The 144179-nt window shown below is 43.0% G+C and overlaps 2 protein-coding genes and 2 long non-coding RNA genes across 9 annotated transcripts; 2 read left to right on the forward strand and 2 right to left on the reverse strand.

Moving 5' to 3' along the window:
* The first annotated feature begins 1638 nt into the window (after positions 1-1638).
* LOC135969357 (uncharacterized) lies at positions 1639-2144 on the forward strand. The gene is made up of 2 exons (XR_010584548.1): positions 1639-1854; positions 1960-2144. It is a non-coding gene; the product is annotated as an uncharacterized lncRNA (long non-coding RNA).
* Positions 2145-26358: 24214 nt separating this feature from the next.
* On the reverse strand, positions 26359-29498 carry LOC102119088 (farnesyl pyrophosphate synthase). Its single transcript, XM_005593351.4, has 2 exons — positions 27419-29498; positions 26359-27057 (listed from the first exon to the last, which is right to left on the reverse strand). Exons 1-2 carry the CDS (start codon positions 27855-27857, stop codon positions 26438-26440), a joined length of 1059 nt encoding a protein of 352 aa, XP_005593408.3. The 5' UTR covers positions 27858-29498; the 3' UTR covers positions 26359-26437.
* A 1556-nt stretch (positions 29499-31054) lies between these two features.
* Positions 31055-84197, reverse strand: FUNDC1 (FUN14 domain containing 1). Of its 6 annotated transcripts, XM_045383382.1 has the most exons (6): positions 84040-84197; positions 83728-83848; positions 83285-83441; positions 79020-79095; positions 68201-68329; positions 64651-65110 (listed from the first exon to the last, which is right to left on the reverse strand). In XM_045383382.1, the coding sequence occupies exons 2-6, from the start codon at positions 83771-83773 to the stop codon at positions 65033-65035; spliced, it is 486 nt and encodes a 161-aa protein (XP_045239317.1). In that variant the 5' UTR covers positions 83774-83848; positions 84040-84197; the 3' UTR covers positions 64651-65032. The 6 variants fall into 6 exon arrangements, with proteins under 6 accessions (XP_073885540.1, XP_073885539.1, XP_045239317.1 ...); XM_005593352.3 differs by lacking the exon at positions 83728-83848 and having other exon boundaries at positions 84143-84197; XM_074029436.1 differs by lacking the exon at positions 83728-83848.
* On the forward strand, positions 83765-95682 carry LOC135969300 (uncharacterized). The gene is made up of 3 exons (XR_010584462.1): positions 83765-83913; positions 94869-94990; positions 95595-95682. It is a non-coding gene; the product is annotated as an uncharacterized lncRNA (long non-coding RNA).
* Positions 95683-144179: the final 48497 nt, after the last annotated feature.

Consider the following 144179-nt stretch of genomic DNA (forward strand, 5'->3'; position numbering starts at 1 on the left):
ACCACTGCACTCCAGCCTGGGTGACAGAGCGAGACTCCCTCTCAAAATAAATACATAAATAAATAATAAAAAAATTTACACTGCTCAGGACAATTGTATGTTGTTTTCTATAAGGTTCATGGGATGGTAATACTCGTTATTTTGTACCCTCACTCCAGCTTTCCAGCACTCACTGTCCTTCTAGAAGCACACCTTTTGTGCATTTTGCAAAGAGGAAAAATAAATGTTGTTTATAAGCCACCAGTTTGTGGCATTTTGTTATAGCAGCAGGAACTCAGATGACCCACTAGCATTTTGTCTTTAGGACTTCATTAGCTTACTCAATGCAATGGCATCTAACACATATTTGGAAAACATGTATTTGTAGTCACCTGGTCAAAACATAACTCTGACTTCCAGTAGCTCTTTCTTACATAGTTATGTGTCTAGTACTGGAGCAGTGGTAGTGCGTAAGTGGTTTTCATGAATATTTTCTCTCCTTCTGAAATTGAGGAGGACCTAGATTTGTGAACCAGGGCTTCCAACAAAAACAGTAGAACCGTGGTGGCTTCAGGTAAATAGCTAGGCTCAGTCCAGTAGGAGGACTTCCTGAAGGATAACCCGAAGAGGACCACTTTGCAAAATGCACAAAAGATGTGCTTCTAGAAGGATTGTGAATGCTGGAAAGTTGGAATGAGGGTAGAAAATAATGACTATTATCGTCCCAAGAACCTTATAGAAAACAACATACAATTGTCCTGAGTAGTGTAAATTTTTGACTGCTCTAGAATGCAATATTTTTCCGAGTGGGCAAACCCTTGATGGTGTTGATTCAGTTTTGTGTTTGCCTCTAATAATAAAAGGGAAGTGGGAGATTTCTTGTGGTAGGCAGACAAACCATTCATCTAAAGATTTGGTGTGTATGTGTGTGTGTGCTTACTTTGAATTATATAAGATATTCCCATTTAATCATTTATATTGACTTTAAAGAAGCAAACAGCATCTATATGAAAAGTTAAATTTATCATATGATACATTTAGAGATTGCTTCAGAAGTCTCTCATTTAAAAGAAAACAATGATTTGTTTAATCTCAATCCAGTGTGCATGGAACAGGAGATCACAGAACCAGAGATGAAATAATAGCGCCTACCAGGTCCATTGAGAGGTACATATATCATGAGGGGGGAAAGTTCGTCAGTAAATATAATGCAATGCACATCTCTTTGTGTTGCCTGTTCTCTGTGCCTCTCTCACTTCTGACTCTCTCTCTGTCTCTCTCTCTCTCTTTCTCTCCTCGCCCCCTCCTCTCCCCCCACCCACCTACATGCAACCCAAGAGGCTGTGCAGACTCGCCTGGCCTCAGCACTATACACTTGCACAATGCCATACCCTAGGATTTTTTAAGAAGAAAAGACGACTTCCTAAACACAAGACATTAGTTATTATCACAGGTTGCAATGTAAAGGAATTTTCTAGAATGACCATAAGCACGCTGAGCAGACCAGTCACACTGGCTACCTGAATCGGGAAGGGGTCTCGCAGAGTGATAGCAATGTCAAGATCCTTATCATGAATACTGTTGGTACCTCATCCAAATCCTCTTTTCCAGGCCAGTACACCCGTTCCCCAGCTGCCAAGAATGGTGGTTGCTGAGAGTTCACAGCTGCTGTTCTCCAGAGAATTGCTCTTAGCCAAATGGAGCCATCTGGCAACAGAGATTACACCCTACCCTACTACCCCAAGGCCATCCAAAGTCAATGACTGACTGATTCCCAGGGTAGAAAGGCAGGCCCTTGCCTCAAGGTGTGACTGATGGTGTGGTGCAATCAAGTTCCAGAGTTCCGGACAGGATTTGGTTGAAGCTAGTCTCCAGGTGAGACCCTCTCCTTTTTTAAGGGCTTCCCGCAGTGCTAGTCTTCTTCCCTCACTCTTCAGAAATGCTCCCTCAATAATCACTTGCCCAAAAATTGCTGTCTAGGGTTCTGCTTTGAGGACCTTGGTGAAGACATGTCTTTATGTGGATTGCAAGAGCAATCCTAGATAGCAGAAATGCCACCTCTTCCCAACACCCCATCAAGAGGACCTGCATGCCACGCCCTAAGAGAGTTCTCCCTCTCCCTTACCCTTGTGGCCAATGAGCTACCAAATAAAATCTCAATCTCCTCAATGTCTCATCATTCCAAGCTCTCCCCAGTCACCAGGCTCTCTTGACTTCTTAACTAGGTAAATGCTACTTCCTCCTAACTGGTCTTCCTAACTTGAGGCTTATTAGCTACCTGCTGGTATCTTTCTGAGTGGCAGATGTGATCATGTTACTTTTCCAGAGAAAATCTCATTGGCTACCTTATTACTATCAGAATAATAATAGTAATAGCCACCCTTTATTATATAGTAAATGATTTACATTCAGTATCTTATCCTGTGGAGTAAAAGTGCAACAAAGTTAGAATTTCCCCCCTTTTGGAGGGAAGAACGCTGAGATGCAGGAAGGGTGAGGAATTCACCCAAGGTCACACAGCTAATAATGGGAGGATCAGGAAAGAATTCTAGCTGACTCCAAAGCCATGCTCTTAAACTCATCACTAAGTTGCTTCTCAATAAAATCCAGACCCAGTATTCTGGCTTTCAAAGCCCTCTATGGACGAGACCCAAAATAGTTTTCCCAGTTTATCTCCCACTTTCCTTATACCCCTCATCCCAGCTATACCAGATAATCTGCTATTCCTCAAACACACTTTGAACATCCCTCTGCCATACTCCTGCAGTTTTATTGGACTCAAAGGCCTTTTGCCCACACTTCCACCTATCACGTCTTTGTGGCAGACTGTATTTTCCAAAGATAGCTGCAACAATATCTCCCATCCCACATTCTCTTCTACAATGTGACCTTGACCCTCCTCCCATTGAGAGGTGGGGCCTATGGTCCCTCCGAATCTGAGCTGGCCTTCGTGATTCTCTCATTTCCAGTAGAATGTGGCAGAAGTGATGCCACATGATTTCCAAGGCTAGGTCAGAAAAGTCCATGCAACATTTGCCTGAGACCACCATGCCAAAGGGGCCATGTGTAGGCACTCCAGTTAGTAAAGCAGCCCAGCTGAGCTCACGGCTGACAGCTGCTGTCAAAGTGCCATCTTGGACGTTCAGCCACTTGAGCCTTCAGATGATACCTGATTGTACTCACTTAAGACACCCTAAGCAGCCACAACTGCTCAGCTGAGACCTTCCTGAATTCCTGAACATAAAATTGTGAGCAAACTAAAACAATTGTTCAACACCACTAAGTTTTGGGGTAAATTGTTACACAGTCAGAGCAATCGTGATAGCTCCACAAACTTCCAGTGCCCTAATTAAATGACATTTCCTGTAGGAAGCCTCTCTATCAGGAATTAATTTCTGCCTTCTTGAAACACTCTTAGCAATCAGCTTCTCAAATATGTCACCTATTACAGTTGGCCTTATGTTATAATTATTTGTGTGTTTCCCTTTTCCCTTCATTCCACACATCTTGAGGGTAGGAACAGCACAGCATTGATATTTATTAATCTTTACATTCCATAACCACTAACCCGGTGCCTGGTATCACACAGACACCCAGTAAGTGCTTGTTGTCCTGAACTAAATGGGATAGGAAATATCTTATTCCCTACCAACAGGAGAGAGTTGCAAATCTCTAGGCCTAATGGAGCTAACAGCCTTTTGCTGTATATCAGACTCAGATAAAAGAATAAAACTTGCCATTAAAAGAGTGAAAAGCCTCCATTAAATGGGAGAGCCAGTGAAGTGTCATATCTTTGAAGAAAATGCGTTCCGCCAGCCTGAATGAGATTGTCAGCTCTACCATTTACTAGCTACATAATCTTGGTAAGCTGCTTCTCACCTGGGAACCTCAGTTATCCTCTCTATAAAATGTATCAATAGTGCCCACCTCCCAGAGTTGTCCTGAGGAGAAAATGAGAAAATTTTATAAAGCACTTCATTTGAAGCTTCAATAATAATCCCTCAATAAATGGTAGCTATTCATGTTATAGGTAGCGGGCCTATATTAAAATTCCTGGGACAACATCAATTTCATAATTTTATTCCTCTCTACACAATGATTTGACACATAAATAACTAAGAGCTATGTGTAACACTCCTTTTAAATATACCCACAGACCATGAATAATTCTTTCTCAGACCATTTGTCCTGGTTTTTGTTGAAAAAAAAAAAAAAATAGGATCACCAAACCTACAGACCACAGGACCAAAATTGACTGTCCTAGTTGGGTTACCTCTGTGCTGTAAGTACCTGCATACAAGAGCCCAACTTAATCACTCTCTCACACCCCAGTAGTGCTCAGGGAAAGGAGGATATCTTAAACTGGGTTTGGGTGCCAGCTTCTGTTCTGATAATACTGACCTCAATGTGTTGCCCTGGTAGCTTGGACTGTAGATAATGCTCCCTAGCTAGGGACATTAGATGAGGCAAAACCCCAAAAGTGGCCTATGGAAGCAAAATGTGGACCCTTCCAAGTGATGTGCAACTCCAGGTCTTACTATTTACATTGTTGGATTCCAAGAGGTGCCATTCATATAGAAGACAATGTAACGGCGTCCCTCGGAGTTGTACACCTTGGCAGCTTGGATCCTGGTGAATGCGCCGTATGCTGCATGTGCCCTTACCCGATCTGCCTTTCCTATTGCAGAAGAAAAAAAATTAGGAGGACACTTTATTCCCAATCTGCATCTTTAAGTTCTCTAAAGTGTAAGTACCGAGGGATTCTTTATTCTGGGAAAGAGGATAAATAATTCGTGCACTGATTATTTTATAAGATGTAAAGACATACTCTCAAACTATTATCTAACATGAAAGGCTCAAAACAGATCTGGTTTTCTGATTTTTTTCATAACGGAGAAAACTCTTTCAAGCTCAACTTTTCTTAAATAAATGTTCCAATTTTCTTTTCTCAAAAAATTCCCCTTGCTCCACCAAAACAAATAAGCAAATAAACATGCTCATGGTGCTACCCATTATACAACATCAACACTTACGAGCAGGCCAACAGTGGGGAAGATAATGAAGGAAGATAATTTAAAACATCCCCCCAAAATGAGTTTAAGCATAATGAGGGTTCTGGAAAAAAAAAAAAATCCTTGGCTTTGTTGTTAATGTGTGCATTTTGTATTATGTGCAGGGATTCCTTTAGGTGGCTTAGACAATGCAAAGCCAGTGCTGAATTTTAAAGCTGAACTACACTCAAATAAACCCAGAGGCAATGTGTTCATAGAATGGAATCTCCTACCACTGAGAGTCTGGGAAAAGTTTGCTTAAGTCCATCCTAATTCCTTGTGCTCCAGCTTTTTGCTGTTTTCTTTTATGTTGTCCTCAGTGGAAATGGGGAAACTTCTCACCATTAAAACCCTTTGCTATATAGGGAGTTCACCCTCCGTCTTGGGTAGAGGTCATTAGATTTCTGAGCATTTGCCCGAAGAGAAAATCCTGCTGCCCGAATGCTCCAGCTTTTTTTTGTTATTGTTTTTGTTTTTTTTGTTTGTGTTTTTTTGTTTGTTTGTTTTTGACCAACTCTCAATCTGTCGCCCAGGCTGGAGTGCAGTGGCTCAATCTCAGCTCACTACAGCCTCCGCCTCCCAGGTTCAAGTGATTCTCGTGCCTCAGCCTCCCAAGTAGCTGGGATTACAGGTGCATGCCACTATGCTTGGCTAATTTTTGTATTTTTAGTAGAGATGGCACATGCCACCATGCCCGGCTAATTTTTGTATTTTTAGTAGAGACAGGGTTTCACCATGTTGGCCAGGGTGGTCTTGAACTCCTGACCTCAGGTGATCCACCCACCTCGGCATCCCAAAGTGCTGGGATTACAGGCATGAGCCACTGCGCCCAGCCTCCAGCTTTTTAAAAAATTGGTTGTTTACAGAAGCCTCTGAGTGTACTGAGAGATGGAGGCATTGGGTGGGACGGCGGTGGAGAGGGGAGGAGGATGTAGGAGTCTTTGTTAGTGCAGTGGAATAGGACAATGTGAAGATGTGGTGAAAAGTGGGGCTGTTGGCACACAAAGACCTGGACCCCTTCTCCCAAGCTTCCTTCTTCTGTACTAAACCTACTTCCCTAGTGCTGAAACGTTTCATCATAATCCATGAGAGCTTTCCAATAATAATAACCACCATTCCTACTACTACCTTTTCAATACCCTTTATAGAACCCCCAGCAGAGACCAACACATCGAATCCTCATTATAACTTTCCAAGATAGGTATTAATATTACTGTGTTATTGAAAACACAACTGAGACTCAGAAAGATAAGATCAGAGGGCTAGAAGATGGCAGAGTTGGGATTGGATCCAAAGTCTGCCGGACCCCAAAGCCCAAAGCAGACTGACCCTGGCTTCTACAAACCATGTGGCCTTGATCGATCAAATTTGGACCCAGAAGCAGAATCCCCCTTATGGGTCTCAAATGCTTTCTTTTCATCTAGGTATCCCATGCTTTGTCAAGATTTCAGGAAAAAAAAAAAAAAAAAAAAAAAAAAAAAAAAAAAAACCTGAGACATCAGTCCTTATATCCTATTATATCCTAAAATATACTAAGCCTTCCTAATCCGTCCCTTTCCCCATGGCACTCCCCACCATCTACTTTTCTACACTCTCTGACACCCACAGCAAGTAGAAAGGCCATGTGGTCAGTGGCCACATGCCTGTTGAGATGGAAACATAACTTATTTAAGCAGACATGCATCCCTGTTCCTCTGGAAACAAACAAATGAATAAAAAGGTATGGGTACACTGCACCAAAAGTACCATCACCAAAATAAGATGCAGCATATATTCATTGTTTCATTAATTTTTTTAAATTGTATTTATTTATTTAAGAGACAGAGTCACAGTGTTGCCCTTGCTGGAGTGCAGTGACTATTCACAGGCACTATCACAGCTCACTACAATCTCGAACTCCTGACCTCCAGTGATCCTTCCATCTCAGCCTCCCAAAGTGGCTGACACATGCCACCATGCCCAAGCAGTTTCACTAATATTTGAGAGCAATTTGGATGATAAGGTTTTTCTTAACACTTTCTTACATTGCTAGGATGAGTCTAAATTGGTACAATCTCTATGGAGGGCAATTGAGCAATACCTACAAAATATATAAAAATCACATGTGCGCACATCATTTGTCTTAGACTGAGCTCCCTAGAAACAGGCTGAGACAGGGACTCTGTACAGATGACTTATTGAGAAAATGTTCTCAGGAGAAACCTGCAGGGGAGTAAGGGAAGCTGGATGGCAGAGCAAGGACCTAAGGCAAAATGTGGTTTTAGAAACCTAGTCTCAGCCTGATCCCACAAGGAGCTCTTGAGTGAAAACTGCACCACAGAAATTGTCTTGTCCAGAGACAAGAAGGCTGGGCTGTTATATCCATGCATCTGTTTAGTCAGTGGCCAAGGGCTTTCCCCAGAAGTGTGTGTAACTTTCAAGACATCTCCAGGTCAGGCAGCAACTGTCAGCCAATAGCAGTTTCATAGAAAAGGAAACAGGTGTGAGTTTTTAGCAACCAACAGCCGTAGCAGCTAGAGGATGGGGATGCCAGCCCCGTAAAAGATCTGGGCCAGCCATCAACAATACCTGCCATCATATGACCCAGCATTTTCACATCTAATCATTTATGCTGAGATATGCTTGTACATGTGCTAAGCGATGCATGTGCAAGTTTGTTCATCACAGCACTGCTTATAATATGAAAAGGTCCAAAAACAAGCAACTGGTTAATTACATTGTGGTATATCCATTCAATAGAATATTAGGTGAATGTGAAAAAATAAGGAAACTGGCTCATGCCTATAACCCCAGCACTTTGGGGGGCCAAGGAGGGAGGATTGCTTGAGCAAACCAGGAGTTTAAGACCAGCCTGGGCAACATAGTAAGACACCATCTGTACAAAAAAATTGTTTAATTAACTGGGCATAGTGACACATACCTGCTGTCCCAGCTACTCAGGAGGCTGAGGCAGGAAGATCACTTGAGGCCCAGAGGTCAAGGCTACAGTGAGCCATGGTCATGCCACTGCAATGCAGCCTGGGCAACAGAGCAAGATCCTGTCTCAAAAAAAAAAAAAAGGAATCTTTACACATATGGATATGGAATAACTTTATATGAAAAAAGCAAGGTACAGAATACAATATGTGTAGTATTTTACTATATATGTTTTCAAAAACATATATATATGCATTATATATATATATCCCTGTTCCTCTGCAATATATACAATGCATATATATATATATATGCATTTGCTTATATATGCTTAAGTTAACCCTGGAAGGATAGATAAGAAACCGGAAACACTGGTTGGCAGACAGAGTGGGAGGGAGAGTTTTCAATGTATATCACTTAGTACCTTGTGAATTTAATACCATATATCTTAGTCCATTTGGCTGCTATAACAAAACATCTTAGACTGGGTAAATTATAAATAAGTCTATTTCTTATAATTCTAGAGGCTGGGAATTCCAAGATCAAGTCACCAGCAGATTCAGTGTCTGGTGAGGGCTTCCTACTTCAAAGACAGCACCTCTTGCTGTGTACTTAAATGGCAGAAGGGACTTATGCTGTATTCTCACATGGTGGAAAGGCAAAAAGGGTTGAACTTGCTCCATCAAGCCCTTTTATGAACGCATTAATCCCATCCGTGAGAGCAGAGCCCTCATGGTCTAATCAACTGTCAAATACCTCTTAATACCATCAATCTTGGGGTTTAAGTTCCTATATATAAATTTTGGAGGGATACATACATTCACACCATAGCACCATATTAATATATTACCTATTCCAATGAAATAAGTGAAGATGGATGGATAGATAGATAGATAGATAATTGATAGGTAGATAGACGAATAGATAATCGATTTGCTCTGAGACTCAGCCAAGAGTTTCTGCCACTCGTTTGACAACCAAGAGAGGTAGAACCAAAGGACATTTAAAATTCCACCTGTTTTTCTATTCAGAAGTAACTTCCTTCTCAAGTTTTGCTAATATAGACCCTGCATTTTCACATAATTTCTGCTTTAACTAATAACCTATTATTTTCTGATATGATATTTCAGATCTTCCACCCATTCCTATTCCTTGTATATCCCCCTTGGAAGTTTGATTTCTTTACCAAAATGAGATCAACCAGCTATTGCAACTGCAATAGACTCTCATTCTGAATTGAGCCAAGCTATGGTCCTAAGCTATAACTGAAGGCCAGTATTTACTAAAATGTATTCACCAGGGTCTAATTCTATCAATTCAATGCTAGAAGGTGTCTCAAGACAAAATGACTCTGTAGCCAATAAATTTGGGTTAAATAGATGCCTGTGCTGCAGAATTTATCAGAGCCTTTAATGTAAGCATGTGCATTTCAAATCTCCTAAAGATACAGAATTTGCCCCAAAATTATTCTGTTGCAGAATTGGAGAAGGGCTCAGCTGGGAAGCTCTTGCTTAGAGTCTCTCAATGACTGGCTCAACTGAACTGGACATCCAAAATGGCTTACTCATGTGGCTGGCAGTTCGGTTATTGGTTGGAAGTTCAGCTGGGCTGACTACTGGAGTACTTCCATGTGGTGCTAATAGCATGGCCTGAAAAGTTTCAGGGTAGTTGGACTTCTTATGTAGCACCTGCTTTCCCACCACATGTGTCCCTGAGAGAACCAGGTGGAGACTACGTGGCCTTCTATGAACTAGCCTCAAAAATTACGCAGACCAGTTCTGCTGATTCTATTGGTTACAAATAAGTCACTGAGGTCAGCCCAGGTTCAGGGAGAGCAGCCATAGGACCCACCTGGGAATAGGGGCAAAGAATTCGCAGACATTTTTAAACTGCCATAATTCATTATCACTGCAATTGTACAGATGGGACCCCAAAAATATGTTTCACGAAAACTATTGAATCTATGCTGCTCAAAAGACAAAGTGGTAGTACAGGCATTTCAGCGTCGAATTTAGTGTTTCCTTAAGGGCTTGGAAGACGCTATATAAACATGCATTGCCGTGTAATCAAAGACAATGGTGGTTTCAGCATAAACCTGCTCTGGACCGTGACTCATGCCTATCTGTCATAGAATCATGCTATGTGTTAACCGCGTGCTTCATTGACTTTCGAAAGTTGACAATTAAAGCTGGTTTGAAGATTAATTATAGTGTAAAAGAAGGAAAGAGTTGTCAAGTGTTCTGTCAGTCTATGTGATAGTGACACCATTTACAAGTATGAAGGAACCGTAGCATCTCTGATCAATTAATTTTACCATGTTTATGCAATCGAATTGTGTATCCTTTTTGGAACTACAATTTGAGGGAATGAAATGATGTCCTGCAGTTTAATTTGACAAAAATAACAAAAAAAACATTAATTTTCTTTGAGAGAGAGAGAGTATCTCACTCTGTCACCCAGGCCAGAGTGCAGTGGTGCAATCATGGCTCATTGCAGCCTCGACATCCTGGGCTCAAGCAGTCCTCCTTCCTCAGTCTCCCAAGTAGTTGGGACCAAAGGTGCATGCCACCATACCCGGCTAATTTATTTTTATGATTTTTAGAAGCTGGTCTCAAGCCCCTGGGCTCAAGTGATCCTCCCGCCTCAGCCTCCCAAAGTGCTGGGATTACAGGCATGAGCCACTGCCCAGCCCCATTAATCTTTAGTATAGTAATTTTGAGTCCTCTGTTTAGACCGTCAATATTACCTCGGTCTTTCAATGATATTTGCTTACAGAAGTAAAGTTGAACATCCAGATTTTTTGGTTTCTTTTGTTTTGTTTTGTTTTTTGAGATGGAGTCTTGCTCCGTCACCCAGGCTGGAGCGCAGTGGCACGATCCTGGCTCACTGCAACCTCTGCCTCCCAGGTTCAAGCAATTCTCCTGCCTCAGCCTCCCAAGTAGCTGGGATTATAGGTGTCCACCACCACGCCTGGCTAATTTTTTTTTTGTATTTTTAGTAGAGACAGGATTTTACCATGTTGGCCAGGCTGGTTTGGAACTCCTGACCGCAAGTGATCCGCCCACCTTGGCCTCCCAAAGTGCTAGGACTACAGGCGTGAGCCACCGTGCCCTGCCTAGATTTTTTTAAAATGCTGACTTCCTTTATCATCTGACTGAAAGAAAATACTAAACGGATTTTATTTCATCAGGACAGTGAATAAAAAACAAGACACCCCGCCCCCTGCCCCGCCCCCCCACACACACTTAGGCATATTATGCTGAAGAAATTTTCTGCCAGCAAGTCTGAGGATTGTGTAGCCACTCCAAGTCAAGTACCTTCTCCCCAGTCCAGTAAAATGACATTAGCAGCAAAAGCTCAGAGTATGTGAGTAATGCATAATTAACACATTTTGAAAATCATGTGGCTAAGACAAGTAGGTCTTTCCAAGCTCTTAATGTACAAAAAGATTTTACATATTCAGTGAGGAGAGGAGAGCAAAACAGGCTGGCTGAAGAAGAGATTTCAAAAAGGTGGGATAATTTTTTAAGTGAGAGGAAGGCAGAGGTCCTCGTCCCCGGGTCCTTGTATAAAATAGCAATTGGCTGCCGAGATAGGGAAAGCAAAGTGTTTTTATCCTCTCCACCCAAGGTGGGACTAATGATACTGTTCATAGCCCCGCACCGAGTAGGTGCACTGGAGCAGGAGAGGACATCCTCAGCAACAGGTCACAGAACAAAAAGCAGGGAAGAGAACCAATGGGAGAGGGTTGAGGGTTGGAGGGAGGGCTAGTTTGGTAAGGAAACCTGAAGTTATCAGAAAAACAAACTGGCCGGGTGCGGTAGCTCAGGCCGGGCACGGTGGCTCACGCCTGTAATCCTAGCACTCTGGGGGGCCAGGGCAAGTGGATCACCTGAGGTCAGGAATTTGAGACCAGCCTGGCCAACATAGTGAAAGCCTGTCTTTACTAAAAATACAAAAAATAAGCCCGACATGGTGGCATGCACCTGTAATCCCAGCTACTTGGGAGGCTGAGGCAGGAGAATTGCATGAACCCGGGAGGTGGAGGTTGCCTTGAGCCGAGATGGCACCACTGCACTTCAGCCTGGGTGACAGAGCAAGACTCCAACTCAAAAAAAAAAAAAACAAAAAAAAAACTATGTTAAAACACTGGACATCCCTTTCCCAATGGATTCTTCTCACTTTACTAAGAGTGGCTGAGCCCCACAATCTTTCACTCTTTCTTTGCTATTGAAGAGGCTACAGGGGGCATTACTCTGGATCATGTCAAAGATTCAGCATATCTTAAAACTGGGAGGAACCTTAGAGACCATTAGGTTCAGCCATTTTCGTTTGGAGAGAAGTCCTCTGGCTCTCAATACATGACTACTTTCTTCTCTTCAAAGGTCCCTGGGCTCAATTATTAGTTGTCAACTTTGTACGACTATTCCCACTTCTAAAGTCTCTTCTGCAAACTCCACTTTCTCAGAGCTCTCTATGAGCTCCAGATTCTTAGAATTGTCCATGATTTCCCACAGGGAAGTCATAGTGGCCAAATGCCACAGTTTCCCAAACTTCTCAAGCTTTCACTTCATTGCTGGAGAGTGGAAGATTGGCTGGATCATTGTGAATTTGAGAATTGTGGTAATTTCCTGGAGAACTTCTGAGAACCACCTGTCCCAGTCCAGTGGTTCGTGTTGAAAGCATCAGTGACTGTTTCTCCAGCCTTCCAGCTGCAACCTTCCGACCCTTACTCCCCCACTCCTTCATATTCCTGTGATCCTTCAAGCCCTTTGTTTCCTGCAATGCATACAATGGCCCAGTTTTCCTGACCAAACTCTGCCTTCCTGTCAAAGTTTGTCTGTAGCAGGAGGTGTCCAAACTCTCCCCCTGAACAGTGAAAACCAAGATTGCTATTCCAAAGCAGGGGTTGTGGAAATGATAACTTCCAGAGTGTGGGGTGCAGTAGCGCCTGGCACAGGAATCACAACACACTGTACCAAGGGATGCCCAAGAGACGCAGACTCACCATACCTCTTTTGATTGCAAGTATCAGAAATTCTTTGGAGCAAAACATATATAGGAGAGGTATTATAAGGATACCTAGGTGTCTCCTGGAATCTAAGGAAGTGTTAGACAATCAAACTTCAGGAAGGGCAGAGAACAGGGCTTGAGGAAAATGGGGAACTCATGAATCCCTCTGTCCCCATCTCTAGGTTTTGTTTCTCTCTGCATTTCTGCCTTGTTCTTCTCTTTCACTGCTGAAAGGTTTTCTCCGAATCCCAAGCCAAATGGAATAAAGATTCTGGATTCGTTTGTGCAGAAGAAGCAAGTAGAGATAGAAAGAGGGCAATGTCCCTGCACCAAACCTCTACTGGGGTCAAGCTCACAAAAATGTGAATGTAGTGCGAGCACATGGAGGCCAGAGCCTCTGCCTGGAAAGAGGGCATGGCTGGGGCCCTGGTTAAAAAGAGAAGTCTGAGCTGGTGCAGAATCACATTACGAGAGATGCCAGGGGTTCACTGTGGAAGTGATAGTTTCACTTTTCATGGACAATGGTTCTTCAAATCTACATGGAGTAACAAACCCAGGAAATATAAGGCACGTGTGCCACTTGAATTCCATTTCCTGCTACTAGAGGAATGCTGAGTGGAGGCAACTGCCAAACAGCTCAACAGAGAAAGAATGTAAGTGAAAATAAAACAAATGAAAAGGAAATCAAAAAGAAAGGAAAAGACACTCCAAATGAAGGTGCAAACAAAAATTCTAGAACACATGAAGAAATCTCATGCTAAGGCAAAAGCATGCAACAAAATTAAAATTTTGACATGAACTCAATACATGTAAAGTCAATGTTATGAGACAGAAAAAGACTTTAAAATAATTATGTTTGGGATGCTCCAGGAGATCAGTGAAGACAACACATCTATTAAAAAGAGGGCAGGACTGTGGAAAGCAGTTTGGAGCTTTCTCTAACAACTTAGAACTACCATTCAACCCAGCAATCCCATTACTGGGTATATATCCAAAAGAAAATAGATCGTTCTACCAAAAAGACACCTGCACTTGCACATTCATTGCAGCACTACTCACAATAGCAAAGACATGGAATCAACCTAGGTGCCCATTACTGGTGGATTAGATAAAGAAAACGTGGGCTGGGCGCTGTGGCTCAAGCCTGTAATCCCAGCACTTTGGGAGGCCGAGGAGGGCAGATCACATGAGTTCAGGAGTTCAAGACCAGCTTGGCCAACATGGCAAAACCCCATCTCTACTAAAAATACAAAATTTAGCCAGGTGTGGTGGTGGGCACCTATAAATCCCAGCTACTCGGAGACTAAGGCAAGAGAATCACTTGAACCCAGGCAGCAGAGGTTGTAGTGAGCTGAGATCGGGCCAGTGCACTCTAGCCTGGGCAACAGAGTGACACTCTGTCTCGAAAAAAAAAGAAAGAAAGAAAGAAAGAAAATGTGGTACATGGATACCATGGAATGTTATGCAGCCATAAAAAAGAACAAGATCGTGTCCGTTGCAGCAATATGGATGCAGCTGGAGGCCATAAACCTAAGCAAATTAACACAGAAACAGAAAACCAAATACTGCGTGCTCTCACTATAATTGGGAGCTAAACATCAGGTACTCATGGACATAAGGATGGGACCAATAGACACTGGGGACTACTACAGTGAGGAGCGAGCCAGGGAGTAAGGGTTGAAAAACTAACTATTGGGTACTATGCTCACTTACCTGGGTGATGGAATCTTTACTCCAAACCTCAGCATCACACACCATACCCAGGTAACAAACCTGTACTTGTACCCCCTGAATCTAAAAAGAAAGTTGAAATTATTTTTTTTAAAAAAAAGCCTGTAAGGTGGCTCATGCCTGTAATCCCAGCACTTTGGGAGGCAGAGGTGGGTGGATCACGAGGTCAGGAGTTCGAGACCAGCCTGACCAACATGGTGAAACCCCCATCTCTACTAAAAATACAAAAAAATAAAAAATAAAAATTAGCCGGGCGTGGTGGCACGTACCTGTAATCCCAGCTACTCAGAAGGCTCAGGCAGGAGAATCGCTTGAACCCGGGAGGCAGAGGTTGCAGCGAGCCGAGATCGCGCCACTGCATTCCAGCCTGGGCAACAGAGTGAGACTCCATCTCAAAAAAAAAAAAAAGAAGAAGAAGAAAAAGAAGAAGAAGGCAGGGCTCCTTCCCCTCTCACTGGGCTTCTTCCCCACCCCCTAGGCTTCTAACCATAGCCCCCAGCCCTTCTGAGCCACCCAACACCCACGGACCCCACCCTCCTCTCCCTTAAGGCCATTAGTCCCACACAGTGAACCCAGAGCTATTTCTTTGCCTTTGCGGACTCTGCTTGGCCATGGCCCCAGGAGGTCAGATCCCCTCTTCTCTCCTCTGGGTGCTGGGCTCAGTGAGTACGCTCCACTGTGCTCCAGATCCTGCTTTCGTCTGCCAGATGCCATTTTGCAGAAGGTCTATTCTGCTGTTTTGACAGCTTTTTAAAAGAAGTCGGCCAGGCACGGTAGCTCACGCCTGTAATCACAACACTTTGGGAGGCTGAGGCGGAAGGTTGCTTGAGCTCAGGAGTCTAAGACCAGCATGGGCAACATAGCGAGACCTCGTCTCTACTGATAGTGTTTTTAAAAATTAGCCAGGCATGGTGGCACAGGCCTGTAGTCCCAGCTAGTCTGGAGGCTGAAGCAGAGGGATCACTTGAGCCCAGGAGGTCAAGGCTGCAGTGAGCTGTGATTGCATCACTGCACTCCAGCCTGGGCGACAGAGTGAGGCCCTGTTTCTAAATAAATAAATAAATGAAGTTAATAGTCTTTCTTTTATAGAGCAGTTTTAGGTTTACAGAAAACATTGATCAGAAAATATAGAAAGTTCCCAAATGCCTCCTCCCCACAACTACCACCATCCCCCTACCAGAGTGGTACATGTGTTACTATTGATGAACCTCCATCAACACATCATCATCACCCAAAGTCCATAATGTACATCAGGGTTCACTCTTGGTGTTGTATATCCTATGGGCTTGGACAAATGTATGTCACTTCTACATTACAATCATACAGAATAGTTCTGCTGTACTAAAAGTCCTCTGCACTTTTTGCTTGTTTCCTCCCTTTCTCCCCACTAACCCCTGGCAACCACGTATCTTTTTACTATCTCTATAGTTTTGCCTTTTCCAGAAGGTCATATAGTTGGAATCATACAGGAAGTAGCCTTTTCAGATTGGGTTCTTTCACTTAGCAATATGCATTTAGGGTTCCTCCATGTTTTTTCTTGGCTTGATAGCTCATTTCATTTTAGCACTAATAATATTCCATTGTCTGGATGTGCCACAGTTTATTTAACCATGCATCCACTGAAAGAGATCTTGGTTGCTTCCAAGTTTTGGCAATGATGAATCAAACAGCTATAGACGTTTGTGTGCAAGTCTGTGTGTTATATGTAAATATTCAACTCATTTGGGTAAATAGGAACATAATTGCTAGGTCGCATATTAAGAGTGGGATTAGTTTTGTAAAAACCTGCCAAACTGTCTTCTAAAGTGACTGTACCATTTTACATCATCATCAGCAACGAATTAGAGTTCCTGTTGCTCCAAATCCTCACCAGCATTTGGTGTTAGCAGTATTTTGGATTTTGGGTCATTCTAATAGGTGTGTGGTGGCATCTCATTGTTGTTTTAATTTGCAATTTCTTAATAACATATGATGTGGAGCATCTCTTCCAATGCTTATTTGCCATCTGTACATCTCCTTTAGTGAGTTGTCCTTTGCCTATTTTTAAGTTGGATTGTTTTCTTATTGTTGAGTTTTAAGTGAATACTCTTTTATAACTATGGATTTTCAAAAAAATGGATCTCCAAATTCTTTCATGGCATTAACTACAAGCCACCCCAGTGCTCCCCGAAATGTTTCACAGACCGTGGGTTGGGATTTTCCCTCTCTTTCCTGGCTCTCACAGGAGCTTTTTGATCTGTGGATGTGGAGTATGCAATTGCACAGGCCACCATTGATGGGCTTGCTTAAGGGCCCACTTGCTAACTAGAGCTACAGCCCCTGCATCTTGGCCCATCCTGCCAATGAAGGGACATTTGCAGCCACAATGCAATAGTACTTGCGACAAAGAAGCAATACATTGGCAACTGCCAAGGCTTGTTTTTAGTCATGTCAAAATCCCACAGGATACAATTCACCTCTCTCCCAGGCCTTTCAAATTCCACATTTATGTATATATATCTGGAGAAGAGGAGGTTGGGTGAGCAGAACACCACCGAGACTCTAAATCAGCTGCAGCAATGGGTCAGCTTACACTCACCCTCTTTGACCCAGATGGCAAGTGCTGCCATACTTCTACCCAGAGCTGCTGAAGAATGCACAGGAAAAAGCGGGAAGTCTTCAACCTGGAAACAGGGTCAAAAGGATCATAGAAAAGATGAAATAGGCCAGGCACAGTGGCTCACACCTATAATCCCAGCACATTGGAAATCCAAGGCAGAAGGATCACTTGAGCCCAGGAGTTCGAGACCACCCTGGACACCACAGGAAGACCCCGTCTCTACAAAAATAAAAGTTTAAAAATTAGCCAGGCATAGTGATGTGCGCCTGTAGTCCCTGTCAGTTGGGAGGCTTAGGTAGGAAGATCACTTGAGTTCAGGAGTTCAAGGCTGCAGTGAGCTATGACAGCACCACTTCACCCTAGCCTGGGTGACAGAGTGAGACCCTTTCTCAAAAAAAACAAAACAAAAACAAGACAGAATACAGGGCTTGATCAGTATGAGTGATAGCTATGATTAATCTGATTTCTTCACTGACTGATTTGAACTTGAGGCATATCATAAGCTTATTCCTGCTTCTCTGACCAAAAAGTATGGAGGATGTTACAATAAGTTGAGAACCCTGCAGTTATGACAAACACCAGAATCTGATGATGACTTCAATATAAAAATATAAAAAATCACCAATATAAAAAAATCACCAAAAAAGTAGAAGGTGAAGGAAGGTGGTGAGAATATAAAGAAGAAAGATGATACTTTCAACAAGGAGATGAAATGAACAAAGCCCAGGTTTTCCAAAGCCGACTTTACAGCCCTCAGTGCTGGTAAAGAGAAGAAGAAAGAATATTCTTGGGGCTTTAAGGAATCAAGAGTTTTGAGAAATTTCAGAAAGAAATAGGCCCAGGAAAAATGGGGACAAGGAGCAGAAGCCTGTGGGAATTGGGAGTACCTCCCACCCCTTGCTCTTAACCTTCCACTCTGCTTCTGACAGTAACTTGCCTCAGGCGGCCACTGCCATGGTCTCCATGACAGATTTGGACTTGAAGCAGCTACTCGGTGAGTCTCCAGAAGGAAGAGCCTTCTGTGATATGGAGGATGAAAGAGACTCCCTTAGGGTGGGATTGGCCTAGGAATTTAGAGTTCTCTTCCCTCCCGGAAGGCCTGCCAGTGCCCCTGAGGAAGGTCATTAAGGAGCTGGTTCAGGCTGCCAGAGCTGCTGAGAGAGAGAGCAAAGGGAAGTCCTTCGCCCAGGATACAGGTGGCATCCTATTGGACATGGAGATGCAGATATGGAAGCTGAGCAGCCAGATTTGCTGTGAGGTGCATGGCCAGTCATCTTGCTCCATGTCTGCCCTGCAGCGAGGACACCCTGGTCAAACTTGCTCAATACCTTCAACTCCGTGAACTGTCGAGTGCATCTGAAGGAGCCTCTAGAGGAACTTGAAGAAGCCACTGTCAGGGCAATGCCAGAGCAGATGGCCACGCAGCAGGATGAATGCCAGGCATAGACACATGCAAGATTGCAAAGATGCTGGAAGAGGAGAAGGACAAGGAATAGAGAGAACAGGTTTTTTTGTTTTTTGTTTTTTTCTTTTCTGGTAAGGAAGAAGAAATGAAGAGCAGGGCCTGGAATAAATTCCAGTGGAATGATGAAATCAAGGAGGTGCTCTGGCTGGTGGTGAAGATGAACCTGGAGGGCTCGATCTAGAAGGAAACAAGACGCAGTGTGGAGAGAACTGCAAGAAAGCTTGCCTGGGTGACAGAATGCAAACTCTCTGACCTCAAAGCTGGGTGCAGCCCAGGTTTCTGTGTAAGGAGAGCAGACCACAGCATAAGTCGTTGACATCAATACTGAACAAGAAGAAAGTAATGACTTCTTCTAAAGTCAAGGTGAAGAAATCATAGACTGAGACTGCTAAAAAGATCCTTATGCCTTCAGCCCACATTGCCAGTCTCATTGTTTTGCCTTCAGAAGGTCAGGGAGGTCTACACACCAGGCCTCAAACAGGATGCTCTCATGCAAGGCCTCGGTCGGGAGTCTTGCCAATCCTGCTTTTCTCAACCTGGAAGATTCATCAAATAAAGACTTTAATTATTACTTCATCCTACTTGTTCAAAGCTGTGTCCAAGGAACTGGCTCTAAGTGGGAACTCTGTATTCACACCCCTAGACCAAGATTGTCCAATCCACAGCCCATGGGCCGCATGCACCCCAGGATGGCTTTGAATACAGCCCAACACAAATTCATAAACTTTTTGAAAACATGATGAGATCTTTTTGCGTTTTTTTTTTTTTTTTTTTTTTTTTTAGCTCGTCAGCTATCATTAGTGTTAGTGTATTTTATGGGTGGCCCAAGACAATTTTTCTTCTTCCAAAGTATCCAAGGGAAGGCAGAAGATTGGACACCCCTTCTCTAGACCCTTGGAAGCACCTGCTGTGGACTGAATGTTTGTGTCCCCACCCCAAAATTCATATGTTGAAATCCTAATCCCCAGTATGATAGTATTAGGAGGTGGGGCCTTTGGGAGATGATCAGGTCAGGAGGGTGGAGCCCTCACAAATGGGATTAATGCCCTTGTAAATAAGGCCCAGCCGGGTGTGGTAGTGTATGCTTGTAGTCTGAGCTAGTTGGGAGGCTGAAGTGGGAAGACGGCTTGAGCCCAGAAGTTTCAGACCACCCTGGGCGACATAATGAGACCCCGTCTGAAAGAAAGAAAGGAAAGAAAGAAACAAAAAGAAAGAAAGGAAAGAAAGAGAGAAAGAGGGAAAGAGAAAGAGAGAGGAAGGATGGAAGGAAGGACGGAGCGAGCCAGGTGTGGTGGCTCACGCCTGTCATCCCAGCACATTGGGAGGCCGAGGCAGGTGGATCACTTGAGGTCAGGAGTTCAAGACCCGCCTGGCCAACATGGTGAAACCCTGTCTCCACTAAAAAAAAAAAAAATTAGCTGGGTATGGCAGTGCATGCCTGTACTCCCAGCTACTCAGGAGGCTGAGGCAGGAGAATTGCTTGAACCTAGGAGGCGGAGGTTGCAGTGAGCCGAGATGATGTCCCTGCACTCCAGCCTGGGTGACAGAGGGAAACTCCTTTGAAAAAAACAGAAAAGAAAAAAGAAGAAAGAAAGAAAGAAGGGAAGAAAGAAAGAATGAAGAAAAGAAAGAAAGAAAGAAAGAGAGAGAGAGAGAGAGAAGGAAGGAAGGAAGGAAGGAAGGAAGGAAGGAAGGAAGGAAGGAAGGAAGGAAGGAAAAGAAAGAGAGAGAAAGGAAGGAGCCCAAGAGAGAACTCTCTTGTCCCTTCCCTCATGTGAGGACACAGCAAGAAGTTGGCCATCTGGAACTCTGAAGAGGACCCTCCCCAGAACCTGACCATGCCAGCACTCTGATCCTGAACTTCCAGCCTCCAGAACTTTGAGAAATAAATTCCTGTTGTTTATAAGCCACCCAACTTATGGGATTTTGTTGTAGCAGCCTAAATGGAACTAAGATGGTTGTGTTCGGCCATTCTCGCATTGCTATAAATACCTGAGGCTGGGTAATTCATTGAGAGAAGAGGTTTCATTGGTTCCTGGTTCTGCAGGCTTTTACAGGAAGCCTACTGCCAGCATCTGCTTCTGTGGAGGCCTCCAGAATCTTCCAATCATGGCAGAAGACAAAGGGGAGCAGGCGTATCACATGGCCAGGGTAGGACCTGCAGAGGTGGAGGGGGGTTGGAGGTGGGGTGCCACACACTTTTAAACAGCCAGATCTCATGAGAACTCGTATTGTGAGGACAACATTGCGTCATGAGGGACACTCCCTCATGACCCAAACACCTCCCACCCGGCCCCACCTCCAACATTGGGGATTAAATTTCAACATGAGATTTGGGTGAAACAAATATCCAAGCCATTCAATGACACTTGAAGAAAAAGTCACAGGTCTTTCATGTATGAAAGTAAAAATGAAACTTTCTAAAGCCCAATTCCTTTGGGGTATCACCCTCTAGCTCTCCGTAACCACTCCTTCCCCTCAATTTCCTGGCTGAGTGGACAGTGGCACTGGAACAGCCCTCTGAGAAGAAAAACCCCAGGAGTTCTTCCTGGCTACAAAGAGCTCTCCTGCTGGGCTCCCCTCGGCAAAAGCTTTCCAGAGGAGCAACAGTCTAAATTGCAGCACCACAGTTTGCCACAGACATCTAATGAGGACCCAAACCTGGACCCAAGTCAGTCTTTTATGAACGGTATCGACAGCACAAAAGCTTCACTCCCACTTTCCACTCAGCTCCATTTGGCAACAACCTCTCAGACCGCAAATCTTCCTCCTCTGAGTCTCAATATCCATTTCTCCAGGGCAGCCTCTTCAGAAGGCATTTTCAGCCCCCAGCAGCAGCTCTTTTAAGAACCCAGCCTCATCCTCCACTTCCCTGAGCCATATGGCCAAACAACACTCAGTCAAACTCTTCAGAGCCATCTTACAAGTTTCCCTTTGCTGGCTCCCAACACAGGATTTCTTCTAGCAGCTCCTCCTCCAGTGCACCACTTTCTCTTGGAAACTTGCTTCCAGGGGTACAGCTTCCCTCCACCGGACAGTCTCTCAACTGCTTCCCAGAAACTGACCATGGTGGTTCAAATGAAGAGCTCAGGGATGGCAGCCGAAGAGGAACAAAGTTACTGACCTCATCCTTGAAACCCACCACGGTTAGCAGCCCAATGCTTCTCAAAAAGAATTTGCCTATTATGATGAAATCTTGCTGTCTGGCCGGGCGCAATGGCTCACACACGTAGTCCCAGCGCTTTGGGAGGTCGGGGTGGGCAGATCGTTTGAGCCCAGGAGTTCGAGACCAGCCTAGGCAACATGGCAAAACACCATCTCTACTAAAAATGCAAAAATTAGCCAGGTATAGTGGTGCACGCCTGTGGTCCTACCTACTCAGGACGTGGAGAATCACTTGAGCCTGGGATGCGAGGCTGCAGTGAGCCATGATCATGCCACTGCACTCCAGACTGGGTGACAGAAATAGAACCCATCTCAAAAAAAAAAAAAAAGAAAGAAAGAAAGAAAGAAAGAAGAGAAGAAAAAAAGAAAGAACGAAAACTTGCTGTCTTTAAAAAAAAAAAAAAAAAAAAAAAAAAAGGTTGGGCATGATGGTTCATGCCTGTAATTCCAGCACTTTGGGAGGTCAAGGTGGGTGGATTATCTGAGGTCAGGAATTCAAGACCAGCCTAGCCAACATAGTGAAACCCCGTCTCTACTAAAAATACAAAAATTGGCCGGGCGTTGTGGTGCACACCTATAATCCCAGCTACTCAGGAGGCTGAGGCAGGAGAATCGCTTGAATCCAGGAGGCAGAGGTTGCAGTGAGCCAAGATCGTGCCACTGCACTCCAGCCTGGGAGACAGAGTGAGACTCGGTCTCAAAAATTAATTAATTAATTAATTGAATTAAATAAAAATTAAATTAAATTTAAAAAGGAACTTGCTTGGTTCCTTTGGGCTTCATAGCTAAATCACTGAACATCTGGTGGAGGGACAGATCTCAGGATGGACAGAGTTCTAGGTTCAGGGGATAGGACGATGTGTGTTTCTGAGTTCCAACACTGTGGTAAATCAGTTTGTAAACCTATGTTTGTAATCCACCTTGGCATTTGGTCAAAGTACCTCATGGAGTCCCATAGTCCAAGGGCTCCTTCTGGTTACAAAAGGATTCATGGAATGGTCATGGCATCTGTCCCATCCTCACACTGTGTTTAACAGGACAGAAACCTGGACTAAAGACACAACTGAGAGAACTAGCCTTGTCTCTTTGAAAATACATTAGGAACACCTAATGCATACTTATCGTGAGGGGCCAATTTCTCCTCTGAACATGACAATGAAACTCTCTTAGAGAAAGGGCTTTTATAGATTCGTCAACTGCAAGACAATTGCAATAGGATTTTTAAAGGCACTTATTTGGGGCTCAGTTTTCAACATTACCATTAACTGCACTGTATAGAATGATACTGTTCATGGCATGTCATATTATAGGAAGACATAATTCCAATGCCTTTATGGTGGAAGAGAATTAGATAGCTCACATCCATTTCAGCACTTGAAACACTTCTCGAAGACCTTTTTAAAAAGATATGCCTGTTTCTGAGATAGAGACAGTTTTATTTAGTTGGGCTTTTTACAGTTGCATTCTGTAAATCTGTGACATCCTGACTTGAAGGTCATCAGGGCCCAGAAAGCCAGCTTTCCAATCCAACCAGAGTTCCAGTTTTGTTTTTCCAGAGTTCATACAGGTGGACCCAAAGGTTTGACCAAAGCTCTCATTGGTCAAATCTTCATTTCTTTATGGGCAGAAGTTACAAGCAGTTCCAAGTCACAGACAGACACGCCAGTTTGCTTCATTCTTAAAAATCCCCTTGGCAGCACTGCAGTAACAGGCCTCTATGAAGTGTCTGTCATGTAGAAATAGGCCTTGATGGCCGGGCGCAGTGGCTCACGCCTGTAATCCCAGTACTTTGGGAGGCCGAGGCGGGCAGATCACAAGGTCAGGAGTTCGAGACCAGCCTGGCCAATATGGTGAAACTCCGTCTCTACTAAATACAAAAAAAAATTAGCCGGGTGTGGTGGCATGTGCCTGTAGTCCCAGCTACTTGGGAGGCTGAGGCAGAAGAATCGCTTGAACCCAGGAGATGGAAGTTACAGTGAGCTGAGATCGCGCCACTGTACTCTAGCCCGGATGACAGAGCGAGACTCCATCTCAAAAAAAAAAAAAAAAAAAAAAAAAGAAATAGGCCTTGAAGTCCTTGGACCCTCCATGCACTGGAGTATACATTAATTCAAAGTAACACGCGGCAAAGCTTGGAGGATGGATCGAGATGGACTAGAACAGATATTCCAGAGCTTCCCAAGTCACCAAGTTGTTCACTAAATGCTTCACAAGGGTTTCTAGAATTGTGCCTATGATATCCGTACCACAAGGTGTGTTTGAACTGTCTGCTCTAGCTAAGTTAATTCGAATATGTTAAGTGTAAACAGTATGTGGGTGAATTGTATAGTTATGTAATTTATGCAAATTCAGAATGTGATAGACTCTATAGAACAAATGACTCACTTTCTTCCACAAATAAATTGCAAGGGGACAAAAAGGGAAAGGAAACCTATAAACTAAAAGAAACTTAAGATTCATATTAGCGAAGTACAATGTGTGAAGCTTGTTAGGATATTAATTTGAAGATAAAAACTGGTTTTATTTATGAGCCAATGGGAAAAAATAGAACATTTATTGGATATTTAATGAAAATTCGAATTGTTTAATTTTTTTAAGTGTGATAATGATATTGTGGTTCTGAAGGAATGAAGGAATAAAGAGAGAAGAAAAACAAAGGAATTTGGCCTTTATCCTCAGTTCCTGGGAGGTAACCTCTAAACCCTTGAAATTTCCCAAGTGCTAGGAGCATCTTGGTTAGGCAGGGTGGACCCCTCAGACCCTACCTGATAGTTTAAGCTAATAGATGGCTCAGGGTGGAGGCTGGCCTTACCAGAAAGACCAATCACGTAATTAGAAGGTTGGGGCTTTGAGCCACATGATATCAGCCTGCCCTGTGGGAGTAGAGTGTGACTGGAGCTTGAGTTCAACCACATGGGTAATCATTCTACCAACCATCCCTACATAATGAACCTGCCAAAAACTCTGGACACCAAAACCTATGCAAGCTTCCTGGGTTGGCAGTACTCCATGCATGTATTGCCAAATATCTATGCCAGAAGGTTAACACATCCCTGATGACACAGCAGCTTCATATTTGGAACCCTCCCAATCGAGGATTCTTCCCCATGTGTCTCTTATAATTTGCATTCTTTGCCTGTAATAAACATGGCTGTGAGTATATTGGGTTTTGATGAATTCTATGAGTCTTTCTAGCAAATTATTAAAACTGAGAAGCCAAGAGGAGCCTCTGGCTAACAGCTGTCAAGGAAACGGGAACTTTAGTCATACAGCCAAAAGAACCAAATCCTACCACAACCATGTTAGTTTTGGGACACCCCCCGGCCCCACCCCAACTTACAGTTGGTATCAGAAATCTTGGGCAGACTTAGCAGTGGAGGACTATGCCCTTAAACTTGAGTCTGGCTACTTCCAGGTAGAAAGAAAAGAGGTCCTGTCTTTGAATATACATATGAAAGCATTTACAGATGAACCAGTATGTCTTAGATCCGCTGCAAAATTACCTAGGGTGTGGGGAGAAGGGAGTTGGGACATAGATTGGCCATGTGGAATCACAGAAGATGGATGCTGGGAACATGAGAGTTTATGAAACTATGAAACTATTGTCTCTGCTTTTGTATGTGATTTAAATTTTCTAAAATGAAAATAACATAATGATCCACGCATTAAAAATATGGATCACTACCCTCCACCATGTGGTAGGCAGAATTCTAAGATGGCTTCCAAGATTCTAGGCCCATGGAATACACACATTTTCAGCCAATTATTCAGTCAAACACTAATCTAGGTGGTGCTGTGAAGGAGTTTGGCCGATGTGATTAAGATCCCGAATCACCTGGCCTTAAGATAGGGTGATTATCCTGGGTCAACTTGACCAAATTAGGTGAGCCCTTTAGAAAGCTGGGACTCTTCTTAGAGAAGAGACTCACAGAGAGATTTGAAGCATAAGAGGGATTCAACAGAAGGCAGGTTCTTCATTGCTGGCTTTGAAGATGGAGGAGGCCACATGGAAGGGAAGGTAGATGGCCTCTAGAAGCCAAGAGGAGCCTCTGGCTAACAGCTAGCAAGGAAACGGGGACTTTAGTGATACAGCTAAAAGAACCAAATCCTACCACAGTCATGTTAGTTTGGAAGAGGACTTCCAGTCCCAGATGGGCATGCAGACAGACAACAACTTGATTTCAATCTTATAAGCTCCTCAACACAGAACTCAGCTATGTCGTTGTGCCAGACTCCTGACCTATGGGAAAAGTGATCTGAAAAATGTATGCTGTCATAAGCTGTAAAGTTTGTGTTAATTTGTTATGCAGCAATAGAGAACTGATACAATCAATAAAAATAAATTCCAATTATAAAAAACAAACTTTTACACATTTTTGAACCAAATTTAGAAAAATATATTTATGACTGTGGTGCAGGGAAGGATTTCTTTTATTTTCTTTCTTTTTTTTTTTTTTTTTTTTAGGTTACACAATAATTTATTGAGAGCCTCCTCTCCCCTCCCTTGCAGTCTCTAGGTTACTTTTTCTGCTTATAGATTTTGCGCAGCAGCCCCAGAAAGATGGCTGGGGTCAGGGGTGCTGCGTACTGTTCAATGAGACCCATAATGTGGCTGTAACTGTCTTCCTCATATTGCAAGAACACGGCCGGCAGATCCAGCTCCTCATATAGTGCCTTCACCTGGGCCACCTTCTTGGCCTCCTTCTGCCCGTAATTCTTCTTCAGGATCTGGTACTGTTCTGGAGTGGCCTGTTGCAGACGCTGAACCACCAGCCAGCTGCATTTGTTGTCCTGGATGTCAGCGCCAACTTTGCTGGTCACACTGGGGTCCCCGAAGAGGTCAAGGTAATCATCCTGAATCTGAAAGAACTCTCCCATGTCCAGCAGAATCTTCTTGGCATTGGCATGGTTCTTCTCGCCATCAATTCCTGCAATGTACATGGCTGCAGCTACAGGAAGGTAGGAGTAGAAAGCTGCCTTGTACTTGACAATAGATTTGTACCTCTTTTCAGTGAATCTGCCAAGACCCACATTGCCCTGAGGGGCTGTGATGAGGTCCAGGGTCTGCCCAATATCAGTCTGATAGGAACTCTGCAGGAAGAGCTGGATTAGGTCCAGGTAATAGGGCTGCTCCAGGCCAGGCGCGGTGGCTCACGCCTGTAATCCCAGCACTTTGGAAAACTGAGGCGGGTGGATCATCTGAGGTTGGGAGTTCGAGACCAGCTTGACCAACATGGAGAAACTCTGCCTCTACTAAAAATACGAAATCAGCTATGCATGGTGGCGCATGCCTGTAATCAGAGCTATTTGGGAGGCTGAGGCAGGAGAATCACTTGAACCTGGGAGGTGGAGGTTGCGGTGAGCTGAGTTCATGCCACTGCACTCCAGCCTGGGCACCAAGAGTTAAACTCCATCTCAAAAAAAAAAAAAAAAAAAAGAAAGAAAGAAAGAAAAGAAAAAAGAAAAAGAAAGAAAAGAAAAAATAGGGCTGCTCCGGGTAATAGAGCTTCAGCAGGTGGTAGATACATGCTTCTAGAAGCATAGCATCATTGATGGCATCCAAACCCATGCTAGGCTTCTGATACCACCAAATCTGTCCCTGGGGGGAGAGGGATGAATCCATGATGTCATCTGCCACCAGGAAGAAAGCTTGCAGCAGTTCCACAAACCAGCCCATGGTCAGGGCCCGCTGGAGACTATCAGCATCCTGTTTCCTCGGCTCCACCAGTTCCCGGGATGCTACTAGCACCGTCAAACCCTGGTGATACTTGCCTCCAATGGCATTGTATTCCAGGACCTCCTTGAGCTGGGCAATAGCATCTCCTGTCTCTGAGTACCCCATCTCATCCTCAGTCAGCACCCTAATGATCTGGGAGAAGTGCTGAATGAAATCCTGCTTTCCTTGGGCATAAACATCTGATTTCTGGTCTCCATTCATTCTGTGGGAGGAGTAAAGGGCTCTGTTCCTGAATGTGGGTTCCTGCTCAGTCAGGATTTCTTCAAATATAAAAGGCACAAACTCTAAAGGAAAAGGTCAATAAATTCAACTATACTAAAGTTACATACTTCTGGACTATAAAGGCACCAAAAAATAAAGTGAAAAATAACTCTGTGGAGTAGGAGATGCTATTTACAACACATAAAACTTAAAAAGAATATTTTTAAGAAGCTCCTACAAATCAACGGGGGGAAAAGAAGCCAGCAGAATATGAATTGGTAACTCATAAAAAGGAAGCTTGAAAAGCCAACAACAAAAAGATGTCCAATATGACTATTCATCAGAGAAATGCAAATTAAAACAGTAATAAAATATCATTTTCCCCCATTGGATGGACAAAAGCTAAAAATTCAGATAATACCACGTTTTGGCAAGGATGTAGGGTAACAGAAACCGTCATGTCCTGCTGATAGAAGTGTTAAATTGTATAGGCACTTAGGGAGCAACGTGATAATATCTAGCAAAACTGAAGATGTATATACCCTTTGACCCAGCAGTTCTACTTATGGGAATATATTCTAGAGAAAATCTTATACGTAGGCTCAGGGAAACATATATACAAGTGTCATTGCAACATTATTTGTAATTCAAAAAACTGCAAGAAACCTAAATGTTCATCGACAAGATAATGACATTAATTAACTTTTCATTTTTATCAGTTCTCAATATGCTCATTTAATCTTGACTGCCGACCCATCTGGAAATGATCTGGGACTATGAACTGCTTATTACACCAGCTCTAAGAGTTACCTGCCATTCTCTGGATTGTTGTCATCCTCAGAAAAATGTTTTCACTGACTGTGATCTTCAAAGAAGGCCTCTGAACCAACAGGGATCAAAAGTGCCCAATATATCTGGAAATCCACTTTTACCCAATGATGAATGACTTGTTAAAGTGAGCTGGAAATTGCTGTGCTGAAAGAGAATATAGGTAATCCAAGGGATGCAAATGAATGCTTCTAAGCTACTGAGAAAGGAATCTTCTTTTCAAAGGTGCCCCCCAGTCCACGTGATAATTCACTTCATTTAATGAAGCTTCGCATAGTGAAGCTTAGTGTCTAAAAGCCAGTCTGTGGATTCCTCCAAACATACTAGACTGAGGCACCATGTTCCACTGTTCAGAACACATTCAGCTTTGGCCAGGCGCGGTGGCTCACGCCTGTAATCCCAGCACCTGAGGTTAGGAGTTAAAGACCAGCCCGGCCAACATGGCGAAACCCTGTCTCTACTAAAAAAATACAAAAATTAGCCGAGCGTGGTGGTGGGTGCCTGTAATGCCAGCTACTCAGGAGGCTGAGGGAGGAGAATCGCTTGAACCCAGGAGGCAGAGGTTGCAATGAGCCAAGATGGCACCATTGCACTCCAGCCTGGGCGGCAAGAGTGAAACTAAACTCCATCTCAATTAAAAAAAAAAAAAACAAAAAAAAAACAAAAAAAAAATAAACAGAAACAAACAAAAAGAACACATCCAGCTTTTTAAATCACCTCCAAACTTTGCCATCTTCATTTTGGTTTTATTTATACCTTACTGTCTCAGATGGAAAATGTCTGAGTAAATTTGTCTGAATAATGGCTAGTAAAAGCATGAGATACCCTCAAGAAGCTGCTTATGTATGAATTTAACAAAATAAAGAAACTGGAGAAAGGATTCTTCTGTTGTTCTTTATCTCTTCCTGACAAACTTGTACTTTTAAAGGGATTTTTATGCCCATTCTAGATCCAATTTATATTTTAATTACATCGGATGTTTATAAGGGAGTACATATTGGAAGCAGGTGTACATCATATTATTTATAATTGTTTTTCTTGGATACTATCTAATGCCTTCCATTATAATAATTGACTAAATAGAACTAGCCAAGATACACTTTTCCACTTTTGCTGAGATACAATGGAGTGCTATTTTAAAATTCAAACAATATATTTTCCTAAAATACTCCAATTGCAGTAATGCATGAGATGCTACAAAATGTATATGAGTTTGATTAATCGTTTTATGAATAATCATCACGTAATTACCCAGATTTATCACTTTAAATTAAATGAAAATGATTTCTTGCAAATGTGTACAACTATGGAAGTGCTGACTTTTATTCTCATTTGCTGTTTGAACCATGCCACATTGTGACATGCAAAGTCATTTTCTCTCTGTGCTAATTATCCAAAAGTGAATTAAAGGCGCTTTTCATTTACCTAGGTGTACAAAATCAAAAACTGAATTGCTAAGTCAAAGCACCGAGCAAAGGCTCTAGATTTCTTCCATTCTAACCCTAACGAGTTTTAACATGATGACCATTTTATCAAGCCAAAGAAGGCTTTTCCTGCTTAAAGTAATCACTAAGCTCAAGGAAATAGAGTGTCTAATTATAACAAACTGATGAAAAATTAAAATAACAAATAAGATCCTTTATGTGATACCTGGGGGGCAATAGGCAATACCATATCCTTAAGAAGTTAGTCAAGGAACAAGTGGGGCCGCCCACAGTAGCCTCTCTTTCAGGGCCAGAGCCCTACTCCAACGCAGCATTCGCTCTCCTTTCTCCATCATGTGTCCAAGACATTGGCTGTCCCCTCCCCTCTGGCAGCCTCCACACAGGAGTCCACACCTATTTCTGTGCTCCTGAGATCATTCATTTGGGCCAATGCATCAGAAACCACCTGGATTTTCTGAGATAGATGTAGAAAGTGCTTACATCATGCCCCACAGAACAAGCTCCATTTCTCTTACTATTTCTCTCTTTCAGGCCCCGCTTGCTCACTTTGCCACAAGAATGCCTCTTGCTGACGTCTCCTCGCAGGGCTCTGCCACCTCCTATCTTTTGCTTCTCCTGCTTTCTGCGGCCAGATCTTGCCTAGTCCTTAGTATCTCTGCTGGTTCTTAGGTAAAGCCATGTAACCCTCCTACAAGTCCAAATGTGTCCCTCATTACTTGCTTAGAAAACAAAGTATTCTCCTTGTGTGGGATCCATCCCCTAGGGGTCTTATGAGGAGTTACAAGTGGGAATAACTAAGAAAAGGTTTTTGTTGTCTCACATCTACCTACCTGCTCTGGCTACCTCACAGGAATCAGAGATAATGTAACCAGACTCAGGTTCAGCTGCTTGCTGCTTGAAAAGCCAGACACACAAGAAGCAAGGTTTGATGGAAGGAAAGCAGGTTTACTCAAGTGCTAGCAGCTTGGGAGATGGCCACACACTCAAGTGTCAAAAAGTCAGCTCAAATTCTCGGGCTGGCTCAAGGGGTTTTAAGGGAAAGGTGTGCATAGGCTGCAGGTCTGCTTGTCGTTTTCTGATGGCTAGCTTGAGTAATTGACCATCCGGAGGCCTGGTTAGCATCATCTCGTTGGAGGTCAGGTTATGGATTAGCTGTGCACCAATTTCTTCTTGGAGGGAGGAAAATTGCAACTGCCAGTTCCACTTCATGCCTGGATTGTTTCAAGATTAGCCTTTGGAATTCAAAAGCAAACAGGTAAATGGGTAATTCTGTAGCAAGAAACAAATAGAGAAAGGGGTTACTTTTAGAGTAAGCTAACAAACTGGTTATACTGGTTAAAATAATACATGTGAAAGACATTTTTTAGTTATAAAGCACTGTATACTTTTGCTTGATGATTATTTATTCCACTGCCCCCAGTTTACAGGTGATACAACTGAAGCCCAAAGAGGTTAAATAACTTGCCCAAACGTTTAATGACAAAGATTGACTTTAATCCTGGTCTCTAACCCACTGTCCTATAATTCCTTCCATTCATCTGAACTGCTTTGGGTAATTCACAGATTTCTGAAGGCTTTGCTTTCCCTTTCTCCACTAATTTGGGATTAAACATGACCTTTCTCCTAGGGCTTTCTATCACATTCACACACCGGCATGCGGTCATTCACATAGATCTTATTGTTGAGGAAATGGAAGGAAAGGCATTATTCACTCTTCTACTAATTCATTCATTCAACAGATATTTTCTGAGCATCTATTTGGTTCCAGGAGCTGTTTTAAACTCTGAAGACACAGTAGTAATCAAAATAGACAGAAACCCCATGCCCTTGTGGAACTTCCATTCTAGTGGGATGATGAACAAATACATCACATATTTAACATGAAAGATGCTGGCAAATGCTAGGGAGAAAAATAAGCAAGGGAAGGAGGATAGGGAGTGTCAGGGGAAAGAGGAAGGAGGTTGTAATTTTATTTTATTTTTATTTATTTATTTTTTGAGACGGAGTTTTGCTCTTGTTGCCCAGGCTACAGTGCAATGGTGTGATCTCAGCTCACCGCAACCTCCGCCTCCCTAGTTCAAGCAATTCTTCTGCCTCAGCCTCCTAAGTAGCTGGGATTACAGGCATGCACCACCACGCCTGGTTAATTTTGTATTTTTATTTTTATTTTTATTTTTTATTATACTTTAAGTTCTAGGGTACATGTGCACAATGTGCAGGTTTGATACATAGGTATACATGTGCCATATTGGTTGGCTGCACCCATCAACTCATCATTTACATTAGGTATTTCTCCTAATGCTATCCCTCCCCCAGTCCCCGACCCCCCAATAGGCCCCGGTGTGTGATATTCCCCGCCCTGTGTCCAAGTGTTCTCATTGTTCAGTTCCCACCTATGAGTGAAAACATGTGGTGTTTGGTTTTCTGTCCTTGCAATAATTTGCTGAGAATGATGGTTTCCAGCTTCATCCGTGTTCCTGCAAAGGACATGAACTCATCCTTTTTTATGGCTGCATAGTATTCCATGGTGTATATGTGCCACATTTTCTTAATACAGTCTATCATTGATGGACATTTCAGTAATTTTGTATTTTTAGTAGAGATGGGGTTTCTCCGTGTTGGTCAGGCTGGTCTCAAACTCCTGATCTCAGGTGATCCCCCCGCCTCAGCCTCACAAAGTGCTGGGATTACAGGCATGAGCCATCATGTCTGGCCTGCAATTTTAAATAGGATGGTCACAGAGAAGTCTTCCCTGAGGAGGTGACATTTTGCCAAAGACCTGAAAGACATGAAGAATCAAACCATGCGGCTATGGGGAGAAGAGCACTCCTAGCAGCAGAAACACCAGTGGAAAAGCCCTGCGTGAGAAGTAAGCCAGGTCTGTTGGCGGAGCAGCCAGTGTAGCGGGAACAGAATGAACGGGGGAAAAACAGCAAATAAGGACAGAGAGGTGACATGGATATCATTGTGCAGGTCCTTGGCGGCCATTGTAAGGAATCTGGCCTTTAATCTGAGTGGGATGGCAGGCTGTTGGAGGGATTTGAGCTGAGGAGTGGCTCCCACCCCCACATCACTCCTTCTATTTTCCCCCTCCAGCACCCCTCATTCCAAGTTTTGGGACAAGGGCATCAAGTCATCTGGGTCTGGGTGGGAAGTTCAGGCACCACTTCCCCTTTTCTCTGGGATAGCTGCACTTTGAGTCTGTCTTTTTTGGAAGAAAAAATAAAAGAGCCTAATTAGAGGACACTTGTTTTCCAAGACATCTGTGGGTTGCCTAAAGTCTCTTTGCAGAACAGGAAGGGAAAAACCTAAGAACTATGAGGTTAGGAGAGGCAGCAGACACAGGTAGCTTTGAGGAAGTCAAGGAACAAGGGAAAACTCAGTCCAGAAACCAAAGAATTAATACCTGATACGTGCGTAGGACCATCACACACGTTCAATAGTTGACAATTCCGTGTCCCAGGGACTTAGACAGAGCAGACGGCATTAGCCCTGTCTATCGTGTAATGAGGAATCTTGAACACAGAGATTCCGTGATGTGCCACTAGTGTAACCGCCCAAGGGTTTCACCTTGCCCGCTGCCTAGACAGAGTCAATTTATCAAGACAGGGGAATTGCAATAGAGAAAGTAATTCACGCAGAGCCAGCTGTGCGGGAGACGGGAGTTTCATTATTACTCAAATCAATCTCCCTGAGCATTCGGGGAGCAGAGTTTTGTTTTGTTTTGTGTTTTGTTTTTTTGAGATGGAGTCTCGCTTTGTCACCCAGGCTGGAGTGCAGTGGCACAATCTCGGCTCACTGCAACCTCCGCCTCCTGGGTTCAAGCGATTCTCCTGCCTCAGCCTCCCGAGTAGCTGGGATTACAGGAATGTGCCACCATGTCCAGCTAATTTTTGTATTTTCAGTAGAGATGGGTTTCACCATGTTGGCCAGGCTGGTCTTGAACTCCTGACCTCAAGTGATCCACCGGCCTCAGCCTCCCAAAAAAGTACTGGGATTATAGGTGTGAGCCACTCCGCCTGGCAAGGGAGCAGAGTTTTTAAGGACAACTTGGTGGGGTGGCAGTAGGGGAGCTAGTGAGCCAGGAGTGCTGATTGGTCAGGTCAGAGATGAAATCATATAGAGAGTCAAAGCTGTCTTCTTGAACTGAGTTCCTGGGTGGGCGCCACAAGATCAGATGAGCCAGTGTTTCGATCTGGGTGGCGCCAGCTGATCCATCAAATGCAGGGTCTGCAAAATGTCTCTAGCACTGATCTCAGGAGCAGTTTAGGGAGGGTCAGAATCTTGTAGCCTCCAGCTGCATGGCTCCTAAACCATAATTTCCAATCTTACAGCTAATGTTAGTCCTAAAAAGTCAATCTAGTTTCCAGGCAAGAAGAAGGTCTGCTTTGGGAAAGGGCTGTTATCATCTTTGTTTTAAACTATAAACTATAACTCAGCTTCTTCCAAAGTTAGTTCAGCCTATGCCCAAGAATGAACAAAGACAGCTTGGAGGTTAGAAGCAAGATGGAGTCGACTACGTTAAATCTCTTTCACTGTCTCAGTCATAATTTTGCAAAGGCAGTTTCAATCGCACACAGATATAGGGCAGAAGTGGATCCAGAACACAAGTGGCAACTCTGGACTATAGTGCGCCCACACTGTAAGTCCAAAAGATTAGAAGAGTCTGAAAGGGGAAGTGGAGGCAGCTCTCCTCAGGAGGAAAGATGGGGCCGTGAGGAGCCAGCTCTTTATGTCATCACACACAAACTTCTTACTAAGATGAATCAGCAAAAAACAAAGTCAAGAGCTCTTGCTGGGAGAGCAGGGGCCTTGCCCTCCTCGGCATGCCTGATTCATTGTGTGCTCACAAGAAACTCCCCTTGATTATGATCTCCTGGGGACCATGGGCAGGACTTATTCCATTAGATGGGAATGAACCCTGAGCACCTCTCCTAATGGAAGCTATGAGGTGATTTCCCTCTGGAGGATAAGCCAAGCTGGCAGGTTCATTGTAGCCTCAGCCCAGATACAGTTGATGTTGGAGCCTGGGGCTCTGGTCCATCCTTCCCAAGTGTCCTTCCTAACGGGTTCAACGTCTCGAAATCCCTCTTGTACTGAGGCCCCTGTCTCCCACACACTCCCTTTATTTCTTCCCCAAGTCCTGAAGTTCAGAAAGCAGAGTTGGAGGGAGAAGCTGTTGCCTGGGGCCTGAGAAGCTGAGTTTCTGGCCATTGATAAAATTATCCTTCCCCCCAGTGCACCAGGGCTCCCTGACATGGCTATCCCTGCTTATTTTCCCTCCACTAACTGCTCCTAGGCTTCTCATGCTTCCTTATTTGGAGGGGAGGAGTAACAGGGTTACCAGCTGACACCAACACTCTGCCATTTCATCATCACTCATCATTACATGTGTAGTTACCACGTATTGAGAACCTGCTGTGTACATGTCAAGAACTGCATTCAGCGATTTATATATATTTCTCAAAAACTGAAGGGATGAGATTTTACCCTACTTACTGTTGCTGGAAAGGGGTCCTGATCCAAACCCCAAGAGAGGGTTATTGAATCCTGCACAAGAAAGACTTCGGGGTAAGTCCATGAAGTGAAAGCAAGTTTATTAAGAAAGTAAAGGAGTAAAAGAATGGCTACTCCATAGGCAGAGCCCCCGCGTGAGCTGCTGGTTGGCCATTGTTATGGTTATTTCTTGATTGTATGCTAAACAAGGGGTGAGCTATTCATGAGTTTTCCGGGAAAGGGGTGGGCAATTCCCATAACTGAGGATTCCTTCCCTTTTTAGACAATATATGATAACTTCCTGACGTTGCCATGGCATTTGTAGACTGTCCTGGCTCTGGTAGGAGTGTCTTTCAGCATGTTAATGAATTACAATTAGTGTATAATGAGCAGTGAGGATGACCAGAGGTCACTTTCATCACCATCTTGATTTTGGTGGGTTTTCCGGCTTCTTTACCACAACCTGTTTTATCAGCAAGGTGTTTATGACCTGTATCTTGTGCCGACTGTCTGTCTCACCCTGTGACTTAGAATGCCCATCCTTCTGGAAATAGAGCCCAATAGGTCTCAGCCTTATTTTACACAACCCCTGTTCAAGATAGAATCACTCTGGTTCAAACAACAACATTATGAAGGAAACCAAACTGATTGCACCCCATAATATACTTCTTTGGCGTATTTCAAGATGGCTATTCAGAGGGGCTGCAAACGGCCGGGTGAGGTGGCTCATGCCTGTAATCCCAGAACTTTGGGAGGCCCAAGTGGGCAGATTACCTGAGGTCAGGAGTTTGAGACTAGCCTGGCCAACGTGGCGAAACCCCGTCTCTACTAAAAATACAAAAAATTAGCCGGGTGTAGTGGCGGGCACCTGTAATCCCAGCTACTCGGGAGGCTGAGGCTGGAGAATCACTTGAACCCGGGAGGCAGAGGTTGCAGTGTGCCAAGATCGCACCACTGCACTGCAGCCTGGGTAATAGAGTGAGACTCTGTCTCAAAAAAAAAAAAATGTGTGATATATATATAATTTTTTGTTTTTTTTAAAGAAGGGCATCTCCCTCCCTCTGGAGGATTTAAAACTGGAAAGGCAGGACATGCCCTCCACATCCCTGAGGCGTGTGGTGGTCCTGGGTGGGGGCCTGGGGTAACTTCTAACAAAGACTACCCAGCAGGGCAGTTTTTTTCCCCGATTTCTCTCTCTCTCTCTCTCTCTCTCTCTCTCTCACACACACACACACACACACACACACACACACACGCGCGCGCGCGCAAGAATAAGTTGCTAGCAGATAAAATTTCTTATAAATTGTTTTCCCTGTGCTTGCTTGCTACTGCTTATCTGCTAGAAGTCAACGAAATTTTAAAAAGTATAAATGAAATATTAAGAGAAAACAGCCAGGTGTGGTGGCTCACACCTGTAATCCTAGCACTTGGAGAGGCCGAGGTGGGTGGATCACTTAAGGTCGGGAGTTTGAGACTAGCCTGGCCAACATGGTGACACCCTATCTCTACTAAAAATACAAAAATTAGCCGGGAATGGTGGTGCGCACCTGTAGTCCCTGCCACTCGGGAGGCTGAGGTGGGAGAATCACTAGAGCCCGGGAGGTGGAGGTTACAGTGAGCCAAGATCACACCACTGCACTGCAGCCTGAGCGACAGAGCAAGACTCCATCTCCAAAAAAAAAAAAAAGAAAGAAAGAAAGAAAACAGTTGTGCTTTCTTAGGGATATGTTTGCTACTGGGTGTGATTTTTTTTCTTAATATTACTTAAAATATAGTTGGGTTTTTGGTTAATCATTCCAAATTGCTCTAAGGTAATTAAACATCCCAGGACTATAGTTAGTGACAATATATTATATAGTTTCTGATAGTCAGGAGGAGGATATTGAATGTTCCCAACACAAAGAAATGATAGATATTTAAGAAGATGAATATGCCAATTACCTTGATTTGATCACTATGTATGTATTATATGTATTGAAACATCACTATGTACCCCATAAATATGTACAATTATTTTTTAATTTTCCATTTAGAAAAAGAAAGAAAAAGAAAAAAATCCCGAAGAGCACCCTATGTCTTTCCACAAAGAGTAAGCTGATTCTAGAAGCTCCCCTGCCTCAGTCAGCCACAGGATCCCTGGTGGGAGCTCAGGATGGAACACAATTTGTCACATTTTGGGGGGCTTAATAAGCAAGAATTGAACCAGTTAGGCTGAGGCAGAGCAGGGGAAAGAAGATGACAAGACAGACAGGTATGAAATGGGGAACCAGTCCCAGGAGGATTTAAATGCCAGGATGGATTTTATTCTAGCAAACAGACAAAGGTTTGAAGGTTTTTGAGCTGAGGATGACTTAATAAAAGTATAAAATGTACTAGGAAGCTGTATCTTCCACCACACAGGGAATGGACTCCAACGGAAAGGTCCTAGACACAGTGGTTCTCTACCCTCACTGCATATTAGAATTACTCAGGGAGCTTTATAAAAATCCCGATGCCCCAGCCCTACCCAGGCCAATTAAGTTAAAATCTCCAGGAGTGGTGCCCAGGTACTAATACTTTTTCAAAGCTCTTCAGGTGAATGACTGCTAAGGGGTATGAGGTTTCTTTGGGAGTGATGAAAATATTCCGGAATTAGATAGTGGTGATGGTTGTGCAACTTGGTGAATATACTAAAAATATCACTGAGCTGTACACTTTAAAAGGGTGAATTTTATGCTATGTGAATTATATCTCAATAAAAGGAAGAAAGAGAAAGGAACGAAGAAGGAAAGAAGGAAAGGGGAAGAAGGGAAGGGGGGAGGGAGGAAGGAAGGAAGGAAGGAAGGAAGGAAGGAAGGAAGGAAGGAAGGAAGGAAGGAAGGAGACGGGAAGGAAGGAAGAGGGGGAAGGAAGGAAGAGGGGGAAGGAAGGAAGGGAGGGGGGAAGGAAGGAAGGAGGGAAGGAAGGAGGGAAGGAAGGAAGGGGAGGGAAGGAAGGAAGGAAGGGGAAGGAAGGAGGGAAGGAAGGAAGGGAGGGAGGGAGGGAAGGAACAAAAAGAGAAAGAGGGGAGAAGGAGAGAAGCTGGGAGGGCAAGAGAAGGGGGCAGAAAAAGAGGGAAGGGGCCAAGCGTGGTGGCTCTAGCCTGTAATCCCAGCACTTTGGGAGGCCAAGGCAGGTGGATCACGAGGTCAGGAGTTCAAGACCAGCCTGGCCAAGATGGTGAAACCTCGTCTCTACTAAAACTACAAAAAATTAGCTGGGCATGGTGGTGGGCACCTGTGATCCCAGCTACTCGGGAGGCTGAGGCAAGGGCATTGCTTAACCCGGGAGGCGGAGATTGCAGTGAGCCGAGATCATGCCACTGCACTCCAGCCTGGACAAAAGAGCAAGACTCCGTCTCAAAAACAAAAAAAAGAAAGAAAAAGATGAAAGGAAAGACAGAAAGAGAGAGAGTGAACTCCCCAGCAGATTGCAATATGCAGCCAGAGTAGAGAGCCACTGGTCTAGAGAAAAGGAGAGTTCTGCTATGATTCAGATCCAAAAGTATGGGGCCAGCAGTGGGGCAAGTCCCAGTGGAAGAGTCAGCTGTAAGGCACGGTACAGAGGAAACTGGCCAGCAGTACAGTAATCAATGTCTGATTGGTTGCAGAAGGTGAGGAAAATAAAACAGAAGGTAAAGACTTAAGCTAATGTTTTCAGCCTCAGTGACTGAAGAAACACAGATTTGACGCGGGGAGGGAGAAACAGCCAGAGATTAGTTACATTTAGACATGTTGAGGGCAGCACGGTGGCTCACACCTGTGATCCCAGCACTTTGGGAGGCTGAGGCGGGTGGATCACGAGGTCAGGAGTTCAAGACCAGCCTGGCAACATGGCGATACCCTGTCTGTACTAAAAATACAAAAATTAGCCGAGCATGGTAGCACCTGCCTGTAATCACAGCTACTTGGGAGGCTGAGGCAGGAGAATCACTTGAACCCTGGAGGCGGAGGTTGCAGTGAGCTGAGATTGCACCAACACACTCCAGCCTGGGTGACAGAGAGAGATTCCATTTAAAAAAAAAAAAAAAAAAAAAGACATGTTAAATTCCAGCTGTCGAAAAGAATTTCAGATGTTCTGCAAACAACTGCAGGTTGAAATAAATAAAAGCTATACACTATGACCACAAGACAGGAAGCAGGATATAGGGCCGGGTGCAGTGGCTCATGCCTGTAATCCCAGCACTTTGGGAGGCCGAGGCGGGCAGATCACGAGGTCAGGAGTTCAAGACAAGCCTGACCAACATGGTGAAACCCTGTCTCTACTAAAAATACAAAAAGTAGCCAAGTGTGGTGGTGCACACCTGTAATGCCAGCTACTCAGGAGGCTGAGGCAGGAGAATCGCTTGAATCTGGGAGACAGAGGTTGCAGTGAACCGAGATCGTGCCATTGCACTCCAGCCTGGGCGACAGGTCAGACTCTGTCTCAGAAAAAAAAAAAGGAAGCAGGATATAAAGCAATGATATCCTATCTGCCACTTATAACTGTATGAGTTTAAACAAGCTACTAACCTCTCTGAACATGCTTCCATACCTGTGAAATGTGGTTAGTAATACCTGCCCTGCCCACCTCACAAAGTTTTCATATGAGTGAAAAGAACATTAAAGAGCTTGGAAAACTATAAAGTGTTACACAGCTGTAAGGTGTAGGACATATGGTCACATGATTTTTCAACCAAGGTACAAAAGAAATTCAATGGAGAGAAAAAGTCATTGTCAATAAATAGTGGTCGGCCTGGCCAACGTGGTGAAACCCTGTCTCTACTAAAAATACAAAAATTAGCCAGGCGTGGTGGCGCATGCCTGTAATCCCAGCTACTCGGGAGGCTGAGGCAGGAGAATCGCTTGAACCCGGGAGGTGGAGGTTGTGGTGAGCCAAGATCATGCCATTGCACTCCAGCCTGGGCAACAAGAGTGAAACTGCCCCTCAAAAAAAATTTAAAAAATAAAATAATCTAATTCAACATAAAATGATTTGTGTGGATTACTTAATCAGCACTATATTTAGCTGCCATAACTAAAAAAGGACAGAAGTTATGAGAGAACTACTTACTTAGGCTTTCACTGCCATGAAAATTTAGTCTTTAGCTTATAAAACTTATCTCCACATTAAATTCTGCATGAACCTTGCAACTGAGTAAAACCAAACTGCACCTCATATCAAACACTGTGCATAATCGAATTTTTGCAAACCTAATCATAATCTAAACCTAGAGTCAGCAAGCTTTTTTAAAAAGGACCAGATAGCAAATATTTTAGGCTTTGCAGCCCATATGGTCCCCGTGGCAACTCTTCAGCTCTGCTGTTGTTGCACAAAAGCAGCCATGGACAATATGTAAACAAATGGGCAGTGTGGCTGTGTTCCAATAAAACTTTATTTACAAAAACAGACAGCAGGGTAGATTTGGTCTACAGGCTATAGTTTACTGACCCCTAATCCAAACATACTAGAAAACAGCTTGTTATGTAAACTAAATTTGAAAGGTGCTGTTAAAATTACATTAAAAATTTCTTTCATAATGTACTTTCCACATCCCCACCCCTGCACACTTTTCTTTCTTTTTTGTAAATTGAACTTAGAATATTGGATATGCTGCAAACAAAGCAAATCCATACCAAATGTCATTGTGACTGGAAGCACTCTTATTTTGCTTAGTCTCCTAACGTGAAATAAATCTGTGTCTAAATTGTCTCAGAAAGATGACAATTTGATGATCCACTAAGAGCTACAAGAAAGTTTCATCCAAAATTGCCTTAATAATCTATATTATCCTCAAAATAAAATCATTTTTTCTTACACCTAACCCCAACCTTCTCGACCTATCTTCCGTAGAAAGAGTAAACATCCAGCTTTTCACTTCCTTCAGTATTAACCACCTCTGGATGATAATTCATTCACAAAGTCAGCCTGAGATCATCAAGGATCACTTGGCTGTAGGTAGCATGTCCCCTTGGACAGCCCTTTAAAGCCACAAGTATTTTCATAGAGGCAGTGATGTCTTAGCATAACATCTGTAATCTCTTATGCTTTTTTTCTTTTTCTTTTTTTTTTTTTTTTTTTTTTTTTTTGAGACAGAATCTAGCTCTGTCTCCCAGGCTGGAGTGCAGTGGCGTGATCTCAGCTCACTGCAACCTCCAACTCCTGGGTACAAGCAATTATCTTGTCTCAGCCTCCCAATAGCTGGGATTACAGGTGCCCACCACCATGCACAGCTAACTTTTGTTTGTTTGTTTGTTGTTGTTGTTGTTTTGTTTTTGAGACAGTTTTGCTCTTGTTGCCCAGGCTGGAGTGCAGTGGCACGATCTTGGCTCACTGCAACCTCCGCCTCCCAGGTTCAAGCAACTCTTCTGCCTCAGCCTCACAAGTAGCTGGGATTACAGGCGCCTGCCACCACACCTGGCTAATTTTTTGTATCTTTAGTAGAGATGGGGTTTCACCATGTTGGCCATGGCTGGTCACGAACTCCTAGACTCAAGTGATCCACCTGCCTCAGCCTCCCAAAGTGCTGGGATTACAGGTGTGAGCCACCATGCCAGACTAATTTTTGTATTTTTAGTAGAGATGGAGTTTCACCATGTTGGCCAGGCTGGTCTCAAACTCCTGACCTCAGGCGATCCACTAGCCTCGGCCTCCCAAAGTGCTGGGATTACAGGCATGAGCTACCGTACCCGGCCAGAAATGTGTCACTTTTTTTAAAAAAACATGCTTACAAAAAAAAATTTTGCTGCCACATCAAAGCTTCATAAGATTCTTGGCTTCTCTAGACATCATGGAACCTCTGGGTTGTGGATAACATTCTCATCTTGTTTGAGCAGGTGGTTTCACAGGTGTATACTTACATAAAAATTCATTGAGTTGTACACATAAGACTTGTGCCCTTTACTGTATGTAGGCTACACTTCAATTTTTATTTTTTTTTTATTTTTTTTTGTTGAGACGGAGTTTTGCTCTGTCGCCCACGGTGGAGTGCAGTGGTGCAATCTTGGCTCACTGCAAGCTCCACCTCCCGGGTTCAGGCCATTCTCCTGCCTCAGCCTCCGGAGTATCTGGGACTACAGGCGCCCGCCACCACGCCTGGGTCAGTTTTTTAAAGGGCATGGTACGGGACAGTGTGCGCAGAAGGCTTCTATCTGCATAAAAAGGAGCAGGGAGATTCTCTGTAAGTACATGCTTGGATAGGCATATAATGTGTCTGGAATGATGCACAATAATCTGACAACATTGGTTGTTTAGGGGCACTTAGGGAGGATGTAGGAACGATAAAGACTCATTTGTACTATATACTGTCCTGTGTCTGGTGAATTTTTGCTGTACAAATGGGTTTGCCTATTTTAAAAATTAGCGAATAGACCATCTCAAGGAAAAAGAAACAAAACCACAAAGTTCTCATGAATGTATCAAAATCAATCCAGTGAGTCGGTCAGTGATACTCTGAGGGAGTGCAATGATGTGCAATGATGAGGGAAAACTTTCCTTTTTCTTTTCTTTTCTTTTCTTTTTTTTTTTTTTTTTTTTTTTTTGGAGACAGAGTTTCACTCTTGTCGCCCAGGCTGGAGTGCAATGGCGCGATCTCACTGCAACCTCCGCCAAGGGGGAGACTTTCAAATACACTATTCTATCTTTCCAGTTTCAGGAGAAACGATGAGGATTTGCGCTCCCTTTGCTCTCCACTGTAGTTGATATGACAGTCAGCTAATAATGACAGACAGGGATGAGGTTGGTGAAAACATGGAAGAGAAATAAACATGCATTGATAATTACCATGAATGAATAATTGTGATTAGATATGATTTTTTATTTTTGCTTTTGTCTTTCAACCCTTTGCTTTCCTTCTATTTTTGTTCTTCTCAGATATATGTATGACATCGAAAGTGGAGATGAGGGCCAGGCATGATGGCTCATGCCTGTCATCCCAGCACTTTGGGAGGCCGAGGTGGGCAGATCACCTGAGGTCAGGAGTTTGAGACCAGACTGGCCAACATGGCGAAACCCCGTCTCTACTAAAAATACAAAAAAATTAGCCGGATGTGGTGGCGCATTCCTGTAATCCCAGCTGCTTGGGAGGCTGAGGTACGAGAATTGCTTGAACCTGGGAGCAGTGAGCTGAGATCACACCACTGTACTGTACTCCAGTTTGGATAACAGAGTGAGACTCTGTCTCAAAAAAAAAAAGAAGGAATAAAGAAAGAAAAAGAAAAGAAAGAAAGAAAAGAAAGAAAGAAAGAAAGAAAGAAGAAGGAGAGAGAGAAAGAAAGAAAGAAAGAAAGAAAGAAAGAAAGAAAGAAAGAAAGAAAGAAAGAAAGAAAGAAAGAAAGGAAGAAAGAAAGAAAGAAAGAGAGAAAGTAGAGATGAGAAATTCAGAGAAAATTGTTCAGATTACCTAAACCAAGATGCCATTGGAATTAAGGAAGCATATGCAAAAACTGAGAAAATACTATAGAGGAATCCATACGCCTGTTTCAGACTCCTATTCCCTTTCCTAACTAACTTCAGTGACGATGTGTTCATCCTCTAGGTGGTGTTTTTGTGTGGCGGTTGTCATCTTGAAACCACTGAGTTATCTTGTTATCGGCAGATTTCAGAGCACTTAGTAAGAAAATACATGATTATTTTAGATGTAAATGAGAAAAATGAGGAACAGAAAAAATTAAATGATGAGCCCAAGATACCTCAGTAAAATAATTTTATAAGCCGAACAAGGGTTGTTAAACAAAAACCTCAAAAAAACTTTTCTTTCTTGAATTGTACTTTTTTTTTTTTTTTTAAATCTCTCTCTTTCACCCAGGCTGGAGTGCAGTGGCACGATCCTGGCTCACTGCAACCTCCTCCTCCCGGGCTCAAGCGATTCTCCTGCCTCAGCCTCCTGAGTAGCTGGGATTACAGGTGCCCACTGCCATGCCTGGCTAATTTTTGTATTTTTAGTAGAGACAGGGTTTCGCCATGTTGGCCAGGCTCGTCTCAAACTCCTGACCTCAAGCAGTCCGCCTGCCTTGGCCTCCCAAAGTGCCGGGATTATAGGCATGAACCACCATGCTCAACCTTCATTTTATTTTAGATTTTGCCCAAATACTGAACATTTTACCCAATAGGTAATTTTTCAACCCTCCCCCTTTTGGAGTCCCCTGTGTCTATCATTTCCATCTTTATGTCCATGTGTACCTATTGTTTAGCTCCCACTTATAAGTGAGAACATCAGTACTTGATTTTCTGTTTCTGAGTTGGTTCACTGAGATAATGGCCTCTACCTCCATCTATGTTGCTGCAAAGGACAGGATTTCGTTCTTTTTTGTGGCTATGTAGTATTCCATGATGTATATATACCACTGTTTTTTTAAATTACTTTTTCTTTTTTGAGACAAGGTCTTGTTCTGTCACCCAGGCTGGAGTACAGTAGCACAATCACAGCTCACTGCAGCCTTGATCTCCTGGGCTCAAGCTATCCTCCAACTTCAGCCTCCCAAGTAGCTGGGACTATAGGCATGCACCATCATGCCCGGCTGATTTTTTTTTTTTTTAATTTTTAGTAGAGACAAGATCTCACTATGTTGCCCAGGCTGGTCTCAAACTCCTGAGCTCAAGTAGTCCTACCAGTCTTGGCCTCCCAAAGTGCTGGGATTACAGGCATGTGCCACCACGCCCAGCTAATTTTTGTATTTTTAGTAGAGACGGGATTTCACCATGTTGGCCAGGCTGGTCTCGAACTCCTGACCTCGGGTGATCCACCCGCCTCGGCCTCCCAAAGTGCTGGGATTACAGGCGTGAGCCACTGTGCCCAGCCAGTAGCATATTTTATTTCCAGAAAGTAGGCATGTGTATGCAGCAGTGAATATACACACCCAGAGAGTCCATCCTTAAAACAGAATTTATAATCATTTAGGGGGAAGTGCACTGATATCTGTCATTCACTTCAAAATATGTCAAAAACAGAGAAGATGGATAAAGCAATAAATAGATGGATAGATATATGATAAAAAGCAAGTCCAGTAAAATTTTAATTGTAGAATCTAGGTGGTAGGTAGATGAGTGTTTATTGTAGCATTCTTTCAGCTTCTCTGTATTTTTGAAAATCTTCACAGTAAAATGTTAGGAAAAAAGAATTCATGCGTATTTAACTATCATAGCTAGGAAATCAAGAGGTTCAATTCACTTAATTATCTTACAGGAAAAAAAATGCAGAAAAAGATCTTTGTCAAACACCAGACACGGTGGCTCATGCCTGTAATCCCAGCACTTTGAGAGGCCAAGGCAGGCAGATCTCTCGAGGTCAGGAGTTTGAGACCAGCCTGGGCAACATGGTGAAATCCTGTCTCTACTAAAAATACAAAAAATTAGCTGGGTGTGGTGGCACCTATGTCCCCAGCTACTCGGGAGGCTGAGGTGAGAGGGTCACTTGAACCCAGGAGGCAGAGGTTGTAGTGAGGCAAGATCATACTATTGGACTCCAGCTTGGGTGACAGAGTGAGACCCCAACTCAAAAATAAATAAATGAATAAATAAAAAATTTTAAAAATAAAGGAAATAGCCGGGCATGGTGGCTCACGCTTGTAATCCCAGCACTTTGGGACGCCGAGGCGGGAGGATCACCTGAGGTCAGGAGTTCAACAGCAGCCTGACCAACATGGAGAAACCCCATCTCAACTAAAAATACAACATTAGCCAGGTGTGGTGGCACATGCCTGTAATCCCAGTTACTCGGGAGGCTTGAGGCAGGAGAGTCGCTTGAACCCAGGAGGTGGAGGTTGCGATGAGCCGAGATCATGCCATTGCACTCCAGCCTGGGCAACAGGAGCGAAACTCCGTCTCAAAAAATAAAAAAATAAAGGAAAAAAACATATTTGTCAGTACTGCCAGGGATATTCTTTTTCCTCCAAAATCTTGCTATTAAATCTCAGTAATCTAATAACATGATAAAACTACCTAATCGTCACGAGGCAGTTCAAACTATTGAGGCTGACTAGAGTTAAGAAAGGGCTCAGGCCGGGCGTGGTGGCTCACACCTGTAATCCCAGCACTTTGGGAGGCCGAGGCGGGTGGATCATTTGAGGTCAGGAGTTCAAGACCAGCCTGGCCAACATAGTGAAGCCCTGTCTCTACTAAAAATACAAAAATTAGCCAGGTGTGGTGGTGGGCGCCTGTAATCCCAGCTATTCAGGAGGCTGAGGCAGGAGAATCACTTGAATCCGGGAGGCAGAGGTTACAGTGAGCCAAGATCGTGCTACTGCACTCCAGCCTGGACAGCAAGAAAGAAACTCCGTCTCAAGAAAGGGCTCAGATTCACTAATTGTCCTATTTTGTAGATGGAGAAACTAAGTACTGTGGAGATCATGCCCTGTATTTTTATTTATTACTTGTTTTTTAATTTTTTTTTTTTTTTTGAGACGGAGTCTCGCTCTGTCGCCCAGGCTGGAGTGCAGTGGCGCGATCTCGGCTCACTGCAAGCTCCGCCTCCTGGGTTCACACCATTCTCCTGCCTCAGCCTCCTGAGTAGCTGGGACTACAGGCGCCCGTCACCGTGCCTGGCTAATTTTTTGTATTTTTAGTAGAGACGGGGTTTCACCGTGGTCTCGATCTCCTGACCTTGTGATCCGCCCGCCTCAGCCTCCCAAAGTGCTGGGATTACAGGCGTGAGCCACCGCACCCGGCGTTTTTTAATTTTTTTAGAGACAGGGTCTTGCTCTGTCACCCAAGCAGGAGTGCAGTGGCATAATCACAGTTTACTGTTACCTTGAACTCCTGGACTCAAGTGATCCTCCCACCTTAGCCTCCTGAGTAGCTAGGACTACAGGCATGTGCCACTACACCTGGCTAATTTGTTATTATTATTTTTTGTAGAGACTGGGTCTTACTATCTGGCCCAGGCTGGTCTCAAACTCCTGGCCTCAAGCGATCCTCTCCCCTCAGCTTTCCAAAATGCTAGGATTATAGACGTGAGGCACCATGCCCAGCCATGCTCAGTATTTTTAAAGAACTGTTTTACACAGGAATCTTTTCCAGTCTTAAATTTCAAGGATTCTGCCATTATTTTTGACATATTATTAATTTAAAATAATCTTAAAAATGATTTCCCCGTTAGGAGCTTCACTGCCTAATAAAATCAGAGATATTGAAATATCCAAGTTAAATCAGATGCATCACATTCTGTAAAACCCTTCCTGCCCTTAATAATAGTGACTGTTGCCTTTAAGCATTTCATTAGACCATAATTCAGCCCATGTTTATTGAAACTGCAATATGTCAGGAACTCTGTGTACAGTATCCACCCTTAAGGGCATTGTAAATTGTATAGATTTATACCCTGTGAAATGGCCATGCTGTTGTCATCCTAAGACTTTTAGAATCAAATGACCCCATGGGTACAGGCTAGGATCTTTGAGTTTAGTATTTTTCAAATTTTTATTTTATTTATTTTTTGTTTGTTTGTTTGTTTTTGAGATGGAGTCTCACTCTGTCGCTCAGTCTGGAATGCAGTGGCTCAATCTCGGCTCACTGCAACCTCCGCTTCCCAGGTTCAAGCAATTCTCTGCCTCAGCCTCCGAGTAGCTGGGATTACAGGCGCATGCCACCACACCTGGCTAATTTTTGTATCTTTAGTAGAGACGGGGTTTCACCATCTTGGCCAGGCTGGTCTTGAACTCCTGACCTCGTGATCCACCCACCTCGGCCTCCCAAAATGCTGGGATTACAGGCGTGAGCCACCACTCCCAGCTGTTATTTTGCAAATTTTTAAAAAGTAGGTACAGAACAAAAGACAATCAAAAGCATTAGTCATCCGAGAAATGCACATTAAAACCACAGTGAAATACTACTATATCCCCCCTAGAATGTCTAAAATGTAAACATCTGATCATTCTAGTTGTTGGCAAGATTACGACACCAATGGAACTCTCATGCATTGCTGATAGGAATGGAAAATGGCACAACCACTTTGGAAAACAGTTTAGCAGTTAAAATCACCTGCCATACAACCCAGAAATTCCATTACTGGATATTTACCCAACATAAATGAAAACATGTCTAAACTGACCAAGCACAGTGACTCACGCCTGTGGTCCCAGCACTTTGGGAGGCCGAGGCGGGGGAATCACCTGAGGTCAGGAGTTCAAGACCAGCCTGGCCAACATGGTGAAACCCCGTCTCTACAAAAATACAAAAATTAGCTGGGCATGACGGCAGGTACCTGTAACCCCAGCTACTCGGGAGGCTGAGATGGGAGAATCGCTTGAACCCAGGAGGCGGAGGTTGCAGTGAGCCAAGATCACACCATTGCACTCCAGCCTGGGCGACAAAGCGAGACTCTGTCTTGAAAAAAAAGAAAGAAAAAGAAGAAAACATGTCTAAACAAAGAACTGTGTGCAAATGTTCAGAGTAGCTTCAGCATAGGAGACAAAACCCAGAAGTATTCCTTATGTATAAACAGACGAATAGGTAAACTCTGGGTATGTCAACACAATGAAGTACCACTTAGCCAACAAAAGCAACAAGCTACAAATACACACAAGACTGACCCATCTCAAAAACATTATGCTAACAGGATCCACAGTTTGAGAACCACCACTTTATTCCAATACTTACAAATTGTTCAATCTCACACAGCTATTCAGTCTTCATGATATATTTTCCCACTGATGGAACAGAAGTGACAGCCCATTTTACTATGAGCACGTGGTCTAAGAAGTAACTCTATAAGCACTACAACTGTAGAATACGTTTCAGAACTATAAGGGAATTTTGAGATCATCTACCACAACTTCCCAACTCCTGTTAAAAAAAAAAATACTTAAACTATACCAATTTTGCTTTTTGTCTTATTAAACCCAGAATGCTGAAACACAGAATTTTCATTAATTTTGGATCTTGCTGTTCTTCCAGGTCTTTATCTGAAACACCAGTTTTCACTTTACAGCATTGCCCATGTAGACAGCAGATTTGTACATGAATCTGGATTTTTTTTTTTTTTTCCGAGACCAAGTCTTGCTCTGTCTCCCAGGCTGGAGTGCAATGGTGTGATCTCGGCTCACTGAAACCTCCTCCGTCTGGATTCAACGACTCTTGTGCCTTAGCCTCCCGAATAGCTGGGACTGCAATTGCACGCTGCTACACCTGGCTAATTTTTCTGTATTTTTGGTAGAGATGGGGTTTCACTATGTTGGAAAGGCTGGTCACAAACTCCTCACCTCTAGTGATTAGCCTGCCTTGACCTCCCAAAGTGCTGGGGTTGAGCTGAGACACCACGCACGGCCTGGATATTTTTTATTTTTTATTTTTATTTTATTTTATGTATTTATTTATTTATTTATTTGAGATGGAGTCTCGCTCTGTCACCCAGGTTGGAGTGCAGTGGTGCGATCTCAGCTCACTGAAAGCTCTGCCTCCCCAGTTCACACCATTCTCCTGCCTCAGCCTCCCGAGTAGCTGGGACTACAGGTGCCCACCACCATGCCCAGCTATTTTTTGTGTGTGTTTTTAGTAGAGATGGGGTTTCACCGTTGTTAGCCAGGATGGCCTCAATCTCCTGACCTCATGATCTGCCCACCTCGGCCTCCCAAAGTGCTGGCATTACAGGCGTGAGCCACCGCACCCGGCCTTTTTATTTTATTTTTTTATTTCTACACCTGCTGCTTCCCATTTCTAGCCCCTGCCCTCCTCAGGCCTCCTCTTCCCTCCTTTCGTATCATTTACCTTTGTTTCTGTAACAATTCTTTAGGATCCCTGCCTTGATCACTTTATTTTCAAATTAAGAGCACTTCTTCAATCAATTTTTTGCCACTTCTCAGTCAATAAATGACCAACACAGACAGGATTGTTGCTTATGTGTCTTTTTCTCTTTTTTACATTTTAGAGAACGGGTCCCGCTCTGTCACTCAGGTTGGAATGCAGTGGCACAAACTGCAGTCTCAAACTCCTGGGCTCCAGTGATCCTCCTGCCTCAGCTGAGTAGCTGGGACTACAGGCAGGTAGCACCAGGGCCAGCTGGGTTTTTGTTTATTTGGTTGGTTTTTGTTGTTTTGTTTTGTGTCTCTAGATAAAAAAATTATGTTTCTACAGTTTTTTGTCTTTTGGGGTTTTTTTGAGACGGAGTCTCGCTCTGTCACCCAGGATAGAGTGTAGTGGTGCGATCTCGGCTCACTGCAACCTCCACCTCCCAGGTTCAAGCGATTCTCCTGTCTCAGCCTCCAGAGTAGCTGGGATTACAAGCGTGTGCCACCATGCCTGGCTAATTTTTAAATTTTTAGTAGAGATGGGATTTTACCACGTTGGCCAGACTGGTGTAGAACTCCTGGCCTCAAGTGATCTGCCCGCCTCAGCCTCCCATAGTGCTGGGATTATGGATGTGAACCACCATGCCCAGGCTGTTTCTACAGTTGTATATGCCTTGGTTCTTGGTGAGAATGCTACTCATGTGTCATTTTCTTTTGGTTTTACTGAATATCACCATAATATTGTCACATAAAATATGCTCTCAAGCAACCCTGACTGAGGGAAGAGGATTACAAATTAAATTACTACCCCTAAGCAGCCAAACACCGACTTACTAGCCAGCTGATCTCTATTTGCTTATATTTGGTCAGTTTCTCTTAAAAAGAGAAACTGTTTTTTAATAGCAGACTATTAAAGTAGATTACTACCAGAGAAAGTCTATCTGGGGTTCATCTAAACTCCTAATCAACTCTTGCTTTCCAGAAAACTAAACTACTTCTACTCCTGTCAATGAAGAGTTAACAAGTTTGTTTCTCAGATTACCATAAACCATAAACTCTTCAGTCTTTGTTAAAAATAAAGAGATTTTGACTAGGTTCAGTGGCTAATGCCTGTAATCCCAGCACTTAGAGAGACTGAGGCAGGTGGATTATTTGAGGTCAGTAGTTTGAGACCAGCCCGACCAACATGGTGAAATCCTGTCTCTACTAAAAATACAAAAAAAAAAATTTAGTTGGGCATGATGGCACGTACCTGTAATCTCAGTTACTTGGGTGGCTGAGGCACAAGAATTGCTTGAACCCAGGAGGCAGAGGTTGTGAAACAAACTCATTGTCTGGAGTAACACCAGAGGTTCATTGTCTTGTGGCCACAGAGAACAAGGATGCAGACACACAAAGAGTGAGGTTGAGAGCAGAAGTTTAATAGGCGAAAGAAAGACAATAGCTCTCTGCTGCAGAGATGGGTCCCAGAAAAATGTGTTGCCAGAACCACGGTGAAATGCAGGGAGTTTCATAGATGAGCTGGTGAGGAGGCAGTGTCTGAGTTTCATAGGGCACGAAAGACTGGTTAGAACAGGTGTGCCATTTGCATAGGGTGTGAATCTCTGGTCTCCCCCACCCTAATCTTTTATTATGCAGGCGGGTTGTCTGCCTGAGCTGTGTCATGTTGCCCATTTCTTTATTACTGTACACGTGGTAACAAAAAAAGGGAAGATGGAGCCTCCATGTTGGACATGCCTCACCCCTGGGTAGCACTTTCCTATTGGCACAGGGGCCAGCATTTCCCCGTGCAAGTTTCCAGCTTGCCTATCTATGTTTGCAGCTCTATTTTTCAGGCTGCTCTTTGTTAGGAAAAAATAATTTCTTGGGCTTCTTTTTATTAGAAGGGAGGCCTTGCCAGGGACTCTTTTGCCCTCACTATCTGCCTAAATAGTTTCTTTCTGCCTACTGTATCACTTGAACAGAGATCATGTGATTTTTTATTTCAGTACATAAAGCATTTTTTAGTCTTTGTATAGCTCAATAGTGTTCCTGCACTCCAGCCTGGATGACAGAGTGAGACTCTGTATTTATAAATACGTGCACCTGTAGTCCCAGCTACTCAGGAGGCTGAGGTACGAGAATCACTTGAGCCTGGGAGGTAGAGGTTGCAGTAAGCCAAGATTGCACCACTGCACTCCATCCTGGGCAACAGAGGGAGAATCTGTCTTAAAAAAAAAAAAAAAAAAAAATTTTTATTTATATATATATATATATATATACACACACACATTCTATTACCTAAGAAACAAGGAGTGTAGATAAATAAATAAATAATTAATATATTTTATAAATAAAAAATGGATTAGGAAATGCTATTCAGCCATAAAAAGGAATGATATTTTGATAGATGCTACAACATAGATGGACCTTGAAAACATTATGCTTAATGAATAAAACAGAACAGAAGGACAAATATTGTATGAGCCCACTTACAGGAGGTACCTAGAATAGATAAATTCATAGAGACAAGAAAGCAGAATAGAAGTTGGGAGTGGGGAGTGCTAGGGAAAGAGGGAAAGGATGTTACTGTTTAATAGTGCTGATATTGTGAATATACATCTTGTCTTCCTAGTCTATTTCGTGGCCTACAGCTCCCAAATCCCTTGCAATCTCTGGAGTGATAGGTGTCTTTTATATGCTAATTAGTTGACTGCTGGCTGAGGATGCCTACATAGCTTTAGGATGGGAGCCGGTTTCATTGGAAAGACCTAGACGTGATTAGGGGATTGGGACTTTCAGCTTCATCCCCCAACCTCTGGGTAGGGGAAAGGGGTTGGAGGTTAAATTGATCACCAATGGCCAATAGTTTAATCAATCATGCATACACAATGAAGCCTCCATAAAGTCCCAATAGGACTGAGTTCTGGGAGCTTCCAGATAGCTGCACAAGTGGAGGTTCTGGGATGGTAGTGCATACTGAGAGGGCATGTAAGTTCCACGCCCCTTCCCACATGTCTTGTCCTACGCATCTCTTCTATCTGGCTGTTCATCTGTATCCTTTGTAACATCCTTTATAATAAATGGGTAAATGTAAGTAACGTGTTTCCTTGAGAGCTGTGAGCCACTTGAGCAAAATCAAGTCATGGGAGCCCTGATTTGCAGGTGGTTTATCAGAAGTTTTGGAGGCCCAGACCTGTGACTGACATCTGAAGTGAGGGATATTCTTGTGGGACTGAGCCCCAAACCTGTGGGATCTGATGCTATCTAATTGAATAAGCAGACACTCAGCTTGTGTCCACAGAATCACTTGTAGTATGTGGGGAAATACCCCCACACATCTGGTATCAGAAGTGTTGACTGTGTGAGAGTAGAGAAAAAAATTTGCTTTTTCCAATATCACAACAAATGGGTATAGAGTTTATGTGGGGATGATGAAAAAGTTTTGGGTGTAGATAGTGGTGATGGGTATTGATTCATATCAAATACATATGAATGTATTTGATGCCTCTGAATTATACACTCAGAAATGGTTAAAATGATAACTATGATGTGTATTCTACTACAATAAAAAATCAAAAAGGATACAGACGGCGGGCGTGGTGGCTCATTTTCATTTTGATTTGTAGAAGTTGTTATATATTTTGGAGTATCTGTATATTATATATGTGTCAAATACCTCCTTATATCCTTGATTTTAAACCTTGTTTATCGTGTCTTTTGTGATACTAAACTTTTAAATATTGATGCAGTCAAAATTATTAATTTTTTTTTTCTTTATGGTGTTACCAGCTGAAAATCTGTATGGGTTTGCAGCAAACTCAATCCTAGCCTCGTTGGAGGAAAGAATTTGGCCAAGGGGCAGAAGTCAGTTCAAAGCAGAGGGAGAGAACAAGGCAAATTTTAGAGCAGGAGTGAGAGTTTATTAAAAAGTTTTAGAGCAGGAGTGAAAGGAAGCAAAGTACACTTGAAAGAGGGCCAAGGGGGCAACCTGAGAGATTCAAGTGCCCTATTTGGCCCTTGATATGGGGATTTATACATTGGCATGGTTCCCGGGGTTTGTGTTTCTTTTCCCTTGATTCTTCCCTTGGGGTGGGCTGTCCACATGCAAAGTGGCCTGCCAGCACTTGGGAGGGGTTGCATGCACTGTGTGTTTACTGAAGTTGTGCACATGCTCATTTGAGGTATTTTTCCCTTACCAGTCAAGTAAGGAAAGTCATATACTGGTTAGTCATATACTAGTCATATACTGGAAAGTCATATACTGGTTAAACTCCACCATTTTGCCTCTTAGTGCATATGCGTGAGTCCACTTGCCCAACTCCTGAGATCTTATCAGGAAGCTGCTGATCACCAGCTCCAGGTGTTTTCTATGTATTAGGAGACTGCCTTTCCCTGGCACTGGCTGTGACCAATTATCATTTTAGAGAGACAGATATCAACCACTTGACCATCACCTGATGGACACCTGACATTCCTGGGGGTGAGGCCCTCCCCTGCCTGCTCATGTCTGACTAGCTACCTACTCTAGCAATGGTATGTTGCTCCTTAGAGAAATCCATCCTATTAAAATAATAAACCATTCTCCTATATTTCCATCTGAAAAAGATAAATAAGATAAAGTTTGTTTTTTTGAAAAATATAAAGCCTCAATAATTTAAAGTGGAGTACTGGCACATGAGCATAACATCTAGAAATGAACCCACTCGCATATGGAAATTTGGCATATGATAAAGGTAACATCTCAATACAATGGAGGAAAGATTGACTTTTTAGTAAATGGTAATTATGTAACTGGTTAGCTAGATAGAAAAAGATAAAAAGGGATCTGATAAATTCCAGATAAAGCAGATTTAGAAGTAAAGAATTAAACTATACAAGTCTAGAAGAAAACATAGGTAAATCGTTTTATAGCTTGGGAGTGCAAAAAATCTTCCTAACTAGGACTCAAAATCCATAAGCAAGAAGGGAAAAATATTACTAAATTGGATCACATAAAAGGAAAAGAGAAAACTGCATGCCAAAATACATCATAAGTCAAGGAAAAAGACAAATGACAAATTGGGAAAATATATTTGGAACCTGTATCGCAGAAAAAGGTTTAATTTCCTTTAAGTATTTTTTTTTTAAATAGAAAACAAAAGGGCCACCTACCCTCATAGAAAAAAATGGGAAAGAGGAATGAACACACATTTTAAGAAAAAAAAAATGCAGATGTTCCTTAAGCTTATGAAAAGATATTCACCCTCACTGGTAATAAAAGAGATGCAAATTAAAGTCATACTCAGATACCATTTCTCACCTATCAGATTGGCAAAATTCAAGTTTAATAACACACTGGCTAAAGCCTCCAGTACAATGTTGAATAGAAGCAGTTAGAATAGACTTCCTGGTTTCATTCCAAATGTGCTCACTGTTTCACCATTAATACAATGCTAGCTGTAGGCTTTTTGTAGATACCTTTTATCAGATTGCAGAAGTTTCCTTCTAACTTTGAGTCCATATTTTTTATCATAGGTAATTGCTTAATTAAATGCCTTTTCTGCATCTACTAAATGATAATATGGCCTTTTCCTTTATTCTGTTAATGAGGCAAAATACACTGATGGGTTTTTTATGTTGTGTATTTAAGGCACACAACATGATGTTATGGGATAAATACACATAGTAAAAAGGTTACTATAGTGAAGCAAATTAACATATCCATCATTTTGCAGTTACCCTTTTTTTTTTCTATTGTTTCAAGAGCAGCTAAAAATCTACTCATCTACCATGAATCCCAAATATAGCACAATTGTACCTCTTTCTTTCTTAAGGGCAAATGCCACAATGTGGATAAGCCTGGAGGACATTATGCAAAGTGAAATAAGCCAGACACAGAAAAATATTGTGTGATCTCACTAATGTGGGGAATTGTATTAATATTACCTATAGTCCTTACATTGTTGATCCTACATATATGCATCTTTATAAGAGGTACACTGTTGGTAGAAATGTAGATTGGGATAGCCATTATGGAAGACAGTATGGAGGTTTATAAATAAATTTAAAAAAATAATACGATGAAATATTATTTAGCCCTTAAGAAAAATATATATGCTACTTTGTATCCTCTGACCTGCATCTCCCAGTTTCCTTTCCCATCCCCAATCCCTACACTGTAATCACTGTTGTGTTCTTTATCTCTGTATATTACATGTTGGGGTTATTTTAGATTGTTTAGATTCCTAAACAATATTTCATTGTATTATTTTTTATTCCTTTGTCTATCAACTGACACTTAGGTTTTTTTCATAACCGAAGTGAATAATGGCCATTGTGAATAATGCTGCAATTAAAAGAAAGAGATTCCCCACATTAGTGAGATCACACAATATTATTATTACCTTTTCTCCACAATATTGACTGAGTTTTTCTTTTCTTTCCTTCTTTTTTTTAAAGACAGGGTGTCACTCTGTTGTTCAGGCTGGAGTGTAGTAGCACAACCACAGTTCACAGCAGCCTCAACCTTTTAGGCTCAAGCAATCATCTCACCTAGGCCTCCCGAGTAGCAGGGACCACAGGCGTGTGCTACCATGCCCAGGTAATTTTTTAATTTTTTTATAGAGATGGGGTCTTGCTATGTTGCCCAGGCTGGTCTCCAACTCCTGAGCTCAAATGATCCTGCCATCTCAGTTTACCAAAGTGTTGGGATTATAGGCATGAACCACCACACCCAGCCTTGATTTATTTTGAAGTGTTAAACCAGTCCTGCATTCCTGAAATGAATCCTATGTGGCCATGATGTATTGTCTTTTTACATATTGCTGCATTTCATTTGTAACATTTTTTCTTTTTTTTCTTTTTTTTTTTTTTTGAGACAGAGTCTCATTCTGTCACCCAGGCTGGGGTGTAGTGGTACGATCTCAGCTCACTGCAGTCTCTGCCTCCCAGGTTGAAGCGATTCTCTTACCTCAGCTTCCCAAGTAGCTGGGATTACAGGCGTCCACCACCAAACCCAGCTAATTTTTGTATTTTTAGTAGAGACGGGGTTCACCATGTTGGCCAGGCTGGTCTCACACTCCTGACCTCAGGTGATCCACCCACCTCAACCTCCCAAAGTGTTGGGATTACAGGTGTGAGCCACCTCGCCTGGCCTTTCTAGGATTTTGAAGTCTTGTGTTCATAGTGATATTAGCCTTTAATTTTCCTCTTGTAATGACCTCGTTAGGCTTGGATATTAATGTTATAATGGTCTCATAAAATGAGTTTGGGAGTGTTTCTGCTGTTCCTATTCTTTGGAAACTATAAATAAGAATGGCATTATTTCTTTTTAAATGTTTGGAAGAATTCAACATTAAAGCCATCTGTGACTGGAGTTTTCTTTATGGGAAACTTTAAATTGTACATTTGATTTATTTAATAGATATAAGAATCTTTAGGCCAGGTACAGTGGCTCACGCCTGTAATCCCAGCACTTTTAGAGGTCAAGGCGGGCAGATCACGAGGTCAGGAATTCGAGACTAGCCTGACCAACATGGTGAAACCCCGTCTCTACTAAAAATATAAAAATTAGCCGGGCGTGGTGGCATGCACCTGATATCCCAGCTACTCAGGAGGCTGAGGCAGGAGAATCGCTTGAACCTGGGAGGCAGAGGTTGCAGTGAGCCAAGATTGCTAGAAAACAGGTACCATTCGCAGGTTATAAATTTTGTGAAGGCCGGGTGAGGTGGCTTATGACTGTAATCTCAGCACTTTGGGAGGCGGAGTCAGGCAGATCACCTGAGGTCAGGGGTTTGAGACCAGCCTGGCCAACATGGCGAAACCTCGTCTCTACTAAAAATACAAAAATTAGCCGGGTGTGATGGTGCACACCTGTAGTCCCAGCTACTCTGGAGGCTGAGGCAGCAACATCGCTTCAACCCGGGAGGCAGAGGTTGCAGTGAGCCGAGATCGCGCCATTGCACAACAGCCTGGGCAACAGGGTGAGCCTCCCTCTCAAACAAACAAACAAAAAAATGTGAAATTCAGGACATCTGAAAAAACATATTGGAAGAGAAATAGGAGGATAGAAACCCACAGATCAGTCATCAGAAGGTTTCTTGTCAAAGGAGCCTTGGAGAAAGGGGGAAGGGGTCATATGGCTGCCTAATGTTCTGTATTTTCAAAACTTATCGGTGTGACTAGAGACAATTAGATTCTTTTCTCTCCACCATGCCCTTTTCTCCCTCACCTGAACAGAACTGCTGGCAGTAAAAGTCTAAGAATGTTCTCTAAAGAAACTGGCCCTAAGGAGGGTGTCAAAATCGGAGAAGTAGAACTGGCACTATTCCAGGGACAGGAAATAGAACACACAAAACAGCTGCATCCCTCTAGCTCTCCAGTAGGTCCTCCATCCAACTCACTTGCTAACTCCTCCTCCTCCCCACCAGCTATCAAGTAAGCCCTCCTGCTGCCGAAACCTGCCCCTTGTCACAGAGCCTGTGCCCAGCCCTCCTCTTCAAAAACAAATATGGCATGATTTCCACTGGCCTTGATTTTTCAATTTTTGTTTGTTTTTTTGTTTTTGTTTTTGAGACGGAGTTGCACTCTTGTTGCCCAGGCTGGAGTGCAATGGTGTGATCTCAGCTCACCACAACCTCCTCCTCCCAGGTTCGAGCAATTCTGCCTCAGCCTCCCGAGTAACTGGGATTACAGGCGTGTGCCACCACGCCCTGCTAATCTTGTATTTTTAAACGGGGTTTCTCCATGTTGGTCAGGCCGGTCTCGAACTCCAAACCTCAGATGATCTGCCCGCCTCAGCCTCCCAAAGTGCTGGGATTACAGACGTGAGCCACCATGCACGGCCGATATTTCAATGTTTTTAAATGTTAACTATGTGTATCTTTTGTGTAATGATAAGAATGCACAGTGAAAGGACACTAACATGCATTTTCAAAGTTCTCTAATTCTGTTTTTAAGAAATCACATTTTGAGATACATTTACAAAATTTTAAAACTCCAAGGAAAAAAAAAATCCACAAAGCTTTCAAAGAAAAAAGAAAGGTTACTCAAAAAGGTTCAAAATCAGACTGACATCACACAACATCAGATACTAACACATTAGAATATAATGGAACAATGTCTTCAAAATTCTAAGGGAAAAATATTGTCAATCTTGAATTGTATGAGAACAAAAGGTAATTTAAGACACAGAAGAACTCAGGAAGTTTACCTCCCACAGCCTGTAAGAATTACTCAAGAAAATAGTTTAACCAAAAATATAAGTAATCCAAGAAAGAAGACAATATGAGATAAGAAACGGGCTGGGCACAGTGGCTCACGCCTGTAATCCCAGCGCTTTGGGATGCTGAGGCGGGTGGATCACCTGAGGTCAGGAGTTCGAGACCAGCCTGGCCAACGTGGTGAAACCCTGTCTCTACTAAAAACACAAAAATCAGCCGGGTGTGGTGGCACGTGCCTGTAATCCCAGCTACTTGGGAGGCTGAGGCAGGAGAATCGCTTGAACCCAGGAAGTGGAGGTTGCAGTGAGGTGAGATCACACCACTGCACCCAAGCCTGGGTGACAGAGTGAGACTCTGTCTCATAAAAAAAAAAAAAAGAAAAAATTAAGAGGCTTTATTACATCTTGATGCCTTGAGAATTCTCTATTGAATGGTGAAGTTTTATAAACATTTCCTTTTCTGTGGAGCTAAGCCCACTACTCGATTCTACAGTGATGTTCACATAAAATCATTGTGGGCCGGGCGCGGTGGCTCAAGCCTGTAATCCCAGCACTTTGGAAGGCCGAGACGGGCGGATCACGAGGTCAGGAGATCGAGACCATCCTGGCTAACAAGGTGAAACCCCGTCTCTACTAAAAAATACAGAAAACTAGCCGGGCGCGGTGGCGGGCGCCTGTAGTCCCAACTACTCGGGAGGCTGAGGCAGGAGAATGGCGTGAACCTGGGAGGCGGAGCTTGCAGTGAGCTGAGATCTGGCCACTGCACTCCAGCCTGGGCGGCAGAGCGAGACTCCGTCTCAAAAAAAAAAAAAAAAAAAAAAAATCATTGTGAATTCTGTTCATTTTTCCTTTTGAAGTGTGATTACTGATACAGTTGGATTTATTTTTGCCATTTTATTTTATGCTTCCACTTTACCCTACTTTCTCTATGCTTCTTTTTCTTTTCCTGCCTTTGTTAAGACTGAATTGCTTGTTTGTAAGTTTGAAATGTATTTGTTCTCTGCTAAAAGTAATGCATTTAAGGACTGCCCTTAATTTTTTAATATGCATGCACACTCAGAGTGTGAGGTTAATCAACATTTTGGAACAATACGAGGACTTCATATAACTTTAAATATCTCAGTTCTGCACTTAAGTTTTATTGACCACCCGCCACACCACCACCCTTGTAGACACAATTATTATCATGCAGCATTGGCTTAGATTTACCCACTGTAGTAGACTGTTGGTGCCCCATACAGATCCCTTTTATTGGGCCACTACATCCACCAGCCAGCTCTAGTATTATTTGACAGTTAGAACGTTCTCTTGAGGATTGCTCCCATAAGGACAGGGCCTACCTGGCTGGGAGGTTACCCACCCTAATCTCTGAGGGGACACTGCAGCAAATGCCCGACTGACTCAGTGATAGAAAAAGCCAGTTCCCGCCGGGTGTGGTGGCTCACGCCTGTAATCCCAGCACTTTGGGGGGCCGAGGTGGGCGGATCACAAGGTCAGGAGATCGAGACCATCCTGGCTAACACGGTGAAACCCGTCTTACTAAAAATACAAAAAATTAGCTGGGTGTGGTGGCACATTCCTGTAATCCCAGCTACTCGGGAGGTTGAGGCAGGAGAATGGCTTGAAACCGGGAGGTGGAGGTTGCAGTGAGCCGAGATCGTGCCACTGCACTCCAGCCTGGGCAACAGGGAGACTCAGTCTCAAAAAAAAAAAAAGGAAAAAGCCAGCTCCCTTGCCACAGGAAAGATAACTAAGTGACGCCTCTATTAGTTTTCTATTGCAGCTGTAACAAATTATTAATAACACGAACTTAACAGATTAAAACAACACAAATACATAGCTAGGCAGAGTGGCATGTGCTTGTAATCCCAGCTCCCGGGAGGCTGAGGCGGGAGGATCATTTGAGGCCAGGAGTTGGAGACCAGCCTGGGCAACACAGCAAGAGCCCTCTCTTTAAAAGAAAACAAAACACACACACACACAAAGGAAAAGGCCTGGTGCGGTGGCTCGTGCCTAATCGCCATGTTGGCCAGGCTGGTTTCGAATTCCTGACCCCAGGTGATCCGCCCGCCTCCACCTCCCAAAGTGCTGGGTTTACAGGTATGAGCCACCATGCCCAGCCTCCATATAATCAAGTTTTAATAAATCTTGCAACCAGCCTTTATGCCCTCAAATATAAACATCTCCATTTTGTCAAAGGCAGGCTATATAAGCTTTTCATTGCAACCAAGCCTCACAAAATCATTTCTGATGAAGCCTCTGATTCACTGGACTGCTACAGAGAAGGAATAGTTTCCTACAGGCTGACAATAAATCTAACACAGTAATATGCTTTTCACATACTTGATCACACATCACAATACTAACTGAATACCTACTGTGAGCAAATCACTATGCAACATGCTTTACAAGTGAGAAATTGATTAACACAGAAAACTGTTCCAAGTAGACTCCAACCTTGTGGGAGAAAACAGCATAGATACAAGACAGAACAAGAAGCACTAACAGACACGGGACAGTATGGAGAGTACTGGCAATATTCCGTAATTACACACAAATATTTTCAAATATCCTGACAGATACTTAGAAATGTATAGGTAAAAATGAAGTGCTACCTTTTTCAGTTTTCATTCATATGTTCAAGCTCTCCAATTAGTTATCCCTACTACTCTTTTGCCAGTAAGTCATATGCCAAGTTCTCCTATATTATAATACAACTTTTAATATAGGAATATTTATGTCTATTCAACTGAAAGCTCAAGGGCAGACATTTTTGTGCCCCCCCCCCCCCACATTCTTCGTATATCATGCACAGGACACTGTATTTTCAGAAATGAACAAAATGATCCAGCAACTAGAGCTCTCCACAACAGCCTGCCTGTTATGTTATCTCACTGTATCAGATAACAGCATCATGCAGGTGCGGCCAAGGCTCCACCTAATGTGACCTGATCACACTCATGAATATCTGTCACTTTTAATTCCACAACAACGGAAAGCTTGGCAAAGCAGAAACAAATAAGAGCACAAAGAAAAAACAAGTATTTAGGCTGGGCACGGTGGCTCACGCCTGTAATCCCAGCACTTTGGGAGGCTGAGGCGGGTGGATCACGAGGTCAGGAGATCGAGACCATCCTGGCTAACATGGTGAAACCCCGTCTCTACTAAAAAAATAAAATTAAATTAAAATTAAAAAAAATTTAAAAATAAAATAAATTAGCCGGGTGTGGTGGCGGGCACCTGTAGTCCCAGCTACTCGGGAGTCTGAGGCAGGAGAATGCCGTGAACCCGGGAGACGGAGTTTGCAGTGAGCCGAGATCGCGCCACTGCACTCCAGCCTGGGCGACAGAGCGAGACTCTGACTCAAAAAAAAAAAACAAAAAGAATAAAGTATTTATAAGCAAAATCACTTCCTATTAAGAAAGTCCGAGTTTTATTTAGCATTGTATCTGAGGCACTAACAAGAGTAAGGAAGAAACCAAAGATAGAGGCCACATTAAATGTTAAGGAGTCTCACGATAATGAAAGCATGCAGCCTGTAACCAAACTTGAAAGTACGAAATGTCATATGTTTACAATACATAAAACATACTATAGGGACTTCTTATCAAAAGGAGATAGTCTGAATATCTGCAAAGACTTTCTAATATGAAGACTCTACTACCTGTTGTTCTGCTGCTTTTCCCAGTTCCAACCTAGAACTCTATGGGCAAAACTAACAATACAGAAAGCTTTTTTGGGCAAAGGAGCCTCTGAGGGAGTGTGATACCAGTCCTGAGAAACAAGTGAACTGGCCTAGTGTTTAACCAACATAATGCTACCAAAAGCCTGAAATCTTGGTATTGACATCTAACACTAGATTACATCAAGGAGACGATTCTCTTTAAGCCATAATTTCACAATTATATTTTTTATAAAATCACTGTTCTTCAGACAGTAAATTCACACTATACTACTGAATATTTTAAAGTGACTTTGGCTTCTTGGTAATGAAGGGACCAAAATAATGATTTTTAGAAATGAAAAGCAGATGTATTTGAGGTTAATTAAATGATTCAGTGATCTAACTATGTGTAACCCCAAAATAATTAATTCTGCCCAGACTGACAGGATAAACAAAAAAATTAGAAGCTTACATATAAAAAGATACTTTTAAAATTACAGACATCAAAAAAGAAAAAAGAGCTTTAGATATGTTGTAGTATTTCCTTAGAAGAGCCTTTTTGAAATGTACAGTTATGGCTGGGCACAGTGGTTCACGCCTGTAATCCCAGCACTCTGGGCGGCCAAGGTGGGTGGATCACCCGAGGTCAGGGGTTCAAGACCAGCCTGGCCAACATGGAGAAACTTCATCTCTACGAAAAATACAAAAATTAGCCAAGTGTGGTGGTAAGTGCCTGTACTCCCAGCTACTCGGCAGGCTGAGGCACAAGAATTGCTTGAACCTGGGAGGCGGAGGTTGCAGTGAGCCAAGATCGTGCCACTGCACTCTAGCCTAGGTGACAGAGCAAGACTCTGTCTCAAAAAAAAAAAAAAAAAAAAAAAGAAAAGAAAAGAAAAGAAAAGAAATGGGCCGGGCGCGGTGGCTCAAGCCTGTAATCCCAGCACTTTGGGAGGCCAAGACGGGCGGATCACAAGGTCAGGAGATCGAGACCATCCTGGCTAACATGCTGAAACCCCGTCTCTACTAAAAATACAAAAAAAACCTAGCCGGGCGAGGTGGCGGGCGCCTGTAGTCCCAGCTACTCGGGAGGCTGAGGCAGGAGAATGGCGTAAACCCGGGAGGCAGAGCTTGCAGTGAGCTGAGATCCGGCCACTGCACTCCAGCCTGGGCAACAGAGCGAGACTCCGTCTCAAAAAAAAAAAAAAAAAGAAAAGAAAAGAAATGTACAATTATTACATTTATAACAAAGTAATAACTTCAGGAAAAAACAACATAAAAATTGGTATCATATTACATCAGCAGAGTCTGTTTAATATCTTTAATAATTATATCATTTCTAAAGCTTTCCACAAAAGAGTATTACAGTTTTTTAACTTATTGGAAACATATCTAGGAAAAAGAAAAAAAAGTCAGCCTTAATACTGAAACTATAATACAAATTTTAAATTATGGACACATACCATAAAACACAATGAACATTTTATTTAAATAAAAAGAAAAGATTTCACTAAGCAATAAACCCAACATATTTCTCTTCTCTCCATATCTACATCCAATGGTGATATTTTATAGGCTAGTTTCTAAACAGATGCAAATTTTTACAAAGCGGTGAAAGCCATGTTTTGCTCAGGAATACTATGGTTCACATACCATACAGGTTATTTTACAGCAGATACTAGTTTGCCAAGCTTCAGATGGCAAAATGCTAAGTTGTGAATTGAGTATTGTCCAGCTAGTTGTTTCTCCTTGCCCTAGAGACTCTGGCAGCATGACTTGAGAGACTGCCTTATTGCTGCCACTTCTCTTCTCATAGCTGAATCCACTATGGGAGAATATTCATGTCCTTAAGATGCAAGTCCGAGCAAAAATCCTCCCACAAATCCACTGGATATCACAATGTTCTGCTTGATAAATTCTGTTGCCTGAAACAAAGTTTAAACAAAAACACTCTTAATTATGCTACAACAGGGATGAACCTTGAAAACATTATGCAAAGTGAAATAAGGCAGACAATAAAGGACAAATATTACATAATTCTGCTCATATGAGCAGTCAGAAAGCAGAATACAGATCATTAAGAGCTAGGGAGAGAGGCAAACTGAAAATTAGTGTTTAATGGGCACAGAGTTTAGGATGATGAAAAAGTTCTGGAAATAGATAGTGATAATGATTGCAGAAAAATGTGAATATGCTTAATGCCACTGAACCGTACGCTTAAAAATGGTTAAACTGGTAAATTTTTTTTTGTATATCTATTTTACCACAATAAAAAGATGCACATTAAAAAAAAAAAATTCTTACTGAATCCAGAGCCAAGTAGCAGTTTCAGCTATTTTCCTCAATTCAACAAATATTCAGCCAAAATTCCTGTGCACCTACTACTGTAGGTGTCAAACAGCATGCAAGATCCCAGATATGTCCCTGACTAATTGAAGGAGCCTAGAGAACACAGTCATGCCCAGTAAGCTCCTTGGCTATTGAGATAAGTACATGAGCAGCAATAATCTCACAAGTAAAAAGAAATCTACCAGTAAAGTAGATATAAATGGCCCATCATCAAGTTATTCACACAGATTATTTAATAAATTGTCACGGCAGGCACAATGGTATTTATTAATAGTCCATTTAGCCAACAGAAAAAAAACATACAGGATCAAAACCAAAACGAATCACTTTGGTAAAATGTTTAACCAGAATAAAATCATGAGGAAGCCATCAGACAAAGCCAGACTGTGGGATATTCTGCCCAGAGGCATCAAAAACGTCAGTGCCATGAAAGATGGGGGAATAAAATTAACAGATGAAAGGACTATTTAAGACTAAATGAGACTTCATAGACATGATAACCGAAAACAATATATAATTTTTGGGGGGGGGGCGGGTGGGAACAGGGTTTCATTCTGTCAGTCAGGCTGGAGTGCAGTGGCACAATCATGTCTCACTTACAGCCTCAAGCAATCCTCCCACCTCAGCCTCCCAAGTAGCTGGGACGACAGGCGCATGACACCACGTTCTAATTTTTGTATTTTCTATAGAGACAAGGTCTCTCTCTGTTACCCAGGCCAATCTCAAACTCCTAGGCTCAAGAGATCCTCCTGCCTCAGTCTCCCAAAGTGCTGGGATTACAGGAGTGAACTACTACACCTGGCATATAATTCTTAACTGGGGGGAAAAAAAGCCATAAAAGATATTTTGTAGAAAAATATTAATATGAACTATATACTAGAAAATACTGGCTGGGTGTGGTGGCTCACACCTGTAATGCCCAGCACATTGGAAGGCTGAGGCAGGCAGGCTGCTTGAGCCCAGGAGTTTGGGACCAGCCTAGCAACACGGCAAAACCTTGTCTCTACAAAAATATAAAAAGTAGCTGGGCATGCACCTGTAGTCCCAGCTACTTGAGAGGCTGAGGTGGGAGGATTACTTGAGCCCAGGTGGTGGAGGCTGCAGTGAGCTGTGATCACACCATTGCACTCCAGCCTGGGTGACAGAGCAAGACCCTGTCTCAAAAAAACAAACAAAAAAAGGAAATACTATTGTCTCATGTTACATTTTTTTTTTTCTGGATTAATAATGGCATTTGGTCAGGCATGGGGGCTCATGCCTGTGATCCTAGCACTCTGGGAGGCCGAGGCAGGACTGCTTGAGCCCATGAGTTCGAGACCTGTGCAACATAGCAAGACCTTGTCTCTACTAAAACTTTAAAAATTAGCTGGGCATGGTCACGCACACCTATAGTCCCAGCTACTTGGGAGGCTGAGGTGGGAGGATCATTTGAGCCGGGGGGTCAAGGCTGTAGTGAGCCACGATGATGCCACTGCACTCCAGCCTAAGCAACACAGTGAGATAGAATGAGACCAGTCTCAAAAAATAAATAAATAAATAAATAAATAAATAAATAAATAAAAGGTGGCCAGGCGCGGTGGCTCACGCCTGTAATCCCAACACTTTGAGAGACTGAGGCAGGCGGATCACGAGGTCAGGAGTTCAAGGCCAGCCTGGCCAACATGGTGAAACTCCGTCTCTACTAAAGATACAAAAAATTAGCTGGGCGTGGTGGCACGTGCCTGTAATTCCAGCTACTCAGGAGGCTGGGGTAGGAGAATTTTGAACCCAGGAGGTGGAGGTTGCAGTAAGCCAAGATCACGCCACTGCACTCCAGCGTGGGCTACAGGGTGAGATCCCGTCTCAAAAAAGAAAAGAAAAAAAAAAAAGTTTCTGAAGTGGCAGGTCCCACGTAGTTAAAAAAAAAAAAAAAACGGGGGGTACTTACAGTTGTGTAAGAGAATATCTGTACTCTTAGAAGATATATACTGAAGTATTTAGGGATGAAAAGTTATGACATCTTAGTTTGGAAAAAAAAATTATCTTGTGTGTGTCACCCACACCCAGATAAAGTAAACATGGCAAATCATGAACAATTTGGTGAATAGATGAAGGGTATTTAGATATTCACTGTATTTGTCTTTCAACTTTTTAACTGGTTTGAGTTTTTTCAAACCAAAAAGTTGATGGAGGTAAAATGATAAAACAAAAACAAAGGCAAGGAAGTATTCAATTCCATTTTAAACAGAGTACAAAAGAAAAGGGCCAAATTACACATGAAAACATTAATAAAATATATTAGTCATATTAATAAAACATATATATTTTCAAACTATCCTACCTCAAAAAAAAATGTGTACTTTTAAGTTTTACTACACCTGTCCATGTCCATTTATAAAGGCAGAGGAAGTATGTTGAAAAGAATGTTCTTAGTTTTTCAACAAGATCAAAGCGAGCTAGAGATGGGCAGGGGAATCTATATTAACCACCAAAAAAAAATAATAATAATGACTGATTTAAGTAGTAGTGTGATCTCAAATTTTACTTAACACTCTAGATATATAACCAAAAACACTATTTTTTAAAAAGACAGTAATTCCCCCTGGTCACATTTTCTGCTAAGGGACACCCATTAACCAAAAAAAGGAAAAAAGAAAAAAAAAAGTCAAAATTATATATCATCTTACTTCTTCAATTAAATTGTTGATTTCAGGTGCTGCTTTGTTCGCTCGTTTCTTAATCTGTCTTTTTGCTTTATTTACATCTTTTTCAACTCTCTTCCAGTCAATCTGCACATAGCCACTATGACTAGCAATCTGCAAAAAATATAATAAAAATTATCAATACTAAACCAACTAGGTTGTTGACTAATCTAATAGCCAAGAATATATAAACACTTAAGAGTTCTAGTAACCTATAAAACTTATCGCTAAGAAATTGTTTTTTATCCACTAGTTTATTCATTTAACAGACACTAGTGCCTACCCTATGCTAAGTACTGAATAAGGGAGACATACGCCCCTACTCTCAGAAAGCTTCAGGTCTGTTAGGGAAAACAGACATTAAGCATAAGTAAGTAACTAATTATTTAGATGTGATGTACAGTGCTTAGTACATGATGGGAAAATGATTCCAAAAGCTGTCTTTTAACTATACTATCATTCTGTCATACCTTTTGGAATAGGGAATTAGTTAAAAAGATACACAGATTATCTAGATTATATAGCTAGTTAAAAAATACCTTTTAATTAAATAGATCTTAATTATAAGGGATCATAAGCCAATCAGTTATTAGATCACTAAAGAAATTTAAGTAGCCTGCTAAGTATTTAAATAGCTCTCTTTACTTAAATTAAGAATACTTTCTGGTAATTGCTTTTGAAAGTAGAATATAAAACAAACTGTGCTCTACACAAGTTTCATGCTATAAATCCTTTTAACAAAACTATAGCTAAATGCCTATCATAAGAAAAATTATCATATGGTACTACTGAGAGACTGCAATATCTGAACAGGAACAACAGTGTGTGTGCAAAGCCAGTCCAGTAACTCATGCCTCCAAATAATAAAATAGCCATATATACCATTATAAATCACTTCTGTCAAGCTTATGCTTTGTCATTTTTTAGAGCATCACTTTTTTTTTTTTTTTTTGCCATTTGCACCCTGAATGACTTTTAGCCATACAGAAAATACTTTAAATAATAAAAAGATCTGATTTTGCATAAACAGGTTGACTAGACATCCTAGGTTCTATTTTGTCTGTGAATGACTCCATAGAAGAATTTATTTATCTGCATTTCTTCTTGTATTTATTCATCCACTATCACTTCAAACTCCAGCCTCAGCAAAATAGTGGTGATCAAATCAAATGGCAAGTGAAGGCTTTTTCTGGTAGTATTTGATACAGCAATTTGAGTCACAGGCATGGAGGTGATGATGAACCTTAGGAAAAGGAGCCTTTTCTACATACAAATCGAAAAGACTTCTTACTGGCTTGCACTAAGTAATCAAAATAGTTGATTACTATGAAGCTTTTGCAGAATTTTATTTTTTGCTGAATCTTAACATTTCTTCTTAATCCAAAGCTTGTGAGAAATACAAAGATTTTATGTATGCATATGGCTTTATTTTTTGGTTAGAACAAAAATATTATCTAAGCCACCACTCATAATCAACTCCCAATTCAACTGTCATTTTTAAGACTTAACATTTTAATTTACAAAGTTCTTTTTAAAAAGCTAATCTTCATGCCATGAGTTAAACTGGTAGTGAAATTTTAAAAAAAAGAAAAAAAAAAATCTTAACTGTATTCCCTGGGTGAGACCCCTTATCCACCCTCCAATCGCGAGCAAATGAATAAAGGAAACCATTTATATGAGACAGATGAAACAAATTCTCACAAACAGCACTCTATACAGAAAATATTTTTACAGAGCCATTTGTCACTGATAATTAGTAAACCCAGTGTTATCTGAGATAAAGATTTTGTATAGTTTAAAGAATCCTCTACATTTTGGGGGAAAATGTCAAACAGCTGCAAGTAAAATGAAAAACCCTGAGATGCTAAAGATACTAACGTCTCTTTGGAAGAAGACTTCCTTAACACCTCCAAGCAGACAGAGCGTCTTCCCTCTGCTCTCTCAGCACTAAACACACCCTTCTAGCTCAGCACTGACCATATGGGCTGTGAATCTCTATATCCTTAGAGTCCCAACTAATGCCAGATGAATGAGACATAGTAAATAAATGATAACAAAGACAATGAATAAAGACTAAATCTCAAAAGCTGTATTAACCAACCTGGCTCAAATCATGACTCTCAGCAACAAAGTGGATGGGCTAGATTATCCCAAAGGGCCCAACCTACCATGTCTACTAACAAGAGAATTATTTTTGATGCTGGAGTGATCTACCATCACTGAACAAATTCCCTTGAGAATCTGTTCCCTTGCAGGGAAAATGCAAAACCTTGAGATGCTAAAGATATTAATGCCTTAAAAAAAAGAGAGAGAGAGAGAGAGATGAAGTCTCACTATGTTGCCCAGGCTGGTCCTGGACTCTTGGCCTCAAGCCATCCTCCTGCCTTGGTCTCCCAAAGTGCTGGGATTACAGTGAGCCACGGCACCCAGCTGAGAAGTACACTTCTGATCAAACCGAAGAATACCAGTCTAAACTGAGCACCCTACTCCAGTGCAGAGGTGACCAAGGACAAACAATCTGCCCCAAGTGGGGTTCAGGTACAACCAACTTAACCAACCAATACATACAGGACCCAATTCAGTCTTGTCCACACAAAATTCATCTGCAACTACAAGGAAATGCAAGCCAAAAGACTGGGGAGGGAATGGGGCAGTGATGACTGCTTTTTGAACATCTGACTTCCTATAACACTAAAATATTTAACGGGATTAGGTGAAGTACTTTCATTAGAATAAAAGCTTCCAAGTTAAAAAAATAAAATAAAATTTAAAAATGCCAGGCCGAGTTCTGTGGCTCACGCCTGTCATCTTAGCACTTTGGGAGGCCGAGGCAAGCGGATTACCTGATGCCAGGAGTTCAGGAACAGCCTGGCCAACATGGTGAAACCCCGTCTCCACTAAAAATGCAAAAATTAGCCGGGCGTGGTAGCGCATGCCTGTAATCCCAGCTACTTGGAAGGCTGAGGCAAAAGAATCGCTGGAACCCAGGAGGCAGAGACTGCAATGAGCCGATAACACGCCACTGCACTCCAGCCTGGGCAACAGAGTGAGACACTGTCTCAAAATAATAATAATAATAATAACAACAACAACAGAGGGGCTGGGCGTGGTGGTTCACCCCTGTACTCCTAGCACTTTGGGAGGCCAACGTGGGCAGATCACTTGAGGCCAGGAGTTCGAGACCAGCCGTGCCAACGTGGTGAAACTATGTCAGTGAAACTAAAAATACAAAAAACTAGCTGGGCGTGGTGGCTCACACCTGTAATCATAGCTACTCAGGAGGCTGAGTTACAAGAATCAGGAGGTGGTTCTTGAACCCAGGAGGCAGAGGTTACAGTGAGCCGAGATCCCACCACTGCATTCCAGCCTGGGTGACAGGGAGACTGTCTCAAAAATAAATAAATAAATAAATAAATAAATAAATAAATAAATAATAATGCCAGAGGCCAGGCTCGGTTGCTCATGCCCATAATTTCAACACTTTGGGAGGGTGAAGCAGGCTGACTGCTTGAGCCCAGGAGTTTGAGACCAGTCTGGGCTATATGGCGAAATTCTGTCTCTACAAAAAATACAAAAATTAGCCAGGCATGGTGGCATGCACCTGTAGTCCCAGCTACTTGAGAGGCTGAAGTGGGAGGATCGTTTGAGCCTCAGGAGTTCAAGGCTGGAGTGACCCATGGTCACACCACTGCACTCCAGCCTGGGCCAGAGAGTGAGACTGCTTCCAGAAAAAAAAAAAAACACACACACACCAGGCTTTCAGATAGATTCATGTCGGCCAGAAAGCTCTAAACAGGTAGATGGGGCTTTTTGCTTGTGAACTTCACCATATGATGATCTAACCTGGCTGTTTCACTGCGAGAAATTCGCCCACCCCCAACTCCTTATCTTTAAATCATTTTTCTTGAACTGGTCAGGTTTCCCAGAGAAGGGAAAGCCCCACACGTCCATATCGTTTAGAGCTTTCCATCAACTTTTAGAGCTCAATTCTTTTTTTTTTTTTGAGACGGAGTCTCGCTCTGTCACCCAGGCTGGAGTGTGGTGGCCGGATCTCAGCTCACTGCAAGCTCCGCCTCCCGGGTTCACGCCATTCTCCTGCCTCAGCCTCCCGAGTAGCTGGGACTACAGGCACCCGCCACCTCGCCCGGCTAGTTTGTTTTTGTATTTTTTTAGTAGAGACGGGGTTTCACCGTGTTAGCCAGGATGGTCTCGATCTCCTGACCTCGTGATCCACCCGTCTCGGCCTCCCAAAGTGCTGGGATTACAGGCTTGAGCCACCGCGCCCGGCCAGAGCTCAATTCTTAAATATGAGCAGACAACCAAGGATCATCAGACATGGAGGAAGGCCTTTAACTTGAAAACTAGAAACCAAAATAAACAAGCAGGAAAAAGTGGGGGGAGGGGAAACAAAACACCTTAGACAAACAGGGACTTGGTAGGAAGAAGCTTAAAACACACACACATACACACACAAAGAAGCTTGATCATTTACGTCCTCAGAGAGATTAAAAAAGATAATGCACAACTGAAAGAGCTCTTAATGGCCAAAGCTGGTAAAATTTGAGCAATAAAAGAGCATTAGATTATAAACCAAAGTATAAAATAAATATCCATGAGTCCATACTGATATAAATAAATGACTGAATAAATAAAAGAAGAGACAAACCTTGCAATAGACTATTTCTAAATAATTTATGTAGCTACTCCGCCTTCAGAAAGGTGGAGCATAATCACATTCCTGAAATGTGGGCTCTACACAGTGACTCCCTTCCAAAGAGTACAGTATGAGGCCAAGCGTGGTGGCTCATGCCTGTAATCCCAGCACTTCGGGAGGCCGAGGAGGGCGGATCACTTGAGGCCAAGAGTTCGAGACCAGCCTGGCCAACATGGTGAAACCCCGTCTCTACTGAAAATACAAAAATTAGCCAGACGGTGGTGTGCACCTGTAATTGGTGTGCCCCTGTAATTGCAATTACTCGGGAGGCTAAGGCATGAGAATCACTTGAACCTGGGAGATAGAGGCTGCCGTAAGCCGAGATCACGCCACTTGCACCCCAGCCTGGGCAACAGAGTGAAACTCTGTCTCAGAAAAAAAAACAAAAAACAAAAAACAAAGAGTACAGTATGAAAAGGGGGAAAAGCTGGTGGATCCTCTCATATGGGGATAAAAGGAATATTTTCTGGAAGGCTGCTTGACAATCAAGAGGCTTAAATATGTATATGTGTATGTATGTGTATACATATATATATTTTTTTTTTTTTTTTTTGAGACAGAGTTTCGCTCTTGTCACCCATGCTGGCATATAATGGCACGATCTCGGCTCACTGCAACCTCTGACTCCCAGGTTCAAGTGATGTTCCTGCCTCAGCCTCCCGAGTAGCTGGGATTACAGGCATGCACCACCATGCCTGGCTAATTTTGTACTTTTAGTAGAGATGGGGTTTCACCTTGTTGGCCAGGCTGGTCTCGAACTCCTGACCTCAGGTGATCCGCCCGCCTCGGCCTCCCAAAGTGCTGGGATTACAGGCGTGAGCCACCACGTCTGGCCTAAATATATTTTTGCTTTGTCTTAGACAAGTGTGCAAAGATGTATATAAATGGCTAGTCACTGCAGAGTTGTTTGTAAAGCTGAAAAAATAAACTGCTAGATGAACATTCTGTGTAGATGCTAAGAATTGCTTGTAGGACAGACTATTTGGATCAACACTCTGAACCTGCAGTCTATTAAGGCAGTCACTTCCAACTAGCATCTGGTGATTTAAGGAAAACTTTCACTCTCCGCCTCTTTCTAAGAACCTTCTATCTTCGAATTAGAGAAGACATTCAACTATACCATCTCTCACAAACCTTCCTGGTCTATAGATATGCAATTAAAATGGTTTCCAAGAATGTTAGTGCTCCAGTAATATGATGTGTTTCTAAAAGTCTTATTGAAGGGACTGTCTTCTAACCATTGCATTGGTTGAAACAATGGGTTAGGGGAGGACAAATCACACATAATAAATACATCCCACCAATCTCTTAAAAAAAAGTATCCAAATATTAGCCACTAAAAAATTTTTAAAAAGATACTGCTCACTGCATCCATGAAGGAAAAGCAAGGAACAGAATGCTAAAGTCACATTAAAAGAACAACAGCTGGGCGTGGTGGCTCACATCTGTAATCCCAGCACTTTGGGAGGCCAAGGTGGGTGGACTGCTCGAGCTCAGGAGTTCAAGACCAGCCTGGGCAACACAGCAAAACTCCATCTCTACTGAAAATACAAAAAATTAGCCAGGCATGGTGGCGCATGCCTGTAGTCCCAGCTACTTGGGAAGCTGGAGTGGAGAAATCACCTGAGCCTGGGAGGTCAAGGCTGTAGTGAGCCAAGATCACACCACTGCACTCCAGCCCGGGCAAACAGAGTGAGACTCTGTCTCAAAAAAAAAAAAAACAAAAAAACAAAAAATCTTGTTGAGGTTGAAGAAATCTCTCAGAAAACAGACCAATGAAAGTGGAAAACTGAAAAGATTATTAGTGTTCTGCCAAATCTAAGAAAGAAAGAAAAAAAAAAAGATTATTAGGCCAAGCACAGTGGCTCATGCCTGTAATCCCAACATTTTGGGAGGCCAAGGCAGGAGGATTGCTTGAGACCAGCCTGGGCAACACAGCAAGACCTCATCTCTATTAAAAAAAAAAACAAACAATAAGTCTAAAACTATAAAATAAAGAAAGAAAGAAAAATTAGACAACTGGTCCAGGAGATACATTTAACGGGAACCACAGAAAAAAAGATGGGAAAATTAAAGAGCAGGATATCACTAACTAAATAAATATAAAGAAAATTTCTCCAAACTGAAAGGGCCCCTTGAGTTTCCAGCACAGTGGATGAAAATAGGCCCAAAGGAAGGCACATCACTGGGAAAAATCAGAATACTGAGGACAAAAGAAAATCCCATAAGCATTTATTGAAAGGAAAAAAAAAAAAAAACCCACACATGTAAAGGTTCAGAAATTAGAATTACTGGCCGGGCGCGGTGGCTCAAGCCTATAATCCCAGCACTTTGGGAGGCCGAGACGGGTGGATCACGAGGTCAGGAGATCGAGACCATCCTGGCTAACACGGTGAAACCCCGTCTCTACTGAAATATACAAAAAACTAGCCGGGCGAGGTGGTGGGCGCCTGTAGTCCCAGCTACTCGGGAGGCTGAGACAGGAGAATGGCGTGAACCCGGGAGGCGGAGCTTGCAGTGAGCTGAGATCCGCCACTGCACTCCAGCCTGGGAGACAGAGCGAGACTCCGTCTCAAAAAAAAAAAAAAAAAAAAAAGAAATTAGAATTACTTTAGACTTTTAACAGCATCACTGGAAGTCAGAAGACAATGGAGCAATATCTAAACCCAGCTATTAATAAATTATCAAACAAATGTGAGGATAAAATGAAGAAATTTTCAGACATGCAAGGTCTCAAAAACTATAGTTCCCATTCTCATTTTCTACGAAAGCTATTGGAAGATGTGTCCACCAAAATAAGAGACTACATCAAGACATAGGATAGGCCAGGTGCAGTGGCTCATGCCTGTAATCCCAACACTTTGGGAGGCCAAGGCGGGTGGAATGCTTGAGCCCAGGAGTTCAAGACCAGCCTAGGCAACATAGCAAGACCTATTATTCAAAAATACAAAAATTAGCTGGGCATGGTGGCACACACCTGTAGTCCCAGCTACTTGGGAGGCTGAGGCAGGAGGATTCCCTTGAGCCCAGGAGGCAGAGTTTATAGTGAGTGAGACTGCACCACTGCACTCTAGCCTGGGCAACAGAGCAAGACTGTCTCAAAAAACAAACAAACAAACAAAAGACATAACATATAGGAAACAACCCAAAACAAAAACAAAGGGAATATCCAGAAGGTATTGAAGAGAGATCCCAGGGTAAGAGCTGTATACCAGGCCTAGAAAGCAAACAGGACAGATGACTCTGGGACCAAGTTGGCCCAGCAGGTTAAACTGATGAACTATTTGATACATATGACAATGAAAGATGATTTTCACAACTAGTAGTTGTCTAAAGAAATAATCCTGGGCCGGGCGTGGTGGCTCACACCTGTAATCCCAGCACTTTGAGAGGCCAAGGCAGGCAGATCACGGGGTCAGGAGATCAAGACCATCCTGGCTAACATGGTGAAACCCTGTCTCTACTAAAAAAATACAAAAAGTTAGCTGGGCATGATGGCGGGCGCCTGTAGTCCCAGCTACTCAGAAGGCTGAGGCAGGAGAATGGCGTGAACCCAGGAGGCGAAGCTTGCAGTGAGCTGAGATCGTGCCACTGCACTCCAGCCTGGGAGACAGAGCGAAAAAAAAAAAAGAAAAAGAAAAATTCCTGGCCGGGCGCGGTGGCTCACATCTGTAATCCCAGCACTTTGAGAGGCCGAGGCTGGCAGATTGCCTGAGGTCAGGAGTTTGAGACCAGCCTGGCCGACATGGTGAAACCCCGTCTCTACTAAAAATACAAAACTTAGCCAGGCGCGGTGGCAGGCTCCTGTAAACCCAGCTACTCGGGAGGCTGAGGCAGGAAAATCGCTTGAACCCAGGGAGGCGGAGGTTGTAGTGAGCCAAGATTGTACCAGTGCACTCTAGCCTGGGCGACAGAGCGAGACTCTGTCTCAAAACAACAACAAAAAATCCCAAACTTCCTAGTAAAAATAATGGCCAAAACCTTCCCAAATATGATTAAAGACATAAATTCACAGGTTCAAGAAGTTCAGTGAACTCTAAGTAATCAATCTCAGTGAACTCCATGTAATGAATGATCTAACACAATTATGAAAAAAGGGAAGTAACTACACTCAGACGATCGAGGGAGAGGGAAGAAAGTATTCAGGTACGTGAGATTGGGGGGAGAAGTGTAGGGAAAATAAAACAGTTCAATAAATGGCAGCTAAATTTTCCTATTCCATAATGGGAAGCCAATAGTTCACACCTAAAACTGAAAGATCAAGAAATGTCCAATTAACTTGTTTAGGGAAAAAGAGATAACTACCTTAAGAATCAGTTAAGAGTTCAAAGTGGATGTCTCAGGGGATGGAAAAACAGGGGTAGTGAGAGAGGTGGAGGATTACACTAACCTGTAACAAGCCTTGCACAACTACTTGGCCCTCTGAATTATAAGCATGTGTAACTCCAAAACATTAAAACGAAGAGATTGTGTACTTTAAGACGGCAGTGTAATAAATATCTATTGGAAAACACTTAATATTGTTGCTAGAAAAGCTTTAAGTTCTAAATAAACTATTATTTATCTTTAAATATAAGAAAGGTCACCAAAATATGAAAGTGGGCCTAAAGAATATTAGGCAATTAGCCTAAAAGCCATTTGTTACTTTATTTCCCCTTTCACTTTCCTTCTACTGAGTTTTCAAGGTTAGTCATATTTGTGGGAAAAACTGGTTTGATGCAGACAGATCCTATGTTGTTCTGCCTTAAAAACTTCAAAGAATGTGTGGACTAAATGCAGAAAAGTGGGAGGTGGCAATGACAAAATGTGGATTTGAATGGTGCATATTGAGTGAACTGAAATGGACTTCTGAAAAACTGACATGCAGAGTGGATTAAAATATACATTTCTCTCCATTCTGTGAACATTTTAGGAAACTCTGCTTCAGTCCAGTACCCTTTTACACTAACAGAAATGACAACTGAGTCTTCAAAATAGCTATGGAATAAAATATGCTCTTGATTCCATATAAAACCAAGTCAAAATCAGCTTAAGTAAAATTATCATCTGTGCTAATGCTGGCATATTCATCCAAAGAACTAAATTTAGGTATTAATCATGTTCTTTTTTACCTCTTACAACAAGTAATAAGCAATTATTCCTAATAATGTCACCAAGAGAAAGAAAACATATATTTTTTAAAAGGCTGCTCAGTGAACAACTCAAAATCTGTGCTTCATACATACAAATCCAGTCCCCTTGTACTTAAAGCAACTATACTAGTTATTACATGATCGATGGCTTAGGTGCTGAATTCAGATTTTGGTTGCTATGAACATCAATCATTTTTAATCTAGTACAACTGACAGTTCTCTGTATCTTTAAAAGTGTTGCTCACATTCATTCCCAGAGATTTTCAATTTTTGGATTTACTATATTTGATCTTCAAGGAACGATATTTTTGAAAAAATATATGCCAAACAGACACGAATGCCAGATAATGCCCTGATAAACATCCTCTAATGGCAAAGCATTTGTAGATCTTATACTTACAAGAATATGAACAAAACTAAAACTTCAAATCTACCTGCCTCAGATATAAGATTATGGATTTTTTTTTTGGTTTTTTTTTTTTTTTTGGAAACAGAGTTTCGCTCTTGTTGCCCAGGTGGGAGTCCAATGGCACCATCTCGGCTCACTGCAACCTCCGCTTCCTGGGTTCAAGTGATTCTCCTGCCTCAGCCTCCCAAGTAGCTGGGACTATAGGCGTGTGCCACCACGCCAGCTAATTTTAATTTTTGTATTTTCAGTACAGACAGGGTTTCACCATGTTGGCCAGACTGGTCTTGAACATCTGACCTCAAGGGATCTGCCTGCCTCTGCCTCCCAAAGTGCTGGGATTACAGGTGTGAGCCAACGCACCCGGCAATGGCTGTCTTTTTAATAGCTGAGATCAAACTATGCTTAATAACTCAGAAATATTTAAATCGTTATCTTTCAAGACAAAAGTCAGCTTCCCAAACTCATTGTAGCTCTTTCATAAGCTGATGCCTAAAAGAAAAATTCCACCTTTTATGTAAGCAAAGGCAAGTGCTTAAAGCTCTGACATACCTGAAGAAGAAGAAAGCCACCACCTACTGCAGTTGCTGCAAGTTTTCCAACTTTCTGGAACAGAAATCCTGCACACCTTTAATCAAAGAAATAACAAAAGATGAAAACAATCAATTATGTACTAAATCCTCTCCCTCTTCTACTTTTCATTGCTTTCCTAATAAAATCTTCTGTCTTCGCTTTTCTTTTGATCACGTCCCTTACCTGCTCAGAAACCTTCTCAGAAACCCCTCAGTTATATAGGCTAGTCAAAATTGCACAATCTAAAATGTCTGAAATTTGCTTCAAAATAAGGGACAGAGAGAAGAGGAGGGGAATTTATAGAAAAAAAGAGCAGCTACTAAAATAACGACAAGTACTCAGGGGTTCACTACACTCCTCCTACATTTGCATAAGCTGAAACCTCCCATAATAAAAGTGACGTTTTGCTTAATACAGTCAAGATGGTCCATATACCTGGTTGACCCCCACCTTCGGCTCCAGCCCCATTAACTTCCAAATAGGTCATCACCTTCGCTCAAGCTATTAATCTCCCTGCTTCTAGGGGTTTCTGCCTAGCTCTACCTATTTAAAGCTTTCCTACCCTTTCAGGTCCAGCTGTTGTTCCACTCAATGACTACACTTCAGCCCACATTTCTAAAAGCCTCCTTATCTAGATCTACCTATTTTTATATTAAACGTTTTTTGTGTCTCATCTACCCTGTGTCAGCTCATACTTCTTTCATGATTAATTCGCTCCTTCAGTGAGCTCACATTCCCTTCAGCATTCCAGATCCACACTGTGCAAATGAATCCTATATTTCTAATCTAGCCTTCTGCACTGGGTTGAATGGTGTCCCCCCTAAAATTCACATCCTTCCCAAAACCTCTAAATGTGACCTTATTTTAAAACAGAGTCACTGCAGATGTAATGAGTTCAGATGAGATCATACTGGACAGGTTGGGCCTTTAATCCGATAAGGACGCACACAGAGAGAAGACGACATGTGAGGACAACAGAGGCAGAGACTGGAATAATACATTTACAAGCCAAGGAATGACAAGGATTGCTGGCAACCACCAGAAGCTAGCAGAGAAACATAAAACAATCTCCCTCTGAGCCTCCAAGAAGGAACAAACCCTGTTGACATCCTGATTACAGACTTCTAGCCTCCGGAACTGTGAGAGAGTACATTTCTGTTGTTATTTTATTTTATTTATTTATATTTTAGATGGAGCTCGTTCTGTCACCCAGGCTGGAGTGCTATGGCATGATCTTGGCTCACTGCAACCTCTGCCTCCCGGGTTCAAGCAATTTTCCTGCCTCAGCCTCCCAAATAGCTGGGATTACAGGCACCCGCCACCACACCCGGCTAATTGTTGTATTTTTAGTAGAGACGGGGTTTCACAATGTTGGCCAGGCTGCTCTTGAACTCCTGATCTCAGGTGATTTCATCTGCCTTGGCCTCCCAAAGTGCTGGGATTACAAGTGTAAGCCACCGCACCTGGCCTCCACAGTTCTATATATTTTATCTCCAAAATGTTATTTGACTGTTTTCTCCTTTCCATTCTCAAGGTCATCATTACCTTGCTTCCAGAACATTCTTAAGGGCCCTCTAACTGTTCTTGACACCTCCCATCTCTCCTAGCAATCACCCATCCTGATAATAGTTTTAATTTTTTGTCATGGGCCGGGTGCGGTGGCTCACGCCTGTAATCCCAGCACTTCGGGAGGCCGAGGTGGGCGGATCACGAGGTCAGGAGTTCGAGACCAGCCTGACCAACATGGTGAAACCCCGTCTCTACTAAAAATACAAAAATTAGCCAGGCGTGGTGGCACGTGCCTGTAATCCCAGCTACTCGGGAGGTTGGGGCAGGAGAATCGCTTGAACCCAGGAAGCGGAGGTTGCAGTGAGCAGAGATTGTGCCATTGCATTCCAGCCTGGGTGACAGGGCAAGACTCCATCTCAAAAAAAAAAAAAAAATTGTCATGATCAAAAGCCTACAGCTTACCTACAGCTAAATAAAATCTCCTCAGCCTCCTATTCATGTCTTGAATTGGTCTAAATTCCTAACTTGTTAAGTTAGTGCCTATTAACTGTTCCTCCTTAATATACACCACAATATCACATCAGTTTTACATCCTAAGAAAATTGCAAAAATTTACTACACTGAATATAGTCATTGCAACAAATCGCCTGTATAATTATTAGAGTTCTATTATACAGCTCCTGGACCAACACCTGGCTATAATCCAAATGTGTGTGTGTGTGTATATGTATATATGTATATGTATATATGTGTGCATACATATATACACACACATATATACATATATGTATATGTACATATACACACACACATATATACATATGAGCCACCACACCTGGCCTCCATGGTTCTATATATACACACACATATATACATATACATATATACACATACACGTGTATGCACGTATATATGTATACACATATATACATATACATATATATACACACACACACACATACACACACAGTCAGCTCTCTTTATGTTTCGCATCTACAATTAAACCAATCAGGGCACAAAACTTGAAAAAAAAAGACAAAAAAAATAAAAAGTAACACGGATTTTTAAAATTCCATATAACAAGTATTTACATAGCATTTACATTGTATTAGGTGTTGTAAGTAATTAAGAGATGATTTAAAGTGTACCAGAGAGTGTGCAGGTTATAAGCAAATACTATGCCTTTTTATATCAGGGACATGAGCATCTGCAGATTTTGGTATCCTATGCTGAGGGACGACTGTATTACCATAAAGAATGTGCCCCTCAGTAGGGGAGTCAGCAACAAAGGCACAGAAAAGGGAACAGAAAAGGCAGGCAGCAGCCACAATGTCCCTCGGACTGTGCTCCACAAGCATGTATATCCATTGCTTGATGGCATCAGTCACTACAATGAACCTATCTCCTGCTGCTCTGTCTCCAGGCTTTCCGAGCAAACTTCTGCCAGTGATGGGGCTTGATCTACAAGGAGTCTGGTCTCCAAGGAGAAACAATGAAATGACTTGATAATTCTATTCTCAATTATTTTTTAGTCTGTTTTAAGACTGGACTTTAGGCCCTGACTGACATTAACCAATCACCCATGGCACCAAATTGTGAGCTTATTTAAGCAGAGAGCCATACCCTGAATTACAGGGCTAGAGGAACTATCTGCCTGTGGAGAATCATCTGAATGACCAGGCCCTGACAGGCATCTCTCTCCTAATTGCAGGCTTTTTTCCTGCAGCAGCATTAGTAAGTACATATCATGAATAAATGCCGCACCTCTGCAACACAGAATCTTGAAAATGAGTATTTCTATCATAAAATGGCATTTGCAAAAAGGCATAGAGGAGTGTGTCATTATTCCAAGGTGCATGTAAAACACAAATAAAAACACTCGTTATACTTATCAAGTGGAAACATGTAAATATTTCAGTTAAATCAATGTAAGATGAACTTAAAAGAGAATCTAAGAAAAAATGCTTATGCACAAGTTAAGCACCCTCACTAACTCCAAAATTTCTCTACATTCACGAACATTTTCAAAACAGTCAAATTTGTTTCTGCCCCTTGTTATCTGGCTAGCCTTTTTATTATAAGAACAGAATTAGATCCACAGTAGCCATTGTGTTATCACGTGGTCTGAAATGTTAACTGGTCAGGCTGATGGTTATTAACCACTTCTTAATGGACTCCACAATATTCCCAAGTAAGCAATCAGACCTTTAATTTCAACACAGAACTAATGTTCTACAGCTCTTTTTCAAAGAGTTATCATAATCTGAACGAGCCCACAAAAAACAGAATCATCTGTATCATCACCAATAATTCATACTGAGCATTTTACACTGCTCTGTACAGGGCTGACAATACTAGAGGCCACTTCTACCGTGGGAGTTTCTTAGGTTTTTTCAGTAGTTAGCACTGAATGAAATGTAAAAATTTACATATAATTAACTCATATATTTCTTCCTATCTACTATCACTGAATCAGATCCACGACATTTGCTGAAGAATCAAAAGAAGGATGAGGAGGGAGGAGAGGAACAGCGGTGGGCATGGGGGAGGGGATCGCCAAAACCCAACAGGGAGCCTGGGCATGTAGATTACATCAATTTTAACTCAGAGAAAAGCCTCTTCCAGAATTAACAGTGTAGACCCACTGCATGTGCACGGTGACTCTTCCCGATGTATGAAAGGTCAGCAGTGTCAGGCCCCCAAATGAAATTTAATGAAAAAGACGTTGTTCTCACCAGCCAGTAACGCCACCCATTACAATCTGGGTAGCTACTGAGTATTTTTCTACCATAGGTCCCGAACTGTGGCCAAACACTCGATTCCACCACTGGTGTCTTCTTGCATACTCAGTTAAATCCAACACTTCATAAGAGTCGTCATCACTTTCATATTCTTCAAAATAGCAAAATGCAAAAAATAAATGTAGAGTCAATCAAAAGTCAGAAATGTCCCATACATCTTTTTAAATATCTGTTACAACTCATTACTTTTGGCCTACAGCTAAAAATGCCCACATGGAAACTACTGACTTAACTCAATTCCTGAGACCAGGGCCTCAAGAGTAAAGGGCCCTACAACAATGACCCCCATCTGCTTTCCCAAAGGCCCAGGGACCAGCCTGGGGTCACGAAGCCAGGGCCAACTCAGAAATGACACAGTAGTGAGGGGTCACCCCAACCTCCAAATCTTAGTAGGGTCAAGGTCAGAGCAGGGTCCATTTTCATCAGTGGAAGGAATGGAGGTGGGGAGGGGTCCTCCTCTGAGATAACTAGTCTGGAGCCCAGCGAAATCACTTGAGTCTAGACGTTTAAAAAAAGAAAATAATAATACATTTGAAGATGGAGATAAAGGGCCGGAGGTGAAGGTAAGGCAGGAGGTAGGTAGGGCTGTGCTGGGGGGGGGGGGGGCTCTCCGCTTGAGTTCCGGAGGGGGACGAAAAAGTCTAGCTCGGAGGGGGTGCTCAAAGGGGCTGACTTAAAAAAATATATACAGTTCGAAGAATCCTAGGGCAGGGGAAGGAAGAGGTGCCATGGGAGCAAGGTCGAGAGCTGTGAGCCGCGTCCCAGATACCACTTCAGGCCCTCGCCGCTCACCTTGGGGAGGGGGGTTCCGGGTCGCCATGATACCGCCAGCGGCCAATTCTGGAGTGGTCCCCGCCCGCCCTCCTGTCCCTGGCACTTTAAGGGCCGCTCTAGGCAAGGATGGAAATCTATGGTCTCTTTTTCCCTCCTCCTCCTACTCCAGGCGCGTAGTCCTGTCTCCGCCCCCTTCTCTCAGCGCAGGACCTTCTGCCTTCTGCGCACGCGCGAGACTCCGGAATGTGGGCAGGGCCGGTCGGATCATAGCCCCGCGAGAGGGCAGGGGACTTGTAGTCCATTGTCTTCCGCAACTAGGAAGGGGGAGGGACCGCCCCTCCTCGAATTTCCATAACTTGAATTTGATTATTTTGTTTTAAAGAGCCTTAAGGGCTGAAGGTATGGGGGGAAGGGCGCTACATGGTGGTACAAAGGGAAAACCAGCTGGGTATTGACAAAGACTCTCTTGACCAAACTTTAGTCAGGAGGCTCCTCTGAGCTGTTTTTGACTGAGTCTCCTCCTTGGGTCGTCTTTGACCTGCCTAGTCCATTTGTGGCAAGAATCTAGTTAAGTCAGTTTAGTGAGAACTCCCCCACCCTTAATATCGAATCACCCTCGGCCGGGCGCGGTGGCTCAAGCCTGTAATCCCAGCACTTTGGGAGGCCGAGAGCTTGCAGTGAGCTGAGATCTGGCCACTGCACTCCAGCCTGGGCGACAGAGCGAAACTCCGTCTCAAAAAAAAAAAAAAAAAAAAAAATCGAATCACCCTCAATATCCGATCAAATTCCTCAACCCCACCCTTGATATCTGATCATTCTGCCACCAGCAAAAATCCTGTTAAATTGACTTAGCAAGAATACCTCTACCCCTCATGTCTGCTCTTGGTAATCTTCCACCCATTGATCCATTCACTCTGATCATTTACTATAAATTCCTTGCTATAGGCCGGGCGCGGTGGCTCAAGCCTGTAATCCCAGCACTTTGGGAGGCCGAGACGGGCGGATCACGAGGTCAGGAGATCGAGACCATCCTGGCTAACACGGTGAAACCCCGTCTCCACTAAAAAAATACAAAAACAAACTAGCCGGGCGAGGTGGCGGGTGCCTGTAGTCCCAGCTACTCGGGAGGCTGAGGCAGGAGAATGGCCTAAACCCGGGAGGCGGAGCTTGTGATGAGCTGAGATCTGGCCACTGCACTCCAGCCTGGGCGACAGAGCGAGACTCCGTCTCAAAAAAAAAAAAAAAAAAAAAAAAAAAAAAAAAAAAAATTCCCTGCTATATTCAGAGTTGAGACCCATCACTCACCCCTATTGCCATAGTCTTTGTTTTTCAAGAAAGGGTATTGCTCTGTCACCAGGCTGGAGTGCAGTGGCGCGATCATGGCTCACTGCAGCCTCAAACTCCTGGGCCCAAGAGATCAGCCCACCTCAGCCTCCAGAGTAGCTGGGACTCCAGGCGTGCATCACCACTCCTGGCTAATTTATTTTTATATTTTGTGGAGACTAGGTATCCCTGTGTTGCCCAGGCTGGTCTTGAACTTCTGGGCTCAAGCAGTCTTCCTGCCTCTGCATCCCAAAGTGCTGGGATTACAGATGCGAGCCACCATGCAGGGCTATATTGCAATAGTTTTGACACCTATTGCAATAGTCATGAACAAAGTCTTCCTTACCATTTTAAGAAGTGTCCCATAGTTTTTTTGTCAGGCCCATCACTTGCACACTGTCAGAATAATTTTTTAACAGTATTTTGAACACTCTACCAGAATTCCAATGCTTGAGGAAAAAGGCTTGTAAAAGATAAGAGAAACCCTGTTTCAAGCCATACTTTTCTAAGGGCGCAAGGGCTCACAAAAGGACCAAAATTTTTCTAATGCCCTGCTGCTGGAAATTGGAATCCGTTTACTTGCTCTCTCTCTTGATTTCCTGCCAGGAATCCAAAGGAAGTAAAGAAGGGCCTAGAAACCTCGTAATTCCTGACCTGGCAAGAGGACATAATTTTTTAGTGTCATTCTTTTGCTTGTTTGAGACAGAATCTCGCTCCGTCGCCCAGGCTGGAGTGCAATGGTGCAATCTTGGCTCACTGCAACCTCCACCTCCCGAGTTCAAGTGATTCTCCTGCTTCAGTCTCTCAACATCCCAAGGAGCTGAGATTACAGGCATGTGCCACCACGTCCGGCTAGTTTTTGTATTTTTAGTAGAGACGGGGTTTCACCATGTTGCCCAGGCTGGTCTCGAACTCCTAGCCTCAGTGATCCACCCACCTGGGCCTCCCAAAGTGCTGTGATTACAAGGGTGAGCCACCGTACCTGGCCAGCATCATTCTTATTATTTAAATCTGACAGAGCAACAAGGTCAAGGTCTTCACCCAGAAACCCCATGGGATTCTATGAATACAAAGCCATATTGATCACCAAGCAGCTAACCCAAGTCCACATAAACCAACCCAGAAATTTGTCTTGAACTTGCATTGCACCCACATCTACTGTACAATTAAACAAAAGTCCTCTCAGTATTCATTTTAATGGAAAAACAAGGAATTTGGTATAAATTGCATTACTTAAAAAATTGGCTTGCATAATTGCACTTGGCTTTTCAAATCCTGGCACTTCCTTATTTCTTTTTACAATATGCCCATTTATTAATATCCTTATTTGTTAATTTTAATAGCAAACCACAATTACTTTTGCACCAACGTAATACATAGCTTGCAAGTTTATGTTTTGTCATTTGTTGACTGGGAAAGGAATTTTCCTAAGCATGTAAAATCCCTATAAATTGAATGGCTTACCTTCATTGTCATTTGTATTATGATACTAATTTCTAGTAACTATTAAGTAACTCGTCTCCCTGTATTTCTTACCATATCTCTGCAAATAATTGAAGCTCTGTTAGCTTCAATTGTGTTTTATTTTAATTTAAAACTGATTGGAAAATCAAATTCTCTTTTGCTACCACCCAATATAAGTTCACTATGTAGAAACTAGCAAAAGCATGTGGACAATCCTGGCAATCACTTTACTGAAATTAATGTTCATGGAGGTGGTTTGCAAGGTTGTGTTTGAAATGCTTGTTCTCCAGTGCCATAAAGAAATAGCACTTGAACATAAATTTCATTTATTTAGTAAGGCCATTTTTACTTTTTGCAGAAAGGGTACACTCACTAGCAGTTTTGCCACAAGAGTACACTGAACAAAGGAGACAAGGTCGTTTATAACCCCACGCGTCTACCTTACTGCTGTGTCCGGTTTCCATTGGCTGGAACGGGACCTCACATTCTATGTTTGTCCTGATTGGCTAGCAAGTTAGAACTTTTTAAAAGAGGCAAAGGTAGAGGAGAACAAATGAAGGAGGAAGTAACTTGTGGAATGCTGAGAAAGATAAAAACACTTTTAAATAAGGAAGAGGAACAGGCTATGACCTAATGCTTGCTTGGACCAGTATAAGCATGCCAAGGCAAATATTGAGGCTAAATTGTGGGAGCTAAGAAGATAAAGTACATTGATTTCTTTATTACGGCTAGCAGACATTTAAGAATGTTAGCACAGGTCTCTGAATAAATTTTGCTTTTAAGAGAAGTTACTATTTATTCCTAATTAGACGAGGAGGAAAGTCTTTGAAGAGGAACCTCTATTTTACTTTTTACAGTTGGGGGAAGAGGACGAAGGAGAAGACCACAAACTGTCTAAATACATAGCCAAAAAAGAACACAATTAAGATGAGAGACTGGGCTGGGCACCGTGACTCGCGCCTGTAATCCCAACACTTTGGGAGGCCGAGGCGGGTGGATCACCTGAGGTCGGGAGTTCGAGACCAGCCTGACCAACTTGGAGAAACCCCGTCTCTACTAAAAATACAAAAAAATAGCTGGGTGTGGTGGTGGGCACCTATAATCCCAGCTACTCAGGAGGCTGAAGCAGGAGAATCTCTTGAACCCAGGAGGCAGAGGTTGCAGTGAGCCAAGATCACGCCATTGCACTCCAGACTGGGCGACAAGAGCAGAACACCATTTTGAAAATAATAATAGTAATAATAATAATAAATGAGAGCCGGGTTTGGTGACTCACGCCTGTAATCCCAGCACTTTAGGAGGCTGAGGCAGGAGGACAACTTGAGGTCAGGAGTTTGAGACCAGCCTAGCCAACTTGGTGAAACCCCGTCTCTACTAAAAAAAATACAAAAATTAGCCGGGTATGGTGGTGCATGCCTGTAGTCCCAGCTACTCAGGAGGCTGAGACAGGAGAATTGCTTGAACCTGGGAGGCGGAGGCTGCAGTGAGCTGAGATCACACCACTGCACTCCAGCCTGGGCGAGACAGAGCAAGACTCTATCTCAAAAATAATAATAATAATAAATGAGAGACTGAAGTATCTCAAAAGTGAGGATATTAGAAACTTTGGACATCAATAGGGTGGCCTAATGAATACAGACACACTGAAATAATGTGTCCATTCTAAGGCAATTAAGTTCATTGTGTTGCTGATCCCAAGAAACAACATTTTATCCAGACATAGTGACTAATGATTATATAAAACTTTTAAAACATTAGTGTAACCAAACCTATACTCACCCTGTGCCTCCTCAAACTCACACCTAAATTGAGAATGGGACCAAGAAATATGTCTCATTCAAGATTTTAAATCAGACCCTGAAAGTGATTAAAGTGATTATTTCAGGACGTTGGTGAAAAATTGTTGAATTGACTATATAGTTCTATAAGATTTACTTTCAATTCGCTGAGTAGAAATCATAGGTCTACTGTGAAAGTTAAGTGAGGACTTACTGCACGTTTATGTGTGTCAACGAAAAGAGTCAAACTCTGTAAAATATTTGAAGAGCTTTATTCTTAGCCAAATATAAGTGACCGTGGCCCGTGACACAGCCCTTAGGAGGTCCTGAGAACATGGACCCCAGGTGGTCAGGATGTAGCTTGGTTTTATACATTTTAGAGAGGCATGAGACATCAATCAAATACATTTAAGAAATACACTGGAGGCCGAGCATGGTGGCTGAGGCCTGTAATCCCAGCACTTCGGGAGGCCAAGGCGGACAGCTCACTTGAGGTCAGCCTGGCCAACATGGTGAAACCTATTCTCTACTAAAAATACAAAAATTAGCCAAGTGTGGTGGCACGTGCCTGTGGTCCGAGCTACTTGGGAGGCTGAAGTAGGAGAATCGCTTGAACCCGGGAGGCGGAGGTTGCAGCAAGCTGAGACTGTGCCTCTGCACTCTAGCCTGGGTGACAGAGAGGAGAGAGACTCCATTTCAAAAAAAAAGAAAGAAATATATTGGTTTGGTCCAGAAAGGTGGGACAACTCAAAATGGGGGCTTCCAGGCTGTAGGTGAACTTAAACATTTTCTGATTGACAATTGGTTGACTTTATCTAAAGACCTGGGATTCATAGAAAGGGAATGTTCAGGGTAAGATAAAGACTGTGAAGACCAAAGTTCTTCTGAAGTCTTATGGTGGCTGCCCTTAGAAACAATAGATGACAAATGTTTCCTATTCAGATTTTAGTTAATTTCTTTAGGATTAGGAGGGTTTGGAAGAAAAATATCTACCTACGTTCATGTAGATTCTTTACAGATGCAAATTTTCCCCCACAAAGAACAGCTTTGTAGGCCATTTCAAAATATGGCAAAGAAAAATTTTGGGGTAAAACATTTTGATTTTCTTCCTTGTCTCGTAATGTTATGCCAGAGTCAGTTTGGAAAGTAAGTCACAATATATAGGGTTAAATAAAACCCATCTGATGAGAATTTATGATTTGTAGAGCATGTCTCCCCAGACCCCTTAGATAGGAATTTGGGCAAGATAAAAAAATCAGAATTTAGTCCTCATGTGTGACACGGATTTTTTAAAGTATGAATCAGCAGCTGGGTGTGGTGGCTCAGGCCTGTAATCCCACTTTGGGAGGCTGAGGCAGGAGGATCACTTAAGCCCAGGACTTTGAGACCAGCCTGGGCAACATAGGGAGACCCTCGTTTCTACAAAACAAAAAAATAAAAAATTAGCTGGGTGCAGTGGCTCATGCCTGTACTGCCAGCACTTTGGGAGGCTGAGGCAGGCAGATAACCTGAGATCGGGAGTTTGAGACGGGCCTGGCCAACGTGGTAAAAGCCGGTCTCTACTAAAAATTTAAAAATTAGACAGACACGGTGGCACGCACCTGTAGTCACAGCTACTCAGGAGGCTGAGGCTGGAGAATCGCTTGAGCCCAGGAGGGCAGAGGTTGCAGTGAGCCAAGATCACGTCACTGCACTCCAGCCTGGGCGACAGAGCAAGACTCCATCTCAAAAATAAAATAAAATATAATATAAAAAATTAGCCAGACATGGTGTCGCACACCTGTGGTCCCAGCTACTAGGGAAGCTGAGGTGGGAGGATCACTTAAACCTAGGAGGTTGAGGCTGCAGAGAGACGCTGTATCCAAAAAAAAAAAAAAAAAAAAAGTGTGAATCAAGGAAACAACCATTAAGGCAAATATGATTTAGGAAAATATTGGCACTTTAGATACAAGGGTTGGTTCCCCAAAGTTCCTCAGCCTGTAGCCCTCGACATGCAATTCTAAGACTGGCTGGATAAGTTAATGTTCATTTAAAAGAAGTTACTCTGTGTATGACTCCACTTTTCTTTTTTTTTTTTTTTTTTTTTGAGACGGAGTCTCGCTGTGTCTCCCAGGCTGGAGTGCAGTGGCGTGATCTCGGCTCACTGCAAGCTCCGCCTCCCGGGTTCACGCCATTCTCCCGCCTCAGCCTCCCAAGTAGCTGAGACTACAGGCGCCCGCCACCACGCCCGGCTAGTTTTTTGTATTTTTAGTACAGACGGGGTTTCACCATGTTAGCCAGGATAGTCTCGATCTCCTGACCTCGTGATCCACCCGCCTCGGCCTCCCAAAGTGCTGGGATTACAGGCTTGAGCCACTGCGCCCGGCCGACTCCACTTTTCAAAAACAAAACGACATTAGGGGACATAGCTTCAAGTCTCCTCTCTGAAATGTTTTTCCAAAAATTACAGATTTGAGTTCGTACACTCCTTCTTTCCCATTGCCAACCCATTCTTAATGAGGTGCCAACAAATAGAGAAGTAGCAAATGATGGGCCACTGAAAGAAGAGAAAGGGAAAAAAAAACAAGAGAAAGGAAAACAATAAATTGGAAGAGTAAAATGGAGGGTTGACAGGGTCAATGACATCCAGCTGACACTGACATATTGAAACCGTCTTTGCAAAATTATGACTGAGACAGTGAAAGAGATCTAACTTAACTGACTCCATCTTGCTTCTAACCTCCAAGCTGTCCTTGTTCATTCCTGGGCATAGGCTGAATTAACTTTGGGAGAAACTTAGTTTATAGTTCATAGTTTAAAGACCACAGCCAGGTGTGGTGGCTCACACCTGTAATCCCAGCACTTTGGGAGGCCGAGGCAGTTGGATCATTTGAGGTCAAGAGTTTGAGACTAGCCTGGCCAACATGGCAAAACCCCATCTCTACTAAAAATTAAAAAAAAAAAAAAAAAATTAGCCAGGCATGGTGGTACACACCTGTAATCCCAGCTACTTGGGAGGCTGAGGCAGGAGAATCGCCTGAAACTGGGAGGTGAAGGTTGCAGTCAGCCAAGATCACACCACTGCAGTACAGCCTGGGTGACAGAGTGAGACGCCACCTCAAAAACAAAACAAAACAAAACAAAAAACTAAAAAACAACAACAGAGGACAACAGTCCTTTTCCAAAGCAGACCTCCTTTTTGCCTGGGGACTAGATTGCCTTTGTAGGACAAACATTAACCACAAGATTAGAAATTATGGTTTAGGAGTCATGCAGCTGGAGGCTACTAAATTCTGACCCTCTCTAAACTACTCCTAAAATCAGTGCTAGAGATATTTTGCAGAGCCTGCACTTGATGGATCAGCTGGCGCCACCCAGATCGATACACTGGCTCATCTGATCTTGTGGCCACCACCTATGAACTGACTCAGTGCAAGACAACTTCGAATCCTTATGATTTCATCTCTGACCAATCAGCACTCCTGGTTCACGGGCATCCGCCTACCCACCAAGTTATCCTTAGTTCGAGAACAGCCTGGCCAACGTGGTGAAACCCTGTCTCTACTAAAAATACAAAATTAGCCGGGCGTCGTGGTGTGCACCTGTAATCCCAGCTACTTGGGAGGCTGAGGCAGGAGAATCCCTTGAACAAGAGAGGCAGAGGTTGCAGTGAGCCGAGATTGCGCCACTGCACTACAGGCTGGGCAAAAAGAGCAAAACTCCTCTAAAAAGTAAAAAAGAAGAAAAAAAAGACTCTATTCCTTGAATGCTCAGGGAGACTGATTTGAGTAATAAAAAAACTCTGGTCTCCCACACAGCCGGCTCTGCATGAATTACTCTTTCTCTCCTGCAGTTCCCTGTCTTGGTAAATTTGTTCTGTGTAGGCAGCGGGCAAGGTGAGCCCCTTGGGTGGTTACAATATTTCTAGCAATATCTGCCAACTACAGAAAGAAGCCACTTACCTATCAAGTATAAGGTAGTTAGAATCAAATGGCTATGGAGAAATGAGGAAGAGAATTTTTTAAGAAACATTACTCTTAAAATACTGTTAAATAAAATGTATATGCCAGTACAGTGGCTCACACCTGCAATCCTAGCACTTTGGGAGGCCGAGGTAGAAGGATTGCTTGAGTGGAGGAATTCTAAACCAGGCTGGGCAACACAGTGAGACCCCATTTCTACAAAAAATAAAAATATTAGGCAGGCATGGTGGCACGTGCCTGTAGTCCCAGCTACACAAGGAGGCTGAGGTGGAGGATCACTTGAGCCCAGGAGGTTGAGGCTGCAGTGATATCTGATTGTGCCACTGCACTTTAGCCTGGGTGACAGAGAGAGACCTCATATTAAAAAATAATAATAGGCCGGGCGCGGTGGCTCAAGCCTGTAATCCCAGCACTTTGGGAGGCCGAGACGGGCGGATCACGAGGTCAGGAGATCGAGACCATCCTGGCTAACACAGTGAAACCCCGTCTCTACTAAAAAATACAAAAAACTAGCCGGGCGAGGTGGCGGGCGCCTGTAGTCCCAGCTACTCGGGAGGCTGAGGCAGGAGAATGGCGTTGACCCGGGAGGCGGAGCTTGCAGTGAGCTGAGATCCGGCCACTGCACTCCAGCCTGGGCGACAGAGCGAGACTCCGTCTCCAGAAAAAAAAAAAAAAAAAAAAAAAAAAAAAATAATAATAATAATAAATAAATATTAATGAAAATAGAATAAAATTTATGAGAGGCCTTTGGTTTGGACTGAACTCCCGCACTAGGACCAACAGACCAAAGCAAAATAAAGTCACTCATGTGGCAGTTCCATACCACCAGGAAGCCAAGAAATCTTTTGACCTTCCAAGAAATCAGGAGAGAGAGAGAGATGATAGCCAAATCCCCAAATAGGCCAGTTTCAACCAGCATGATAAGGAAGTCCCCTCTGCTTTAACCATTACAAGGAAAGTAACTTTTTTTTCTTTTTTCTTTTTTTTTTGAGACAGAGTCTTCCTGTGTTGCCCAGGCTGGAGTGCAGTGGTGCAATCTCGGCTCACTGCAACCTCCGCCTCCTGAGTTCAAGCAATTCTCCTTCCTCAGCCTCCTGAGTAGCTGGGATTACAGGCCTGCACCACCATGCCCTGCTAAGTTTTGTATTTTTAGTAGAGACGGGGTTTTGCCATGTTTGCCAGGCTGGTCTTGAACTCCTGACCTCATGTGATCCGCCCACCTCGGCCTCCCAAAGTGCTGGGATTACAGGCGTGAGCCACCGCGCCCGGACTGGAAAGTAACTTTCAAACAACTAATCTGCTTTTTGTTCCCTGTATCTGCTTTCCTCAGCCAGGTTCTGTCTGTAATAAAGCCAACCTCCTCTGTTCAGCCCATCAGAACACCAATTTTACTTTATAGAATGAGATGTTGCCTGATTCTAGAATCACAAATTAAAGCCAAGTATGATCTTCAAACTAAATTTTTTTGCAATTTTGTCTTTTGACAATGCCAAAGAATAGATCGTTTTGCCTAAAATGTATCCAGAACGTATCCACAAATGAATTAAAAGGCAATCATCTCTCTAAAGTCTTTGAGGGCTGAGAAAGAAGTTTTTAGTATTTTTCCTTTCCATCTTGGGGTAATATGCCCTTGTCATTACCTTAAGGAAGTTGGCTGTATAATGTATTTTTCTAGTGTGGATTTTTTCTTTTGTTTTGTTTTGTTTTGTTTTGTTTTGAGACGGAGTCATGCTCTGTTGCCCAGGCTGGAGTGCAGTGGCCGGATCTCCGTTCACTGCAAGCTCTGCCTCCCGGGTTTACGCCATTCTCCTGCCTCAGCCTCCCGAGTAGCTGGGACTACAGGCGCCCGCCACCTCGCCCGGCTAGTTTTTTGTATTTTTTTAGTAGATACGGGGTTTCACCGTATTAGCCAGGATGGTCTTGATCTCCTGACCTCGTGATCCGCCCGTCTCAGCCTCCCAGAGTGCTGGGATTACAGGCGTGAGCCACCGTGCCCGGCCGGATATTTTCTTTCCCAGTAGTGAAAATGCTGTCATTTTTTTTTTTTTCTGGCTGAGTGACGAGTGGTTTAATGCGTTAATTGTATACACAAACTTTACAAAGCACTATAACCCTCAGGATGTGTTCAAAAGAGTGGGTTTTTTTAATTATTCCCATTTTAAATAGTGTATTTTTTTTTCCAGTCGGCATTAATACTTTTTTTTTTTTTTTTTTGAGATGGAGTCTCACTCTGTCACCCAGGTTGGAGTGTAGTGGCACGATCTCGGCTCTTTGCAACCTCCGTCTCCAGGGTTCAAGCGATTCTCCTGCCTCAGCCTCCCGAGCAGCTGGAACTACAGGTGTGTACCACCATGCCCGGCTAATTTTTGTATTTTTTAGTAGAGATGGGGTTTCACCATATTGGCCAGGCTGGTCTTGAGCTCCTGACCTCGTGATCCACCTGCTTTGTCCTCCCAAAGTGCTGGGATTACAGGCGTGAGCCACCGGGCCCGGCCAGCATTAATAAATACTTTCATTGTGAACACTGGTATCTTCTCTATGACTACACCAGAACATAATTCCAAAGGTTTCTGAGTAATTTATGTGAAATAGAGAATATATTCTCTTTAATCCATAATGAAGCTATCATGAAGCCTGATTATCCCTTCCTGATATCTAGCTTTCCTCAAGATCTCATCTTTGGAAACCTCAGTTGTTGAAAACAATTTAGTGAGAATTGAGAAAAATAAAAAGTGACAGGACAACAACCAGAACATTTCCCACTCCCTGAACAATCTTACCACCCCACCTTGGCTACACCTGTCACACCCTACTAGATATCTACACTGAATCATCTACATATTCACCCACTCCCAAACAACTCCCACTGTCTTTGAAGCTACCGAAAGGAACAAGACAAAATTCAGGCTCACCTTATCCTTTCCCCTTCCTTTTCTCTCACAGGTAGACATCCTTTCTCTACTTGAATACCTGGCAACGATCGTCCCTTACAAGATAAAGTCTTTACAAAATAAAGTCTAAACTTCTATAACACTGCAGTGGGTGGCAAATTTTGTTGTAAAGCACCAGAGAGTAAATATTTTAGGGTTTGTTAGCCACCTGTGGTCTCCGTCACATATTCTTTTTTTCCCCCAACAATTCCCTAAAAATGTAAAAACAGTTCTCTACACAGACTCCACAAAAATTGGAGTGGGGAATATTTGGCCTACAAGTCGTGGTTTGCTGACCCCTGTGTTGAAGAAAAGAGTCAAACTCTGTAAAATATTTGAAGAGATGGATTCCAAGCCAAAGTCCTAAGCAGTTTCCAGCTTGAGTTTTCCTTAGTGATTTTGGGGGCCCAAGATATTTTCCTTTCACAATGTACATTGGTTCAGTCTTGAAAAGCAAGTCAACTCGAAGGGTGGGGAGGGAGGGAGCTTCCAGATCATAGGTGGATTCAAAGACGTTCTAATTGGCAATTGGTTGAAAAAGTTACTATCTAAAAACCAGGAATCAATGGAATCAATAGAAGAGAATGTCTAGGTTGATAAGGGGTTGCAGAGACCAAGGTCCTTATTACACAGATGAAGCTTCCAAGTAACAGGCTTCAGAGAAAATAGATTGTAAATGTTTCTGATTAGACTTTTAAAGTGCCAGACTCTTAGATAATTCTCTCCTGAATCAGAGAAAAGACCTGGAAAGGGAAGGGGATGCTCGACAGAATGTAGATTTTTCCCCACAAGAGACAACTTTACAGGACTATTTCAAAATATGTCAAAGATATATTTTAGGATAAAATACTTCAATTTATTTCAGGGCCTGCTATCAGTCAAGTCATGCTATACTAGAGTCAGGTAGGAATTTGGTGCCTTTTTTTTTTTTTTTGAGACAGAGTCTCGCTCTGTCACCCAGGCTGGAGTGCAGTGGCACAATCTTGGCTCACTGCAAGCTCCGCCTCCCGGGTTCACGCCATTCTCCTGGCTCAGCCTCCCGAGTAGCCGGGACTACAGGCGCCCACCACCACGCCCGGCTAGTTTTTTGTATTTTTAAGTAGAGACGGGGTTTCACCGTGTTAGCCAGGATGGTCTCGATCTCCTGACTTCGTGATCCGCCTGTCTCGGCCTCCCAAAATGCTGGGATTACAGGCTTGAGCCACCGTGCCTGGCCAGAATTTGGTGTCTTATTGCTACAAAGAGTCTGTTTGGTCAGTCTTAAGATCTCTGTTTTAATGTTAACGCTGGTCAGTTGTGCCTGAATTCCAGAGGGAGGAGGGTATCATGAGGCATGTCCTGAACTGGTTTTTCAGGTTAACTTTAGAATGCTCTTGGCCAAGAGGAGGGGTCCATTTAGTTGGCTGGGGACTTAGAATTTTATTTTTGGTTTACAGCTGGCATATAGGACTCTTCACATTTTGGACCCAAATTACCTCTCTGGTCTCCAACTGCAGCTTGCTTCAAGATTCCTTCTCTTCTAGGCCTACTAAACGTACTAAGTTTTCTGAATACACATTGCTTTTTCCAACCTCCATGGCTTGGCTCATGCTCTTTCCTGTCTCTTAAAACAATGGCTCTTATCTGCCTGGCAATACGCAGACATGCATTTTTTTAATTTTCTTTTTTGAGACAGTCTTACTTTGTCACCCAGGCTGCAGTGCAGTGGCATGAAGAAGGTGGCTCACTGTGGCCTCAACTTCCTGGGCTCAAGGGATTCTCCTGCCTCAAGCCTCCCCAAGTAGCTGGGACTACAGGTGCATGCCACCACGCCTGGCTAATTATTTGTAATTTTTGTAGAGATGGATTTTTGCCATCTTGCCCAGGCTGGACTCGAACTCCTGAGCTCAAGCAATCTGCCCGCCTCAGCCTCCCATTGCTGAAATTACAGGCATGATCCACCACATCCAGCCCAGAAATGTTTTAAGATGCATCTTAAAAAGTAAATTCTACAGTTGTTTTCTATTTCTCCCAAAGACCTCCCTACCTACCTTGTGTTGAATTTCAAGCAGGCAGTTCAGCATTTTGACTAAGCATTTGGATGAACTTTGGGATCAGCCGGACATGAGTTCAAATTCCAGCTCTGGGCCAGGTGCAGTGGCTCACGCCTGTAATTCCAGCACTTTGGGAGGCTGAGGTAGGTGGATCACGAGGTCAGGCATTCAAGACTAGCCTGGCCAACATGGTGAAACCCCGCCTCTACTAAAAATACAGAAATTAGCCGGCGTGGTGGTGCATGTGTAATCCCAGCTACTCAGGAGGCTGAGGCAGAAGAATCGCTTGAACCTGGGAGGCAGAGGTTGCAGTGAGCCAAGATCACACCACTGCACTACAGCCTGGGCAACAGAGTGAGACTCCATCTCAAAAAAAAAAAAAAAAAAAAAAATCCAGCTCTATCCTTGTCTTTGGAAAAGGTGTACAAACTAAGAATAAAATTCCAAGCCCCACAATGGACTGAACTGACCATCTCTTGGCCAATGGGACTGCAGAATAATCTTGAAAACTGAGTTCTCAGCCATGATGGGATAAGAGATTAGCTATCCCTCGTTATACCTCAACCCTGGATAACCACAGTTAGGCTTTCTTCCCTAAAGGCTGAACAGAAACCTGCCCTTTCAAAGGACTCCACTATTGATTGATATCAACCAACCGCCTGCTGCTGCTCCTCCTTTTTCACCTGATAAGAGATCACTTATGATGGGCCAGACGCAGTGGCTCACGGCTGTAATCCCAACACTTTGGGAGGCCGTGGTAGGCAGATACCTGAGATCAGGAGTTGGAGACCAGGCTGGCCAACATGATGAAACCCCGTTTCTACTAAAAATACAAAAATTAACCAGGCATGGTCGTGGGCACCTGTAATCCCAGCTACTCAGGAGGCTGAGGCAGGAGAATTGCTTGAACCCAGGAGGTGGAGGTTTCAGTGAGCCGAGATCGCACCACTGCATTCCAGCCTGGGTGAGAAGAGTGAAACTCCATCTCAAAAAAAGGATATCACTTACCACGGAGTGGTTCTGGCCAGTCTATGGACAATGCACAGTAAGGGTTTTCCTGTATTCTGCTTCACCTTTTGAGGTAAGAGGGCCAAAAACTCCTACCTCAGATAATACTAACACCTCCATGTTCCGTACATGGGTCCCACAGAGAGGGATAAAGATCAACTGCGCATGCACAGGTTTCTCTCATACATATTCGTGACCCCTCCTATAGTTTATTAAATATGTATATTTGACCACCCCATTCAGCATAAATTCCTGTTTCCTTTGCTCCTCCCTCAAAGTGTCTGTTTCTGGCTTCTGGCTGGAGACTGTGCTTCCCATTCTATCAGAATGGTTACTCCGCAGGCTGCAACCCTTTATGAAAAATAAAGCTCTCTTTTCCAGATTTATAAACCTCATCATTTTCAGCTAACAGGTGTTAGCCTTTCTGACTTTCCAGTTCCTCCTCTCAAAACTTAGAAAGATGAATTGAACACAAGATAATAAACTCAAGTACATAGAGTTTTGAATGTGGCTCATAATGAATATTCATTAAAGGTTAGCTTTTATTATTCAGTCATTCATTCATTCACCAAGTGTTTATTGTGCACTTCCAAAGGGCTAGGCAATGTGCTAGGCACTGTCAGTGATCAATCAATAAACAAGATAAGCTAGTTATCTTCCTAGATGTTATGGTGTATTAGTCAGGGTTCTCCAAAGGGTCAGAACTAGTAGGATATATGTGTATATGAAAGGGAGTTTATTAAGGAAAATAGGCTCACACGATCACAAGGTGAAGTCCCACAATAGGCCATCTGCAAGCTGGGGAAGGAAGAAGCCAGTAGTGGCTCAATCTGAGTCCAAAAGCCTCAAAAGCAAGGAAGCCGACAGTGCAGCCTTCAGTCTGTGGACGAAGGCCCGAGAGCCCCCGAGAAACCACTGGCATAAGTCCAAGAGTCCAGAGGCTGAAGAACCTGGAGTCTGATGTCCAAGGGTGGGAGGAACGGAAGGAAGCATCCAGCATGAGAGAAGGATGAAAGCCAGAAGAGTCATGGCCAGACGTAGTGGCTCATGCCTGTAATCTGAACACTTTGGAAGGCCAAGGCAGGTGGATCACTTGAGGCCAGGAGTTCAAGACCAGCCTGGCCAACATGGCGAAACGCTGTCTCTACTAAAAATGCAAAAATTGGCCAGACATGGTGGTGCATGCTTATGGTCCCAGCTACTCGGGAAGCTGAGGCAGGAGAATCGCTTGAAACCAGGAGGCTGAGGTGGCAGTGAGCCAAGATTGTGTCACTGCACTCCAGCCTGGGCAACAGAGTGAGACTCTGTCTCCAAAAAAAAGAAAAGAAAAAAGAAAGCCAGAAGCCAGAAAACTCAGCAAGCCAGCTGATCCCACCTTCTTCCACCTGCTTTGTTCTAGTCCTGCTGGCAGCCCATCAGTGGTGCCCACCCACATTGAGGATGGGTCTTCCTCTTCCAGCCCACTGACTCAAATGTCAATCTTCTCTGGCAACACCCTCATAGATATACCCAGAAACATTCCTTTATCAGCTATCTAAGCATTCTTCAATCTGATCAAATTGATACCTAATATTAACCATCACATACAGCATCAAAGTAAAACAGATAAATACAGATTGTAACTAGTGCTGGGAGAGAAATGTAAAGGGCCTAAGGCCTGACATACATAATCAATAATCTATTGAATGAAGTCCCAAATTTAATTTAGACAACTATTTTGAGCTCTTTTAGCCTCCCTTAACTGCAAAATAAGGATTAGATTTCTAAACTCACTTCCAATTCCTAATCTTATTTTATTTTATTTTATTTTATTTTATTTTATTTTATTTTATTTTTTGAGACAGAGTCTCACTCTGTCGCCCAGGCTGGAGTACAGTGGCGAGATCTCAGCTCACTGCAACCTCTGCCTCCTGGGTTCAAGCGATTCTTCTGCCTCAGCCTCCCCAGTAGCTGGGACTGCAGGCACCCGCCACCATGCCCAGCTAATTTTTCTATTTTTAGTAGAGACGGGGTTTCACTATGTTGGCCAGGCTGGTCTCGAACCCCTGACCTCATGATCTGCCCACCTCGGCCTCCCAAAATGCTGGGATTACAAGAGCCCGCTACCACACCCGGCTAATTTTTGTATTTTTAGTAGAGATGGGGTTTCACCATATTGGCCAGACTGGTCTCGAACTCCTGACCTCAGGTGATCCGCCCACCTCAACCTCCCAAAGTGCTGGGATTACAGGCGTGAGCCACCGCCTTCAGCCTATGATAAGTGATCTCTTATCAGGTGAAAAAGGGGGAGCAGCAACAGGCAGTTAGCTGATATCAATCAACGGTGGAGTCCTTTGAAAAGGCAGGTTTCTGTTCAGCCTTTAGGGAAGAAAGCCTAACTGTGGTTACCCAGGGTTGGGGTATAACGAGGGATAGTTAATCTCTTATCCCATCATGGCTGAGAACTCAGTTTCCAAGATTATTCTGCAGTCCCATTGGCCAAGAGATGGTCAGTTCAGTCCATTGTGGGGCTTGGAGTTTTATTTTTAGTCTATGCACCTTTTCCAAAGACAAAGCTAGGAAGGACAGAGCCGGAATTTTTTTTTTTTTTTGAGATGGAGTCTCGCTCTGTCGCCCAAGCTGGAGTGCAGTGGTGCAATCTCAGCTCACTGCAACCTCCACCTCCTCGGTCTCCCAGGGTGCTGGGATTACAGGCGTGAGCCACCGCACCCGGCCTCCAACTCCCAACTCCCAATTCTATGTGTGATATTCCATAGACAATTCTGCTATTCTCCATCTCCCTGCCCAAAGTACCAGTGTTAGCAAGAACTCTAGAGATCCCAGCTACCCTCCTAAGGTTTCTGTTATGGACTAAATTGTGTCCCCTCAAAATTTATATGCGAAGCCCTACCCACCAATGGAGACAGGGCCCTTAAGGAAGTAATTAATGTTAAATGAGATAATAAGGATGGAATCCTAATCCCACAGGATGGTGCCCTTACAAGGAGAGTAAGTGCCACCTCATCAGTGCCACCCTCATCTACCAGAGAGCTCTCCCTCTCTCCATGGGCACACAGAGAAGAGGCCGTGTGAGGACACAGTGAGAAGACAGTCATCTGCAAACCAGGAAGAGAGTCCTCAGCAGAACCCAGCCCGGCCGGCACCTTGATCTTGGACTGCCAGACTCTGGAACTGTGAGAAAATAAACATCTGGTTTTGTTTGTTTGTTTGTTTGCTTGCTTGTTTTTTGAGACAGAGTCTCACTTTATCGCCCAGGCTGGAGTGCAGCAGTGCGATATCAACTCACTGCAACCTCTGTCTCCTGGTCCGAGCAATTCTGCCACAGCCTTCCCAGTAGCTGGGACTACAGGAGCGTGCAACCACACCTGGCTAATTTTTGTATCTTTTCAGAGACAGGGTTTCACCATGTTGGCCAGGCTGGTCTCGAACTCCTCACCTCAGGTGATCCACCCACCTCGGCTACCCAAAGTGCTGGGATTTCAGACGTGAGCCACCGCACCTGGCTAAATGTCTGCTGTTTATAAGCCAACTGCCTGTAATATTTTTTATGGCAGCGCAGGCAGGCTAATACAGTTCCCCAGCTGCTTTCTGCTCTCTGTGTATTTAGGGATTCCCCAGGTACCAACCAGAAGTTCAAGCTAGGGGTTGGAGAAGGAAGGTCACACATACAGAAGCAAGAACCTCAACCCCTAGAATTGTTATGAACATCAAATAAAATGCTATTTGTAAGTAGTCTTCCTGTGCTGGACTAAATTAAAAGAACTTTGCAGCTCTCCCTCTCCCCATGTTTTCTCAGCCTCTGGAATCAAGGGCCTTTATCTCTTCTTCCTGTTCTGGACCAAGGCTTACCCACTAGTTCCATTTCTCTTAACTTTTCTGGCAACCTCATTCCAAGACTCCAAATAGTTATTTAAGACACTGGGCTTTCATCAGTGGCACCCTCATCTACCACTATAGATGTTCATAATTCAAATCTCCACAAGTGTTTTTTGTTTGTTCGTTTGTTTTGAGACAGAGTCTCACTCTGTCACCCAGACTGGAGTGCAGTGGCACAATCTCAGCTCACTGCAAACTCTGCCTCCTGGGTTCAAGCAGTTCTCCTGCCTCAGCCTCCCGAGTAGCTGGGACTACAGGCGTGCGCCACCACACTTGGCTAATTTTTGTACTTTTAGTAGAGATGGGATTTCACCATGTTGGCCAGGCTGGTCTCGAACTCCTGACCTCAGGTGATCCACCTGCCTCGGCCTCCCAAAACGCTAGGATTACAGGCATGAGCCATCGTGCCCGGTCTCCATAAGTGTTTTTTGAAGGGGGAAGGGGGACTAATAGTTATTAACTCCCAGAAGACACCTGGGCCACTAGGTAAATAAATTGACTCCTTCCCAAACCATATCAGCATTCCAAGAGGGAGAAAGCTTGTGCAAAACTTATTTTGTAAATGAACTTGTTCCACCCTAATCCTAACACAGTGGGGCCCATTCACTCCACATTTACATGATTTTAAATGTCCTAAGTGACTCTTCAAAGGACTGAGATAATTAGGCCGGGGCAGTGGCTCACGCCTGTAATCCCAACACTTTGGGAGGCCAAGGCGGGTGGATCACTTGAGGTGAGGAGTTCGAGACCAGCCTGGCCAACATGGTGAAACCCCATCCCTACTAAAAAAAAAAAAAATTATTAGCTGGGCGTGGTGCTGGACACCTGTAATCCCAGCTACTCGTAAGGCTGAGGCAGGGAGAATTGCTTGAACCCAGGAGGTGGAGGTTGCAGTGAGCCAAGATCGCGCCACTGCACTCCAGCCTAGGCGACAGAGCGAGACTCCATCTCAAAATAAACAAACAAACAAGCAAACAAATGAAGGGCTGAGATAATCAATTGCTATTGAAGAAAGTGTGGTAAAATTGACACTGCATATACTAGTATATTAGAGTGTAAACAGGTACAAATTCTAGTAATGTGAATATACAGTCTTAAAGATGCCCGTATCTTTTGCCTCAATAATCTCACTTAAAAGTCAGTGTCAAAACCGGGCACGGTGACTCACGCCTGTAATCCTAGCACTTTGGGAGGTTGAGGCAGGAGGCTCGCTTGAGCCCAACCGTTTGAGACCAGCCTGGGAAACATAGCAAGACCCCATCTCTCAAACAAACAAACAAACAAACAAAAAACAAAGGAAATTATAAAGAAAAATCAGCGCCAGCTGGTTGTGGTGACTCATGCCTGTAATCCCAGCACTTTGGGAGGCTGAGGCAGGTGAATTACCTGAGGTTGGGAGTTCAAGACCAGCCTGACCAACATGGTGAAATGCAGTCTCTACTGAAAATACAAAATTAGCCAGGCATGGTCGTGCACACCTGTAGTCCCAGCTGCTGGGGAGGTGGAAGCAGGAGAATCGCTTGAACCCGGGAGGCGGAGGTTGCAGTGAGCCGAGATCACACCACTGCACTCCAGCCTGGGTAACAAGAGTGAAATTCAGTCGAAAGAAAGAAAGAAAGAAAGAAAGAAAGAAAGAAAGAAAGAAAGAAAGAAAGAAAGAAAGAAAGAAAGAAAGAAAGAAAGAAAGAAAGAAAGAAAGAAAGAAAGAAAGAAAGAAAGAAAGAAAGAAAGAAAGAAAGAAAGAAAGAAGGAAGGAAGGAAGGAAGGAAGGAAAGAAAGAAAGAAGGAAGGAAGGAAGGAAGGAAGGAAGGAAGGAAGGAAGGAAGGAAGGAAGGAAGGAAGGAAGGAAAGAAAGAAAGAAAGAAAGAAAGAAAGAAAGAAAGAAAGAAAGAAAGAAAGAAAGAAAGAAAGAAAGAAAGAGAAAAGGAAAGAAAACTCAGTGCCAAAAAGGAAGAGGAGCATAAGGGTTGAAAAGCTACCTATTGGGTACCATGTTTATTATTTGGGTGATAGGTTCAATAGAAGCCCAAACCTCAACATTATGTAGTATATCCATGTAACAAACCTGCACATGAGCCTCTGAATCTGAAATTTAAAAAAAAGAATACAACCTATATGATAAAAATTTAAAAATAAAAATAAATCAGTGACCAAAATTGTGTGAAGAATCCTTATGCTTAAAGATATTTATTGCAAAGTTGGTTTTTTGGGGGTGTTTTTGTTTGTTTGAATTTTTTTTTTCATAATGAAAAGGAATAGAAACTAGGGGAAATGGAAAGTGTCCAACAATAGACGAATAGTTGAGGAAATTATGGAATGTTATGTTTAGAAAGACTGTAGGGCCAGGCATGGTGCCTAACGCTGTAATTCCAGCACTTCGGGAGGGCAAGGCATGCAGATCACCTAAGGTCAGGAGTTTGAGACCAGCCTGGCCAACATGGTGAAACCGTGTCTCTACTAAAAATACCAAAATTAGCCGGGCATGGTGGCACGTGCCTATAATCTCAGCTACTCAGGAGGCTGAGGCAGTAGAGTCACTTGAACTCGGGAGGCGGAGGTTGCAGTGAGTCGAGATCGCTCTACTGCACTCCAGCCTGGGCAACACAGCGAGACTCTGTCTCAAAAAAAAAAAAAGAAAAAGAAAAGAAAAAAAGACTGTAATAGCAGGAAAATGCTTAAGTGAAAAAAAAAATTGTATACCAAATTATATACAGTTTTATTGTGTTATTTTATTTTATTTTGAGGCAAGGTCTAGCTCTGTCACCCAGGCTGGAGTGCAGTGGCCTGATCATAGCTCACTGCAGCCTCCACCTCCCAGCCTCAAGTGATCCTTCCATGTCAGCCTGCTGAGTAGCTGGGACTAAAGAACATGCCACCACACCTGGCTATTTTTTTAATTTTTTGTAGAGATGAGGTCTTACTATGTTGCCCAGGCTGGTCTTGAACTCCTGGGCTCAAGCTATCTGCCTGCCTTGGCCTCCCAAAGTGCTGGGAGTACAGGCGTGAGCTACCGCGCGCAGCCTTATTGTGTTATTTATTCAATCTCTGCTAAAAAGGCATTAAGACTTGATAGTGTGATGGATCACATTGCAGATCTGATGCAGGCTCTTTGGCATTTATCCCCACACTAGGCTGAACTAAAAGGTTTATAAAGTTGTGAGAGAAAAGTGCTGGGTGGAAAAATAAGCAAAGATATCCAGGAAAACTCTAAAAAGGAAAAGCTATAAGAGTGGCCTAGTCTAACCAGATATAAAAATATAATTTGTAAAAAGTCAATAATTAAAACAGTACGATACTGCTGCACAAACTGACAGGCTGACTAAAGGAAGAGAATAGAAAGTACAGAGTAAAGACAATATATATACCAGAATTGAGTATATGATAAAGGTGGAATCTCAAATCAGGTAAACATGGACTTTACTAAAAACTGTTTTCAGAAAATGAAGGCTGATACCTGATATCTGGAAAAAGATACAGCTGCATCTGTACCTCACAACATATACCAGAACGAACTCCAAATGGCTCAAGTATCTACATATAGAAATTGAAATAATATGTCAGGCACGGTGGCTCACGCCTGTAATCCCAGCACTTTGGGAGGCCGAGGCGGGCAGATCACGAGGTCAGGAGATCGAGACCATCCTGGCTAACATGGTGAAACCCCATCTCTACTAAATACAAAAGACAAAAATAAAAAAAATTAGCCAGGCATGGTGGCATGCGCCTGTAGTCCCAGCTACTCGAGAGGCTGAGGCAGAAAAATCACTAGAATCTGGGAGGCAGAGGTTGCAGTGAGCCGAGATTGCGCCATTGTACTCCAACCTGGGCAACAGAGCGAGACTCCGTATCGAAAAAACAAATACAAAAATTAGCTGGGTGTGATGGTGCCCACCTGTAATCCCAGCTACTTAGGAGGCTGAGGCAAGAGAATCCCTTGAACCCAGGAGGTGGAGGTTGCAATGAGCCGAGATTGGGCCACTGCACTCCAGCCTGGGTGACAGAGCAAGACTCCGCCTTAAAAAAAAAAAAAAAAAAAAAAGCCTGTAATCCCAACACTTTGGGAGGCCCAAGCAGGTGGATCACAAGGTCAGAAGTTCAAGACCAGCCTGGTCAAGATGGTGAAACCTTGTCTCTACTAAAAATACAAAAAATTAGATGGGCTTGGTGACGGGTCCTTGTAATCCCAGCTACTCAGGAGGCTGAAGCAGAGAATTGCTTGAATCCAGACGGCAGAGGCTGTAGTGAGCCAGGATCACGTCACTGCACTCCAGCCTGGGTGACAGAGCGAGACTCTCACTCAAAAAAAAAAAAAAAAAAAAGAAAAAAAATTGAAATAATAAAAACACTTGAAGAAAATCTAGGAAAATTCCTTTATAACCTTGCAGTGGGGATGGCCTTTTATGAATGACTCAAAAGATTGATAAATTTAACTACATAAAAATTAATACTTAGCATAAAAAAGCAAAGTCAAAAGACAAATTACAAATTGGGAAGAATGTCTACAATGCGTATAGAAGGGAAAGGACTAATCTTCCTAATATATATAAAAGTTCTTAAAAAGATAGATTAAAAAGACCAACCACCCCAATGAAAGAATAACAAAGAACATATAGACAATTCACAGAAAAAGAAATACACATAGCCTTACACACGGGAAAAATCCTCAACCTCAGTCATAGCAGTTGAACGTGGTAATTGTCACTTAACAGATTAACAAAAACCCAAAAGTGTAACAACAGATTTGACATTTTCACTTGATACCTTCACATGACTACAAGGTAATTCCCTGTAGCATTGTTCAGAATAGCGGAAGATTGGAAACAGCAAAAAGTGTCCAGCATTAGGGAACTAGCTAATAAACCATAGTATATTTACTCAATCACTGATACCATAATTAAATAAATAAGAATGAGGAAGGTCTCTGTTTCCTGATTTGGAAAGCAAATCTATTTGGAAAACGTATTCTAGAAACTGTCTAGAATATATTGTTATAGGCCAGGCATGGTGGCTCACGCCTGTAATCTCGGCAGTTTGGTAGGCTGAGGTGGGCGGATCACTTGAGGTCAGGAGTATGAGACCAGCCTGACCAACATGGTGAAACCCTGTCTCTACAAAAAATACAAAAATTAGTCAGATGTGGTGACGCACACCTGTAGTAGATCACGCCACTGCACTCCAGCCTGGGCGACAAAGCAAGACTCCGCCTGAAAAAAAAAAGAAAAAGAATATGTTGTTATCAGAAAAAAAAGCAAGATGCAGAACAGTGTGTTATGGGTTTTTTTTTTCCATTTTTAAAATTTATATATAAAAATTTGATTTAAAACAGAGATGGGGTCTCACAGTTTACCAGGCTGATCTCAAACTCCTGACCTCAAGCAATCCTCCCATCTCAGCCTCCCAAAGTGCTGGGATTACAGGCATGAGCCACCACACCCAGCCAACTACCTTTTTTGGAGACTGAGTCTCACTGTGTCACCAGGCTGGAGTGCTGGAGTGCAGTGGTGCGATCTTGGCTCACTGCAACCTCCGTCTCCCGGGTTCAAGCAATTCTCCTACCTCAGCCTCCCGAGTAGCTGGGACTACAGGCATGCGCCATCACACCCAGCTAACTTTTTGTATTTTTGGTAGAGACGGGGTTTCACCATGTTGACCAGGATGGTCTCAGTCTCTTGACCTTGTGATCCACCTGCCTCAGCCTCCCAAAGTGCTGGGATTACAAGCGTGGGCCACCGCGCCAGACTCTTTTTTTGTTTAAACAGTTTTATTGGCATATAATTCACATATCCTACAATTCATCCATTTAAAGTGTACAGTTTTTACTATATTACACTATTATTTTTTTAATTGTGATAAAATACATATAAAAGTTGCTATTTTTAAGTGTACAAGTCAGTGGCATTAAATACATCTATCTACAAGATTGTACAACCATCACCACTATCTATTTCCAAAACTTTCTTATCACCCTAAACAGAAACTCTGTAAATCATCAAGCAATAGCTCCCCATTCTCCTTCCCCTCAACCCCTAATAACCTCTAGTCTATTTTCTGTCTCTTTGAATTTGCCTCTTCTAGGTACCTCTTATAAGTGGAATTATACAATATTTGTCTTTTTGTATCTGGCTTATTTCATTTAGCATAATGTTTCTAAGGTTCAACCCTGTTATTGCATGTATCAGAACTTCATTTTTATTCTATTTTTAAATTTTATTTTAGTGCAGTGGCACAATCTCAGCTCATTGCAACCTCTGCCCCCTGGGTTCAAGCGATTCTCCTACCTCAGCCTCCCCAGTAGCTAGGATTAGTGGCGTGCGCCACACACTCTGCTAATTTTTGAATTTTTAGAAGAGACAGAATTTCGCCATTTTGGCCAAGCTGGTCTCAAGCTCCTGACCTCAGGCAATCCGCTTCTCTCTGCCTCCCCAAGTGCTGGGATCACAGGCGTGAGCCACTGTGCCTGGCTAGAACTTCATTGTTTTTGTTTTTGTTTTGTTTTGTTTTTTTAAAGTACTAGCATTCCATTGCGTGGATGTACCACATTTTGTTTATCCATTCATCTGTTGATCAACATTTGGCTTGCTTTCATCTTTTGGCTATTGTAAATAATGCTGCAATGAACATTGGTGTACAAGTGTCTGTCCGAGTCCCTGCTCTGTATGCTACCTTTTGTGTAACAACTCTCAGTCAGATACAAATACATATTTGCTTGTAGCTTGATCTGTATAAGAAATACTGAAAGACACCAGGCTTGGTGACTCACTCCTGTAATCTAGCACTTTGGGAGGCCGAGGCAGGCGGATCATGAGGTCGAGAGTCCAAGACGAGCCTGGCCAACATGGTGAAACCCTGTCTCTACTAAAAATACAAAAATTAGCCAGGCGTGGTGGCGGGCGCCTGTAATCCCAGCTGCTTGGAAGGCTGAGGTACAAGAATCGTTTGAACCCAGGAGGCGGAGGTTGCAGTGAACCAAGATAGCACCACTGCACTCTAGCCTAGGCGACAAGGGCGCAACTCCATCTCAATATATATATATATGTATCGCCTAAGCAAAAAGTCCAAATCATGTGACATTCCTGAGTTACTACCAGCAAAGGACCTATTAATCAAGGCAGAAGTCTACATACGGGGAAGGGCAAAGGAGCAAAAAGTAGACATGAATAGCAAGTACTCCACTCTCCAATCAATGAACTATTTCTACAAGTTCAAATTGAGTAAAGAATAATTTAGCTACTGAATTAACTTATTCAACAATATTTATTACATTTTCCTATATGCAAAAGACAGGAATATCAAATTATACTAATTATTTTTATCTCTAATGTTAATGTTAAGACAATGATTCTTGTGAACCATACACACGGCATTGCTAATAATATTATCTTACTATTTTTCAAGTTACAATATTCTGAGATGGAAAAGAAAATAACCTTCATTGGAGAATGTGGCTGAAGAAGACAGCTGCCCGAGGAAATAAATGCAACAAAATATAAAGTCGAATTTTCCTGGTTCTCTCAGGAGTAGATAGTATTGCCAGAGAAATTAAACTCACGCTGCTCATACTTTCTTCCAAAAAAGTAGGGTTCCAAATGACCCAGGACCAAAAAATAAAAAATGAAAGACCAAAAGCCATTGTGTGTTATTGTAACCAGAAAACACCAGAGCATGAGAGAAAATTCGTTTTTCAAAGAGAGGCATAGAAGGCAGAAGACAAGGTTAATAATAATGTCATCCAATTATTTAACAAAAGGAAGCAGCGCTCAGATCGCTGAACAGGCGCTGAACAGGCTACTATTAAAGAGTACACAGAGGAGAAAAACGTTCACATCAGTCAGAGATGGTGGAAATAACCCTCAGTCAGATACAAATCCTTAAAGTTATAGGCAAAATTGGCCCCAGCACCTGTCTGATCACAGGCTTTCCAAAGGTCATTGGTGGGTCCTAGGAAAACTCTTTCTGTGGCTTTATCTTTTCTGGCTAATTTTTATATGACTCAACACACTTCCTCAGGGCACTAAAAAGCAAACACGTGGCCAGAGCAGTCAGCCCTGAGTATGTCAGGAGAGGAGAAGGCTGCCAACAGCCCCATTCCCTGATGTAAGTCTTCCTGCCTGTAAGCAGGTTTCAAAATAACATTTCTCACTCCAAAATATCTACCGCACTCTGACAGTTCTTGGATGAGTGGAAGTGGATCTATCTGTTCTTTGAGGGTACTTTGAGGGTATATCTCTTGCAGAAGTTTTGAGGCCCTACTACGTTCTATGAGAAAACATCCAGAACATCAGGCCATTAAAAACAAACAAGTAAAAAAGACCAGTCTTTCCAGCAATTTCCTGTGTCCTAATCACCTTCTGATGACCCATTAGAATTCCCAAATTAATAATTTTTTGGCCAGGCACGGTGACTCACACCTGTAATCCCAGCACTTTGGGAGGCCGAGGCAGGTGGATCACCTGAGGTCGGGAGTTCAAGACCAGCCTGGCCAACATGGCAAAACCCCGTATCTACTGAAAATACAAAAATTAGCTGGGCATGGTGGTGCAGACCTATAACTCCAGCTACTCTGGAGGCTGAGGCAGGAGAATCTCTTGAAGTCAGGAGGCAGAGGTTTCAGTTAGCCGAGATCACACCACTGCACTCCAGCCTGGGCGACACAGCAAGACCCTGTCTCAAAAAAAAAAAAAAAAAGAAAAGAAAAAGAAAAACAAAAACATTTTTTTTTTCTTTTCATTTTCTTTTCATTTTTTCACACCCTCCTGATTGTGCCTATAGACTTTTTTTAAGAAGTGGGTGTCTCACTATGTTGCCCAGGCTGGTCACAAACTCCTGGCCTCAAGTGATCCTTCTACCTTGGCCTCCCAAATTGCTGGGATTACAGATGTGAGTCACTGTACCCAGCCGACCTTGGTTTTTATGAGAAACAGTGAAAAACATTTAATACCTGCGGTTTTCAATTACATTAACCTGATTCCCAGCCATGGAGTTTCAGTCAGGATTTTTTAATTAGCTAAGAAAGCTTTGGAATTGCTAAATATGACCTCAGCAGCCGGCCAAGGGAAAGCTCCAAAGACAGCTCCCTAAAGGCCCAGGAAATATCTGAAGGGCCAGGAGCTAAATTAGATGATGCCCTACCCAGAGCTGGCAGCCAATTCACTTCCTCTGGATTTGAACCCTTCCCCAAATTGTTTTGTTGTTGTTGTTTAAGCCCTTGTCATCTCTACTTGGAAGAATAAACATTAAACAGGAAATTTGCCTAAAAACCCATGTAACCTGAATGCCTTTGCCTCATTAAAAGGGGATCCAGGCCGGACACGGTGGCTCACACCAGTAATCCCAGCGCTTTGGGAGGCCCAGGCGGGCGGATTACTTGAGGTCAGGAGTTCGAAACCAGCTTGGCCAACATGGCAAAAGCCCGTCTCTACTAAAAATACAAAAATTAGCTGGGAGTGGTGGCACACACCTGTAATCCCAGCTACCCAAGAGGCTGAGGCACAAGAATCGCTTGAACCCGGAAGGCAGAGGTTGCAGTGAGCCGAGATCACACCACTTCACTCCAGCCTGGGCGACATAGTGAGACTCTGTCTAAAAACAAAAACCAAGAAAAGTGTAAAATAGGAACTTACTGGCTGGGCGTAGTGGCTCATGCCGGTAATCCCAGCACTTTGGGAGACTGAAGCGGGTGGATCACCTGAGGTCAGGAGTTCAAGGCCAGCCTGGCCAACATGGTGAAACCCTGTCTCTACAAAAAACAAAACACTAGCTGGGTGTGGTTGTGTGCCTGTAGTCCCAGCTACCTGGGAGGCTGAGGCACGAGAATTCCTTGAATTCGGGAGGCGGAGGTTGCAGTGAGCTGAGATTGCAACACTGCACTCTAGCCTGGGGGACAGAGAGAGACCTCATCTCAAAAAACAAAACAAAACAAAACAAAACAAAAAAAAAGGTATTTCGCTGGCATTACCAATGTATCAAAGAATTTAAAAAAAAAAAAAAAATCTCATTCCACATCTCCTAAACTCTGGGCACCTTATTTCTTACCAGGGCACATATTTCCATATGGCAAATCAGTCTTCTGTCTTTCCACAGAGTGCTCATTTTTTCGCACATGATGCTGAAAAACCATGATTTAATTATTTGCAGAGTTTTTACTTTTCTTGCAACACTCAAAGTCAAGAGGTTGGTTTGTTTCCTGTGGGTCATTTTCTGGGAACACTGCAGGGTGTGGATTGGTGTCAAGTTGACCCTGGTCTATAAATAAGGAGTTTGTACCTAAAGACCAATTGACATGTTGCCCCAGGTACACCTCTCGCTTCAGCAGGCTACATCATGCCTCATAAAACAACTACTAGTCAAGAAAACATCTCTTATAATTTTATTTCTCACTTATAATCAGAACAAGCTGTCATCCAACCCTTTCTCTTCATATCTGCGCGACATGCTTGCTAAATGCTGAGTCATACTTGGCACTTCAATGGTTTCAGCTCACTGTAAAACAAAATATCAACCTAGCGCATGATATTATTTTTGCCAATAGCTAATTCTGCTTTTTCTTTGAGCAAAATATATATCATCCATGTTGAGTTTGATTTTACAAGCATCCAGAAGTAACATGATTTATATTTGTGTTTGCCACAAGAAGGACAACTTCGAATCACACCTCGTTAGGTGGGTCTCTTCCCTATTTTTAGGCATAAAATTAGTAATTTGCATAATAGGAAGTCTTATTTTCTGTTTGTTTCGAGTAAACACAATACATTTGCCAGAAAGATCACTCTGTTTCATTTGAAATGACAGAAGTTTCAGTGCCTTCCTTCCACTATTTAACAAAGTTACATAACAGACTGTGCCCTGCATGGGGGTTTAAGTAGATCACAGGAGCAATAAAAATCTAATTTTTAGATATTATTCATCCAATTCACACTTTTCTTTTTCAGCTACTTGTCAGAAATCATCACAAGCAGATTCACTTGTACTAGCATTTGCAGACTCAGGGTATAAATTAGACTGAAGCCGTGTTGACTATATCGATGTCATTCTTTTAAGCTGGAGCATGTACATGACGATTTCCATCACTACCTTTCAATAAACCACTTGTGAGTCATTGACCCATTTCTGTGAATTGTGGATTCAACATAACAACACAATAACCAGGAAAAAAAAATGCAAATTTAACAAATGTACTCAATAGTTTGGAAACAATGTGAGTTAATATCAGCCAGCCCAACAACACTGTTAACTTGATGTTAGCAGCAATGAACTGGCTAAATTGTACAATGTGTTTCTCCAAAGATGTACAAGTTTAGAACATGAGGGGAAGGTAGAGCTGGGGGAAGAGGGCCCAGGTGTGTGTAGGTGAGCTGACTCCATACCAGTGGTTGGCAGGGGAAGGAGGAGCACATTATGAGATACCCTAAAGGCCGAGTGCAGTGGTTCACGCCTGTAATCCCAGCACCTTCAGAGGCTGAAGCGGGCAGATCACGAGGTCAGGAGTTCAAGACCAGCCTGACCAACATGATGAAACGCCGTCTCTACTAAAAATACAAAAATTAGCTGGGTGTGGTGGTGTGCGCCTGTAATCTCAGCTACTTAGGAGGCTGAGGCAGGAGAATTGCTTGAACTCAAGAGGTTGCAGTGAGCCAAGATCACGCCACTGCACTCCAGCCTGGAGGACAGAGCCAGACTCTGTGTCTAAAAAAAAAAAAACGATACCCTTTGGCAACCTGCTCCTTGTCTTAAGATCCAGCTTTTCCCACTCCATCTAACAGTCTTTCATCACAGTATTAACAAATATAAACCAAAAATAAAATCATAAGGCCCCCAGGCCAGGTGCGATGGCTCATGCCTATAATCCCAGCACCTTGGGAGGACAAGGCAGATGGATCATGAGGTCAGGAGTTCGAGACCAGCCTGACCAACATGGTGAAACCCCATCTCTACTAAAAATACAAAAATTAGCCAGGTGTGGTGGTGGGCACCTGTAATCCCAGCTACTCAGGAGGTTGAGGTAAAAGAATCACTTGAACCCAGGAGGCAGAAGTCGCAGTGAGCTGAGATCACACCACTGCACTCCAGCCTGGGTGACAGAGCGAGGCTCTCTCTCAAAAAAATAAAAAATAAAAATAAGGCCCCCAAACCACCTTGTTACAGGAAAGGGATCTGGTTCCAGACCCCAAGAGAGGGTTATTGTGTTGGACATAAAAATGCTCTAGGAATAAACGCTCTGTGCCACAAAGTGAAACCAGCACTCAGGCAAAATTTTTCTCAGCAAGGCAATTTACTTCTGCAGAAGGGTGCCACTTGGCATCAGTCAAGATCACAAGAACACAGGCAACAAAGGAGAGCAGGGGGTTTTTCTCTCTGACGCGTAGTCCTTACCTCTGTGTCACTCCCCCATAGGCTAGGGTCGGACCGCACAATCTGAGCTGACCTGATTGGCTACTTAAAAATATTTTTTAAATATGGAAGGGAAGGGGGACGTGAGGTACAGTGGTGAAGCATGTGAGATGTGCAGCTTCAGAGGAACAATGGATGCAGGTAGCCAAGGGAACAGATGTAAGTTATTGATTAGAGTTGACAGGAAGGGGGTAGGCTGTTTTACAGTAACTAGGGGCAAGGAGGAACAAGAAAGTTGAGTCTGAGAACAAAGGCCAAGGAAGTTAGCAGGCTAAATCTTTGAAGAGAAACTCAGAGAAATTCATTGTATCTTACACTTAGATCTCACACAAGACAGAATTTAGAGCAAGTCCATAAAGTGAAGGCAGGTTGATTAAGAAAGTGAAAAAATAAAAGAATGCTGCTGTATGGACAGAGCTGCCTGAGGGCTACTGGTTGCTCATTTTTATGGTTATTTCTTTTCTTTTCTTTTTCTTTCTTTTTTTGTTTTTTTTTTGAGATGGAGTCTTGCTCTGTTGCCCAGGCTGGAGTGCAGCGGCGAGATCTCCGCTCACTGCAACCTCTGCCTCCCCGGTTCAAGTGATTCTCATGCCTCGGCCTTCTGAGTAGCTGGGATTCCAGCTAATTTTCTTTGAGACAAAAATCTCGCTCTGTTGCCCAGGCTGGAGTGCAGTGGCATGATCTCGGCTCACTGCAACTTCCACCTCCCGGGTCCAATAGATTCTCCCACCTCAGCCTCCCAAGTAGCTGGGATTACAGGCGGGCACACCACACCCGACTACTTTTTTTTATATTTTTAGTAGACACGGGGTTTCACCATGTTGGCCAGTCTGGTCTTTTTTTTTTTTTGAGACGGAGTCTCGCTCTGTCGCCCAGGCTGGAGTGCAGTGGCCGGATCTCAGCTCACTGCAAGCTCCGCCTCCCGGGTTCACGCCATTCTCCTGCCTCAGCCTCCCGAGTAGCTGGGACTACAGGCGCCCGCCACCTCGCCCGGCTAGTTTTTTTGTATTTTGTAGTAGAGACGGGGTTTCACCGTATTAGCCAGGATGGTCTCGATCTCCTGACCTCGTGATCTGCCCGTCTCGGCCTCCCAATCCAGTCTGGTCTTGAACTCCTGAGCTCAGGTGATCTGCCCGCCTCCCAAAGTGCTGGGGTTACAGGCGTGAGCCACCACCCTGGCCTTATTTCTTGATGATATGCTAAACAAGGGGTGAATTATTCATGCCTCCCCATTTTAGACCATATAGGGTAACTTCCTGATGTTGCCATGGCATTTGTAAACTGTCAGGTCACTGGTGGGAGTGTGGCAGTGAGGACGACCAGAGGTCACTCTCATCACCATTTTGGTTTTGGTGGGTTTTGGCCAGCTTTCTTACTGCAACCTGTTTTATCAGCAAGGTCTTTATGACCTGCATTTTTTGATGACCTCCTCTCTCGTCCTGTGACTTAGAGTGCCTTAACTGTCTAGGAATGCAATCACCACTCAACTGCAGCCTCAAACTGCCAGGCTCAGGATCCTACTCAGGATCCTCCTACCTTAGCCTCCTGAGTAGCTGGGACCGCAGGTGCAAGCCACCATGCCTGGCTATTTTTTTTTTTTTTTTTGGTAGAGATTGGGGGTGGGAGGTCTCACTATGTTGCCCAGCCTTAAACTCCTGGGCTTAAGTGATCCTCCTGCCTCAGCCTCCCACAGTGCTGGAATTACAGGTTTGAGCTACCACACCCAACCACAGAGGGCATGAACTTTGAATTCAGACTTGGGTTCAACCTAGTTCTCTAACTTACCAGCTGTATGAGTTTGGATAAGCTCCTGAAATTTTCCTAGCCTGATGGCATTGTTATGCAGATCAAAAGAGTACCAGCTTACATGCATTGTGCTAAGAACAGCACCCAGCACATAATAAGTATCCAATTTGGGCTGGACGTGGTGGCTCATGCCTGTAATCCCAGCATTTTGGGAGGCCGAGGGGGGTGGATAACTTGAGGTCAGGAGTTCGAGACCGGCCTAGGCAACATGGTGAAACCCCATCTCTACTAAAAACAAAAAAAATTAGCTGGGCATGGTGTTGCACACCTGTAATCCCAGCTACTTGGGAGGCTGAGGCAGGAGAATCACTTGAACCTGGGAGGGGGAGTTTGCAGTGAGCCAAGATGGTGCCAATGCACTCCAGCCTGGGTGACAGAGCGAGACTCTGTCTCAAAAAAAAAAAAATATATATGCAATTCGTATCTTCAAGTTAATACTCAAATAGTATTGGAAGACTAATATTAGTAATAACCATTGTCATGGCACATAAATAATACTCAATACATGGTGAGTATCATTACATCTCTTCTGAACTTTTACACCACTCTCCTTGTTTCTGTCACTCCTGTAGCCGTTACGTTGCCATTATTTGCATATGTTATCTCCATGCTGGATTATAAACTTCTTTAGAGCAGGTTGTGTATCCCTCTTATTTATATTTCCCATTGCACAAGACTTCAATATTTGTGTGTTAAGTGACTACATGTTTGTAAAATAGGCCATTGATCATAACATTACAGTTGCTTCTGTGGTGAAAGCCCATTACATTGTGAGCCAATGTTAACAGCCTTCTCTATAAGAGAGAATGCAATAACTTCTTGCCTTCCTTTAATTGCTATACAAAATGCTGTACTTAATTAAGTAGATATCCACTTAAACTAGTAGCTGGTCCAACAACAGATTTCTTCCTTCATCAGATAATTATTATTATTTTGTTTGCGATGGAGTCTCGCTCTGTCACCCAGGCTGGTGTGCGGTGGCATGATCTCGACTCACTGCAGCCTCCACCTCTCAGGCTCAAGTGATTCTCCTGCCTCAGTCTCCCGAGTAGCTGGGATTACAGGCACCTGCCACCATGCCTTCTAATTTTTGTATTTTTGGTAGAGACGAGAGTTCACTATGTTGGCCAAGCTGGTCTCAAACTCCTGACCTCAAGTGATTGGCCCACCTCAGCCTCCCAAAGTGCTGGTATTACAGTTATGAGCTATCGTGCCCGGCCAAGAATTATTAATTTATTAAATAATTGTTTCCCTTTTTGGCAATGGAGCTATATTCTAAAAATTTATAATGTGCTATGATATATTCTGTATTTCTGTATCTAATTCAATTTACATAAGAAGTATTTCAAATGTTTATAAGTAAAAAATTATTTATCTGATCTATAAAAAAGACTATATTAACATACTAATGAAGAAAAGTTGAAAAACAGTAGAATTTTAAATCGGAATTGACATCGTGTATTATGCTATTTTCTTTTTAATGCAGCAAGATGTTTGGTGTTTTCAATAAATGCAGGCTGCATAGTGTCAACAGATGTAATAAACATAGAAAATACAAAGATCCATTTTGTCACTGTGAGTTTTAGATGGTAAACAAATTAAAAGAATGCTGTATTTGTCTCCTGAGAAGGCAGTAGTAACGCTTTGCTTATTAGGATAAAGAATTCCATTCCTATACAAAGGAGAAATGAAATTAAAACTCAAATACAAAACAAAATTCATATAAATTGATTCCACATTTTGTGCTAATACGAGCATACCTTGTTTTATTGCACTTTGCTTTAATGCGCTGGGCAGACATTGTGTTTTTTACCAATTGAAGGTTTGCGGCAACTATGGGTTAAACCAGTCTATTGGTGCCATTTTTCCAACACCATGTGCTCACTTCGCGTCTCTTTGTCACATTTTGGTAATTCTCAAAATATTTCCAACTTTTTCATTATTATTATATCTGTTATGGTGATCTGTGATCAGTGATCTGTTTTAAAAAATTATTTATTATACTATGCACATACCTTGGAAGTATGTGTGAAATGTTTTTTGTTTGTTTTGTTTTGAGATGGAGTTTCACTCTTGTTGCCCAGGCTGGAGTGCAATGGTGCGATCTTGGCTCACTGCAACCCCCACCTCCCGGGTTCAAGCGATTCTCCTGCCTCAGCCTCCTGAGTAGCTAGGATTACAGGTGCCCGCCACCATGCCCGACTAATTTTTGTATTTTTAGTAGCAATGGGGTTTCACCATGTTGGTCAGGCTGGTCTCGAACTCCTAACCTCAGGTAATCCCCCCACCTTGGCCTCCAAAAGTGCTGGGTTTATAGGCATGAGCCACCACACCCGGCCTGTTTGTTTGTTTTTTGAGACAGGGTTTCGCTTTGTCACCTAAGCAGGAGTGCAGTGGTCCTTATCAGTGATATTTGTTTTTTGGGGTTTTGTTTTGGTTTTGGAGACGGAGTTTCACTCTTGTTGCCCAGGCTGGAGTGCAGTGGCGCAAGCTCGGCTTACTGCAACTTCCACCTCCCTGGCTCAAGCGATTCTCCTGCCTCAGCCTCCTGAGTAACTGGGATTACAGGCGCCTGCCACCATGCCCGCCTAATTTTTTGTATTTTTAATAGAGATGGGGTTTCACCATGTTGACCAGGCTGGTCTCAAATTCCTGACCTCGGGTGATCCACCCGCCTCGGCTTCCCAAAGTGCTGGGATTACAGGCATGAAGTACCGCACCCAGCCAATCAGTGATCTTTGATGTTACTATTGTAATTGTTTTGAGGCATCAGGAACAGCTCCCATAGAAGAGAACAAGCTTAATCAATAAATGTGGTGTGTGTTCTTACTCCCTCACTGGTCATTCCTCTCTCATTCTCCTCAGGCCTCCCTATTCCCTGAGACACAACAATATTGAAATTAGGCCAATTAATAACCCTACGGTGGCTTCTAAGTATTCAGTGAAAGGAAGACTCACAGTCCCCTCTCTTTAAATCAGGAGCTAGAAACGATTAAGCTTAGTGAGGAAGGCATATCAAAAGCAGAGACAGGCCAAAAGTAGGCCTCTTACCCTCAAGGGTTACCTAAGTTGTGAATGCAAAAGAAAACTTCTTAAAGGAAACTGAAAGTGCTACTCCTTTCAACACACAAACAATAAAAAAGCAAAACAGCTTTATTGCTGATATGGAAAAAGTCTGAGTGGTCTGGATAGAAGATCAAACCAGCCACAACATTCCCTTAAGCCAAAGCCTAATCCAGAGCAAGACCCTAACTCTCTTCAATTCTATGAAGGCTGAGCGAGATAAAGAAGCTGCAGAATAAAAACTGGAAGCTAGCAGAGGTTGGTTCATGAGGTTTAAAGAAAGAAGCTGTTTCCATAACAAGTGCAAGGTGAAGTAGCAAGTGCTGATGGAGAAGTTGCAGCAAGTTATTCAGAAGATTTAGCTAAGATCATTGATGAAGGTGGCCACACTAAACAACAGATTTTCAATGCAGATGAAAAGACTTCTATTGGAAGAAGATGTCATCTAGGACTTTCATAGCTAGAGAGGAGAAGTCAATGACTGGCTTCAAAGCTTCTAAGCTAAGGAAAGGCTGACCCTCTTGTTAGGGGCTAATGCAGCTGGTGACCTTAAGTTGAAGCCAATGCTCAGAAAATCCTAGGGACCTTAAGAATTATGCTAAGTCTACCGTCTGTGCTCTATAAATGGAAAAACAAAGCCTGGATGACAGCACATCTGTTTATAGCACAGTTTATTAAGTAGTATAAGTCCACTGTTGAGACCTACTGCTCAGAAAAAAAGATGCCTTTCAAAATATTACTTCTCATTGAGAACGCACCTGTTCATCCAAGGGCTCTGATGGAAATGTACAAGGAGAGTAATGTTGCTATCATGCCTGCTAACACAACATTCATTCTGCATCCATTCTTTTTTTTTTTTTTTTCTTTTTGAGATGGAGTCTAGCTCTGTCACCCAGGCTGGAGTGCAATGGCAGGATCTTGGCTCACTACAACCTCTCCCTCCCAGGTCTGAACGATTCTCCTGCCTCAGCCTCCTGAGTAGCTGGGATTACAGGCACACACCACCATGCCTGGCTAATTTTTGTATTTTTGGTAGAGACAGGGTTTCACCATGTTGCCCAAGATGGTCTTGATCTCTTGACCTCATGATCTGTCTGCCTCGGCCTCCCAAAGTGCTGGGATTACAGGCGTGAGCCACCGCACCTGGCCTCTGCATCCGTTCTTAATCCCCATGGATCAAGGAGTGATTTTGACTTTCAAGTCTTACTATTTAAGAAATACATTTCATAGGCCAGGTGTGGTGGCTCATGCCTGTAATCCCAGCACTTTGGAAGGCCAAGGCAGGCGGATCACCTGAGGTCGGGAGTTCGAGACCAGTCTGACCAACATGGAGAAACCCTGTCTCTACTAAAAATACAAAATTAGCCAGGCGTGGTGGCACATGCCTGTAATCCCAGCTACTCGAGAGGCTGAGGCAGGAGAATCACTTGAACCCAGGAGGCAGAGGTTGCAGTCAGATGAGATAGTGCAATTGCAGTCCGGCCTGAGCAACAAGAGCGAAACTCCATCTTGGAAAAAAAAAAAAAAAAAATACATTTCAGGCCGGGCGCTGTGGTTCATGCCTGTAATCCCAGCACTTTGGGAGGCTGAAGTGGGCGGATCATGAGGTCAGGAGTTCGAGACCAGCCTGGCCAACATGGTGAAACCCCACCTCTACTAAAAATACAAAAATTAGCCAGGTGTGATGGCGTGCACCTATAGTTCCAGCTACTCAGGAGGTTGAGGCAGGAGAATCGCTTGAACCCAGGAGGCAGAGGTTGCAGTGGGCTGAGATTGCACCACTGCACTCCAGCCTGGGCGACACAGCAAGATTCCATCTCAAAAAAAAAAAAAAAAAAAAAAGAAATATATTTCAGACAGTGGAGGTGGCATGCACCTGTGTAGTACCAGCTACTTGGGAAGCTGAGGCAAGAGGGTCCCTGGAGCCCAAGAGTTCAAGACTGTAGTGTACCTTTGTATAGCCACTGCACTGCAGCCTGGGCGACATAATGAGGCTCAGTCTCTAAAAAAATAAAAACTTAAAAAATGAAATAAAAAGAAATACATTTCGGGCCGGGCGCGGTGGCTCAAGCCTGTAATCCCAGCACTTTGGGAGGCCGAGGCGGGTGGATCACGAGGTCAGGAGATCGAGACTATCCTGGCTAACATGGTGAAACCCCGTCTCTACTAAAAATACAAAAAACTAGCCGGGCGTGGTGGCGGGCGCCTGTAGTCTCAGCTACTTGGGAGGCTGAGGCGGGAGAATGGCGTGAACCCGGGAGGCGGAGCTTGCAGTGAGCCGAGATCACGCCACTGCACTCCAGCCTGGGAGACACAGCGAGACTCCGTCTCAAAAAAAAAAAAAAAAAAAAAAAAAGAAATGCATTTCATAAGGCTATAGTGGCCACTAATAGTGATTCTCCTGATGATCTGAGCAAAGTAAATTGAAAACCTAGAAAGGATTCACAAATTCTCAATGCCATTAGAACATTCATGATTTATGGGAGGAGGTCAAAATATCAACATTAACAGGAGTTTGGAAGAAGATGATTCCTACCTTCACAGATGACTTTGAGGAGTTCAAGACTTCAGTGGAGAAAGAAACTGCAGATGTGGTAGAAATAGCAAGAGAACCAGAATTAGAAGTGGACCCTAAAGATATGACTGAATTGCTGCCATCTCATGATAAAACTTCAACAGATAAGGAGCTACTTCTTATGGACGAGCAAATACAGTGATTTTTTGAGATGGAATCTACTCCTGGTGAAGATGCTGTGAACATTGTGGAAATTACAAGAGAGGATTTAGAATATTACTAAACATAGTTGAGAGGATTGACTCCAGTTTTGAAAAAAGGTGTTTTTCTTGTTGTTGTTGTTTGTTTTTTGAGACAGAGTCTCTCTCTGTCACCCAAGCTGGAGTGCAGTGGCGTGATCTCGGCTCACTGCAACCTCCGCCTCCCCGGTTCAAGCAATTCTCATGCTTCAGCCTCCCTAGTAGCTGGGATTATAGATACGCGCCACCATACCCAGCTAATTTTTTCGTATTTTTAGTAGAAATGAGCTTTCACCATGTTTCCCAGGCTGGTCTCAAACTCCTGAGCTCAGGTGATCCTTCTGCCTCGGCCTCCAAAAGTGCTGCGATTACAGGCATGAGCCATGGCATCCAGCCTAATTTTGAAGAAAGTTCTACTGTGGGTAAAATGCTATCAAACAGCATCACATACTACAGAGAAATCTTTCATGACAAGACAAGCCAATCAATGCAGCAAACTTCACTGTTGTCTTATTTTCAGAAATTGCATAGCCACACCAGCCTTCAGCAATCACCACCCTGATCAGTCATCAGCCATCAACATTGAGCAAGTACCTCCACCAGCAAAAAGATTATATGAGTCACCGAGGGCTCAGATGATTGTTAGCATTCTTTAGCAATAACGTATGTTTTAGTTAAGGTATGTACTTTTTTTAGACATAGTGCTATTGCACACTTAATAGACTATAGTATACTGTAAACATAATGTTTTTGTGCACTGGGAAATAAAAAAATTGTGTGACTCACTTTATTGTGATATTTGCTTTATTGTGGTAGTCTGGAACAGAAGCACAGTATCTCCAAGGTATCCCTGTATATGTGTATATGTATATAGAGTTATATCCACAATCCACACAGCACCTGCAAGATTTAGAAGTCAGGAGACTAGAAGGAATTATAGAAACTCATACAAAATAGAGGTTACTTTACAGGCTCACCTACTGAAATGTTGCTTAATTTAACAATACAGCAAATTTTAAAAAAATAGAGACTGGGTGCAGTGGCTCACGCCTGTAATCCTAGCACTTTGGGAGACCAAAGCAGGAGGATTGCTTCAGGCCAGGAGTTTGAGACCAGCCTGGGCAACATAGCAAGATCCCATCTCTATGGTAGCTCATGCCTGTAATCCCAGCACTTTGGAATTTGAAATGTGAGGACATGAGATTTGGGAGGGGCCATGGGCAGAATGATATGATTTGGCCAATTGTAGTTCCCATAGTCCCCACATGTTGTGGGAGGGACCCAGTGGGAGATAATTTAATCATGGTGGTAGTTACCCTCATCCTGTTCTCATGATGAATGAGTTCTCACGAGATCTGATGGGTTTTGTTTATTGCTTTTTGCTTTGAGACAGAGTCTCACTCTGTCACACAGGCTGGAGTGCAGTGACACAATCTCAGCTTACTGTGTCCTCTGCCTCCCGGGTTCAAGCGATTCTCATGCCTCAGCCACCCAAATAGCTGGGATTATAAGCGTGCACCACCCCACCTGGCTAATTTTTGTATGTTTAGTAGAGACAGGGTTTCACCATGTTGCCCAGGCTGATCTTGAACTCCTAAGCTCAAGTGATCCACCTGCCTCGGCCTCCCAAAGTGCTGGAATTACAGGCATGAGTCACCGCACCTGACCTATCTGATGGTTTTATAAGGGGCTTTTCCCCTTTTGATGGGCACTTCTCCTTCCTGCCACCTAGTGAAGAAGGACGTGTTTACTTCCCTTTCTGCCATGACTGTAAGTTTCCTGAAGCCTTCCCAGCCATGCTGAAATGTGAGTCAATTAAACCTCTTTCCTTTATAAATTACCCAGTCTCGGGTATTTCTTCTTAGAGTGTGAGAATGGACTAATACATTTATATTTTCTATTAGATACACTCCTACTTTTTTATTCCTGTGATATCTGATTATATAACTTCATGTGGTTTGTCAGGGTATATTTATTTTTAGTTTTCTTCTTATGTTTCAGATTTTTTTTTTAAACAAAACAAGCAAATCTTTAAGCTTAAGGTCTCTTTGATTCTCACCCTAGTTGTGGCAGACAAACTTTAGGACAGGCCTCCATGATTTCCACCTCCTGGTATTCTTACCCTTCTACATTTCCCTCCTTTTGAGTGTGGGTGAGACCTGTGACTTGCTTCTAAACAGTAGAACATGGCAAAGGTGATGGGATGTCACTCCTATGATCACATTACATTATATAACTCCAACTTGCTAACAGACTCTCTCTCTTTTTGCTGGCTTTGAAGAAGCAAGCTGCGGCGAATCCTACAATTGTGAAAAACTGAATGCTGCTAACAACTGTGGGAATGTAGAAGAAAATGCTTCTATAGTTAAGGCTCCAATTAAAAGCTTTGTCTGCTGGGTCCTGTGGTTCACACCTGTAATCCCAACACTTTGGGAAGCCGAGGTGGGAGGATCACTTGAGCCTAGAAGTTTGAGACCAGCCTGGGCAACATAGCAAGATCCTGTCTCTACAAAAATAAATTTTAAAATGACCTGGGCATGGTGACATGAGCCTGTAATCCAAGCTACTCAGGAAGCTGAGGTGGGAGGTCGTGGCTGCAGTGAGCTGTGATACCACCACTGCACTTCAGCCTGGGTGACAAATCAAGACTGTGTCTCAAAAATAAATAAATAAAAATAAAAACTTTGTCAACACCTTGATTGTAGCTTGTGGGACCCTAAGCGGAACACCTAGCTGAGCAATGCCCAGACTTCGCATACAAACTACAAGACAGTAAATGTGTGTTGTTGTAAGCCGCTAAATGCGTGGTAATTTCTTATGCAACAATAGAAAACAGGTGTAGATTTTCTACTTGGAATGGGGTGCTGTTATAACATGTACCTTAAAAATGTGAGAATGGCTTTGGAATTGGGTAGTGAGTAGAGGCTGGAAGAATTTGAAGGAGCACGATAAAGTTGAAATCACCTTGAACAGGATGTCAGTAGGAATCTAGACTTTGAGGATGCTGCTGGTGAGGAAGTCGAAGTCAGGGACATGTTATTGGAAACTGGAGGAAAAGGGATCTTTGTTATGTGGTGGCAGAAAGCTTATGCAGTTATGTGGAATGGATAATTTGTAAGAGATAGACTTCAATATATAGCCAAGGAGATTTCTTTTCTCTCTCTCTCCTTTTTTTTTTTTTTTAGACAGAGTCTTGCTCTGTCATCCACGCTTGAGTGCAGTGGCACGATCTCGGCTGCAACCTCTGCCTCCCGGGTTCAAGCGATTCTCCTGCTCAGCCTCCTGAGTAGCTGGGACTACAGGCATGCGCCACCACACCTGGCTAATTTTTGTAATTTTAGTAGAGATGGGGTTTCACCATGTTGGCCAGGCTGGTCTCAAACTCCTGACCTCAAGCGATCCACCCACCTCGGCCTCCCAAAGTGCTGGGATTACAGGTGTGAGCCACTGCACCTGGCCAGTCAAGGAGATTTCTAAGCAAAGTATTTAAGGTACCTTCTGTTTACTTGCTGCTTATAGTAAAATATGAGGAAAGAGATAAATTGAAGGGGAAACTGCTAAACAAATAGGAATCAGGATTTGATGATTTGGGAAATTCTGAGCCTATGCACATGGCAAAAGACAATAAATTTAAGACAATGTGGTTTTGATAAAAAGCTGAGGGTCTTCCTCTAACGCTTTTTGCTGGAACAGCAGTAACATCAAAAGATCAGAATACAGTTAGGCATCACTTAATGACAGGGATACATTCTGAGAAATGCAACATTTGGCAATTTTCTCATGGTGTGAATATCATAGAGTGTACTTACACAATCCTAGATGGTACAGCCTACTACGCACTGAGGCTATATGATATAGCCTATTGCTTCCAGGCTATAAACCTGTACAGCATATGACTGTACTGAATACCGTAGGCAATTGTAACACAGTGGTATTTGTGTATCTAAACATAGAAAAGGTATAGTAAAAATATACAGTATTATAAATTGATGGGGCCACCATCTTTTTCTTTGTTTGTTTTTAGAGATGAGGACTTACTCTGTCACCCAGGCTGGAGTGCAGTGGTGTGATCATAGCTCATTGCAGCCTCAAACTCTGGGTTCAGGTGGCTCTTCCACTTTAGCCTCCAGAGTAGCTGGTACTACACGTGTGCGCCACTATACCCACATATTTTTATTTTTATTTTTTTAGAAACAGAGTCTCACTATGTTGCCAGAGAGGTATTGAACTCCTGGTCTCAAATGATCCTCCCACCTCAGCCTCCTGAGTAGCTGGGATTAAAGGGGTGCCCAGCTGGAACCACCATCTTTTTTTTTGAGACATAGTCTCACTTTGTCACCCAGGCTGGAGTGCTCACTGCAACCTCCACCTCCCAGGTTCAAACAATTCTCGTGCCTTAGCCTCCCAAGCAGCTGGGATTACAGATGTGCGCCAGCACCAGCATACTCAACTAATTTTTTTGTTTGTTTGTTTGTTTTGAGACAGAGTCTTGCCCTTGTTGCCCAGGCTGGAGTGCGGTGGCACGATCTCGGTTCAAGTGATTCTCCTGCCTCAGCCTCCCGAGTAGCTGGGACTACAGGCGTGCACCACAATGCCCAGCTAATTTTTCTATTTTTAGTAGAGATGGGGTTTCACCATGTTGGCCAGGATGTTCCTTGATCTCTTGACCTCATGATCTGTCTGCCTTAGCCTCCCAGAGTGCTGGGATTACAGGTGTGAGCCACCATACCCGACCACTTGGCTAACATGGCCACCACGTTGGCCATGGTGGTCTTGAACTTTCAACTTCAGGTGATTGATTCACCCGCCTCAGCCTCCCAAAGTGCTGGGATTAGAGGTGTGAGCCACTGCACCCAGCCTCCCACTGTCTCATATGCAGTTCACTGTTGACCGAAAGGTTATGCAGCATATGACTTTATTCAGCTCTACAAAGGGCCCTTTTAAGACATAAAGGTATGCCTCACAGATCCTTTAAATCAAACCAGAGAGCCTCTAGGAAGCTTACAGTTGTCTCTCAGTCACTTGAGCACACTCCCAAAATAGAGAAACACTCACAGAAGGCAAAGCCAAGATCGATGGGCGAGGCTTCTATCTAAGCGAGTCAACACCATTCGAATCAACCAAAGACTCAAAACCTTGAGGGAAATATTTCAGCAGAAATACTGCCGACTTGGACCAAAAGGGACAGAGTACAGAATGAAGGGAGACAGACTCCCCAAATTCTACTCACGGGAAGTAGGCTGATAAAACTACTTAGCTGAAAATACGCACTATCTTTCCTGAAAAAGAAAGGATGACTCCAAGGATAGAAACAATGCCCTTGAGGATGAAACCAAGGGCCACAGATAATTATTCCTAGGCCTTGAAACCTAATCAAGGAACTCCCAACATTTGCCAGATTCCTTTTCTTTTTTCTTTTCTTTTCTTTTTTTGAGACGAAGTCTCGCTCTGTCGCCCAGGCTGGAGTGCAGTGGCAAGATCTAGGCTCACTGCAACCTCCGCCTCCTGGGTTCAAGTGACTCTCCTGCCTCAGCCTCCAGAGTAGCTGGGATTACATATGCGCACCACCATGCCCAGCTAATTTTTGTATTTTTAGTAGAGACGGGATTTCACCATGATGGCCAGGCTGGTTTTGAACTCCTGACCTTAGGGTGATCCACTTGCCTCGGCCTCCCAAAATGCTTGGATTACAGGCGTGAGCCACCGTGCCGAGCCTTCTTCTTTTTCTTTTCTTTCTTTTTTTTTTTTTTTTAACCATCCACAGGACTTTGCTTGACACCAGATTCTCCATCCACAGAAACTGTGAGATAATAAATATAATAAATGTGTCTAGTTTTAAGCCATTCAGTTTGTGGCAATAATGTTATGTAGCAATAAATAACTGACACACCAGTCTTATTTCCTTCATCCCAAGTCTAAGCACTATCATGTATGTCTTTGCGCCCATGTTTAAATTACTTTTCTAGGACGGGCATGGTGGCTCACACCTGTAATCCCAGCACTTTGGGAGGCGGAGGCAGGTGGATCACCTGAGGTCAGGAGTTAAAGACCAGCCTGGCCAACATGGTGAAATCCCGTCTCTACTAAAAGCACAAAAATTAGCCTGGTGTGGTAGCGTGCGCCTGTAATCCTAGCTACTGGGGAGGCTGAGGCAGGAGGATCGCTTGAACCTAGAAGGCGGAGGCTACAGTGAGCCAAGATCATGCCACTGCAGTCCAGCCAGGGTGACAGAGCGAGACTTTGTCTCAAAAAAAAAAAAAAAAAATGGCTCACATCTGTAATCTTAGCACTTTGGGAGGCTGAGGTGGGCAGATCACTTGAGGTCAGGAGTTCAAGACCAACCTGGCCAACATGGTGAAACCCCGTCTCTATTAAAAGTACAAAAAGTAGCCAGAAATCACTTGAACCTGGGAGGCAGAGGTTACAGTGAGTGGAGATCATGCCACTGCACTACAGCCTGAGCAACAGAGCAAGACTCCATCTCAAAAAAAAAAAAAAAAATTACTTTTCTACATATATATTTACTGATATGTAAAAAATTTTTTATTTTATTAGTTTTTCTTTTTTTTTTTTTTTGAGATGGAGTCTTGCTCTGTCACCAGGCTAGAATGTAGTGGTGCGATCTCGGCTCACTGCAACCTCCGCCTCCAGGGTCCAAGCGATTCTCCTGCCTCGGCCTCCCGAGTAACTGGGACTACAGGCACGTGCCACCATGCCCAGCTAATTTTTTTTTTGTATTTTTAGTAGAGATGGGGTTTCCCATGTTGGTCACGCTGGTCTCGAACTCCTGGCCTCGTGATCCACCTGCCTTGGCCTCCCAAAGTGTTGGGATTACAGGCGTGAGCCACCGCGCCCGGTTTCATTAGTTTTTAGATGTTCATAAATGGTATCACACTGTACATATTGTGCAACTGGCATTGTTCTCTCAATATTATATTTTTGAGATACATCCATATGCTCCATTGTATAAGCATGCCACATTTGTTTATCCATTCCATGATTGATGGACATTTAGTTTGCGTATTTCTTTCTTTTTTTTTTTTTTTTTTTTGTTACAGCGTTTCACTCTTGAAACCACCATTGCAAAACTGTAACTGAGACAGTGAAAGAGATTTGACCTAACCAACTCCATCTCGCTTCTACCCTCCAAGCTATCCTTGTTCATTCCTGGGCATAGGCTGAACTGTGGGAGGAACTTAGTTTATAGTTTAAAGCAAAGACAACAACAGCCCTTTCCCAAAAGGAAACAGCCCTTTCCCCAGTCTGGCCTGGGGACTAGATTGCCTTTGTGGGACTAAAAAATTAGCCACAAGATTAGAAATTATGGTTTAGGAATCATGCAGCTGGAGGCTACAATATTCTGACCCTCTCTAAACTGCTCCTAAGATTAGTGCTACTTATATTTTGCAGACCCTGCACTTGATGAATCAGCTGGCGCCAGCCAGATCGATAGACTGGCTCATCTGATCTTGTGGCCCCCACTCAGGAACTGACTCGGTACAAGAGGACAGCTTCGATTCCCTATGGTTTCATCTCCTACCTAACCAATCAGCACTCCTGGCTCACTGGCTTCCTTCCACCCACCAAGTTGTCCTTAAAAACTCTGGTCCCGGCCAGGTGTGGTGGCTGACGCCTGTAATCCCAGCACTTTGGGAGGCTGAGGCGGGTGGATCACAAGGTCAGGAGTTCGAGACCAGCCTGGCCAACATGGTAAAACCCCTACTAAAAATACAAAAATTAGCCAGGCATGGTGGCATGTGCTTGTAATCCCAACTACATGGGAGGTTGAGGCAGGAGAAAGGCTTGAACCCTGGAGGTGAAGGTTGCAGCGAGCCAAGATCGTGCCACTGCACTCCAGCCTGGGCAACAGAGTGACACTCCATCTCAAAAAACAAACAAACAAAAAAACTCTGGTCCCGGACCAGGCCCGGTGGCTCACACCTGTAATCCCAGCACTTTGGGAGGTTGAGGCAGGCGGATCACCTGAGGTCGGGAGTTCGAGACCAGCCTGACCAACATGGAGAAACCCCATCTCTACTAAAAATATAAAATTAGCTGGGCATGGTGGCACATGCCTGTAATCCCAGCTACTCAGGAGGCTGAGGCAGAAGAATTGCTTGAACCCGGGAGGAGGAGGTTGTGGTGAGCCAAGATCACGCCATTGCACTCCTGCCTGGGCAATGAGAGCAAAACTCCGTCTCAAAATAAAAAACAAAAAACAAAAAAACACCTTTGATTCCCAAATGCTCGAGGAGACTGATTTGAGTAATAATAAAACTCTTGTCTCCCACATAGCCAACTCTGTGTTACTCTTTCTCTATTGCAATTCCCCTGTCTTGATTAATCGGCTCTGTCTAGGCAGTGGGCAAGGTGAACCCATTGGGCAGTTACACTCTGTCACCCAGGTTGGAGTGCAGTGGCACCATCATGGCTCACTGCAACCTCTGCCTACCGGGCCAAGCAATTCTCGTGCCTCAGCCTCCCAAGTAGCTAGAACTATAGGCATGTGCTCCCATGCTGGGCTAATTTTTTTTTTTTTTTTTTTTTTTTGTAAATACAGGGTTTCACCATGTTGTCCAGGCTGGTGGCAAACTCCTCGGCTCAAACGATCCACCCACCTCAGCCTCCCAAAAGTGCTGACATTACAGGTGAGAGCCACCGCACCCAGTGGGTGTATGTAGGGCTTTTTTTGTTTTTTGTTTTTTGTGTTTTTTTTTTTTTTTTTTTTTTTTTTTTTTTTTTTTGAGCATTACAAATGAGCAGATATATAATTTTTTTTTTTTTTTTTGACAGGGTCTCACTATTGTCTAGGCTGGAGTGCAGTGGCACAATCTCGGCTCACTGCAACCTCTGACTCCCAGGTTCAAGCAATTCTCATACCTCAGCCTCCCGAGTAGCTGGGATTACAGGCATGCACCATCACGCCTGGCTAATTTTTGTATTTTTAGTAGAGATGAGGTTTCACTGTGTTGGCCAACCTGGTCTCGAACTCCTGAGCTCAAGTGATCTGCCTGCCTCAGCCTCCCAAAGTGCTGGGATCACAGGTGTGAGCCACCATGCCTGGTCTTTTTATTTTCAAGTCTGTATTCAATGATGTCAGTAGCTAGAAATCAGCCACAGTGGTAATATTTACACCATAGATATTGGCGAATGCTAGAAAAGAGAACTTTTTATCCCTGCAGAGAGCTAGTGATTACATATTTACTACCACACTACTGCATATCCTGGTGTTTATGTAAAAAGTTTCTCTAGATTATAGTCACAGAAGAAGAATTTTTAAATCTTAAGATATTAACATTTAAATTTTTACTATATGTTGTCGAATTATTCGGGGAAGTCTTTGTACCATTTTATATCCCCACCACCAATGGGTAAGTTCATGATTTTTCAAATCCTCACCAATCCTTGCTATTTATTTTTATCAAACTTTTGGCTGTGAACTGGTATCATTATTTGGTTTTTGTTTATTAGTAACCGCCTTATTGAGATATAGCTGACATGCAATAGACTGCACATGTTTAACCTGTACAAAACTCATAAGTTTATATATATATATATATATGCACCCATAACATCATCACTATATCATGACAGACAATAATGCATATATCTATCATCCTTGAAAGTTTCCTTGTGCCCCTTTGTTATTGCTCTGTCTTAGTCCATTCAGGCTGCTATAACAAATATGATAAACTGGCCAGACATGGTGGCTCACACCTGTAATCCCAGTACTTTGGGAGGCCGAGGTGGGTGGATCACGAGGTCAGGAGGTCGAGACCATCCTGGCTAACATGGTGAAACCCCGTCTCTATTAAAAATACAAAAAAAATTAGCTGGGTGTGGTAGTGGGCACCTGTAGTCCCAGCTACTCGGGAGGCTGAGGCAGGAGAATGGTGTGAACCCGGGAGACGGAGCTTGCAGTGAGCTGAGACCATGCCACTGCACTCCAGCCTGGGCAACACAGTGAGACTCTGTCTCAAAAAAAAAAAAAAAAAAAAAAAGCCATAAACTGGTTGGCTTATAAACAATAGAAATGTATTTCTCACAATTCTGGAGGCTGAGAAGCTCAAGTTCAAGGCACCCACTGATTCAGTGTCTGGTAAAGGCCCATTCCTCCTAGAGGGTGGCTTCTCGCTTTGTTTGCACATGGTGGAAGGGAACCATGCATTTCCAACAGTATGCAAGATTGTTGTATCATATCAGGCAGAATTATGACCCAGTTATTGTCTTTATTTTGAGATTAAATATGATTTAAGGAGATACGTATGAGTGCCAAGTTGACAAGAGGTGGACTTGTGATGGTTAGTTTTATGTGTCTACTTCACTGGGTTAAAGAATACTTAGATAGCTGGTAAAACATTATTTCTGGGTGTATCTGTGAGGATGTTTCTGGAAGAGATTGGCATTTGAATCAGTGGACCGAGTAAGGTGAGTAAGAAAGATCCATCCTTGGCTGGGCGTGATGGCTCACGCCTGTAATCCCAGCACTTCGGGAGGCTGAGGCAGGTGGATCATGAGGTCAGGAGATTGAGACCATCCTGGCTAACATGGTGAAACCCCGTCTCTACTGAAAATACAAAAAAATTAGCCAGGGGGCCGGGCGCGGTGGCTCAAGCCTGTAATCCCAGCACTTTGGGAGGCCAAGACGGGCGGATCACGAGGTCAGGAGATCGAGACCATCCTGGCTAACATGGTGAAACCCCGTCTCTACTAAAAAAATACAAAAAACTAGCTGGGCGAGGTGGCGGGCGCCTGTAGTCCCAGCTACTCGGGAGGCTGAGGCAGGAGAATGGCGTGAACTCGGGAGGCGGAGCTTGCAGTGAGCTGAGATCCGGCCACTGCACTCCAGCCTGGGTGACAGAGCGAGACTCCGTCTCAAAAAAAAAAAAAAAAAAATTAGCCAGGGGTGGTGGCAGGCGCCTGTGGTCCCAGCTACTCGGGAGGCTGAGGCAGGAGAATGGCGTGAACCCGGGAGGCGGAGCTTGCGGTGAGCTGAGATCACACCACTGCACTCCAGCCAGGGCAACAGAACGAGACTCTGTCTCAAAAAAAAAAAAAAGAAAAGAAAAAAAAAGAAAAAAAAGAAAGATCCATCCTTACCAACGTGGGCAGGCATCATCCAATCCACTGAAGGCCCAGATAAACAAAGAGGCAGAAGAAATGCTAGATAGATGGATAGATAGATAGAGATCGCACCACTGTACTCCAGCCTGGGTGACAAAACGATCATATATATATATATATATATATATTTATATATATATATTTATATATATATTTATATATATATTTATATATATATTTTTATATATATTTATATATATATTTATATATATATTTATATATATATATTTATATATATATTTATATATATATATGTATTTATATATATACACACACACACTATGTTGCCCAGGCTGGTCTCAAACTCCTGGGCTCAAGGAATCCTCCCACCTCTGCTTCCCTAAGTGCTGGCATTACAGTGTGAGCCACTGTGCATGGCCTAGTTCATTTTCTAAATTTTTAACTGGTATTCCATTATATGAATATACTACAATGTGTTTATCCATTCACATATTCATGGATAGTAGGATGATTTCTAGCTTTTGGCTATTACAAATAAAGCTGCTATGTACAAGCCTTCTTGTGGACATAAGCTTTCATCTCTCTTGGGTAGATACCTAAAAATGTTGTCACTGGATCATGGGCATATGCTTAATTTTATAAGACATTGCCAAACTTTTCCAAAGTGTTTGTATAATTCAACATTGTCACTAGCAGTGTATGAGAGTTCCAGTTGCTCCACATGCTTGTCAACACTTAGTATGGCCAGATTTTTTTTTTTTTTTTTTTTTTTTTTACATTTTAGACATTATAATATGTATATAGTGATATCTCATAGCAGTTTAATTTGTATTTCTCTATTGAATAGTCATTATTTTATTTTATTTTATTTTATTTTATTTTAATTACGGCCTCAAACTCCTGGGCTTAAGTGATCCTCCTACCTCAGTCTCTGAGTAGCTGAGGCGATAAGCACAAGCCACCACTCCTAGCAACTGAGAATTTTAAGTATCTTTTCATGTACTTATTTTCCATCTATATATCTTCTTTGGTGAAGTATCTGTTCAGACCTTTTTCTCTTCTTGTTTGGATTGTTTGTCTATTTATTATTGAATTTAGGAGTTCTTTATAGACTCAGAATACAAGTCCTTACCAGATAAGTGGTTTCCAAATATTTTCTCCTACTCCATGGCTTGTCTTTTCCTTCTCTTAATAGTGTCTGACCAGAAGTTCTTAATTTTGATGTATCTCTCTCTTTTTTTTTTTTTTTTGGATTGTGCTTTTGGTGTAGTATCACATAAATTTTTGCCTAACCCAAGATCACAAATATTTTTTTCCTATTTAACTGCCAGAGGGGGAAAAAAGAAGATATATTAGATAGAAGACAGTTGAAGAATATCCTTAAAGTACTGGAATTCTATATCCAGTGAGAATATCTTTCAAAATTAAGACAATGTAGCCGGGCGTGGTGGCCAGCACTTTGGGAGGCCAAGGTGGGTGGATCACAAAGTCAGGAGTTCAAGACCAGCCTGGCCAAGATGGTGAAACCCTGTCTCTACTAAAAATACAAAAATTAGCCGGGCATGGTGGCAGGCACCTGTAATCCCAGCTACTCGGGAGGCTGAAGCAGGAGAATCACTTGAACCTGGGAGGCAGAGGTTGCAGTGAGCCGAGATTGTACCACTGCACTCCAGCCTGGGCAACACAGGGAGACTCTGTCTCAAAAAAAAAAAAAAAAAAAAAAAGACAATGTAAAGACTATCTTGTACATACAAAACCTGAAATAATGTATTACCAGCAGATCTGCACTACAAGAAATGTTTCAGCCTAGGCGACATGACGAAACCCCGTCTCTACAAAAAATACAAAAATTAGCCAGGCATGGTGGTGCGCGTCTGTAGTCTCAGCTACTCAAGAGGCTAAGGTGGGAGGATCACTTGGGTGCAGGAGGTAGAGGTTGTAGTGAGCCAAGATCGAGCCACTGCAGTCCAACCTGTGCAACAGAGTGAGACCCTGTCTCAAAAAAAAAAAAAAGAAAGAAAAGAAAGAAAGAAAGAAAAAAAGAAAAATGTTAAAGTCCTCCAGGCAGAAGGGAAGTGATATCAGATGGAAATTTGGATCTATACAAACTTACAAAGAAGGTACTATATGTATGTGGGAGTATATTAGTTTTCTATTGTAACACATTATCACAAATTTGGTAGATCGAAGCTACACCACCATGCCCGGCTAATTTTTTTTTTTTTTTTTTTTTTTTTTTGTATTTTAGTAGAGATGGGGTTTCACCATGTTGCCCAGGCTGGTCTCGAACTCCTGAGCTCAGGCAATCCACCCGCCTCTGTCTCCCAAAGTGCTAGGATTGCAGACGTGAGCCACTGCACCCAGCCAAATTTATCATTTTACAGGTCTGTAGATCACACGTTGATATGTGTCTCACCAAGTTAAAATCAGGGTACTAGGAGGGCTACATTCTTTTCTGGAGGCCCTAGGGAAGGATTTATTTCCTTGCTGCCTGTCAGCTGAGGGGGTTACCCTAAACCTTTAGAGTTCTGTGATCCTTGCACATGACCTCCTACATATCAGAGTCTTTCTCACACTTCCATCACTCTGACTCACTCTTTCACTTCCCTCTTCCACTTTTAAGACTTGTGTGATTATATTGGACTTACCTAGTGATTCAGAATAACCTCCCCATCTCAAAGTCCATGACCTTAATCACATCTCCAAGGTCCTCTGGCCATGAAAAGCAACATATCCACAAGTTCTAGGAATTAGGATGTGGACATCTTTCTTTGAGGGATCATTATTCTGCCTACCACAGTAGTAAATATAAACGACCATTTTCTCATTATTTAAGTAACTTTAAAAGATAATTGAATGTTTAAAGCAAAAATAAAAACAATATCTTGTGGGGTTTATAAGATGTAAAGGTAAAACATATGATAACAATAGCACAAAAACCTAAAGGGGAGAAATAGAAGTGTAATGTAAACTCTTTTTCTTTTATTTTTTTAATTTACATTTTTAAATTTTAGTAGAGGTGGTGATATGGTTTGAATTTGTGTACCTGCCCAAATCTCAATTCGAATTTTTTCTTTTTTTTTTTTTTCTTTTGAGACAGAGTTTTGAGTTTGTTGCCCAGGCTGGAGTGCACTAGCATGATCTCGGCCCACTACAACCTCCACCTCCCGGTTCAGGGGATTCTCCTGCCTCAGCCTCCCATGTAGCTGGTATTACAGGCACTTGCCACCATGCCCAGCTCATGTTTTGTATTTTTAGTAGAGATGAGGTTTCACCGTTTTGGCCAGGCTGATCTCAAACTCCTGACCTCAGGTGATCCTCCTGCCTTGGCCTCCCAAAGTGCTGAGATTACAGGCATGAGCCACCATACCCGGCTCATGTCAAATTGTAACCACCTATGGGCTGGGCGCGGTGGCTCATGCCTGTAATCCCAGCACTTTGGGAGACCGAGGCAGGTGGATCACAAGGTCAGGAGATCAAGACCATCCTGACTAACACAGTGAAACCCCGTCTGTACTAAAAATACAAAAAAAATTAGCTGGGTGTGGTGGCGGGCACCTGTAGTCCCAGCTACTCGGGAGGTTGAGGCAGGAGAATGGTGTGAACCCGGGAGGTGGAGGTTGCAGTGAGCCGAGATTGCACCACTGCACTCCAGCCTGGGCAACAAAGCAAGACTCCGTCTCACAAAAAAAAAAAAAAAAAAAAAAAAATTTAACCCCCAATGTTGGAGGAGGGGCCTGGTGGGAGATGACTGAATAATGGGGGTGGATTCCCCCTTGCTGTTCTCATGGTTGTAAGTTTCCTGAGGCTTCCCCAATAATGCTTCCTATACAGCCTGCAGAACCGTGAGCCCATTAAACCTCTTTTCTTTGTAAATTACCAAGTCTCAGGTAGTTCTTTACAGCAGTGTAAGAACAGAGATGGGGTCTTAAGCTATGCTGCCCAGGCTGGTCTTTAACTTTTGGGTGCAAGCGATCCTCCTACCTCAGCTTCTCAAAGTCCTGGGATTACAGGCATGAGCCACTGTGCCTGGCCTAAAGTTCTAATACTAAACATTAAGTAGTATAATAAGTTAAAGATGTTGCCAATTTTAGCTAAGAAATGTACATCCTTGTACATTTTTCCTCGTATTTCTGAATGAGAACTTCTGTAGTTTTTTATCAATGAAGTGAATTTGTAAGGTCAAAGAGCATGTGCTTATTTAATATCTTCATTAGAGAGAACGGGTGGAGTGGCTCATGCCTGTAATCCCAGCACTTTGGGAGGCCAAGGTACAAGGATCACTTGAGCACAGAAGTTCAAGACCAGCCTTGGCAACAAGGTGAGATCCCGTATTTACAAACAATTTTAAAACTATACATGTGTACTAGTGTACACTTGTGGTCCCAGCTACTTGGGAGGCTGAGGTTGGAGGATTGCTTGAACCTGGGAGGTCGAGGTGGCAGTGAGCCAAGATCATGCCATTGCACTCCAGCCTGGGTGACAGAGCCAGATCCTGTCTCAAAAAAGAAGAAAAACATTTCACTAGAAATTGCCAAACTGGTTGTATTCATTTATATTTTTATTAGCAAACAATGAGACTTCCTGTTTTATCATGACAGTACTTGGTGTTGTTAGACTGCTTAACTTTCGTCAACCTCGAGGATACGAACATAATATGCCATTTTATTTTACATATTCAGCATCGGTTCATGTCCTTTCATATGCTTATTAACCATGCGGATTTCCTTGCCTGCTAAAGGCTTATTGTCCCTTTTTTATTATTTTTCCTTGAATTTATAGAAATTCTTTGCAGACAGTCTGTATATTAATCTTCAGGCAGTTATGCATACTGAAAATGTCTTTTGGCCGGGCATGGTGGCTCACGCCTGTAATACTAGCACTTTGGGAGGTGGAGTTGGGCAGATCACTTTAGGTCAGGAGTTCGAAACTAGCATGGCTATCATGGTGAAACCCCATATCTACTAAAAATACAAAAATTAGCAGGACGTGGTGGCAGGCACCTGTAATTCCAGCTACCCAGGAGGCTGAGGCAGGATAATTGCTTGAACCTGGGAGGTGGAGGCTACAGTGAGCCAAGATCGTGCCACTGCACTCCAGCTCAAAAAAAAAAAAAGAAAAAAGAAAAAGAAAAGAAAGCCGGGCACGGTGGCTCACGCCTATAATCCCAGCACTTTGGGAGGCTCAGGCAGGCTAATCACCTGAGGTCAGGAGTTTGAGACCAGCCTGGCCAACCACCATGGAGAAACCCTGTCTCTACAAAGGCATGCCAGTGGCGCATGCCTATAGTCTCAGCTACTCAGGAGGGTGAAGTGGGAGAATCACCGGAGCCTGGGAGGTTGAGGCTGCAGTGAACTGTGATCATCCCACTGCACTCAAGCCTGGGCAACAGAGACCCCTTCTAAAAAAAAAAAATTTAAATCTATACAAAAAAAGAGACCACCAGCAATGTGAAAAACACAAGCCAGAGACTCATAAAAATACATTTTCTTTTCTTTTTTTTTTTTTTTGAGACCTAGTTTCGCTCAATCTGAGCCACCAAATTAAAAAAAAATTCTAATTCAGCCAAACTTATGGATCTTTCCTTTGATTATTTATATTTATTTTTATGTCTTGCTGGAAAGAAACTACATTTTCTTTTGCAAGTTTTTATTCTCACATTTAAGCCTTTAGTTCATCGGAATTCATTTTTGTTTAAGACCAAATTGTTTTTCTGTTTGGCTTCAGTTGCCCCAGTATCAGGTCATCTTTTCCCTATTGATTTATAAAGCTACCTCTGCTGTATATGAAATTTCCATAATTTTTGGGGTCTGTTTCTAAGTTTCTAAACTTATGTTCAATTAATCTATTTATCTATCTCTGAACTATTAGCACACTGGTTTATTTTACTATCGCTTTGTAATAAGTTTTAATGTTTGGTAGGGCAAATCTCACTTCTTATTCTTCAGAAACTTATTGAGTATTCTACAGAATTTCCTCACATTGCAGACAGAGTTTTTGTTTTTTGTAATTGAGATTAGCACTAAGGCATTGTGCAGTTCTCACCACACTTGGAAAAATCTGAATTCCTTACCCTGACCTACAAAGTCCTCTGTGATCTACCCTTGATACCTTCCTTTTTTTTTTTTTTTTGGAGACAGAGTCTTGCTCTGTCGCCCAGGCTGGAGTAGTACAGTGGTATGATCTCGGCTCACTGCAACCTCTGCCTCCCAGGTTGAAGTGATTCTCATGCCTCAGCTTCCTGAGTAGCTGGGGCTACAGGTGCCCCTCATCACACCTGGCTAATTTTTGTACTTTTATTTATTTTATTTATTTATTTTTGAGATGGGATCTCCCTCTGTTGCCCAGGCTGGAGTGCAGTGGCATGATCTCAGCTCACCGCAACCTCTGCCTCCCAGGTTCAAGTGATTCTCCTGCCTCAGCGTCCCCAGTAGCTAAGATTACAGGCACCTGCCACCACACCTGGCTAACTTTGTATTTTTAGTAGAGACAGGGTTTCACCATGTAGGCCAGCTGGTCTCAAACTCCTGACCTCAAGTAATCTGCCCACCTCGGCCTCCCAAAGTGCTGGGGTTATAGGCATGAGTCATCCCGCCAGGCCTAATGTTTGTATTTTTAGTAGAGATGGGCTTTCACCATGTTGGCCAGGTGAATCTCAAACTCCTGACCTGAAGTGATCTGCCCACCTCAGCTTCCCAAAGTGCTGGGATTATAGGCCTCAGCCACCGCACCTGGCCTTACCCTTCATACCTTCTATCGTGTACTTCTAATCTTTTATATGAGTTTTAGAATTCACTTGTCAAGTTCCAAGGAAATTCATGTTTAGATTTTGTTTTGAATTGCCTTGCATTTGTAGATTTCTTTCTTTCTTTCTTTCTTTGTTTTTGAGATGGAGTCTCACTCTGTCACCCATGCTGGAGTGCAGTGATCTCGCCTCACTGCAACCTCCCCTTCCTGGGTTCAAGCTATTCTCCCTGCCTCAGCCTCTTGAGTAGCTGGGATTACAGGCGCCTGCCACCATACCTGGCTGATTTTTGTATTTTTAGTAGAGACGGGGTTTCGCCATGTTGGCCAGGTTGGTCTCCAACTCCTGGCCTCATGTGATCCGCCAACCTCAGCCTCTCAAAGTGCTGGGATTATAGGCGTGAGCCACTGTGCCTGGCCGAATTTGTAGATTTCATCTGTTCTGTGATGCCATAGACTATGAGACACATCATTATTTTATGTGCCACTAAGAAAAATTGCACTGGGCATGGTGGCTCAGGCCTCTAATCCCAGTACTTTGGGAGGCTGAGGCGGGCAGATTGCCTGAGCTCATGAGTTCAAGACCAGCCTGGCCAACATAGCAAAACCCCATCTCTACTAAAAATACAAAAATTAGCCTGGTGTGGTGGCATGTGCCTGTAGTCCCAGCTATTTGGGAGGCTGAGGCAGAAGAATCCCTTGAACCTAGGAGGTGGAGGTTGCAGTGAGCTGAGATCACGCCATTGCACTCCAGCCTGGGTGACAGAGTGAAACTCAGTCTCAAAAAAAAAAAAAAAAAGAAAAGAAAAAGAAAATTGCTTGTTATCACTTAAATTGTTTAGTTTATACTCATTGAAAGAGCTCCTTTAGACTTATTTAGATACATACTTTTATCATATATTTTTCTCGTGTGTTCATAAACATGAAAATGTATGTGAAATAAATTAGTTAAGATATCTCTAAAACTTCTTGACATTCAGAATTTGACTTTTCTGGATCACTATAAAACTTCAATATCCATGTTTTTCTACACAATAATAGCCTCTGTGCCATCAAGGACATTGGTAATGCAGCATTTATTATAAGAACAGTCCATCCACTGCTGTCTCTGAAATGTTCTTCCCAGCCACAGTAACAAAACATAATTCAGTTTCAACCGCTGTGCGTATCTGCCTGTTTTAGACCCTATAAAGCTCTTGACTGTTCTTTGCAAGAAAATATGCAATTTCAGCCATTCTTCTGATAACATAGATTTGCTTCCTTGATATCAAATTTATGCCTGCTGCTCTGTTTCTGTGCCTTTCTGTACACACAATAAATTTTCACTTTATTTTTATTTTTATTTTTATTTTTTTTTGAGACGGGGTCTCGCTCTGCCGCCCAGGCTGGAGTGCAGTGGCCGGATCTCAGCTCACTGCAAGCTCCGCCTCCCGGGTTCACGCCATTCTCCTGCCTCAGCCTCCCGAGTAGCTGGGATTACAGGCGCCCGCCACCTCGCCCGGCTAGTTTTTTGTATTTTTTAGTAGAGACGGGGTTTCACCGTGTCAGCCAGGATGGTCTCAATCTCCTGACCTCGTGATCCGCCCGTCTCGGCCTCCCAAAGTGCTGGGATTACAGGCTTGAGCCACCGCGCCCGGCTATTTTTATTTTTATTTTGTTGCTTTGGGGACGGAGTTTCTCTCTTGTTGCCCAGGCTGGAGTGCAACGGCGCAATCTCGGCTTACCACAACCTCTGCCTCCCGGCTTCAATCTATTCTCCTGCCTCAGCCTTGCAAGTAGCTGGGATTACAGGCATGCGCCACCACACCCCGCTAATTTGTATTTTTAATAGAGACGGGGTTTCTCCATATTGGTCAGGCTGGTCTCGAACTCCCAACCTCAGGTGATCCGCCCGCCTCGGCCTTCCAAAGTGCTGGGATTACAGGCGAGAACCACTGCGCTCAGCCTAAATTTTCACTTTAATGCTAAATCACAGTATTACCATTTTAAGACATTTTAAACAGCTGTTAGGCACATAGTTCAAAAATGCACATGACTTAATTGAAGTAACAAGAATATGAACAGCTATGACCAAAAGTTTACCCAGGTTTAGGCAATGACAGCTACAGTACAATCTATCCTAGAGGATAAGGTGTAATAAAATATTTGCTGTAAGTTCTGGAGCCAGTTTTAAAAATGTTTAAACTGTTTGAACTTCTGATGAACAATGGTATTTGTAGCAGAATTGTTATCTTTTAAAAATGAAGTTAAAGCTGGGCACGGTGGCTCATGCCTGTAATCCCAGCACTTTGGGAGGCCGAGGCAGGCGGATCACCTGGTCCACTGGTCAGGGAGTTCGAGACCATCCTGGCCAACATGGTGAAACTCCGTCTCTAGTAAAAATACAAAAATTAGCCGGGCATGGTGGCACATGCCTGTAATTCCAGCTACTTGGGAGGCTGAGGCACGAGAATCGCTTGAACCTGGGAGGTGAAGGTTGCTGTGAGCTGAGATCACGCCGCTGCATTTCTGTCTGAGTGACACAGCGAGACTCTGTATCAAAAAAAAAAAAAAAATTAAGTTATAGAAGTATTCGAGATGAAATTATGTCTCAGATTTGCTTCAGTACAATCCTGTGCTAAGGTGGGAGGGGAAGAGTGGTGAGAATCCAGATGAAACAAAAATAGCAACTGTTGACAGTTATTGAAGTTGGGTGAGGAGTATGTGAGTGTTCATTATGCTAGCCTATCTTTGTATATATTTGAATTTCTTTTCACCTTTTTAAAAGGGAAGTTGTTTAAATAAACTAAGGTTTAAACATATAACTTAAATAATATTAACGAAGACAAAATCAACCATAATTTCGCATACCTTCATGATAATCGAAAGGAATAAAAATTTAAATTAGAGGTTAGTGAAAACAAATATTTTTTTTTCCCTATTATGTTTATAGACCCCTGAAATCTACTCAGAGACTCCTCTGGAACCTGAGGAATCCATGGATCTCAGATTAGGAACTCCTAACTTGAGCAAAACCAAAAAAGGTCTTGGGACTTTCCAGAAATGGAATTGAAATGTCCATGGGTACGACCAACTTAAGATGGGGGACTAAATAGAAGAAACATTGTAGAAACAGAAAAATGTATGCCTCACATCCTTTTTTGTTTGTTATTTTGAGACAGTCTCGCTCTGTGGCCCAGGTTGGAGTGCAGTGGTGCCATCTCAGCTCACTGCAACCTCCGCCTCCTGGGTTCAAGCGATTCTCCTACCTCAGCCTCCCGAGTAGCTGGGATTACAGGCGCCCATCACCACACCCCGCTAATCTTTTCTATTTTTAGTAGAGACGGGGCTTCACCATATTGGCCAGGCTGGTCTGAAACTGCTGACCTCAAGTGATCCACCCGCCTCAGCCTCCCAAAGTGCAGGGATTACAGGCAGGAGCCACCGGCAGCGCCGGGCCTGCCCATTCTTTAGGTCCACAATGACTAGAAAATATGTCTGAAGTCAGAGCCTCAAGGTGCAATTAGCAATTAATGAGAAAACTTGAAAATAATATGAACACTATTGGTATACTATCACACCTGGTTAGATAAAAAACAATTTAGGGCCGGGAGCAGTGGCTCACTCCTGTAATCCCAACACTTTGGGAGGCAGAAGCCGAGGCAGACGGATCACCTGAGGTTGGGAGTTTGAGACCAGCCTGACTATTATGGAGAAACTCTGTCTCTACTGAAAATACAAAATTGGCCGGGCGCGGTGGCTCAAGCCTGTAATCCCAGCACTTTGGGAGGCTGAGGCGGGTGGATCACGAGGTCAGCAGATCGAGACCATCCTGGATAACACGGTGAAACCCCGTCTCTACT

Source organism: Macaca fascicularis, chromosome X (assembly GCF_037993035.2).
Source record: "Macaca fascicularis isolate 582-1 chromosome X, T2T-MFA8v1.1".
In the NCBI taxonomy this organism is placed as follows: Eukaryota; Metazoa; Chordata; class Mammalia; order Primates; family Cercopithecidae; genus Macaca; species Macaca fascicularis.

Coding starts and splice junctions, on each gene's coding strand:
- LOC102119088 (XM_005593351.4), bottom strand. CDS start 27,857: ATGAATGGAGACCAGAAATCAGATGTTTATGCCCAAGGAAAGCAGGAT. Junction 27,058..27,418: donor CCACCTGCTGAAGCTCTATT/ACCCGGAGCAGC, acceptor CCACCGCGCCTG/GCCTGGAGCAGCCCTATTAC.
- FUNDC1 (XM_045383382.1), bottom strand. CDS start 83,773: ATGAAAATGGACCCTGCTCTGACCTTGACCCTACTAAGATTTGGAG. Junction 83,442..83,727: donor GACCCTACTAAGATTTGGAG/GTTGGGGTGACC, acceptor GCTATTTTGAAG/AATATGAAAGTGATGACGAC. Junction 68,330..79,019: donor GTGGCTTTCTTCTTCTTCAG/GTATGTCAGAGC, acceptor TATTTTTTGCAG/ATTGCTAGTCATAGTGGCTA.